Source organism: Erinaceus europaeus, chromosome 3 (assembly GCF_950295315.1).
Source record: "Erinaceus europaeus chromosome 3, mEriEur2.1, whole genome shotgun sequence".
Lineage (NCBI taxonomy): Eukaryota > Metazoa > Chordata > Mammalia > Eulipotyphla > Erinaceidae > Erinaceus > Erinaceus europaeus.
The window spans coordinates 83,983,529-84,127,707 of NC_080164.1; the positions used below are offsets into that span (position 1 = coordinate 83,983,529).

The 144,179-nt window shown below is 44.3% G+C and overlaps 3 protein-coding genes across 8 annotated transcripts in view; 2 read left to right on the forward strand and 1 right to left on the reverse strand.

Moving 5' to 3' along the window:
• Nucleotides 1–18,826: 18,826 nt before the first annotated feature.
• On the forward strand, nt 18,827–91,760 carry FHL2 (four and a half LIM domains 2). Of its 4 annotated transcripts, none has more exons than XM_060187621.1 (6): nt 18,827–18,899; nt 68,841–69,020; nt 74,607–74,781; nt 83,645–83,814; nt 86,699–86,885; nt 91,173–91,760. In XM_060187621.1, exons 2-6 carry the CDS (start codon nt 68,865–68,867, stop codon nt 91,322–91,324), a joined length of 840 nt encoding a protein of 279 aa, XP_060043604.1. In that variant the 5' UTR covers nt 18,827–18,899; nt 68,841–68,864; the 3' UTR covers nt 91,325–91,760. The 4 variants fall into 4 exon arrangements, with proteins under 4 accessions (XP_060043604.1, XP_060043603.1, XP_007532000.1 ...); XM_060187620.1 differs by lacking the exon at nt 18,827–18,899 and adding an exon at nt 51,259–51,398; XM_007531938.3 differs by lacking the exon at nt 18,827–18,899 and adding an exon at nt 52,967–53,189.
• A 14,510-nt stretch (nt 91,761–106,270) lies between these two features.
• Nucleotides 106,271–121,444, reverse strand: C3H2orf49 (chromosome 3 C2orf49 homolog). Of its 2 annotated transcripts, XM_016192056.2 has the most exons (5): nt 121,287–121,444; nt 117,238–117,401; nt 113,637–114,015; nt 109,191–109,265; nt 106,271–107,513 (listed from the first exon to the last, which is right to left on the reverse strand). In XM_016192056.2, the coding sequence occupies exons 1-4, from the start codon at nt 121,383–121,385 to the stop codon at nt 109,209–109,211; spliced, it is 699 nt and encodes a 232-aa protein (XP_016047542.2). In that variant the 5' UTR covers nt 121,386–121,444; the 3' UTR covers nt 106,271–107,513; nt 109,191–109,208. The 2 variants fall into 2 exon arrangements, with proteins under 2 accessions (XP_016047542.2, XP_007532002.2); XM_007531940.3 differs by lacking the exon at nt 106,271–107,513 and having other exon boundaries at nt 107,521–109,265.
• A 6,247-nt stretch (nt 121,445–127,691) lies between these two features.
• Nucleotides 127,692–144,179, forward strand: part of TGFBRAP1 (transforming growth factor beta receptor associated protein 1) — a 72,312-nt gene continuing 55,824 nt past the window's right edge. For both annotated transcript variants that reach the window (XM_060187610.1, XM_060187609.1), the window contains exons 1-2: nt 127,692–127,727; nt 141,627–142,326. In XM_060187610.1, the coding sequence (XP_060043593.1) occupies nt 141,639–142,326 (688 nt within the window). In that variant the 5' untranslated portion in view covers nt 127,692–127,727; nt 141,627–141,638. The remainder of the gene's footprint in view (nt 127,728–141,626; nt 142,327–144,179) is intronic.

Sequence of the window (144,179 nt, forward strand, 5' to 3'; positions counted from 1 at the left end):
TACAATTGATTTTCCCCCTCTCATATTAATTAACTACTGATTTATATGTCTACATTTTGCTAGGAGTGTACATAAACACCATTCCCACCACCAAAAGACTGTGACCCATCCCTCCCACCCACTGCCACCCTCCACTGGCCCAGGAAGCTGCATGTCTACCCCTCACCACTGGGTTTTTACTTTGGTGCCCTACTTACAATTTGGTCAGGTCCTGCTTTTAGTTTCCCTTTCAGATATTCTTAGTCAACTTCTGTTGATGAGTGGGATCATGCCATACTCATCTTTATCTTTCTGACTTAGCTCACTTAACATAATTCTTTCTAGCTCTGTCCAAGATGGGTCAGAGAAGGTGGGTTCATTGTTCTTGATAGCTGCATAGTATTCCATTGTGTATACATACCACAGCTTTCTCAGTCACTCATCTGTTGTTGGGCACCTGGGTTGCTTCCAGGTTTTAGCTATTATGAATTGTGCTGCTATGAACATAGGAGTACACACCTCTTTTTGGTTGGGTGTTATGGAGTCCTTGGGGTATAACCCCAGGAGAGGAATTACTGGATCATATGGAAGGTCCATGTCTAGCCTTCTGAGAGTTTTCCAGACTGCTCTCCACAGAGGCTGTACCAATTTACATTCCCACCAGCAAGGTAAAAGGGTTCCTCTGTCCCCACAACCTCTCCAGCATTTGTTGCTGCTGTCCTTTTTTGATGTATGCCATTCTTACAGGAGTGAGGTGGTATCTTAGTGTTGTCTTAATTTGCATTTCTCTGACAATCAGTGACCTAGAGCAGTTTTTCATATGTTTGTTAGCCTTTTGGATCTCCTCTGTAGTGAATGTTTTGTTCATATCCTCCGCCCATTTGTGGATGGGGTCATTTGCTTTTTTGGTGCTAAGTTTGCTGAGCTCTTTATATATTTTGGTGATTAGTTTCTTGTCTGATGTATGGCATGTGAAGATCTATGAAGCCAACATCACTCTGATACCAAAAGCAGACGGGGACACAACCAAAAAAGAAAACTACAGACCAATATCTCTGATGAACATAGATGCGAAAATATTGAACAAAATTCTAGCCAACCAGATACAGCAGTATATTAAAAAAAATTGTTCATCAAGAGCAAGTGGAGTTTATCCCAGGCATGCAAGGTTGGTTTAATATACGTAAATCAATCAATGTGATCCACCACATCAACAAAAGCAAGACCAAAAACCACATGGTCATATCAATTGATGCAAAGAAAGTCTTTGACAAAATACAACATCCCTTTATGATCAAAACACTACAAAAAATGGGAATAGATGGAAAATTCCTGAGGATAGTGGAGTCTATATATAGCAAACCTACAGCCAACATCATACTCAATGGTGAAAACTGGAAGCATTTCCCCTCAGATCAGGTACTAGACAGGGCTGCCCACTATCACCATTCTTATTCAACATAGTGTTGGAAGTTCTTGCTATAGCAATCAGACAGGAGCAAGGAATTAAAGGGATACAGATTGGAAGAGAAGAAGTCAAACTCTCCCTATTTGCAGATGACGTGATAGTATACACAGAAAAAACTAAGGAATCCAGCAAGAAGCTTTTGGAAATCATCAGGCGATACAGTAAGGTGTCAGGCTACAAGATTAACATTCAAAAGTCAGTGTCATTCTTCTATGCAAACACTGAGTTAGAAGAAATTGACATCCAGAAATCAATTCCTTTTACTATAGCAACAAAAACTAAAACTTTACTAAAGCAATAAAATATCTAGGAGTAAACCTAACCAAAGAAGTGAAAGACTTGTAGACTGAAAATTATGAGTCACTACTCAAGGAAATTGAAAAAGACACAAAGAAGTGGAAAGATATCCCATGTTCATGGGTTGGAAGAATTAACATCATCAAAATGAATATACTATCCAGAGCCATATACAAATTTAATGCTATCCCCATCAAGATCCCAAACACATTTTTTAGGAGAATAGAACAAATGCTACAAATGTTTATCTGGAACCAGAAAAGACCTAGAATTGCCAAAACAATCTTGAGAAAAAAGAACAGAACAGGAGGCATCACACTCCCAGATCTCAAATTGTATTATAGGGCCATTGTCATCAAAACTGCTTGGTACTAGAACATGAATAGACACACTGACCAGTGGAATAAAACTGAGAGCCCAGAAGTAAGTTGCCACACCTATGGACATCTAATCTTTGACAAAGGAGCCCATACTATTCAATGGGGAAAGCAGAGTCTCTTCAACTAATTGTGTTGGAAACAATGGGTTGAAACATGCAGAAGAATGAAATTGAACCACTGTATTTCACCAAATACAAAAGTAAATTCCAAGTGGATCAAGGACTTGGATGTTAGACCACAAACTATCAGATACTTAGAGGAAAATATTGGCACAACTCTTTTCTGCATCAATTTTAAAGACATCTTCAGTGAAACGAATCCAATACAAAGACGACTAAGGCAAGCATAAACCTATGGGACTACATCAAATTAAAAAGCTTCTTCACAGCAAAAGAAACCACTACCCAAACCAAGAAACCCCTCACAGAATGGGAGAAGATCTTTACATGCCATACATCAGACAAAAGTTTAATAACCAACATATAAATAAAAAGAGCTTGCCAAACTCAACAAGACAACAAATAACCCCATCCAAAAATGGGAGGAGGACATGGACAGAATATTCACCACAGAAGAGATCCAAACGGTTGAGAAACACATGAAAAAATGCTCCAAGTCTCTGATTGTCAGAGAAATGCAGATCAAGACAACAATGAGATACCACTTCACTCCTGTGGGAATGTCATACATAAGAAAAGGTAACAGCAACAAATGCTGGACAGGGTGTGGGGTCAAAGGAACCCTCCTACACTGCTGGTGGGAATGTCAAATGGTCCAACCTCTGTGGAGAACAGTCTGAAGAACTCTCAGGAAGAAGTTGAAAAAGATAAGAAGGAAAAAAAAAAAAAACACAAGTAGAACCTGAAATGGAATTGGCATATTGCACCAAAGTAAAAGACTCTGGGGTGGGGGTGGATGGGTGGGGAGAATACAGGTCCATGAAGGATGACAGAGGACCTAGTGGGGGTTGTATTGTTATATGGGAAACTAGGGAATGTTATGCATGTACAAACTATTGTATTTACTGTTGAATATAAAATATTAATTCCCCGGGAGTCGGGCTGTAGCGCAGCAGGTTAAGCACAGGTGGCACAAAGCACAAGGACTGGCATAAGGATCCCGGTTCAAACCCTGGCTCCCCACCTGCAGGGGACTCGCTTCACAGGCGGTGAAGCAGGTCTGCAGGTGTCTATCTTTCTCTCCCCTCTCTATCTTCCCCTCCTCTCTCCATTTCTCTCTGTCCTATCCAACAATGACAACAACAATAATAACTACAACATTAAAACAACAAGGACAACAAAAGGGAATAAATAAATATAAAAAAATTAATTCCCCAATAAAGAAATTTAAAAAAAAACAGAAGAGAGAGAAAGAACCAGAAATCACTCTGGTATGTGTGCTTCTGGGGATTGAACTTGGGACCTCATGCTTGAGAATCCAATGCTTTATCCACTCCACCATCTCCCAGACAGCCACCTGTTACTACTTCTAAATGTCTTTCTTTTTTGACTCTCTCTCTTCTCTGTCTAGGCCTTGATAGAGTTGGAGTTTAGAGCTAACATTCCCTAACACTTCTCCTGCTGTGGGACTATGGACCAAAATTCTTTTTTAAATATTTATTTATTTAACCCCTTTTGCTGCCCTTGTCTTCCTGTTCTTGCAGTTATTGTCATTGTTATTGATGTCGTTGTTGTTGGATAGAACAGAGAGAAATAGAGAGAGAAGAGGGGAAGACAAAGAGGAGGAGACAAAGATGATTATCTGCAGACCTGCTTCACTGCTTGTAAAGTAACTCCCCTGCTGGTGGGGAGCCAGGGGCTCAAACTGGGATCCTTATGCTGGTCCTTGCACTTTGTGCCACCTGCTCTTTGTTGGGTAGTATGCCACCTCCCTCTGGTTTCTGCTTAACCATATGCCTATATAGGGATTTACTGATCCCATTCAAAGCTTTGGTCTATTTACATAAATCACTTTTACATTTACATAAAGCACTCCCTCCAGGGCATTGGTGGTTCAGTGATAGGATTCTCGCCTGTTCTTCCCCCTCCTTGTCACACTCTGATTTTCACCAGTCACTTTTCTCTCCACCCTCTCTATATCACATCCTGTTTCCACCCTACTTGGAGAGTATAAAAACAGCTGTTCTTCTGATTAAAGACACTTGGAAATTGCTTTCTGGCTCCGAGAGTTCCAGAGTGTATCTCCTGTGGAAGTTAGTGTGGCACGAGTTCCTGATCCCTCTCCCACGCAGCAGCCTAGATCGGCTCCAGTTGAGTTCTCTCCAAGCCAGAGAGCACTAGCTCGGGAAGACGTACCCTCAGGCTATCCCGGCATCTGGCGCCCGGAACAGGGACACGTAAGCAGCAGATTTACAAGAAGACATCTTAGATAAGTACACACCTTTTGGGTATCTGCAATATTGTGTTAAGGCACTGTGATTTTTTTTTCTTTCTTATTGTTTTCCTGAGATCTCTCCACCATGGAAAATCTTTTCCAAATTCTGCATTCTTTTTCCAGTATACAATTTTTATATATCTGGGACATTTTTCTCGGGGCTTCACCTTATATCCTGTTGATCATCATAGCAGCTTTTAAGGGATATATAGGGCAACCTCTCAAAAGGCTTAAGGACCTAGAGGCTGAGGTCCAAGAGATAAAGGAAGTGATCATAGAACTTAACCAGCACCTTAAAAACAAGAAGAAGCAAAGGCCTGTCATGATCTTGACCCACCCTAATTCCTCTGCATCTTGCCCTGAGGCCCCTATTTTGGCATCTTGCCCTGAGGCCCCTGTTTTGACAGACATATGTCTGAATTCTCCTGTAGCCTCCAAAACCACTTCTTCGACCACTTGTCCAGAAGCTTCCACTTCGGTGACTCCTCCTACTGCTACACACTTATCAGAGCAAGTCCACACATTTCCGGTCAATGTTGCCCCCAATAGACAAAAACCTCAGGCCTGGTATCCATATTCCACCACAGACCTGAAGGAACTACGCCAGGCAATCAAGGATGATGGTATTCATGCCCCATGGACCAGGTCTATTTTACAAGGCCTGCTTCAGAACCTTGATACCCCCCAATATTGGAGGAATGTAACTCGTGCTACGCTCCCAGGCCCCCTCTTCCTGCAATGGGAGGCATTCTTTCACGATGAATGTTTACAACAATCACGGAAAAATATTCAAAATCAGAAAGAGGGGAATTTTGATGCATTGTTTGGAACAGGCCAATTAGAAACAGGGATTCAACAGGCGGAAGCCAAGTTTCCACCAGGGTATTTTGATCAGGTACGCCTGTGTGCATTAAAAGCATGGGAGCGATTAACACCACCCATGGGAGCGGCCTCAGCCCCCATTCTCTCCCTTCAACAAGAACCTGATGAATCCCTCGCTAAATTCATTGCCAGGGTCCAGTCGAGTTTGGAAAGGAAGATTTATAATCCTGACGCTTGTTTTCTCCTCCTGCGATCCATAGTCTGGGATGGAATGCTTCCACATTTTCGACAGGCCTGTATCACTCTTAAAAATGAACACCCAGATACTTGGATTATAGCTACACAGGATCTCAGATCAAGCTCTTTTCAAGGACCTATGTTACAGGCCTATGCAGCTACCTTATATAAGCAAAAAGGGGCTTGCTTTCAGTGCGGTCGCCAAGGGCATTGGCGTAACCAATGTCCAGAAAATAGACCGCGACCCCGCCTCCAGTCAGGGCAACCCCGCCTCCAGACAGGGAACCCGAGACCACAAATGCCTTGTCCCAGATGCCAGAAAGGATTTCACTGGAGGAGAGATTGTTGGTCAAGGTTCCATAGGAACGGCACGCCTCTGCCAAATGTAAACAGGGATTTAAACAGGTGTGGGGCTTCCCTTATCCCCGCCCCCAAGAGGGAATGAAGCAGGTCGCCCGCTTGGTGCTGTGCCCTTCTTCCACAAACAGAAGCCCAGCTTGGGACCCAACCCGTCACTACACCCACCACGCCAAGTAACAATAACAGAGGGTGAGCAGAAGGAGGAACCCGCAGTATGTGGGAACTTCCAGCATAGAAATAACCGGCTGGAGCAAAAGAACAGCTCGAATTCGGAGCCTGATATTTTATGGACCACCCCTGTTTTAGAAAGGGGTCACCCAACTATGACAGTAAATATTGGTAATATTCCTTTTAAGTGTTTGATTGACACGGGAGCAGATAAGACAATATTAAGACAAGCAGAGGTTCCCCAGAGTTGGGAACTCCTCCCAGGACCACACTTACATGGTGTTGGAGGATTGACTCAGGCATTCCGCACACGAGATTCCCTTGTGTGGGAAGATCCAGAAGGGACTACCGGACGCTTTGAGCCTTTAATAGCTGATATAAGCACCAATTTACTGGGAAGAGACTTGCTGGAATCTTTAGATGTAGTGATATCCTCAGACACCTCTGCAGGACACCACACTCACTCCTGTGAGAGTGCTAGACCCAACCAGTACCCCCAATACTAACTGCCACTGTTCATAACAGAACTCCCCGCTTAGATTGGCTTTCTAATGAGCCTGTCTGGGTGGAACAGTGGCCTTTGCCTAGGGAGAAGCTAGAAATTTTAAAAGAACTCGTCCAAGAGCAGTTATCTTTGGGACACATTCGTCATTCTCAGAGCCCATGGAATACTCCAGTCTTTGTGATTAAAAAGCACTCAGGAAAATGGCGCCTCCTCCAAGATCTTCGTGCAGTTAATAAAACCATGCAGGTTTGGGGCTCCCCCCAAAGGGGTTTGCCTCTTGTTTCCGCAATTCCTACAGGAATTCCAATCATAGCTATTGATATACAGGATTGTTTTTTCTCTATTCCCTTACACCCACAAGATTGTAAACGTTTTGCTTTCTCTGTTCCTTCTATTAATAATGCCAGCCCTGCCAATAGATTTGAATGGGTGGTACTGCCCCAAGGCATGGCTAATAGTCCTACTATTTGTCAAGAGGTTGTTAAATCTGCCCTTTTTCCATATATTCATAAGGGCCTTAACGTTTTTCATTATATGGATGACGTGTTAATACGGGGAGAATTAGATACAGATCTCTCCGCCCTACGTGATTTTCTAATCCCTGCCTTAAAGAGAAGTGGACTTAATGTAGTTCCTGAGAAGATACAGCTAATCCCTCCAATATCTTTCTTAGGCTCAGAGATTTCCCTAACGCAGATTCGTCCTTTAAAACCTTGTGTTACTTTTCCTTGTAATCTCACTCTTGCTTCTTTACAAAGTTTTCTTGGAAATTTGAATTGGCTTAGGCAGTATCTTTATCTGCCTACGAGCTGCCTGCAACCACTGTTCGATCTGTTAAAAGGAAACAAACAGCCCTCCTCAAAGGGTATGTTAACCCCCGAAGCCTCCCTGGCACTGGAAAAAGTTAACCAGGCTCTCCAGGACATGCACCTCGTTCGGTTCTCCCCCTCCTCTCCAGTAAATCTTCTAATCTTTAACTCCACCCCCACGGTAGTGGGGGCATTGTGGCAGAAACATGGCGGTCTCGAATGGCTTCATAAGCCAGTAGGCGGAGCTCCAAGACTCCTTACCGAGATTGATGCCTTAGCATTTATGGTTCGCCAAGGAAGAAACAGATTGGTTCAGATCTTAGGAAGGGAACCAGATTCAATCATACTTCCCTTTTCTTTCACAGATACAGAATGGCTCATACGCCACCATTCTCGTTTTGCCATAAGTTTAATGGGTTTTCCAGGACAATTAGATAATCATTTTCCCTCTAATAATTTGATAGCTTCTTTACCTCTGTTGCCTCTACTAGTACCTAAACTTTTCTCTCAAGATCCCATCCCCTCTGCTCCTACAGTGTTCACTGATGGTGGAAAAAAGGGAGCTGCTGCCCTTATATATTATCCAGACCAGCAATACCCCAAACCTATCTTTACTGAACTTCCTGATAATTCCCCTCAGTACAAGGAACTTTATGCTGTTTTCTTTGCATTAAAAGCTGTACCAGAATCCTTCAACCTTTTTTCTGACAGTGTGTATACTGTTAACTTACTTCCATGGCTTGCTCGATCTTATGTAAGAATTGATGACAACCCACTTTCTCCTCTTTTAATTCAAATTGCCTCTATGCTCTGTTCTCGAACCCATCCACTGTATGTTCAGCACCTACGTTCCCACAGCCCTCTTCCTGGTCCCCTGTCCAAAGGGAATGCTGCAGCCAACCACCTTGCCTCCACAGGAATTCTCCTAGCCTCTGTCTCTAATCCTGCTGACTTTCATTCCCTAACCCATGTTAATCTTAAAGGTCTTCGAGCTCGATTTCCTGATATTCCTCTGCCACAGTTAAAACGTATTCTTGCTACATGTTCCTCCTGTGCAGGTCTAATCAAAACACCTGATATTCAGACTCTGGGGGTTAATCCTCGAGGTTTAAAAGCCAATGCTCTTTGGCAAATTGATGTTACCCACATACCTAACTTTGGCAAACAAAAATATGTGTTCGTCTCAATTGATACCTTCTCTAAGTTTATGTGGGCTACAGCTCAGACTGGAGAAAACTCAAAAAAGCTTATAAGCCATATGCTCTCCTGTTTTGCTGTAATGGGCTTAACTCTTCAACTTAAAATGGATAATGGACCTGCTTTTACCAGCAAACAATTTAAAGATTTTTGTTCCCTCTGGAACATTACTCATACTACAGGCATTCCGTATAATCCACAGGGACAAGGCATTGTTGAGAGGGCCCATCAAACTATTAAGGCTCAATTAAATAAAGAAAAAGGGGAAATGTAGCCCCCTAATATCCAGCTGGCAAAAGCCTTAACTACATTAAATCTCTTTAATATTTACAAAAACTCGGACCAACCTCCTATAATTCTTCATTGGCAAACACCACCCACCCTCCCAGCTATTAAAGTCAAATGGAAAGACCCACTTGATAAAATTTGGAAAGGACCTGGCCCCCTGTTGACTATGGGGAGGGATTTCGCATGTATTTTTCCACAAAATTACTCCAAGCCTGTTTGGGTTCCTGCCCGCCATGTCCGGCAATACCCACATGATGGTGCTGATATCCCTGAAGAACAAGAAACACTGCAAGAAGACTGGCTGCAAGAGGACTGGCTACAGGATGCACCCCAGGATCCATAATACAGCATGGCAGAATCAAAAAAAAAAATCTGATTCACAGAACTCTTCCCCCCCCCCCCGAATGAATGTCTTATGCTATGACTGGCCAGTTGTGTTTTGTGAGTGAGTGAGTGAGTGAGTGAGTGAGTGAGTGAGTGAGTGAAAAAAAATTGAGTGAGTTGAGTGACCAAAATTTTTGTATGACCCATTGTGCTCAGAGTACTCTGAAAGTTAACTGACTTTATATAAAATGGCTGGACGCAGCCATGGTTTCTGGAGATGTCCAGAAACAGTCCAAAAATTGTTCATTCCCCCTTTTGATTTCTTTTTTAAGTCTTGATATCAATATGAAATGTTTAGTCTTAAACTGTGTGAGTAAAGGTGGTTAAACTATGACAGTAGATCTAAATTCACATTTGAAATGATATGTCTTATTTACAAGTTTTTCTTCTCCTGTGTGTTATAAACTATATGTTTAATATGCGTGTTTCAAGTTTGGTAAACATTAACTTAACAGTTAAATTGTAACTTCGAAGCTACATTTTTACGAGAAGAGGTAAAATCAATTCATTTAAGTAACTGAGTGTTTAAGGTAAAACTCTAAATATTCAATGTGACAATTCATCATCTCCTAAGTTAAAATACAAATCCTCTATACAGGACATTTTTGGAGGGCCCCCAAAAATGTCCTGTAAGCTATCTTGTGGAAATTAATCCACAACAAATTTGGCATCAATCCGATATTGTAAATGTACCAAAAAAAAATTGTCACTAAAATGTGTTAGCTCTAGTAACCTGAGTTTGCTTAAAAACCCAATGTAAAAATAGTTTAGAATCAATATATGTGACTTAAATTCGGTATGAAAATTTTGCTATATAGAGACTGCTACATGAGGTCACATAAGATGACCTTTACACGAAATTATAAAGATACCTAAACCAATTATAATCATTGAGTTATCAATTGTAGTAAACTTCTAATTTGTTACAAAGTTTTTTCATAAGTAATTGACTACAGCTATGACTAGCCTTCGCATAAAGAAGCATCTGCTCATATAGAATTCCCAGAAATCCATCTTGGACCCCTGACCTCTGACATCACCCACAATTACAGCCATCCCCCGAAACCCATGATGTGACCTGACATGATCTGGAGAACCTGATTCACAGACTCCAAAGGACAAGACTTTCCTACTGCCTTTCTCTCAACCATCGGTGTCTGCTCTTCCTGCTTCTGTTTCGCCCACCATGTTTTGGCGGTTCCAGGTCACTCTCTACAGAGAAGAAAAGTTCCAGTGGCCGTCCTCCTCCATCAAGATAGACGTGTGGCATTTATTTCCTGGCCATTGATATTGGACTGATGCTTCTATAGAACTTGCTGGACACTCCTTTTATACTGCTGGACTTCTTGAAGAATGACTGTAGCACTTCATAGAACTTTCCGCCAGCTGACTCGGGATTTTGCAATGCCAGATCACCCCTCTAGCCCCTCGGCTTATCAGGCCCCCACTCCTCCACCCATCAGGCTCACTCTGTCTCTTGCTACTCTTACTTATCTGCTTTCTTCCCAACAGGTTTCTGTTCACCCCTACACTGCTATTCCCCTGACAGAGATGAAGCCTTTTACAGACATTGACCCAGTTATATATGGCCATTAAGTAAGAAGAAGATGTTGGGGAATTGTGAGGATATGGTTGAGCTTGGAAGGGCTTGAGCCTGAGGGGTGTGTCAATCCTGTTAGTCTCTCTCTCCACGGAGAGGTTGAGCAAGGAGGGACAGTAGAACCCCAAAAAAGGTATGCCTCTTATCAGTCTCCCTGCCTCACAAAGTGCCCCGCACTCCTGATACTATGGCAAATAGTTAAAAAGAAAGGGGGAGATGTTGGGTAGTATGCCACCTCCCCCTGGCTTCTGCTTAACCATATGCCTATATAGGGATTTACTGATCCCATTCAAAGCTTTGGTCTATTTACATAAATCACTTTTACATTTACATAAAGCACTCCCTCCAGGGCATTGGTGGTTCAGTGATAGGATTCTCGCCTGTTCCGCCCTCTCCTTGTCACACTCTGATTTTCACCAGTCAGTTTTCTCTCCACCCTCTCTATATCACATCCTGTTTCCACCCTACTTGGAGAGTATAAAAACAGCTGCTCTTCTGATTAAAGACACTTGGAAATTGCTTTCTGGCTCCGAGAGTTCCAGAGTGTATCTCCTGCAGAAGTTAGTGTGGCACGAGTTCCTGATCCCTCTCTCACGCAGCAGCCTAGATCGGCTCCAGTTGAGTTCTCTCCAAGCCAGAGAGCACTAGCTCGGGAAGAAGTACCCTCAGGCTATCCCGGCAGCTCTTAACCTTCTGCACTATACCGCCCAACTCCCAGACCAAAAATTTTTATGGGGTGCTGAAGGCGGGAGTTCTGGCTTCTGTAATTTTTTCTCCACTGTACATGGGTGTTGGTAGGTCAATTCATACCCCCAGGAGAAGGCATTCTCTTAAGTTTGCCAAGTAGTAACTGGTAAACCAGAGACAGTGAAATGAGCCCAAGGCTGTGATGCTCTGTGAAGTTTTTCAGAAGCCAACTCTAATCCAGATGTCTGAGCCACTGGCTGAGCCACACTTTTGTCTAATGTCACATGCCCAATTTTCTCCTAAGTATTTACATTTCTGCTGTCACCTCAGTCTCATTTTTATGTGTGTAATGTGTGAAGTGTGTTCTTAAGTGATGTCAGGGGTGTCAGCAGCTAGCTCAATCAGTATAGCATACATTTTACTATGTGGGAGGACATAGGTTCAAGCCCTGGGTTATCATATGCGAGAGCACTTGTAGTGTAGAAACTTCAAAAATGATGGAATGGTACTGTAGGATCTCTCCTCTCTGTGACCCTCTTTAACTTTTTCTTTTTCCTATTGCTCTGTCTTTCGCTCTAGCTAAAAGAAAAAAACCTGCCAGGAGCAGTGGAGTTGTGCAGGCACTGAGCCCCTGAGTTAAACCCAGTGGCAAAATAGTGATTCAAAGTAAATTAGTCCCTCAAAATCCAGGTTAAAATGTCTTCTCATTTGCCATCTTTGGTGGTGCCTGCTGAAAGGTGGGGGTAAGCTACTTCAAATCCACTAGGCTGAATGTTATCAGAGAAGCAGAAAATAAAAAGTGTTTGGCAAGGATGTGGAGGAGGAATTGGAACTCTTGTCATTCCTGGCATGAATACAAAATGGTGTAGTCACAATGGAAAACAGTATGACTGTTCTCCAAAAGAAAAAAAGCACAGGATTATCACAAGTGTCAACAATTCCACTTAGATTGTATAGCCAAAAAAGGAAAAAGAAAAAAAAAGCAGGAATCTTAGCAGATATTCATAAACTCTTATTCATAGCAGCACTATTCTTAAGAGTCAAATGGGAAGAAAAAAATCACAAGATTCTAGTAACCAATGAATACAATGCCATGGATATATAGTGGAATGTTATTCAGCCATCAATAAGAAAGGAAATGATTACACATGCTTCAACATGATAAACTCTGAGGATATTATGTTAAATGAGGCAAGTCAGTATTACAAAAGGACAGGTACTGTATTATTCCACCTTACAAAGGTTCCTAGAGTAACTGACTTTATAGTGACAGAAAGAAGAATGATGGTTGCCAGATGCTAAGTAGTAGGGGTAAGGGATTGTTATTTAATGGGGATACAACTTCTGTTTGAAAAAATTAATAAATTCTGGAAAAGAATGATAGTGATGCTTGCACAACAATTACTTAATACAGCTGAACTGGATGTTTAAACACAGCTAATGACTGATCAGACTTTTTTTTTTTTGCCACCAGAGGTCTTATTGGGACTCAGTGCCTACATGATCAATCCATGGCTCCTGGTGTCCTATTTTCTTTTCTTTTAGATAGAAGGTGAGACAAAGACAGACTGAAAGAGACAGAGACACTTGCAGCACTGCTTTAATACTTATAAAGTTTCCCCTCTGCAGGCAGAGTCTGGGAACTTGGATCCTGATGCCAAGTATGTAATATGTAACATCTGCCACCCTGTCCCCTGAGTGATGAGAATCTAGGTGAGTCGATGAACACACGTTTCTGTCGTTCTCATATATGCTAGGCCACATGTCACAGATGAATCTAACAGAAAATGATATTGCTCTAAAAAATGGTTCTTCATATCAACCAAGTGAAGAAAACAAAAAAGAAATGTGTATTTTCTTCCAGTTACTTAAAAATAGAGAAGTGCTTCTAGGCTGATGTTCCTGATAGCTATTTACTTTCCATCTCAAACAATCCTTTCCTGTTCTGGGGGAAACCTTGGGGGGGGGGGGGAAACTAAGGAACATTTTACACACATTTTCATGTGGTCTGAACCAGAGGAATGTGATTGATGGTGACCAGAACTTAAACTACCAGTGAGTACTTTTTAAAAAAAGTTATTTTTTAAAAACTAAACACCATAACCCAGAGTCCTTTTCTTCAAACCCTCATACCCAAATATGACTAGGCCTACTATAGGTTTGGAAACTGTCAAAAGCAGTATGATACTTTCCTTTCCACCCCCACCAAGTCATGTCTTACTTTTAAAAAAATGTATTTTCTACTTATAACTTGATAAAAGACTTCGGGGGGTGCTGGGTGGTAACATATTTGGTTAACTGCATATAGTATTATGCACAAGGACTGGTGCAAGGATCTGCTTCAAGTCTCTGGCTCCTTATCTTCATGGGGGTTGCTTAACAAGCAGTATAGCAGGTCTGCAGGTGTCTATCTTTCTCTATCCCTCTCTATCTCCCATCCTATCTCAATTTCTCTCTTTCCTATCCAATAACATGGAACAAATGGCCACCAGGAGTAGTGGATTCATAGTCACAGCACCGAGCCCCAGAGCACAACTCTGATACATATGATTCTGGGGATCAAACCGGGACACTCAGGCATGCAAGACTGATGCTCTACCAGTTGAGCTATCTCCCTAGTCACACTCAGGTTCTGCCTTTTACTCTTACTCTTCATTGACAAAGTGCCAGGAATGTATTGACCTCAACATGTTCTTGAAAGAAAATTAGAATGTAAAACCCACTTCAGTGAACTTGAAGTCAGATTCCCCATGCCACTGTATCTGGAAAAAAAAGGTATCTGGTGACTGAATATTTTATATGGCTCCGTGGTCCAAGTCCTACCCACACCCCATGTCTAGGAGCTATTTCCAGCTCCCTCTGTTGATCCAAGTGTAAGCGTTGGAAGGCAGAAGCCATGCAGACATGGGGTATAGGCTGGTGGGAGCCAACGGTGAAGATGTACCATCCAACTGGGCCAAGCCACACAGCAAAAGGAAGAGTTTAGTCATCTATTCTCTGCTTGCTTGTCAACACTAGGACTAGGAATGAACTTCCAGTCACAGCCACAGCAGAGAGGCAGATCTGAGCAGCTGCGGCTGCCTGCTGTGGTGGGGAGCTATGGCAGGGCATTCAAAAGGGGTGTCCCCAGGGGCCCTCATGCTGCTTCAGAGCAAAACTAGGGAGGGAGGGAGCAAGCTCACTCAGGGCATGGAGCTCTGGTGTACACAGTTGGGAGTGATGGCTCACTGCCTGCGTATTTGAGGGCATGGAATTGAAGCAGGACCACAATGGGTCTGAGAGACTGAGTCTTCTCCAAGTATCTCCTGAGTTTTCTTCCTGTGGGTGTAATAGCTCACAGAACACGGGGCCTCCCGTCATGAGCGAGTAAGCTCTCAGACTCGAGAGGCATGAGCTGTTCATGTCAGCACCAAGTCTGGCTCAGCATGAGCCAAGCCCAGAAGAAAGGGACACCTGGATCCTGTCACCCCCTGGAGCACCGAGGCTAGTTTTTCAGGGTGACAATCTCCAGAACTGCTCAAATGCGTGTTTATACTCGCTGCCCTTTACACAGCCCCGCTTGCCTGCTTATTGTCCTGGGAGGTGCGGAAGGCCTGCTTATGTTCAGCTTCCAGCAATAGCCTGTGGAGGAGTTGGACAAAGAAAAATAGTCCTTTACAGTATTTTTAGTCCATCTGCATATTAGCTGTGAGGTCAGGCAAAAATTAATAAAGTCATGGGCCCCTTGGAACATACTTAAAATAGACTTCCTAGCTTCTTCCCACACTAAGACCCCTAATTTTATTTACTCTATTAGGTTCCTGTTTATTAAACAATTTGTCCTGCTTTATATCTTACCACCTTCAGCCACCAAGCTGCAAACACTACTATGATTCCATCCTGACTTTCCTGGACAGAGGACCTCACCAGTGTGTCCTGGAACCTCAACTCCCTAGAGTCCTGCTCCACTAAGGAAAGATAGAAACAGGCTGAGGGTATGGACTGACCTGCCAACACCCATGTCCAGTGGTCTTGCTATTTCAGAAATTCAACTTGGAATGGTGAAGCTCTAGTAAAAAATTAAAATGGAAACCATAAGCTTAGTTCCAGAAGATTACCAGCGCAGAAGGACCAGGTTCACAGAAAGTTCAAGGTTACCCAATCCAGAGCAAGAAGCCAATATTAGGGAACAGAGAAGTGGCTGGTGAGAGAGTGTATAGCTTGCATGAGTGAGGTACTAGGTTTCATCCCTGGTGCCACATCAAAACAAAGTAAGGAGGAGGAAAGGAAGAAGAGACAGAGATCCCACAAAGAGATGATAGCAGGGGACAACAGCAGCAAACAGCTACTCTGGGGACCAGGAGTGAAGTTCTAAGTTCAAGATCAGAGCCTCAAGTTGCGTCCACAATCATCCATAAGCTCCCTGCAGTTAAAGGTGAGCAGTGAGTGGTTTCTGTTTTGTTTAAAACTGAGGCTTGGCAAAGGAAAAAAAAAAAAAACTCCCTAAATATTTACTGCAGAAAAAGGAAGGAGGAGGAGGAAGAGGAAGAGAAGAAGAAGGAGGAGGAGGAGGAAGTAAAAAGAAGAGGAGGAAAAAGAGGAGGAGAAGAAGGAAAAAAGAAGAAGAGGAGGAGGAGAAGAAAAAGAAGAAGAGGAAGAAGGGGGAAAGGAGGAGAAGTAGGAGAAGGAGAAGAAGAAAAGGAAGAGGAGGAAGAAGAAGAAAAAGAAGAATAAGGAGAAGGAGAAGAAAGAAGAAGAAGAGGAGGAGGAGGAGGAAGAGGAGGAGGAAGTAAAAAGAGGAGGAAAAAGAGGAGGAGAAGAAGGAAAAAAGAAAAAGAGGAGGAAGGAGGAGGAAGAGGAGGAGAAGAAAAAGAAGAAGAGGAAGAAGGGGGAAAGGAGGAGAAGTAGGAGAAGGAGAAGAAGAAAAGGAAGAGGAAAAGGAAGAGGAAGAGGAGGAGGAAGAAGAAGAAGAAGAAATAGAAGAAGAAGGAGGAGGAGGAGGAGGAGGGGAAGGAGAAGGAGAAGGAGAAGGAGAAGGAGAAGAAGAAGAAGAAGAAGAAGAAGAAGAAGAAGAAGAAGAAGAAGAAGAAGAAGAAGAAGAAGAAGAAGAAAGAAGGAGAAGAAATGAATGAATACACCAGAAGTGGATCTACCCTAGTATTGAGCAGTTCCTTTCCTAGGGAATTTGTCCTAAGAACACAAAAAAACTGATCTAAAGAGATGTATGTACAGACATATGTCACAGCAGCACCACTTACAATAGGCCAAGCAGCTCAGATATCCCAGAGGATGAATTGTTAAGAAAGTTGTATCTATGCAATGGAGAGCCGCTTGGCTGTAAGAAATGATGAAATCTTCTCCTTTTCCATATCTTGGCCAGAATTTGTAGAAATCAGACTAAGCCAAAAGGAGAAGGACAAATACTGAAGGGTTTTACCTACAGGAAGTACTAGAGAAACAAAGCAAGAAAAAGGAAATGGGGGGGGAGAGACTCTCATGCCTAAGGCTTCAAAGCCCAGGTTCCATCTCCTATCCCCCACCTCACCTCCCATCCACTACCATAAACCAGAGTTCAGTAGTGCTTTCTGGTAAAACAAAAAGAAAAGGAAGAGAGAGAGAAAGAAAGGAAGGAAGGGAGGGAGGGAGGAAGGGAGGAAGGAAGAAAGAAAAGGCAACCTCTGGAACTAGAGGGAGGTCTGGCAATGGGGAGGCAGGAGCATCAAGCACCCAGGATGGTAAAGACAGGCTTGGGTTGGTGGTGGGAATGGTGTGCAGACACCTCTAAGGGAGAGTAGAGAACCATGACTGAGTAAACCATTATTTTCTCAATAAAATGATTTGGGATGGAGGAAGGAATGAACAGGAACAGCAGGTGAGCAGAGAGGTTGATGACCCTGAGACAGAACCTCTATAAGCACACATCAAGGTAACACACCCTCTCTACCTCTCCCTCTCCTCTCAATTTCTCTTTGTCTTTACCCAAAAAGGGGCAAAAAATGGCCACTGGGAGCAGTAGGTTCATCATGCACTCACTGAACCCTAGGATTACCTTGGTGGCAGTGAATGAATGAATGAATGAATGAATGAATGAATGAGAACAAGAAACTCCTTCTCTCCCAAATCAACCCGCATCTCCTCTTTGCACAGAGGGTTGATTAGGACTCTGGGAGCCCTAGTCCACTAGGAAAAGATAGAAACAGGCTGGGGATGTGGATTGACCTGTCAATACCCAGGTCCAATGGAGAAGCAATTACAGAAGCTAGAACTTTCACCTTCTGCATCCTCAAAAAGAATTTTGGTCCATACTCCCAGAGAGGGAAAAATGATAGAAGAAAGATGACCACAGTGCCCTGAGCCCCAATTTCATCAGGACCCGGAGAAAGAAGAGGGGAAAAAATAAGGACATTTAGAAGTAGTAGTATGTGTAGCTGTGATTTAGAAAGGGAGATAAAGGAGAATCATAGGGGAAATAAACGAGGAGCAAATATATATAAATATAGACAGATATTTAGAGAAATAATAGTCAACCCATATCTGAGATCTTGGGAGAACTACTGCAGTTTCCAATGGAGGGACTAGGGATACAGAATTCTGGTGGTGGGAATGATACAAAATTCTACTCCTGTTATCTCATAATTTTGTAATTTTGTAAATCAAATCACTAATAAAATTTAAGAAAGGAAGAAAAGAAAAGGAAAGAAAAGAAAAGAAGAGAAGAGAAAAGAAAAGACAAGACAAGACAAGACTCTGGGTACATTTTCCTGTTTGCATCCTACAAAGCAAACCATGACTCCTGAGCAGGACAAATCTGTGGTGAATATATGGTTTTGCTCCCAGCTTCCTGCTGCTGGGGGGTGGGGGTCTGGTCTTCCTGGAATGCTTCCTCCAGAGCACAATCCACAAAGCCAAGGAGGAAGGGCTGCAGCTCTTTCCAAGAGCCAGCACTGAAAGTCTACACTAGACAGGCCTTGAACCCTCCTGATCATCACCTCAGCCCAGGCCTTTAATCATTTAGGTGGGTGGGCGTAGCACTCCAGGCTATGCCTCTTGTTGGCAGAAATACTCCTCTCCTGGGCCCACAGTGTGCCTTCTCCCCTCACACACACACCCCTCCAGGGCATAAGATGTCCTTGAGGAGAGCAGGCCCAGAAGGGAGCTGGTGGCCTATTCTCATGCCCAGGCGCCTTCACTCAGGATACCTTAAAAGGCCTGCAAAAGCCAAGCTGTGCTTTTATCTCCCCAGCTCTAGGTACCTTATTTATAGGACTGCCCACTAGAGCTTGAGAGCTGCTCAAAGGTGCAAATAGGTGAGGGGAGTCCTGGCTGACAGCAGAAGACAGAGCAGGTAAGGCCCATCTCCACTCCCCCCTGCACACACATCCCTTTACATATGGTTTGGAGTCCCCAGATGGTTTGGAATCCAACCCTCAGGGGAGTTCACACCTGGAAATTGCAGACCCTCTGCACAGACCCTAATGGCACTGACACAGCTTCTGCCCTGTGAGGTAAACAGGACAGAATAAAACCTGCTCCCCATCCCACTCAGCAACAAAACAAAATAATAATAATAATAATAACCCACTGGTAGTGCCTGCTAGCCTGGCTTACCTTCTCTCCATGGGAATTAGGAGCTTAAACTATTGCAAATACCAGAGAGCTCTAAGGAGGGAGGTGGAGGAGAACGAAATAGCACCATTAAAAACAGAAGCACCTTGCCAAGCCTCTTAACTCATCCCCATCTTACATACAGACCAACCCATCATGGGCATTCAAAAAGAAGCACTAATTAAAACCCAAGTAAAACCATACTACTGTGTGCAAGGGGAAGAGACACAACAAATCTGCCCCCACTGCACCCTCTTCTATTATTATATCCTCTCCTTCCATGCAAATTCCCTCCATTTTTATATTTAAGAGTGCAGGAGAGGGTTCCAAGTGTCAATCTCCCAACCTGTAGCTGGGGAGTGACAGGAACCTTTCTGTTCCCTGTTGCCAGGTAATGGGAGAGGGGGAGGGAGGGAAGGATGTACCAAGTAGACTCTGGGGAGAAGTAAAACCACATCACATGTGAAGTCTGGCTCTAGGACAGTGTTCCCGAGAACGTCTGTTTTTGCAAGAGAACTTGCTCCAGATGGTGGTTTGAAAGTATAAGCAGCTGTATGTGCTTCCCAACAGAAAGGCCTGACTGTGCTACTAAAAGTAGAACATTCTGTAAAGATTAAAGGTTCCAGCTGAGTGACACCCATCTGAATGACTCAAGGATGACAATGGATATTACACAGAAAAAGACTTTAGAGCCAGATTCCAGGCAAGGCACTGTCACAAGTCTAATCTCAAAGGGGGCAAAGCCACATCTTTTCAGAAGAATTCTGGGATCAAAGCATTGGTTCCAGCCTTTGTGCTGTAGGCTCCTGATATTTTGCCATGTGTTCACCTCCATTGGTTTGTTGCTCTGGTTTCTGAAAAAACACTATTTGAATTTTGCTTTATTGCTGGGCCTAAACTCCAGGTTGTGCTGTAATTACGTCTTGGGAGCCACCCAATCATATAAGAGTTTTTGCTTTTAGTTGAGCAGCTGATTGACTCTAGCAATCCTATGTTGAAGACTTCTGTCTGATATTAAGAAAATGTTTCAGGAGCAGAGCGGGGATTACCCAAAAGAACATACACATTACCATGCACAAGGATACAGGTTCATGTTCTCAATCCAGGAAAGCTTCATGAGTGGTGGAGTAGTTCTGCAGAAGTTTCTGTCTTTCTCCCTGTCTCTAATCCTCTATAAAAAGAGAAAAAAGGTGGGGGTTCAGGCAGTAGCACAGAGAGTTAAGTGCACATGGCGCTAAGCGCAAAGACTGACACAAGGATCCCAGTTCCAGCCCCTGTCTCCCCACCTGCAGGGGGGTCACCTCACAAGCAATGAAGCAGGTTTGCAGGTGTTTTTCTCTCCCCCTCTCTGCCTTCCCCTCCTCTCTCGATTTCTCTCTGTCCTGTCCAACAACAACAACATCAATGACAACAATAGTAATGAACACAACAATGATAAAACAACAAGGGCAACAAAAGAGGGGGGAGTAGCCTCCAGGAGTGGTGGATTCATGGTGCAGTCATTGAGCCCCAGCAATAACCTTGGAGGCAAAAAAAAAATAGTTTCCAGGAAATAGTGGAGTTCTACAGGCACCAAGCCCCAGAGATAACTCTGTTGGTAAGAAAGAAAGAAAGAAAGAAAGAAAGAAAGAAAGAAAGAAAGAAAGAAAGAAAGAAAGAGAGAGAAAGAAAGAAAGGAAGAAAGAAAGAAAGAAGAAAGGAAGAAAAGGAAAGAAGGAAGGGAGAGAGAGAGAAACAAAAAAAGGAAGAAAGAAAGAGACAGAAAGAAAAAGAAAGGTTCATTATTGAATGAATAACCTTTATGAAAAGCTTCCTGTCTCCTCCCTGTCTCGCCTGTCTTTGAGCTTGTTTTACACTTCGTCTGTAATCTACTACCTCTTTGGTGCTTCCAACTTTTGCATTCATGTCAGATCTCAGAGGGATGCCTGGCCATATCACAGCTCCTACAGCAAACCTAGAGCTCCTGACATAAAGACCACTTTATTACTGGTCTCTAAAAACAGTCCACTATTATCACCCAGGAGGTAGTACAGTGGATAAAGTATTGGACTTTAAAGCAGAAGGTCTCAAGTTCAATCCCTGGCATCACATGTGCCAGAATGGTACTCTGGTCCCCTACCTCTTTCATAAATGAAAAAACAGGGGGCCAGCCGGTGGTTCACCTGGTTAGGAGCACACATTATAGTGCACAAGAACCTGGGTTCAAGCCCCTGGTCCCCACCTGCAGGGGAAAAGCTTTGCAAGTGGTGAAGCAGGGCTGCAGGTGTTTCTCTGTCTCTCTTAATCTATCTTCATCTCCCCTCTCAACTTCTCTCTGTCTCTATCCAATAATAAATAAAATATTTTTTAAAAGAATGAAGAAATAAATCTTCAGGAGGGAGAAGCTAAACAACTTGTCCAAATCAATTAAATTATTTTTGGGGGGAAAATACAGTCCATAGTTATGAGACCGAGATGCTGCCTACTGGTCACTCATAATAGCTCCTGCTTAAAATAGATGGCCAAGAATCTCAAACTTTCTCTCATCCTCCCCAACACCATATAAAAATAATAATAAAATGCGGCGGGCAGGGTTTCAACGAGCAGTTGGAGGCCTTCAAGGTGCAGGTTCAAGGCCACACCTAGCCAAACTGCACATAGAGAAAGCCACAAAGGAATGTAAGGAGGAGGAACACCGAGACCCTGTGGAGGTCTACAAATCGCTGCCTGAAGAATTGCAGAAATGCTCTGACATCAAGGACACTCAGATACAACAGGATGCCAGCAGCAAGATGGACCCCACTGAGGCAAAGTACCACGTGCAGTGCTGCATCCTCTTGGGCCTCTGTGTCCCCGACTCCCAAGTCCAGCTAGAACAAGGGGCCCAGGGAGGGGGAGGAGGCAGGCCCCGGGGTCCCAAATCCTCCATGGAGGAGGACAGTGTCTGACCACCCGGGTCCCCCATCCCCCACAGCCTCCCCCCTCTGTGCACATCAGTGTGCCCTCCCTCGTTTTCAGAAAAGAGAAAAGTAGAGGCCACCTCCCTCCTCCAACTCCTGGCTTTGTCCACCTGCTCTGTGCCACCCCCCAACACTGCCCCCACCCTGCCTCACCATCTCCCAGCCTGCTTTGGGGTCTGGGGGCCTCACTGCCTGCAGCCCCCCTCCTCTATCAGCATTATGCCAAATGTCCCAGGAGGAGTAGGGATGAGTGTGGAGCTTGAAGGGAGCCCCCCTTTCCCCAGTCACTGTGGAGTGCCATGACTTTTGAGCCTCCTCTCTTACAGCAAAGATCTTCCAAAAGGATTTTGGGAGTACCACCAGAAAAAAGAGAGAGAGAGAGAGAGACCCAGGGCCATTATCTTTAATATACATTATTGGAATTAGCAGTAAAACCTGTGACCAAAAACCAGCGGGGCCTGGGCCTAAGCCACCCATCAGTGGAATTAGAAGAAGGAAAACATGGGCAGAGGGTAGATAGCATAATGGTTATGCAAACAGACTCTCATGCCTGAGGTTTCAAAGTCCCAGGTTCAAGTCCCGACACCACCATAAACCAAGACTGAGCAGTGCTCTGGTAAAAAAAAAAAAAAAAAAAGAAAGAAAGAAAACCTGTGGCCAGAAGCCCCAGGACCAGGATTCAGGCCTGGAAGGAATTCAAAGAAGGAGAAAAACCTGTGGCCAGAAGCCACACCGAGTGATAGCCTAATGGTAGAGAGTTGGCTTAGCAAGCTAGAGCTCCACAAGTTCAAACAGCAAGGAAGTGGAAGAGTGGAAAGTGGAGAATGAAGGATGCCTGCATCCACCCAAGGGTCCTCTAGATTTTCAGGGTATCTTGGCTGGTTCCCTTGCTTAAGAGGGTCTTCTGAAAATGCAGCTCCTAGTGATGGAGAGGATGCCTGGGAGGGGGCCTGAGGCAGGCTGCTGCTGGTCACCATAGCCACACTCCAAAGGGGCTGCAGGGAACAGGTGCGACAGCTGTACCTATGCTCCAATGTCTTGTTCATCTCTAACTCAAAGTTTAAACACAGCTTCAGTATCAACCATTCTGTGCCCCTGAGCAGCATGTGGGTGTCTGCCTGCCTGGGGAGGCCCAGAAGAGCCATCAGCAGAGACAGGAGGTGGCTGATTCTAGGCTAGCCCAGCACCACCAGCCTCGTGATTACTTTCTCATCTGTTCAGAAAAAGCAAAACTGGCATTTCTGTCTGGAGAGCTGCATCTCTCTTGCTAAGGAAAAAGACCAGCCTGAAACTACTACCCAGGATACCCTACCTGAGGGAGGGTGGGACATGTGAGTCCTTCCACCTGGAACAGGTGCCTGAGGAGACCCCAGGAAGCTGAGAAATGACCAGCAGGGGAGAGGTGTCCTTACTGGTGGGAAAGCCCTCTGGATGGCACTCTAGGGCATCACCAGGAACTCCCAGCACCTGGGAACCCTGTTGGAAGAGCAGCCTCACAACCATGAGATCTTCTCCATCCTGTATCAGAGAGAAGCCACCTGGCAGAAATCACTGTGCATGCAGATCTACATGGCCCCAGTGGTGCCTGAGGCCCGACTATACTGGCCCTGGACACCTCTGAACACTCCCCTCATCCATGAGGCTCTCTAAGGGCAGGGGCATCCGCAGTGCACCACAGGACAGCAGCTCCACCCTGCACCATCCCGTCATAATATTCTGACAGGAGTGACCCGCTGATGACGTGACTCTGCACAACGTCAGCTGTCTGTAACTGCTATGAGAAATGAGACCCCAGAAACACTGATGGGCATCTTTTCTGGAGAAGCAGCCACCTGGCGCACTTTACTCTACATTACCAAGTGCATTACCAAGTTCCCTCTACCAGGGAACCAAGATGGTGGTGCATCAGTGCTACCAGGAGGACATCTTCTCCAGCCTGTGCATGGGGAAGATATCTGCTAGTGTTTCCCCCACATGTGTGTGGCCTCCAAGGTGCCCAGAGCATTGGCCCTGCTGGACCTCCATGCCTCAGAGGGGACCGAGTCTCCACTAATCTGTAGGGACAGGGCCACCCCCATCATGTCCCTGTACAGCTTTAACATGCACAGGACCATTTTACATGAGAAGGTTCAAGTGATGGACTTTACGGAGTATTATTTGCACAACATCCCTAAAAACAGTCATCTCCATGCCTTCTTATATATCCCCCAAATAGTTCCTCAACCCTTAAACAGTATATTATTTGTATTATATTACATTATACTGTATTAGCAAAATAAATATTCTATATCTCAAAAAAAGAATAGAAAAGGGGAACTGGGACTGGGTTTGGTGTACTGCACCACAGTAAAGGACTCTGGGGTAGAGGTTGGGGGTTGGAGGGGACTGTTCAGGTCCTGGAGCATGATGGTGGAGGAAGACCTAGGTGTAGGGTTAGAGTGTTATGAAGAAAACTGAGAAATGGGGGGCTGGGCAGTAGCACGGTGGGTTAAGCACACAAGGCGCAAAGCACAAGGACCTGCTTAAAGACCCCAGTTTGAGCCCCCAGCTCCCCACCTGCAGGGGGATCGCTTCACAAGCTGTGAAGTAGGTCTGCAGGTGTCTATCCTTCTCTGCCCCATCTGTCTTCCCTTCCTCCCTCGGCTTCTCTCTGTCCTTCCAACAACAACAGCAGCTAAAATGACAATAACAACTACAACAAGGACAACAAAGTGGGGAAAATCTCCTCCAGGAGCAGTGGATTCATAATGCAGGCACCGAGCCCCAGCAATAACCCTGGAGGCAAAAATGAAAATAAAGAAAACTGAGAAATGTTATATATGTACCTACTACTATACTTATTGTTATCTGTAATCCACTAACCCCCTCCCAATTAAAAAAAATGAAAGCTTCATTTCTCATGGAAAAAAATTAAAACAAAATGTAACTGAATGTATTTTCAAGCTATAACTAGCTTTGTTCGATGATTCATGTCTCAGGCAGGATTCAGTCCCACACATAGAAAGGAGCCCCAGGGAGCTGTACCAAATAAAAGACTGTAGACAGAAGAATCAGGCGCAAGGGACTTGTATTAGGCTTTAAAAAGAAGAAGAAGGAGAAGCAGGTTACCTCTTAAGAAGTTATTTCCATTTAGGGCAGGGGTGGGGAAACATCCAGCCCCTGAAACCATTTTATCTGGCCCTGCCAAGGCAAATGCTGGCAGGAGTCAAAATTCAATAAATCCAGGAACATTATCCTTAGCAACACTAAGTGCTAATTTGTAAGTTGCTAATTTTTTATGGCCTGTGAAGGATGTTGTACCTATCAAACAGTCCTTGGAAGGAAAACATGTTCCCCCGTCCCTGCTCTAGTGGATGGGAAGGATCTACTAGGTAGACTAGTAGATCCTGACTAGTGCTGATCAGACAGTCCCCAAATGACTAGTGTCAGAGTCCATTTCTGAAAAAACTGAAATTGTAATTAGGTCTCAATGTGATGTGGGACTTAGCACAAGGGATTACATTTAGGGCCAGTTGTCTTGTTTTTAATAGCACCTAAGAGAGGGGTTAACATTTTTTACTGTAAATATTTCATAACTTCAGGGGGCTGGTACATCCAGTTGAACACACACATTACCATGAGCAAGGACCCTGGTTCAAGCCCTTTGTTCCTTCCTGCAGGAGGGGAGGCAGTGAAGCAGGTCTGCAGATGTCTTTCTCCATCTCTATCTCCCCCTTCCCTCTCAATTTTTCTGTCTCTATTAAAATAGAAAAGAAAGGGGGTAGGGGCGGAGAATGGCTAACAGGCTTCACTGAAGGCACCAAACCCTCAGTAATAAGCCTGGCGACCAAAAATATATATATATACATATATATACATATATGTGCATATATGTGTGTGTGCCTTTTTAGAAAATACAAAGAATATGCAAACGTATGTGCTGTTTTACTTCTCTTAGCATTTTCTAATTTTTTTAATATTTTTATTTATTTATTTATTTATTTATTTATGAGAAAGATAGGCGAGAGAGAAAGAACCAGACATCACTCTGGTACATGTACTGCCGGGGATTGAACTCAGGACCTCATGCTTGAGAGTCTAGTACCTTAGCCATTGCGCCACCTCCCAGACCACAGCATTTTCTAAATTTTTATTTACTTATTATTGGATAGAGACAGAGAGAAATTGAGAGGGGAGGGGGAGATAGAGAGGGAGAGAGACACCTGAAGCCCTGCTTCACCACTTGCAGAGCTTTCCCCGTGCAGGTGGAGACTGGGGGCTCGAACCCGGGTTCTTGCACACTGTAAGGCATGTGCTTAACCAGGTGTGCCACCACCTAGTCCCCTTCTCTTAGAATTTTACTGTCTAGTTTAACTATGTTCGGAGTCTAAGAGAGACTTAGAGTGAATTGATTGTAAACCCAACCACTAACTTAATGCAAATTCTGAAAGAGAAAGAAGAAATTCTCAGTATGATGTGCAGGTTAATGTATTTTAATGTGAATGCAACCATGTCACGCTATAGGGAATATATCAACCATAATTAAGGAATATTAAATCCTACAATCAGGGTATTTGGTAATCTACCTTTTATCCTCAGTGTTTTTTTTAGTTTTTTTATATTTATTTATTCCCTTTTGTTGCTCTTGTTGTTTTATTATTGTAGTTATTGTTGTTGTTGTTGTTGTTGGATAGGACAGAGAGAAATGGAGAGAGGAGGGGAAGACAGAGAGGGGGAGAGAAAGATAGACACCTGCAGACCTGCTTCACCATCTGTGAAGTGAGCTCCCTGCAGGTGGGGGAGCTGGGGCTCGAACCGGGATCCTTATGCGGGCCCTTGCACCTTGTGCCACGTGCACTTAACCCGCTAAGCTACCGCCCGACTCGCCCTCAGTATTCTTTTACTGTGTATCTTTCCCTTTGCTAGTCCAGGCAGAGAGCTGTCACCAAAGGTGACTGCAAAGGAATGAGTCAACTATGGCATCCTGACTGGGGAGCAAAGCAAGGCCTGTGTGTTCCAATTCCTCTCCATGCCCCTTTGTCTCACTGCCTGCCTCATCTTTCCCAAACATCTGCTCCTCTTAGCTCCCTGCAAATTGTCTTCCTTCCCTTTGAAGGCTCTGACCCTTGACCCCTTCTCCCTAGCTCAAAAGGGCTGGTAGAGCCCACTGCCTGTCAGGAAGCCCTAGGGTAGTGGAGACTCCAGGATACATGGCATTAAGTTTGTTTTTCTCTGGTTAATCTGCTTGAAGGCACTTCAAGTATTAGATCAACCTGCTGAAGTCCATGTCCAGCAGAGAAGCAATTACAGAAGCTAGACCTTTTGTACCACGTAAAGATCTGTGGTCCATACTCTCAGAGTGATAAAGAATAGAGAAGCTTCCAGTAGAGGGACTCTGGTGGTGGGAACTGTATGGAATTGTACTCCTGTTATCTTATAATATTGTTAATCATTATTAAATTGCTAATAAAAATAAAAATAAATCTTAAAAAGTATTATATCACCAGAGAATCAAGAAGGATAGAAGGAATTTTTTTCCTTCTGAGAGTATGAATATAAATAGACATATATGTTGTGGTTTTGGTTTTCCCCTACCAGGATTATTGCTGGGACTAGTACATGCATGATTCCTCTACTTCTAGTGGCCTTTCTTTTCTCTCCATTTTCTTTCTTTCTTTTCTTTTCCTTTTTTTTTATATAGAGTCAGAGACATAGGGGGCCAAGTGGTGGTGGTGTACCTAGCTGACTGGTTGAGCAAGGGCCTGGTTCAAGTCCCCACTCTTCACCTGCAGAAGGAAAGTTTCACAAGTAGAAAGCAGTTCTGCAGGTATCTCTCTGTCTTTCTTCCTTTTTATCTCCCCCTTCCCTCTCGATATCTAGCTGTCTCTATCTAATAAATAAAGATAATCATTGCACCAAAGTAAAAGACTCTGGGGTGGGTGAGAGGAGAGGTTTCAGGTCCTGGAACATGATGTCAGAGGACCTAGTGGGGGTTGTATTGTTATGTGGAAAACTGGGAAATGTTATGCATGTACAAATTATTAGACTGACTGTCGGCTGTAAAACATTAATCCTCCAATAAAGAAATAAAAGATTAAAGATAATAATGAAAATTTTAAGAGACAGAGAAAGAGACCTAAAGAAGAAGGGAGAAACAGGAAGGAAAGATACCTGTAGCACTGCTCCATTACTTGAGAAACATCCCCCCCTGCAGGTGAGGACCCAGAGCTTGAACCCCAGCCTTCTTTCATGGTAGCATGTGCACTCTACCAAATGTGCCATCCAGCCTCTGTTGGTCTGTGAACGAATGTGCTTGTGTGAATCAAGGGAAAGAAGATGGAGACACTAAATAGATTGTAAACTCTGTAAGCTTTCTTTTGGAAAGGCTCTCCAATTTTTTTTAACAGAATCCTTTGACTCATTAGCAAGAAATATTTTGTTTTCTTTAAACATGACTTAGAAAACAAGTAGCCAGGAAAGATTAGCTACTCAAGTTAAAGAAAAAAAAAAACAAAAAAACAGCTTGAATTATACTAAAAGTGCCATACCTCTCCAATTCCTAAAGATAGGAGACAGAGGTCAGCAGGACTTTCAAGCCAGTTAGGTTCTATAAAGATCAGTTGGTTTCTATCAAAATAAGCTGGATTCTGAAGAAGGAAGAGAATGAAGGGGAGGAGAGGTGGGAGGAGGAGAAAGGGGAGTGGGCAGGAGAAGGAAGAGGAAAAGGAGGAGCAGGACCAGCAGAAGCAGCTGGAGGAGGAGGAAAGAAAAGAATAGCATGTATACAAAACGAAGAAAGCAGAGATTTTGAGAACGCATGACACAAACTTATTTTAAGCCCTTGTCTGTCTCCTCCTTTAAATTGAAAATGCAAACCTCCTCTGAGCAGGTGCAAATTTGCTGGCACTCAAATCAACCAGCCTGGGCAGTCATCCATGTGAGAGGAGAGAGATTCACAGGCACAATCTCATAGCTCTCTATTATCTGGGAAAACTCCAAGGGCAGCAAGTAGGGTGGAGTAAGGGCTTTCTAATTAAGACAGAGTTCTCAGCAAGTCAGCAGGCATGGAGACACAGTGGCAAGTTTAACGTTGTATAAATCACACCATTTGGATGGTAGCATTGCCGCAGCCCTCAGCTTGCAGGGCTCAGCAGCTCATGGGAGCAGCTCCTTCTGCTGGGCTGGGGGGTTTCTGTCAGGATCCTGGCACCCTGCCCCGAGTTCTTGATACTGTGACTACAACATCTCCCTGACTCCTGAGAGATATCAGCAATGCCCTGTGCAGAGGTTCACTCCATTTGACAGCAAGTTTCTTTTTTTAAATAAATCATCAGTGGTCTGTGTGGTGGTGCAGTCAGTAGAATGCACACATTACTATGCTTGAGGACCTGTTTTCAAGCCCCCAGTCCCCACCTACAAGGGACAAACTTTGTGAGCAGTGGAACAGTGCTGTGTCTCTTCTTCTCTCTGTCTCTCTCCCTATTTCTCTCTGTCTCTCACCCCATATAAAAATGATATATATAAAAATGACCCCCCCAGAAAAGAAGAGAAAAGAGAAGAAAAGAAAGAAAGAAAGAAAGAAAGAAAGAAAGAAAGAAAGAAAGAAAGAAAGAAAGAAAGAAAGAAAGAAAGAAAATGTAGAGAAAAGAAAGGCCACTAGAAGTAGAGGAGTCATGCATGTACTACTCCCAGCAATAACCCTGGGGGAAGGCAAGGAAACAAGACTGAATTATGTGGGTACAAGTGGGGAGGGGAGAAAAGCTGGAAGCAGACAGCAATGTGGAGGAGAGGGGTCACCCACAGCTGGGCCACACCCTGCCTATCAGGCCTGCCACAACTGAACTAATTCTAGATCTCACCCTTGCAGCACACAGCTGCCCCCAGATAGTCACTTAGTTCTTCCACGTAACTGCAGATAGTTCAGGGGTCTTCAGGGTAGAAAGCTCCCCAAGAGAGAGAGGACTAGTTAGCACCCTAGGTGGGGAAGATGGGGGTCACTGCTTAAGTGGCTTTCTGGACCATAAGAGCCACCACCCTCAAAGTGCACAGCACAAAAGTACCCAGTGCTAACCTTGCAGAGACCCACCTACCTTTCCCACCACCTCCTCGCTAATAACCATCAGAGATTTTCCTGAGTCTGAGAGTCAGTTTTATTATTATTACTATTGTTGTTATTTGAAAGCTGGCTTGCCTTAGTTATTTATAGTCATATATATATATATAATTTTTTTTTAACAGAGCACTGCTCAACTCTGGTTTGTGGTGGTGCAGGGTACTGAACCTGGAACTTTGGGGCCTCAGGTATGAGAGATTCTCTTTGCATAACCACTATGTTATCTACCCCTACCCACCTTAGTTATTTATATTCCACTTATGAATGAAACAATCCAATAGTTGTCATTCACTTCCTGACTTATTCCGCTTAGCAAAACAGCGTAATCTTTTGTAATGGCTGAATAGCCTTCTGTTGAATACCTATTCCATGACTTCTTTATCCAGTCACCTATTGATGGTCATTTAGGTTGAATCTCTATTTGGGCTATTCAGAATAGTGCTATTATGAGCATAGCATATATTCCTTCAGACATATTGCTGGGGGTGGCATTGCAAGATCATATGATATTTCCATTTTTTTTTTGTTTTCGAAGGACTTCTATGCCATTTTTCTTAAGTCCACATGGCACCACACGGGAGGTACCATGACACCTAGGAAACTCTGTTCTCTCTTCTACTCCCCCTTGCCCCTCCCCTTCTCCCTTTTCTCCTCTCTCTTTCTCTCTCTCTCTCTCTCTCTCTCTGCCTCTCTCTCTCTCTCTCAACAAAAAAAGTGACCTAGAAATGAAAAAACATCTCAAGCACTAGGCCCCAGATCTGGGGGGGGGGGGAGCTACTTAGCTGATCATCAGGGATTCTGCCCTTTTCTTGCAAGATCACCGGCATGGAAGTGTCCATTGTGTTTGTGTTCTAATTTTCTAATTCCCCTCCTGCCTAAGAGTCTGGCCCCTTCTGCATTGTTTCAGGGGTATTGCAGCAGTTCTGGCCCCCCAGCCTTTTCCTGTAATTTGTTCAGAGGGTTGGGGAGAGGGCAGCTAACAGGTGGCCTCTCTCCCCACATCCAAGGTTGCCTCCCTAGTCTGCAAGCAGAGGGAGGGAAGTGAGAGGGAGCAGAAGGAAAGGCCCCCAAACAGGATGTGTGGAAGGAGAGATAAAGTGCTCTGTACAGGCATTTTAATGTGATCCCACTTCTAGACTTTACCATGTGTTTTTCATTCTGCGTTTGGTTACTCTCAGTGTGAGTTATAGTGCTTTGTTGCTTGGTGAATGTGGCTTAGGAGAAGTATATTTCTTCTTCCTCTTCTTCTTGTTCCTGTTCTTGTTCTTCTTCTTTTTATTGGTGGCTTATGTGCTTTATAATGCTAAGGTTTCAAGGGTATAATTTCATACCCACACCTCCACCAAAGCTCCATGCCATCCCCTTTCCTCACAGCCACTATAGTTCTCAGAATGCTAGGAGGTAGGTGACTTGGTTAACAGTTTTTTACAAGTTCATTTGCTTTAGTCATTGATATTCTACACACCAATGAAGTCATCCTTAAGTTGTCTTTTACCTCTCAGTTCACTAAGTACCATCACCTCCAGTTCTGTCTACTCTATTTTAAGTGATACAATCTCATCTTTTCTAATGGCAGAGTAGTGGTACATTGAGTATATATCCCATAACATCTTTATCTAGCCATCTGTCAGTGAGGATCTAGGTTGCTACCATTCCTTGGCAATTATGAATAGCACAGCTATGACCACAGAGGTGTATGTATTTTTTTTTTGAGTTAGTGCCTTTATGTCCCTTGGGCATATATTTAGAAGAGATGTTGCAGGATAGTAAGGTGTTTGTTTCCATGTTTATTTGTTCAAAGATTCTCCATGCTGTTTTCCTTAGATTCTGTACCAGGTTACAATCCCATCAAGTCCTTTTCTCTCCACATCCTTGCCAACAGTGGTTGTTTTGTTAATGCAAGCCACTCTCAAGGGTATGAAGTAAAATTTTATTGTGATTTGAATTTGCACCTATTGATAGGTGATGTAGAGCATTTTTTCATATGCCATCTGGATGTCTTCTTTAAAGACTTGTCTATTCATATCCTTTCCCTACTTTTTTTTTACAGAGTTGTTTGTTGTTGAACTGTTTTATTTCTTTATACATTTTCAATATCAATCCAATGTCAGATGTGTGGTCCTCTCAGCTGCTTGATTGTCAGGTGAACTCATTTTTATATTTATTTATTTTCCCTTTTGTTGCCCTTGTTTTATTTTATTGTTGTAGTTATTGTTATTGTTATTGATGTCATCATTGTTGGATAAGACAAAGAGAAATGGAGAGAGGAGGGGAAGAAAGAGAGGGGGAGAGAAAGATAGACACCTGTAGACCTGCTTCACCGCTTGTGAAGTGACTCCCCTGCAGGTGAGGAGCTGGGGCTCGAACCGAGATCCTTATGCCAGTCCTTCAGCTTCACACCACTTGCGCTTAACCTGCTGCCCCTGGCTCCCCACCTGCAGGGGAGTCGCCTCACAGGTGGTGAAGCAGGTCTGCAGGTGTCTATCTTTCTCTCCTCCTCTCTGTCTTCCCCTCCTATCTCCATTTCTCTCTGTCCTATCCAACAACGACGACATCAATAACAGCAACAATAATAACTACAACAACAAGGGCAACAAAAGGGAAAAGAAATAAATAAATATAAAAAAATTTAATTAAAAAAAAACTGTAACCATAACAAACATGTTAATGTCACAGGAAACTTGGAAAACACCATGTGGTTTCTCTGTTGTCTCAAAATGTGCCAGAAGCCCAGTTTTGAGCTATGACACCAGATGAGAGCTGCAGTGTCTGTCTCTATCTCCTCCTCCTTCTTCCCTTTCTTCTCCTTCTCCTTATTTTTATTCTCCTTCTCCTTCTTCTTTTTCTTTACAGCCAGGGTTATTACTGGGGCTCAGTCCCTGGAAAATCGTACCATTCCTACATTCCCTTCCTTTTATTTGACAGAAGGTGGGAGAGGAGAAAGAGAGAGAGAGAGATAGAAGGAAAAGCCCCCCTACAGCACTGCTCCACCACTCATGAAGCTTCCTCCCTGCAGGCAGGAATCTGGAGCTCATACCCAGGTCCTCACACACAATAATTCAATCCACCAGCTATTACCTGCTCCTTCTTCCATCCCCTTCTCATAGCAAGCTTCTTTTCTTATTTATTTATTTATTTATTTATTTATTTATTTATTTATTGGATAGAGACAGAGAGAAATTAAGAGGGGAGGGGGAATCTGAGCGGGAAAGAGACAGACACCTGCGGCTCTGCTTCACCACTCATGAAGCTTCTTCCTATAGATGGGGCCAGGGGCTTGAACCTGAGTCCTTGCACATTGTAAAGTGTGCGCTTAAGCAGGGATGCCACCACCTGACCACTCCATAGCAAACTTCTTATCATACCATCTCCATAGTCTCAAGTGTCACTGGCTTTGGCTCTTATCAGAACACTGGACCATCTTTCAAAAGCCACCAACTACCTCCTTGGTGCCACCTAGAGTGGACCTCTGGTGACCCCCAGTGTACTTGATAGCTTTGGCCACCATACCCATAAGTACTTAAGTTACTGACATCCCCACCCAGTCTTTAGGTCTCCCACACCCACTAGAGAGTCCTCTGCCAGCCATCCTCCTCACTTATCTTCTCAGTCTTCCTTCTTCCTCTGCCTACCCCTTAAATTCTTGAAGCTCCTCCAGGAGCTTGACCTTTGGTCCCCTCCTCACAATCTATTCAGCTCTCTTGGGTGACTTACTCCCCGGAGTTGATCATTCACTGCCATCCGACTAAAGTCACTGTATCATATCTCCAATTCTACACTTCCCCCTGGAGCTCCTGTTTCCACAAGTCCGGAGGCGGTTCCCATTGCACTGATGGTTACCGTAGTGCTTCGTGTTCAGTTAGTGGAAAAAAAAAAATTCACCCTCCACCACAGACCCATTTCTGTTTTCCTGATGAGGAGACGTTCCAATTATCCAACACAAAGAAATTGTTTTAGACTCAAGCTTAGTGGGCAATCAGCTTTCTTTCTTTTTCTTTTCTTTTTTTTTGCCTCCAGGGTTATTGCTAGGGCTCAGTACCAGCACTATGAACCCACTGCTCCTGTAGGTCATTTTTTCAACTTTATTAAATAGGACAGAGAGAAATTGAGAGAGGAGGGGAAAATAGAAAGGGGAAGAGAAAGATAGATACCTGCAGACCTGCTTCACCATGTGTGAAGTGACCCCCTGCGGTGGGGAGATGGAGACTCAAACCAGGATCCTTGCACGGGTCCTTGCACTTTGTACTATGTGCGTTTAACCTAGTACATGTTATGCATGTATAAACTATTGTATTTACTGGCCCCCTCTCTCTAGCTCTCTATCTCCACTCCTCTCTCAATTTCTCTCTGTCTTATACCAAAAAAAAATGGGGAAAATGGCCTCACACTCTACTGGATGCATCACCACCCACTCCCTATTTTTTAATTATTAAACATTTTTTATCCAGAGGATGACAGAGGGACAAGTAGGGGTTGTACTGTTATGTGGAAAACTGAGAAATGTTATGCATTTATAAACTATTGTATTTACTGTCGAATGTAAAGCATTAACTCCCCCAACGAAGAAATTTTTAAAAAATTGAGGAGGAGTCAGGTGGTAGCACAGTGGGTTAAACGCATGTGGCACAAAGTGCAAGGACTGGCGTAAGGATCCCAGTTTGAGCCCCCACCTGCAGGAGAGTCACTTCACAGGCGGTGAAGCAGGTCTGCAGTTGTCTATCTTTTTCTTTTTTTTTGTATTTATTTTATTTATTCACTTTTGTTGCCCTTGTTGTTTTATTGTTGTAGTTATTATTGTTGTTGTCGTTGTTGGATAGGACAGAGAGAAATGGAGAGAGGAGGGGAAGACAGAGAGGAGGAGAGAAAGATAGACACCTGCAGACCTGCTTCACCGCCTGTGAAGCGACTCCCCTGCAGGTGGGGAGCCGGGGTTCGAACCGGGATCCTTATGCTGGTCCTTGTGCTTTGCGCCACCTGCGCTTAACCTGCTGTGCTACAGCCCGACTCCCGTCTATGTTTTTCTTGCCCTCTCTGTCTTCCCCTCCTCTCTCCATTTCTTTCTGTCCTATTTAACAATGACGACATCAATAACAACAACAATAAATAAATAAATAAATAAATAAATTTTATCCAGAGTATTGCTCAGCTCAGGTGGTGCTAGGTATTGAACCTGGGACCTCAGAGTTTCAGGTATGAAAGTCTTTACATAACCATTATGCTGTTTCCCAGTCTCACTTGCCTTCTTTTAAGTGACCAGGGTAGCACCTCCTGTTACAACCTGGGAATTCCAGAAACAGAGTCTGGATTTTACTATGAAGTGTGTTCCCCACCCAACAGGGCTGGAAGGTGGCTCATCCAGTAGAATACATACATTACCATACTCAAGGACCCAGGACTTAAACACTGATTAACCACATGGGAGCACCATCAGGGGCCAGGGAGAGCTTCAGGAGTGGCCAAGCAGTGCTATGATGACTCTCCTTCTCTCTCTCCTCTCTGCTCCTTTCCTCTCCTGTCTGCTCTTCTCCTCTCCTCGCCTCCCCTCTCCCTCCCTTCTCTGCCTCTCCTTTCTATCTAGAGGAAAGAAAAAATGTCCACCTTGAGTGGTGGAGTTATGGAAACATTGTGTCCCAATAATAACACCAGTGGCAAAGGAAAAAAATATGTCTGTTGTGGGGAAGTTGAGAAGCAGAGAGGAAAGGAAAGGAAGCTAAGAAGCCAGGAAGCCGTTCCAGGTGGGTGGAACCAGATTTGAGGAGGCGAGCTAGAACTCCACATTCCTGAGCCATGATGCCCAGCAGAAGGCAGGAAGCAGCTCCAAGTGCCCCAGGGCAATTCACACTGAAACAGTAAAAGTAAAACAGTAAAAAAAATAAAAATAAAAAAATAAAACACTAAAAGGGAGCCCAATATTTACACAGAACCTCTCCAGAGTCTTACATATTAGTCATATATATATATATATATATATTATATATTATATATTATATATATATATATATGAAGAATTGGGCATGTGAGTCCTAATTTCAACACTTCTTTTGTTTGTTTCTTTGTTTTTGACTCCAGGGTTATTGCTGAGGCTCAGTGCCTGCACTACAAATCCACTGCTCCTAGAGACCATTTTTTCCCATTTTTGTTGCCCTTGTTGTTATTATTGTAATTATCGTTATTGCTGTTGTTGTTGGACAGGACAAAGAGAAATCAAGAGAGGAGGGGAAGACAGAGGAGGAGAGAAAGATGGGCACCTGCAGACCTGCTTCACCACTTGTGAAGTGACTTCCCCCCCCAAAAGGTGGGGAAGTGGGGGGGGGGCTGGAACAAGGATTCTTAAATGCTAGTCCTTGCGCTTTGCACCATGTGTGCTTAACCCGCTGTGCTACCTCCTGGACCCCATTTCAACACTTTTGATGAAATGTTAGATTTTAGAAGCAATCAGTGGAGACTGGATGCGCTCACCATCTAAAGCAAAAACTAAAACCAAAGGATCACTCTGGCACATGCAATGCCAGGGATCAAACTTGGAACCTGATGCTTGAAAGTGCAATGCCTTAGCCACTGTGCCACCCCCTAGGCCACTTCTTTCCCCCATCTTAGAAGGCAGCAGAATGAGACAGGAAGAAATGGTCTGTTTAAAAATATAATATCTGTGGGGTCAAGTGGTGTCGCACCTGGTTGAGCACACATGTTACAATGACCCAGGTTTGAGCCCCCAACCCCCACCTGCAGGGGGAAGCTTTGCCAGTGGTGAAGCAGGGCTGCGGGTGTTTCTCTGTGTCTCTCCCTCTCTATCACCCCTTTCCCTCTTGATTTCTGGCTGTCTCTATCCAGTAAATAAAGATAATAAAATTTTTAAAAAATTAATATCTGGACTGGGGTAGATACCATAATGGTTATGCAAAGAGACTCTAATACCTGAAGCTCCAAAGTCCCAGGTTTACTACCCTGCACCACCCACCATAAGCCAGAGCAGAGCAGTGGTCTGGAAAAAAACGAAAACAGAAAAAATTAAAACATAACGTCTCCTGAAGATTCATGTGACTACTGACTCATTAAAGACCCTGAAAAGTCCTGCAGTAAGAACCCTGTTAATTTCCTGAACCTGGGCTTCACCAGCCACAGTTGACCTTCATCTGAGGGTAAGTACATGTCCATTGTGAGACACATCACTCACTACTGGCTGCAGACCTGAGTGGGTCATTCCAGTCTGTAGAATGAGCACCTCTATGTAGATAGATAGTTGTAGAAATAATAGTCAACACACATCTTCAACCTTGGAAGAACTACTTTAGCTTACAATGGAGGGGTTGGGGATTCAGAACTTTGGTGGTGGGAACGGTGTGGAATTGTACCCCTGTTATCTTGTAATTTTGTAAATCAATATTAAGTCACTAATAATAATTTTAAGAAAATAGAAGGAGCAGCAAGGGAGGTTCTCAGGGCCTAGCCCTGCCCCCCATCCTGGTTCTTGTACTGCTGCCCCAAAGGCCAAGACTCCACACAGGCCTTGACATGCCCCATGCTTGCTCACCAACTGGTGACCCATTTCCTGAGTGTAAAGGCTCAGGTCAGATGCTATCTCCTCCAGGAAGTCCTGCTGGAACCCTGTATGAGTCGGCATTTCCCAGAGAAACAGATCCAGTAGGAGGTTTGTGTAAAGAAACAGATTGATTACCAGGAAATAGCACACCTGGCTATGGAAAATGAGAAGTCAGTCCCCAAATCTGCGGGAAATTGACAAAGGAAACGCTCTGCAGAGCCAGTGTTAAAGCTGGAGTCAGAAAGAAGCGAGGGAAAGATAAGATGTTCCAGCTTGAAGTCAGTCAAGCAGGAGGAAGTCTCTCTCTGGAGAGGAACAGCCATTTTGTTCTGCTCTCTTCAGAGCCATTTTGTCCTGCTTTCTTCTGCTGACTACATGGGCTTAAGCCATCTGAAAAAATACACCCTAACTCAGTTTACCAGTTAACAAGCTGACTATACCACTAACACCTTCAAAAACACCTAGGGTCATGTCCAAACATACCTAATCACACTAGAACTCAGCCAATTTGGCATAGAAAATCATCCCCTATAGACCCACAAACTGAGCCAATTACTTATCTTGTTTTTTTAATATTTATTTATTTATTTATTTATTTATTTATTTATTCCCTCTTGTTGCCCTTGTTGTTTTATTGTTGTAGTTATTGTTGTTGTCGTTGTTGGATAGGACAGACAGAAATGGAGAGAGAAGGGGCATCGCTTCTCGGCCTTTTGGCTAAGATCAAGTGTGGAGAGAGAAGGGGAAGACAGAGAGGAGGAGAGAAAGACACCTCCAGACCTGCTTCACCACTTGTGAAGCAACCCCCCTACAGGTGGGGAACCAGGGGCTTGAACCAGTATCCTTACACCGGTCCTTGCGCTTTGTGTCACCTGCACTTAACCCATTGTGCTACTGCCCAACTCCCACTTATCTTGTTTTTTTGTCACTTCCTACAGACTTCCCATATTCTTTTTTTTTTTCATTATTGTTTATTTATAAAAGGGAAGCACTGACAAAACCATAGGATAAGAGTAGTACAACTCCACACAATTCCTACCATAAGAACTCCGTATCCTCTTTTTTCCCCATCTTCACTATTAAATCTATATTCATTAATTTCCAGAGATAGACCTTTGATATCTTTTCTTCCCCATCTTAACTCTATATTTTATTTATTTATTTATTTATTTTCTTATTTGCCTCCAGGGTTATCACTGGGGCTCGGTGCCAGAATCCACTGCTCCTGGAGGCCACTTTTTTTTTCCATTTTATTGGATATAACAGAAAGAAATTTAATGAGGGGGAGATAGAGAAGGAGAGAGAAAGATAGACACCTGCAGACCTGCTTCACCACTTGTGAAGCCACCACCTGTGATGGGGAGCCTGGGGCTTGAACTGGGATCATTGTGCTGGTCCTTGCTCTTTGTACTCTGTGCGCTTAACCCGGTGTGCCACCACCCGGTCCCCACTATAAGTTTTATTTCTGCCCTATTTTAAATTCTGTTTGACTAATTAATACCTCTGAACTTGGTAGTGTTAAGTACATTGACAGCATCAAGTGTAGAGTTCAGTACTGCTAAGTACATGCACACCATTGAGCAATAGATCTCCAGAGCATTTTTGTCTTGCAAAACAGAAACTCTATGCCTATTGAAGTAACAACTCTTGATTCCTCCACCACAGGCCAGGAAACCACCCATCTTCTTTCTAGCTCTGTCAGTGTCATTGCTTTAGGTTGTTTGAGTACGTGGAAACAAACAGCTAGACTAGTCTCTGTGACAAGCCATTTCACACAGCACAAAGTCCTCAAGGCTCAGCCTTGTTATGAGAGAGTTCCCTTCCTTTTTCAGAGTAAATAATAGTCTACTGTTTATGCAAATCCCATTTTGTTGGTCTACTCCTGGACTTGTAGATTCCATCTTTGGACTACCGTGAATTGTGCTATGATGAACCTGCAAATATCTCTTGGACACGCAGCTTTCAACTCCTATGGGTTAGATATCTAGAAGTGGAGTTCACTTTTTATATCTTGACACCAACCAGACTTATTGAGATTTTATCTTCCCCAGAGCTGGCTCCCTCCCTTCCTTATCAAACTGGACTTTATGCTCTGGAAGCAGATGGGGTGACCACTATCCATCTGTGAAGCTGAATCACTTAGCAAATACCAAGCTCCTACCTTATAGTAGCAGCCTCCTGCTCATCCTCTATCCAGTTTCTGTGATGAGGTTGTCCTGCTAGCTTTTTTATGTCAAGAATAAGTAAGCTATGCTCTAGGATCATTCATACTTTTTGACTTCCAAGATTATGGGTCTGGGTGGGTGGGAGCAAGGAATTCTAACCAGAAATAAGAGACAAAATTATTAAAATGTGCTTGAAAAGAATGAGTGAGAGGGTATTGGATAAAGGCTCACTGTATTAAGCTCACATATTACCAGGTGCAAGGACCAGGGTTTGAACCCCAGCTCCCCATGAGTGGGAAAGCAGGTCTGCAGGTGTCTTTCTTTCTCTCTCCTTTCCCTCTTAATTTCTCACTGTCCTGTCAAGTAAAATAAAAAGAAAAAAAACAGGGGATGTGGGAATGGCCACTGGAAGCAGTGGATTCCTAGTGCTGGCACCAACCCCCAGTGATAACCCTAGTGGCAATTTTAAAAAAATGAATGAGTGAGGAAAGATAGTTGTAGATTATGCTTCATTTTCTTTAAAAGTTTGCTCTGAATGTGATAGCATTCATTGTTAATAATAGCAATTTTTTACTACATTTCTTTTTTTCTGATTTCATTATCACTTTATGGAGGAAATGGTGATTTACAGGGTTGTTGTTGTCTTGAGGATACATTTCTACATTTCCTCACGACAGGTGTAAGTACACTTCACCCTCCACCAAAGCCTCAACCTGTTCCCCCACAGGGACTTAGCTCCCCATCCTGTCCTCAGTTCCTCCCTTTCCCCTTCTGAGCCCCTGAATCTGCTGGATGGACTAAAGTCCATTGAGGTGTCCTTGGCCTTACTTCTTAGAGCCCATCTGTAAGTGAGATCTTCCAGTATTTGTCCTTTCCCTTCCGGCTTACCTCAACCAGCATGATTCCCTTTAGTTTCTGCCACGTTGTAGAAAGGGAGAAGACGTCATCATGTCTTGCAGATGTACAGTATTCCATTGTATGTATATATATATATATATATATATATATATCACAACTTCTTTAACCAATCATTCTCTATTAGATACTTACATTAATTCTAAATACTCACTATTACAAATAGCAGCCCCCACAAACATGGGAATGCATAGATCTTTTTGAGTAGGAGGTTTTGTGGTCTTTGGATAAATGAATAGGAGAAGAATCACTGGGTCATGTGGTAATTTGATTTTGAATGTCTTCAGGAATCTCTCAACTGGTTTCCATAGACAGTGCACCAATTCCCATTAATAATGTACAAGGGTTCCTTCCCTCGACAACTTCATCAGCACTTGTTGTTTACACTTCTTTTTCTTCCTGTTGTTGATAGAAGCTGAGAGATATAAAGGGTAGAAGAGACACCTACAGCCCTGCTCCACTACTCATGAAGCTTACTCTTGCAGATGGGTACCAGAGTCTGGCACCCAAATCCTCACAACTGAAAATGAGTGTGTCCTAACAGGTGTGCACCCAAGGACCCTAATTCCCTCCCTGTCTCTGACAGGAGCTCAGGTCTGGGCCCTCCAGACACTCAGAGGAGAGAAGCACCTATGTTGCACCTAACTTTCCTTATCAGGGCACAATCCCATTTATTGTCAAGACTATGAGAGGAGGTAGACAAGACAAGTTGCTGGAAAGAGCTGTCATAAGACTTCTTGGGCTTAAGACTTCAAAGGTCTCCTTTCCAGGAGGTGGGATAGCACTAGACTTTCAAGGATAAGGCCATAAGTTCAACCACCAGCATTGCTTGTGCCAGACTGAGGCTCTGGTTCTCCTGCTTACTGACAAACAAATCTTACCAAAAAAAAAAAAAAATTACCCTAAGGACAGAGGAGATAGCATAATGGTTATGCAAACAGACTGTCATGCTGAAGTTCTGAAGTCCCAAGTTCAATTTACCAAGCCACCATAAACCAGAGTTGAGCAGTGTTCTGGTAAATAAAAATTTAAAAGTACTCTTCCTTTGGGGACACAAAGATAGTGCAGTGGTTATGTAGAAGACTGTTATGCCTGAGGCTTCAACGTCCCAGATTCAATTCCATAAGCCAGAGTTGAGCAATGCTCTTGTTAAAAAAAAAAAAGGGGGGGGAGCAGAAGGGAAAAATAAAAATAGAATAGGAAATGAAAGGAAAGACAAGGAGGCTAGGTGGGGGCTCACCTGGTTGAACAAACATGTTATAATGTGCAAAGACCTGGTTTGAGCCCCCTGGTCTCCACCTGCAGAGGGAAAGCTTTGTGAATGTTGAAGCAGTGTTGCAGGTGTCTCTCTGTCTCTCTTCCTCTCTTATCACCCCTTTCCCTCTCAATTTCTGGCTATCTCTATCCAATAAATGAATAAAGTTAATAAAAATTTTATTAAAAAAAAGAAAGAGAAAGGCATGGAAGGTCTTTCTGCTGGCAAGCTGCTTCCATTTCAGGGCCCACACTCTCTGGTGCCCTCACCTTGGTGCCAGCTCTCCAGAAATGTAGGTGGCAATCCAAGAGCTTTCCCCCACCACCAGTTGCCACCAATTGCTGAGGAATTGTTGGGGATCCTGGTATCCCCTTCCATCTGGAATGCCCCTTTGTTCTGATGATCGTGGCTTCAGACACTCATGAGAGAAACTGGTGAGCTAATATGCATGTGAATCCAAGTTAGTGTCTGGGGAGATGATGTCATGGCTGGAAAAGGAACAGAAAGCTGGATCAGGGAAAAGAGTAGCTCCCTAATATGGGAAAGAGGTGTGTATGTTTATTGATTTAACAATGATCAGCAAGACCATAGGATAAAAGAAGTACAATTCCACACAATTCCCACCACCAGAGTTCTGCATCCCATCCCCTCCATTGGAAGATATCCTACTCTTTATCCCTCTAGGAGTATGAACCCAGAATAATTATGAGGTGCAGAAGGTGGAAGGTCTAGCTTCTGTAACTGCTTCTCTGCTAGACATGGGTGTTGGCTGGTGTAACTCCCAGCCTGTTTCTATCTTTCCCTGCTGGGGCAGGGCTCTGGACAGGTGGAGTTCCAGGACACATTGGTGAGGTCTTCTGCCCAGGGAAGTCAGGTTGGCATCATGGTAGCATCTGCAACTTGGTGGCTGACAAGCATTAAGATATAAAGCAGAACAAATTGGTTAATAGTCAGTAACCTAAAGGCAAGAATATAGCAGGTGATATTTGGGGTATCCATTTTGGAAAAAGCTAGGAAATCTATTTTAGGTATAATTCCAAGGGGCCATGACTTTACTAAATTTTGTCTGAGCCCAACAGCTAACATTCAGGTGGGCTAAAGGTATTGTCTGGGAAGATGGTCTGAGTGTGTGTGCTTTATTAGTGATTTAATATTGATTTATAAGACTGTAAGATAATAGGGGTGGCTGAAAAGAGAGTTAACATACAAAGCCAAACAAATTGTTGAACAATCATGGACCTAAAGGCTGGAATAGGACAGCACAGACTTCAAGGAGCTTCCTCTGTGGACATAAGTGAGGCTCAATCTAACCCATGTGGATGGAAAACAGGCCTAGGGCTGCAGACCCTGCCTAACTAGAAAGGACATAGCCCAAGGAGATCCCATCCTAGAGGCCTTTGCTCCCACCTCCTGCCATATCCTCCTGCAATCTCCAGTTCAGCTTTTCCCAGTCCCTGTGGGCACTGAGCCTGGGGAGTTGTTCCAGACACTTCAGGCAGCAAGATCTGCTACCATCTGGAAGGACAAATGCTTTATTTTTTAAAGATGTTTTTAATATTTATTTATTTCCTTTTTGTTGCACTTGTTTTTATTGTTGTTGTAGTGATTATTATAGTTGTTATTGGTGTCTTTGTTGTTAGATAGGATAAAGAGAAATGGAGAGAGGAGGGAAAGACAGAGAGGGGGAGAGAAAGATAGTCACCTGCAGACCTGCTTCACTGCCTGTGAAGCGACTCCCCTGCAGGTGGGGAGCCAGGGGCTGGAACTGGGATCTTTCCGCTGGTCCTTGTGCTTTGCGCTACCTGCACTTAACCTGTTGCGCTACCACCCGACTCCCTAGGACAGATGCTTTTATGTTGACTCCTTCAAGTTGTTTGCAAGTTAGATCTCAGCATAAAGTCCAGATGATTAATCTATGCAACGGGGCAGTTGGTCTGGTTCTTTGGGTTAAAGTTGGTCCACAGAGGCTGGTTAGTGGCTCCCTCAGTATAGCATAAAAGTTATTGTGTGTGAGGGCCCGGGTTCAAACCCTTTGTCCCCGCCTGCAGGATTAATTCACATAGAATAATTGCAATTTTGGAGTCTCTTAAAAAATCAATATTCTGGGAGCCGGGCAGTGTCACAGCGGGTTAAGCGCACATGGCAGAAAGCACACAGACCAGCATCAGGATCCCAGTTTGAGCCCCCCCCCATTTCCCACCTGCAGGGGTTTCGCTTCACAGGCGAAGCAGGTCTGCAGGTATCTATCTTTCTCTCCCCCATCTGTCTTTCCCTTCTCTCTCAATTTTTCTCTGTCCTATCCAACAACAATAACAGCAACAATAATAACAGCAACAACAACGATGAACAACAAGAGCAACAAAAAGGGAAAAAATAAAGTTAAAAAAAGGATGTCTCTTTAAAAATCAATATTCTGAGACTAGGAAGATAGTGCAGTAATAATGCAAAAAAGACTTTCATGTGATCTGGGAGGTGACACAGTGGATAAATAAATTCTCTTTCTCTTCTCCTATCTTTCTCATAAATAAATAAATAAAATCTTAAAAAATTAAATTAAAGAAAAAATTTTTCAGGGCTCAGGCAGTAGTGCAGCGTGTTAAGCCACATGGCACTAAGCTCAAGGACTGGCACAGGGATACCAGTTCGAGCCCCTGGCCTACCACCTGCGGGGGGGGGGGGTCTCTGCACAAGCAGTGAAGCAGGTTTGCAGGTGTCTATCTTTCTTTCCCCCTCACTGTCTCCCCCCTTCTCTCGATTTCTCTCTGTCCTATCCAACAACAACAACATCAACGGCAACAATAACAACAACAAGGGCAACAAAATGGGGGGAAAAATGACCTCCAGGAGCAGTGGATTCATGGTGCAGGCACCGGGCCCCAACAATAACCTTGGAGGCGAAAGAAAGAAAGAAAGAAAGAAAGAAAGAAAGAAAGAAAGAAAGAAAGAAAGAAAGAGATTTCATGCTGGTGCTTCCAAGCTCCCAGGTTCAATCCCCAGAAACACCAAAGCCAGAGTTAAGCAGTGCTCTGGGAAGGCAGGCAGGCAGGCAGGCAGGCAGGCAGGAAGGAAGGCAGGAAGGAAGGAAGGGAGGGAGGGAGGGAGGGAAGGAGGGAGGAAGAAAAGGAGGGACAGAGGAAGGAAAGGAGAGAGAAAAGGAAGAAAGGGGTCACAATTCTGAGAGGGAAGTAAGGCATTTGATGCTGCCAGCTGAGGGTTTTCTGGACAACTTGTCAGAGGTCGCACAGGAAAGCCCTTCTCAGAGTTTTGGGCAACAAACATGTTTCTTGCAACATAAACTTTTTGCCAAGTTTACATAGAACTCAGACATTCTACATTCTTTTTAAAAGGCATTAGAAGAGATCCCAGCAGAGAAGGGGGAACTGAGCAGACTATAGAACTGTTTCATTTCATTGGTCATTAATCACCAAAAAGAGTCTTTCTTACTGAGTTTGCAAAACAACAGCAAAGTAGCCCAGAAAGTAGCACATTAGCTAAAGCACTAGAGTTTACAGGCTTGTAGTCCTGCATGTTCTCTCACTCTCTCTTCTTCTTCTAAACCTTTGGAAGAAAAACCCACAGCAGAAACGTATACTTTATCCAATAATGGCAAACTCAAAATCATAGAGTTGTTTGTGGATTTGTTTTGAGGTTTTAAAGACTACTTCCAGCCACTATATTAAACAGTGAAAAAGAGCCCTGAGACATCAGGATATGGACATTTTACATCAGAAGAGGCTGGCATTTTTCCCCCTCTTTAATATATTTATTTTATTTTGAAAGACAGAAAAACCAGCAGCGATAATCTGTTTCTGAAAGTCTAACAATTAAAGAAACAAAATTGGGAGGGGTGGTTGGCTGACCCAGTAGCGTGCTCACATTACCAAGGTGAAGAAACTGAGTTCAAGCCCCTGTCCTTGCCTACAGTAGGGAAGCTTCACAAACAATGGAGCAGTACTGCAGGTATGGCTCCCTCTCTCTCCCTCTCTCTATGAAAAAGAAAAAAAAAGATCTCTAGGAATGGTGGATCTTCACAGGCACTGAGCCCCAAGGATAACCCTGGTGGCCAAAAATGAAGAAGAGGGAGAATAAAAAGAAGAAGTTTATGTCTTACAAAAAGGAAGCTATAACTAGACCAAGTTGCCACTGTTTCCAGGAGGGGGTATTTATACCAAGCATTGGGACACAAGCCCACAAAATCATTTTCCATAAAGAGCTACCATTTAATCCAGGCAAACAGTGCTTCTAGAAGTCAGTCAAGGCACCTAAAGTACAGCACCTCACTATGGTCTGTCTCTGTGTCATGTGGAAGGGCACAGGGCCTGCCTGCTGAATCCTGTTCCCCTCCCTGAGACCCCACCCTGCCCTCCATCACTCAGTGTTATGACCTCAGGCTCTTACTCACCCTGCAACCAGCTTAGGCAATTAAGAATAAAGGCTCTGAGTCAAGGGCAAACCATCCACTAGTTTCCTGCAGGGGCTTTCAGAAATCCTCTCTCCCTCCCCTCCCCCTCCCCTCCCCTCCCCTCCCCCTCCCCTCCCCTCCCCTCCCCCTCCCCTCCCCTCCCCCTCCCCTCCCCTCCCCTCCCCCTCCCCTCCCCTCCCCCTCCCCTCCCCCCTCCCTCTCCCTCCCCCCCTCCCCCCCCTGTCTTTCTCAGAGGGAAGGGTATTTTACAAGACAGCTATCTCAAAACCATTTTGTCTGGTGAGGTTTCTCTACCTTGTACTTCCCTTTCAGGAAATAAACCTGGCCGTTGGATATGAAGCTTCTGAACCCTCTTGCTAGAGAAACCAGCTCCACTACTAACACTCCCCTCTCCGACCCAACCCCCAGGCTTCTGGTAAATTACTGAGTCTGGAGCTGGAACCCCTAGGGGATATTTTACCTGGAAGCACTATCTGTCATCAAAACTACCCACAGGGCTTGTTAAAACAAAAATGGGCCTGGGATTGTTTGCTTTCCCCAAGTTTCCTCTGCCAAGAACTATAATGTTTCTTTCTTTCCTTCCCTGAGCCAGTCTGAGATCTCTGACAGATGATTCTTCTCTCACAAAAACAATCTTGTTGTTGTTGTGGTTTACTTATTTATATATTTATTATATTTTTTTATTTATAAAAAGGAAGCACTGGCTAAACCATAGGATAAGAGGGGTACAACTTCACACAATTCCCACCACCAGAACTCTGTATCCCATCCATTCCTCTAATAGCTTTCCTATTCTTTAACCCTCTGGGAGTATGGACCCAAGGTCATTGTGGGATGCAGAAGGTGGAAGGTCTGGCTTCTGTAATTGCTTCCTCGCTGAACATGGGCATTGACAGGTAGATCCATGCTCCCAGCCTGTCTCTCTCTTTCCCTAGTGGGGAAGGGCTCTGGGGAAGCAGAGCCCCAGGACACATTGGTGGGGTTGTCTGTCCAGGGAAATCTGGTTGGCATCATGCTAGCATCTGGAACCTGGTGGCTGAAAAGGGAGTTACCATACAAAGCCAAACAAATCGTTGATCAATCATGAACCTAAAGGATGGAATAGTGCAGAGGAAGAGTTGGGGGGTTCTCCATTTTGTAGATAGCTAGTAGGCATATTTTAGTTATATTCCAAAGGGCCTGTGGTTATACTAGTGGTTTTTTTTTTTTCTTTTTCTTTTTTTCCCTGAGCCTGAAATCTGATCTGCTGGTGGATCCAAGTTATTGTCTGGGGAGATGATGTCATGGTTGGAGAAAGGACCAGAAAGCTGGATCAGGGAAGAGAGTAGCTCCCTAATATGGGAAAGGGGTATAAATATTGTTGCCTGTAAACCCCATCAATTTGATGTGATCTGGGGCCCATAATCAGCTTAGGAGCCTATGTGACCTCTGCATCTCTCTAGATCTGAGCTTACACTCTGTGGTCATGAGTAGAAACATTCCAAGCTGCCTCAATATCAACCCATCTTCCTCAAGTATAGCATAGAGTATGTTGCCCAGCCTCCCTTCTCTACCGTTGTTGATCCAAGTTGAGGACAAGGTCCTACGGGGGCCTACAAAGGGGTCTATTGTGTTGTTCCTGATAGAAATGACCGGTAACAATGGAGAGAGATATTTACTTGAAGTCTAGGCCCATCATGTCTATTTGGGAATCAGGACTCCCCGACTAGGGCACCAGCTGATGGGGTGGCCTGATAGTGACTAAAGAGTCATCGTTAAAGTATGACAGTCTCTTGCCCTTATTCAGCTTTTGCAGTCCTTGTTTTGCTAAGGTTAGCTTTGGGGTGAGTGAGGAAACTGTAAAAAGAAGTAGGTGAGGAGGGTTACTAAGTCTAAGTAGACACTATTTCATTATGAGCTTTATGGACCCACTACAGACTATTGTGTATTTTTGCTTTCAAGTATATATTTTGCTCTAATTTATGGATACATGTGAACATATGCTCTATCTCACGGGACCTGGTCTATATCTATTTTTTGGGACTTTGTTAGGAAGTGAACCTGCTGGGATGGAATTAGAGAATACTATGAAAGAAAAGGTCTTGCCCGAGTAATGAGGGTGAAGCGTTGACAGGCATGGAGCCTGACATCTCTGGACACAGTCTGAAGTGCAGTACGCTGAGGTGGTATTTGTTGCGTTGATTAGGTTGGGATCAGCGGATGCAATATCATTTGGTATGAATTGAGTGAAGTTTGTAGGAAAGAGGTTCCAGGGCTGGGTGAAATATAGGCTCTATAGAGGAAGCAAGAGGTTCCTGACAAAGACAATCTTTGATTTTTAGAATTGGATTTAAACCTTGGTCCTCCCTTTCCCTCCTCTCCCTCCACCTGCTCCTTCCCCCTTCCTGTTGTGCCATTGGGGCTTCATTCATATGTGATTTCATTTCTCCAAGCCAACTTTTTCAGGTAGAGAGAGATGGACAGGGAGCCGGGAAGTGGCACACCTAGTTAAGCACACATATCACCCAACACAAGGACCCAGGTTCAAGCCCCTGCTTCCCACCTGCAGGTGTCTAGCTTTCTCTTTCCCTATCTCCCCATCCTTCTCAACTTCTCTCTGTCCTATCTAATAAAATAATTTAGAAAAGGAAAAAAATGGCTGCCAGGATCTGTGGCATCGTAGTGACAACACCCATCCCCAGCAATAATCCTGGTGGCAAAAATGAGAGAGAGAAGGAGGGAGAGAGAGAGAGAGAGAGAGAGAGAGAACAATGCCCAAGTTTCTCCAAGTTCCATGGGGAGTATAGAGATTCAACCCTAGGCTGCTCAAATGGCAAGGCAGGCACACTATCAGGTGAGTTATTTTACTGGCCCTCGATCTTTCCTTCTGATGAAAAATAAGCCTCTTTCCTTCTTATTCTCGATCCATCTCCTTCTTAATGTCAAAGGCAATATTGTGAAGTAAGAGTTGTTACTTCCCAATGACCTAACATGTACCAAGAACTGTACTGACAGTGCTCACTGGCTTGTGTGCGCCATCTCAGGGATATTCCCAGCAATTTAGTGAAGTCTATGTTAGTAGATTGTATCAATATGAGCAAGCTGAGCTTGACGGAGGTTCCATGATTCCTGGAGACCACTGAGGTCTGTGGGCAGGGATTCAAAGTCAGGCCTGATCCCAGAGATGAGTCTCCACCAGATGAGTGGTATTAGACTTTACACAGTCCATCTGCTATGAGACAGAATGATCACTTACAAATGGTTTTGTTGCCACATCTAAAGCAGTTCTTCTGTGATGCATTATTCACACAATATCTATAGTCACTAAGCACATACACACCATAAAGTATATAGTTTGATTCTGTGGATATAATGGTATACAAAATAGAACTTGATAAAAGACACTTTCTTGGGAGTCGGGCGGTAGCACAGTGGGTTAAGTGCACATGGCACAAAGCGCAAGGACCAGTGTTAAGGATCCTGGTTCGAGCCCCAGTTCCCCACCTGCGGGGGGGGGGGTCACTTCACAGGCGGTGAAGCAGGTCTGCAGGTGTCTATCTTTCTCTCCCCCTCTCTGTCTTCTCCTCCTCTCTTCATTTCTCTCTGTCCTATCTAACAATGACGACATCAATAACAATAATAATTACAATGATAAAAAAAACAAGGGCAACAAAAGAGAAAATAAAATTAATTAATTAAAAATTTTATATATACATATATAAAAAGACATTTTCTCCCAGGTCGTCTTGTGAAAATATCTTCTCCTCCTTCTTCCTCTCCTCCCTTTCTCTTTCCCCCCTTTGACATTTTTGCAGAAACCAGTTGAATCTGTGTCCCAAGTCAAGATTAATATTTCCACTGTATCATTTAATAAGTATTTCTTTTCCATCAGCAGGGAAACACAATATATCAGAGCCCATGTGATGCAGCTAAAACAGTTATTACAAGACAACTTAAAGAGCTACCTAACTAACCAACACAAAGAAAATTAAAGTGAATGAATTAGACATGCAACTCCAAGTCATTACATGAGGACTCAAGTGCTTGGTCCCCCACTGCAGAGGTCAAGCTTCATGAGTGATAAAGTAGTGTTGTAGGCATCTCTCCTCCTCCTCCCACCCCCTTCTCTTAATCAGAAAGAGAGAGAGCAGAAAGAGAAAAAGAAAGAAACAGCTTGGGAGGAGAGGAATCATTGTATAGACACAGCCCCAGCAATAACCCTGGTGGCAAAAAATAAATGAGGAAGGTACATGGAGAAGCAGATGAAAATAAAGTATAGCTAAAGAAAGCCTAAAGTAGACAAACACAGAAACGTCTCTAATTTTTTCACCTTGAAACTTGAACCCAAACAGAAACTTGAAAATCACTACTTGAGAGCGAGGGCATGGCTTTGTAATTTGAAACTATAATCCCCACAAATGTAGGCACCTGCCAGAGAGAGGTGCACACAGTGAGCTATCATGTCAAGGGACCACTGAGTGGGATTTCAAGCCTAAGCCCAAGTGTCCCTTCTTGAGGAGAGACTGGAGGTCCAGAGAGAGAAGACAGAACTCCGTCTAGCCATGCTGACTGTGGTCCGCAGGTCTTAGCCCCCTCGATGGGGATGGGGTGACTGATGGGATGAAGGCATTTCCTGTCCTATCACCACATAATCACAGGATTTATACCACATGACAGATTCTAGTTCCAAACTAAGCTATAAGGTCGTCCCAGCAACAGTGAACCATAAAGCTCTCTGTGCTGCAATTCCTCACCATAAAACAGACGTGTTAATTTTCTTTCAAGGGAAAGGATCAAATGAGCCACTGCGTGGGAAGCCAGGTGAAGGCACACCCCACAGAACACACATGCTGTCATACATGAGACCCTGAGTTCAACCCCCCTCCCCACCTCCAGGGGAAGGAAGCTTCATGAGTGGTGGAGTGCTACAGGTACTTTCCTCTCTCTCTCTCTGTCTCTATCCCTCTCCCCTTCCTCTACCCCCACCATATGTTTGTCAGAATAAAGGAGCAAAAAAGGGTGCACCATGTGGAATGAGTGCTTTGTAGTGGTAGTAGCCATTCTCAGGTTCCAGTTCTAGATAGAAACTCACTGGGTACCTAGGAAATAACACTAGTCATTGTCAGCCACAAGAAAGCAATAACTAGCCTCCAGAGGCAGTGCAGTGGCTAGGGCTTTGATTTTTTTAATTGATTTAATAATGATTGACAAGATTGTAGGATAAGAGGAGTACAATTCCATACAATTCCCACCACCAGAGTTACATATCTCATCCCCTCCATTGGAAGCCTTCCTATTCTTTATCTCTCTGGGAATATGGACCAAACATCTTTATGGGGTGCAGAAGGTGGGAGGTCTGACTTCTGTAATGGCTTCTCCGCTGAAAAATGGGTGTTGACAGGTGTATCCATGCTCCCAACCTGTTTCTATTTTTTCCCTAGTGGGGTTGGACTCTGGGAAGATGAGGTTCCAGAACACATTCACTGGTGAGGCTGTCTGCCCGGGGACATCAGGTTGGTGTCATGATAACAGCTGCAACTTGGTGGCTGAAAAGGCTTTGAATTTAAAAGTATGAAGCCCTGAGTTCAATTCCCAGGACTGCATATGCCAGAGTGATGCTCTGGTTCTCTCACTCTTTGCTCCCACTCTTTCTCCTGCCAATAAATTAACAGTTCTTGAAGGGAAGGAGCAGGGAGGGGCAGGTTTGAGCAATGTAAAAGAAGTTCTCCCTTCTGTAAGGTCCTCTGAAGTTAGGACTAAGGCATCTGCCCACCTCTTTCTCTAAGTGGAGATTGAGGAAATATTTCTGGCAGGGCCCAGCTAGTGCTCCCCACTGAAGTGTCAACTGTCCCACCCAGGTGGGTTCCTGGCAAAGGGACTGAGCTGAGAGCCTGGCTGCCCATTCCTCTTATTTATTTGTTGCTTATTATTTTATTAATTATCTTGTTATTATTATTATTAAACCAGAGCACTGCTCACTCTGGCTTATGGTGGGGCAGGGGATTGAACCTTGGACTTTTGGAGCCTCAGGCATGAAAGCCTCTTTACATTACCACTATGCTATCTACCCCCACCCCCTATTTCTCCACCCCACATTCGCCCCTCCTCCAACCCCACTGGGATAAGGGATGTCTAAGCAGATCTCCTATTCCCAAGTGCAGTGTTGGGGTTATTCAACCTTTCTCTGCTCCCTCCCCAGTGGAACCAAAAAACGCGGGCATCTTGCCCTCTGGGCTGTGGGCGATTAGTCCCCAGACAAAGAGGGGTCTACTGGGGCTCTGTGGCCCAGCTCAACCCTTCCCGCACCTTTGAGAGAGGGGTGGAGGGTGCCCTTGGACAGGTCCTGGGGAGCGGGGCGGGGCTTCCCCAAATTCGTCCGGGGAGCAGACTTGTGGCAAAACAAAAAGAGTCGGGGTCCGGGAGCCCCGCAGGGCGCGGCAGGGGTGGGGGAGTAGGCTATGGGGCACCGGAAGGTCTAGGGGCTCCCGCCTCTCTAGCCTGGAGCCGACGTCCCCCACCAGCCTCCCTCGGGCACCCCCTCTGGCGCCCCGGCGCCCCTTCCCGAGCCCTCTGTGCATCCCCGCCCGCGCCCGCGCCCCGGAGGCGAGCGTGTCCTTATATGGGCAGTGGCTGGCGGGGGCTGCGGGCGAGCGGGAGGCAGCTCCACTCGGCGTCGGCGCAGCCTCAGCCCCGCCGCCCGCTCCCCGCCGAGAGCCGCCGCGGTGAGTGAGTGCCTCCCTCCCGGAGCACCGGGCCTCCCGCCTCGGAGGACCCGCCAGGACCAGGGTTCAGGGGCAGGAGACGGGAATGGGGAGCTCTGCTGTGGGGAGATCTTGGGGAAATTGGAGCAGAGACTTGGGGGGGCCCGGGAGAGGGGAGCCTTGCCGTGGGAAGATTGGAGCAGAGGCTTGGGGGTCCCCGGGAGAGGGGAACCCCGCGATGGGGAGAATGGAGCAGAGTCTTGGGGGACTCCGGGAAAGGGGAGCCTTGCCGTGGGGAGATTGGAGTAGAGGCTTGGGGGAACCCAGGGAAAGGAGAGCTTTAGGGGAATTAGACCCAGGGAATTAGAGAACGAGCCAAAGGGGAGACCTGGGCAAAAGGTAGCTGGGCGGGGAGTGGGCTTCGGAAGGGGCACCCGAGTCGTGGGAGACACCCAGAGAAAAGGACTCGGGACGGCGCTGGGGAGGTGGCAGGGACTTGGTGGTGTGGGCGTTGTGGGCAAGGGGATCCCGCACCCCATCCCCCGAAGAGCTGCCCAGCAGACCTGGGGACCCATCCCCCGCTGGAAACTGGCTGCCTGGGTGTCCTCAGTGCGAGTGGAGCCCACCAGCTGGCCCCAATGTATTTCCATGGCTTTCCCCCTCCCTTTTAAATTTTATATAAATGATTTAAGTGGTTTTGCTAGATTATAAGATTACAGGGGACTAGTTCTCCACTTCACCCACCACCAAAATTCTGTGTCCTGTTCCCCACCTACCACCATCCCATGATAACCACCCTAGTTCTCACAAAGCCTAAAAAGGCAGGTTGACTGTTTCATTTTCTTTCTTCCTTCTCCTTGCTCATAGTTCATGTGCTTCAGTTCTCTAGATTCCACATATGAATGAAACCATCCAGTAGGTATCTTTCACTTCTTTACTACTTCATTAAGTACAATAACCTCCAGTTCCATCCATTTTGTCCAGAAGGACACAATCCCATCTTTTTAAACTGCAGAGACTCCATTGATTAAATATCCCATAACTCCTTTCTCTGTGGATGGGCATTTGGATTGCTTCTATACCTTGGCTGTTGTGAATAAAGTTGCTTTGAATATAGGAGTACTTATATCCATTTGGATTAATTCACCAGGCTTCTTTTAAACAAATATATATATTCGTTGTCAAATAGTCTAGCCCAGGTTAAATGCAATGTGTCCAGTTGTATTCTGCAGAGTCCACTGTCAGCATGCCCTTTCCAAACTCAAAACATGGTGTCAAATACTTTGCCTACCTCTGGCACTAACTCTGCCTAATTGTTTAGGGAGGCTTTGGTATCATGAAGATGGTTTAGACAAAACAACATTTAGAAGTACAGGAATTCTGCTCTGCCATGTATGTAACCCAGGTTCTAACCCTGTCCCCACCACATTGAAGGAAGCTTTAGTGCTGTGGTCTCTTTCCTCTCTCAGCCTTTCTGTCGCTATGGGGAAAAAAAAAAAAGTGCAAGAATTCCAGGTCTCTCTGAACTTTAATTAATTTTTTGAAAGTTTCAAAATTTAAAAAAAAAAATCAAGTCTTTCTGAAGAACTTCTCATTGTGCCTTCAGATAAAATCTTTTTTTTTATGTTTCTATTTATTTATTTATTGGATAGAGGCAGCCAGAAATGGAGACGGTAAGGAGAGAGAGAGAGGGGGGGAAAGAGAGAGAGGGAGAGAGAGAGAAGGAGAGAGGAAGATAGACAGAGAGGCACCTGCAGCCTTACTTCACCACTCACAAAACTTACCCCCTGCAGGTGGGAGCTGGGAGCTTGAACCTGGGTCCTTGCACATTATTACATGTGCACTCAACCAGGTGCGCCACCACCTGGTTCCTTTTTATGTTTTTATTTATTTATTTTTTTTACACAGAGGCAGAGAGAGTGTGTGTGAGAGAGAGTGAAAGAGACCACAGCACTGACGTTTCCATCTATGCTGTGGGAGCCGGGCTTGAACCTGGGGAGCATACACAGCAAAACAGTGCACAGTCTGAGTGAGCTGTTTCGACACTCCTAGACATTTTTTTTTTTTGGCATGTTTCAGAGTTAGCTCACCCTGCATCCTTGAGTGTTATCAGTTAATGTATAGAGTTGGCTTTCCACAGTGTTTATTTTTCCTCCTCTCAAGGCTTTTACACCTCTGTACGTGAATCAAGGCAAAACTGGACTTGGCCCAGCCTCTAGGCTAGATGCTTACGTGCAGGTCTCAATGAACCCTTGCAGTCATGCCACAAAGCAGATGGTACAGATAGGCGCCTAGCTCAAGCTCACCATTCCTTTAACCAGGATCCTGCAACCAGGGCTGAGGCAATTAATTTCTTAGTGCCTCTGTTTCCTCAACTGGAAAGCTGGGAGATGGTAGTAGCAGTTTGATTGCAGGATTGCTGTAAACTATGATCATCTGAGACAGTGGTGGGAGGGTGAGGGAATGTTTCCACCAGAGTTATTGCTGAGGCTTGATGCCTCTATGGCTCCATTGTGTTCCCATAGCAGTTTTTGCTCTGTCTTTTTTTTTTTTTTAATGTTTATTTATTCCCTTTTGTTGCCCTAGTTGTTTTATTGTTGTAGTTATTATTGTTGTTATTGATGTCGTTGTTGGATAGGACAGAGAGAAATGGAGAGAGGAGGGGAAGACAGAGAGGGGGAGAGAAAGATAGACACCTGCAGACCTGCTTCACCACTTGCGACTCCCCTGCAGGTGGGGAGCCAGGGCTTGAACCGGGATCTTTATTCTGGTCCTTGTGCTTTGCGCCATGTGCACTTAACCTGCTGCGCTACCGCCCGACTCCCTCTCTTTCTTTTTAATAGAGGGTTAGAGATAAAGAGGGATACCTGCAGCACTGTTTCACCACATATGATGCTTCCCCTCTGCATGTGGGGACCAGAGGCTTAAACCCAGGTCCTTAGTCATGGCAATGCAAGTGTTCTATCAGATGAGTCACTGCCCAGCCCCTATCCTTGCTGTTTGTTTGGCTTTACAGATAAACCAAAGCACTAAGAGATCAAAGTACCTTTTGCTTCATGTTTCCTGGTCTGTGAATGGGGGCAGCCCTGAGCCCTCACCCTTAGTTCTAACCAGGGCATGCCAGGGTAGTTCAGTGGGTCTTGCTCAGTTCTTGGACCCCAGCTTGCTTGTTAAGCCATCCCCAGTTCTGGGAGAACTCTGAGGACAGACACAAATGCCCAACAGGACAGTGGAAACCCAAAGGCTGGGGATCCTGGGTTCTCTGCCTGCTCTGTGCTGAGGTTCAGTGCCCCCTGGCTGTGGGGAGGTGGCCTCACTGGTCATTCAGGAAGCAGACCATGTCAGCCTCTCTCTGACTCAGATGCCCTGGCATGAAGTCCCTTGATCTGGAATGAACAGAAATTCAGCAATTGATTCTTTCCTGTGTAGCTTTGCTTTCAAGAGTCTGACCATGTGGAATTCTACTTCTTCCAGATGGTCACCTCAAACAAAACTCAGTGGCTGAGAGCCTAGGCTTCCAAGCTGGCATGGCACCACTTGCTTGGGATGAGTCAAGCAACTTGCTTCCACTTACCTGAACTGTGGATCTCAACTTTAACTCCTGGGAGGACTGACTTGTGGTCAGTTTTCCAAGACTACTGGGCATCCAGATATTTGGTCAAAAATGATTTCTGAGATGTGTCTGTGAGGGTGTTTCCAGATGTGATTGACATTTGGACCAGTAGCCTGAAGGAAATAGAAGCTTGCCCCAGTGCAGGTGGGCAGTATCTAATCAGCTGAAGACCAGGGCTGGGGTGGGGAGTTGGGCGGGGGAAGGTGGGGTGGGGGAGGGACGGGTCGACACAAAACAAAGCCCCACAAGGCCAAGCAAGTGGGAGTTCCTTTTGTCTTGACTCTCAAATGGAAACATCAGTCCTTTACTACCTGTATATTTGGACTAGGGTGTGTGTATGGGGCTGGGCATTGGGATACTAAGATCTCCATGGGGGCAGAGTTTGTACCAAAAGTCATACCGAGGGCCTTATATATGCCAAGTATGCTCTCTGCTTTGGAGCTACTTCCATGGCCCAAGTCTGCACTATTTTCAAGCTGGGATGAGGTTTCCAAACCTCGGATTCGTAACTCAGACTGAAACAGCAACTCCTCACAGGTAGGGAGCTTGCCTTGGGGCTTTCTTGGGTCTCCACCTTGACAGTTAGATATTGGGGCTTCTCAGCCTCCATAACGTTGTGGGTCAGTTTACATGTCTCTGTAGCTATCAGGTCAGCTATTGCCTGTCTAGTTAAGGAAGAAGACTCTCCATTATAAAACTAAATGGCGGGGCCAGGAAGTGATGCACCTGGTTAAGCGCACACATTATGCACACGGATGCAAGTTCAAGCCCCTGGTTCCCACCTGCAGGGGGAAAGCTTCACAAGTAGTGAAGCAGGACTGCAGGTGTCTCTCTGTCTCTCTTCCTCTCTATCTCCCCCACCCCTCTCAATTTCTCTCTGTCTCTATCCAACAAGAAATATATAATATTTTTTAAATGTCAAAGATCCCTGAAGATAATGGGCATTCCAGTTTTCAGTCAAAAAGGAAATACATCTATGTTGGCATCACTTTTATGTATGTATGTATGTATGCATGTATGTATTTTTTTTAGATAGAGATGGAGAGGCAGAGGGAGAGTGAAAGATACCACAGAAACAAAGCTTTCTTCAATGTGGTGGGGGCCAGGCTTGAACCTGGGTTGCACACACAAGAAAGCACCTCACTATTGAAGGGAGCTATTTCACCAGCCCCCCAATAACTTTTAGAACAAAGAAGAATTAGCCAGGCAACAAAGGAAGAAGCAGGAAAAGAGCAAATCTATTGTGTCCACATCCTGCAGAGTATTAGCATTGCCATGACCTTAACAGAGCAAGGGTTGGAAAGAGAACTGAAGAAGCTGACCTTTTGTGGAAATTGGGGGTCACCCTTGGGTGACCCTTGGGCACTGGCAGCAAAAGGAATCCAAACACTAGGCTGCCTTTTGGGGCCTGGAGTGAGAGTTTCTGTTGTTCACATAGAAAGCTAGCATGAATAAGTAACCTGCCAGCACCTCCCCAGGATAGCCGTGGGGCAGCTGCAGAGTGGGGTCTCTCCCTGAGCCTCTCCCCCCACACACTAGATAGGATGCCCTCCTTCTTAGACTGCTTTTCTTCCTTCTCGTTGACATGCTCTGAGATGAAATTGTAAGATAGGTTCTCCAAGATTTCAGTTCTCTGGCGCTAGAGAACCAAGACTATGACTTACCATTTCCCAGCACCAAAGATGGTATGTGAGAAATAGCCGTCATCTACTGCAGTGTGTGTATGTTTAGAGACATAGAAGGGGGGAGGGAGGAAGAGAGACAGAGAGGCAGAGACTACACCTTCCTTCAATGTGGTAGGGGCTGAGCTTGAACCCTGAACATGGCAAGGCACCAAACACACTACCAGTCTACTGTACTATTTCACCAGCCCTCCTCACTACATTTTTTTTATTATTATTTCTTTATTGGGTAATTAATATTTTACATTCAACAGTAAATACAATAGTTTGTACATGCATTACATTTCCCAGTTTTCCATATAACAATACAACCCCCACTAGGTCCTCTGTCATCCTTCATGGACCTGTATTCTCCCCACCCACCCACCCCCACCCCAGAGTCTTTTACTTTGGTGTGATACGCCAATTCCAGTTCAGGTTCTACTTGTGTTTTCTTTTTTCCTTCTTATCTTGTTTTTCAACTTCTTCCTGAGAGTGAGATCATCCCATATTCATCCTTCTGTTTCTGACTTATTTCATTTAACATGAATTTTTCAAGGTCCATCCAAGATCAGCTGAAAACGGTGAAGTCACCATTTTTTTACAGTAGTATTCCATTGTATATATATACCACAACTTGCTCAGCCACTTATCTGTTGTTGGACACCTGGGTTGCTTCCAGGTTTTGGCTGTTACAAATTGTGCTGCTAAGAACATATGTGTACACAGATCTTTTTGGATGGGTGTGTTGGGTTCCTTAGGATATATCCCCAGGAGAGGAATTGCAGGATCATAGGGTAGATCCATATCTAGCCTTCTGAGAGTTCTCCAGACTGTTCTCCACAGAGGTTGGACCAATTGACATTCCCACCAGCAGTTCAGGAGGGATCCTTTGACACCACACCCTCTCCAGCATTTGCTGCTGTAACCTTTTCTTATGTATGACATTCTCACAGGAGTGAAGTGGTATCTCATTGTTGTCATCATTTGCATTTCTCTGACAATCAGAGACTTGGAGCATTTTTTCATGTGTTTCTCAACCTTTTGGATCTCTTCTGTGGTGACTATTCTGTCATGTCCTCCCCCCATTTTTGAATGGGGTTATTTGTTGTCTTGTTGAGTTTGGCAAGCTCTTTATATATATTGGTTATTAAACTCTTGTCTGATGTATGGCATGTAAAGATCTTCTCCCATTCTGTGAGGGGTCTCTTGGTTTGGGTAGTGGTTTCTTTTGCTGTGAAGAAGCTTTTTAATTTGATGTAGTCCCATAGGTTTATACTTGCCTTAGTCTTCTTTGTAATTGGATTCGTTTCATTGAAGATGTCTTTAAAATTGATGCAGAAAAGAGTTGTGCCAATATTTTCCTCTAAGTATCTGATAGTTTGTGGTCTAACATCCAAGTCCTTGATCCACTTGGAATTTACTTTTGTATTTGGTGAAATACAGTGGTTCAATTTCATTCTTCTGCATGTTTCAACCTATTGTTTACAACACCATTTGTTGAAGAGACTCTGCTTTCCCCATTTAATGGTCTGGGCCCCTTTGTCAAAGATCAGATGTCCATAGGTGTGGGGGCTCCTCACTACATTCTTACTGGCTGGGTTGAAAATTCTGCATGGCATTGAAGCCAGTGTCTTTCCTTTGTACTTAATGGCTTAATATCAGAAATTTGACTGACCTCTTATTTTCCAGTTTCTTTCCATCAGTCAGCCAATAAGAGATCATTTAGAAGGCAGCATTATTCCTCGCATATGGAGTCTCTTAAAATTTCCGGAGACCCTAGGAGATAGCATAGTGGTTATGCAAAAAGGTTTTCATGCCTAAGATTTCATGGTCCCAGGATCAGTCCACAGCACCACTATAAGCCAGAGTTGAGCAGTGCCCTAACTGTCCAAAGCAATCAGAGAGACAAGTGACTGGGGAGGTGGCTTAGTGGGTGTGGGTATAGCACGTTCGTGGCTCGGCCTTAGCTTCAATCCTGGGCATTGAGTATGACAGAGTAGTACTCTGGTCTCTTCCTAACAAGTAAATATAAGACTATTAATGACAAATCAAGATTTTAATTTTGTTTTTATTTGTTTGTCTTTTGCATGTGATCAGTGTACTTAACAAAATGAAGTCCATTATGGCCCTGGCCGTCTGCCCATGAATATACTCACTAAGACTCATTAGATTAATCTGTAAACATAGTGATAAACACAGTCAATTTTACATCTTGCCAGCTCTCTGCAAATCCATTTCAAATGGATCCTAAATTCATTGTTTTTGTTTGTTGTTTTTTTTTTACTTTTTTCCTTTTTTAAAATATCTTTATTGGGGGACTAATGTTTTACAGTCGACAGTAAACACAATAGTTTGTACATGCATAAAATTTCTCAGTTTTCCACATAACAATACAGCCCCCACTAGGTCCTCTGCCATCATGTTCCAGGACCTGTACGTTCATTGTTATACATAAAGTTTATAAAAGCAAACATAGCCTTTGAACTACTGTCATTCTCCCTTGCACCAGAATTTTCACCTATGGAAATAAACAGTTCTTTATTGTTTGTTTTGACTTTATTTATTTATTCATTTTTATTGCCACCAGAGTATCATTGCTGGGCCTTGGTGCCTGCACTATTAATCCACTATTAAAATGGTGGCTATTTTCCTTTTTTTTTCTTTGTACTTTATTTTCATTTGATAGGACAGAGAGAAATTGAGCACGAAGGGGAGACAGAGAAAAATAGAAATAGATAAGACACCTGCAGACCTACTTCATTACTCATGAAGCATTCTCCCTGCAGGTGCCACTGCCTGGCCCTTGTTTTTACCTTTTCAGATGAGAGAGACAGAGACAGAGACAGAGACAGAGAGAGAAAGAAACAGACAGAAAGACACCAACCACAGCCCTGAAGCTTTCTTCAATGTGCTGGGGGCCAGATTGAAACCATTCAATGAAACTAGTAAAAAATCTAGGGAAATTGTGTTTTATTTTCATCGTTCTCATGCTGAACATAAATGGACTCTAAAGCCAAAACCATATTATTGACATGAACTCTAGATCCATCAGGCCTCTTCCTAGCAGATGTTACTTTTATCTTTGTAACAGTGTCTGCAAAACTTATTGGTAGCAAGCTTTCAGAAAGTACTAGCCAGCCAATAAACTACACTAAAATAACTTTCATTATCAAAGCACAGAGGTGGGGCAGGGAATGCACTCAGTGGAGCATGCATGTTACAGTGCACAAAGAGACGGGTTCAAGCCCCTGGTTCCTTACCTGCTGCAGACAGGAAACTTCCATAAGCGGTGAAGCAGTGCTGCACGTGTCTCTCTTTCTGTTTCTATCTCCCCCTTCCCTCACACACTCATGCAGAAGCGCCACTGGTTCCAGTGTGGGGGGAGGGAGCATCCATCCCTTTGTATATAGGATTTCTGGTTTGTAGGTAGGCAGTTTCTGGTATAACATTCTGGGCTTTCCACTTGTACCCCTGTGTTGGATCCCACACATTCTTTGCAAAGAAGTTTGGAAGCATTTCCTGGCTGGCTTGTTGCCTCCTGGTCCGGTGAACTTTCCTCCTGGACTGCGCAGCTATGCATTCATAGGGGCTTGGCGACCAGACAGAAAGAGAAGAATCCCACCTGCCACAGATGCAGCCATTTATCTGGAAAGCAGAAAAAGGCTAGACATGGAGGAGCAAAAATGGAACCCAGGCCTGGAGACGTTGGACATATTGATGGTCTCAGTGACATTCTGGGTTTGCTATGCGAAGTTCACATAGAACATCCAGTCCTCATTTTCGTTCTTGATTTTGCCCATGTAGCTGGACTGTGTGCATTCACTCACCTCCCTCACACCCCTATCCAATTGTTCATTTCGGTAGACTTGAGTTTGAGGCTTTGGCTAACATGGGAGTGTCAGTGTGGAGGGAAGTTTCATGATTGTTGCCTTGATGTCTCTCCTGTCTGTCTCACTTGCCTCTATCCCTGTCTATCTCTTACCCTTTAGAGGAGAGGGGACAAATGGCCACTGGGAGCAGTGGGCTGATATAGAATTGAGCATCAGAAATAACAGGTAGGAAAAGAAAGAGAAAGTAAGTGAGGAAGGAATGGAGGGAGGGAACGGAAGAGGAAAAGAAGGAGGGTGGGAAAAGGAAGAAAGAAAGACATTAGTGATAGTAAAACAAACAAACAAAAAACTAGATTCTTTTCAGTCCTGAATCACCTTCTTATAACTTTTTCAGATGAAACTTTTATAAAATAACTTTTCCTTCAATCATTAGTTTTTTCTCAGACCAGAGCAGTGGAATCTTGCAGGCACTGAGCCCCAGCAATAACCGTTGTAGCAAGAGGGGATCAGGAAGGAGGGGCACTCAGCAGTGATACTTGACTTATTTGGCAACATTCAGTTAAGGGAGACTTGGATTATCATGTTGTGGTAGAAGGAAAGCTCTTAGATTTCTTACCAGCTAAGGAAATACTTATTATGCCTTCCGGATTTGTGCCTCACATAGTTTTCTGGAAGTCTCTCAAAGGACCTTTTCAGATAAAGTGCATCCAGTTTATTCCTGATAGTGATACTCATTTTACATCTTTGCCTGTTGGTTTAAGCAAAAGTGCTTTACTAACGACTGAAACTGCCATGCCATCTTGCCTTTTTTTTATATATGTTATTTATTAACACAAGATAGGATCAGAGAACACTGATCCATGGGGTGCCGGGGATCAAACTCATGCTTCCCAGTTCATTGCCTTACTCACTACACCATCTCCAGGCCCATGTAGTGATGTCTTCGAGAAGCTAAGGAATACAGGTGATCTATGGTCTGTGTCCTTTTTCAGCAGGACCTGAAACTAAAAATATATTTTTAAAAAAAAGAAGAAAAAAAGAAAAACCACTTTCTTAGGGGCAAGGCAGTGGCACACACTATATACAGGAACCCAGATTCAAGCACCTACTTCCGACCCACTTCAAGAGTAGCAGAGTAATTCTGCAGGTGTCTCTCTTTCTCTGTCCCTATCTCCCCCTCACCTCTCAATTTCTCTCCATCCTATCCAACAAAAGGGAAAAAAATGGCAACAGGGTGCAGTGTATTCATTGTGCAGGCACCAAGCCTCAGAGATAACCCTGGCAACAATGAAATAAAAGAAACAAGGAAGAAAAGGACCATTTTCTGGCTGGCTGAGACTGGGAGTTGGTTTTAGAACTATGGGAAAGCTCACATGAGGTTCATCTCCTATTAGTGTTCCCAGGCCTTAGCTGCTCCACTCATAAGATGAATTTATTGTCCTAGATAATCTCAGGCATTGCTTCTGGCTTTCAGAGTTTCTACAGTGGGTGCTTCTCTCTCTCTCTCTCTTCTCATAGCCAATTATCCACTCCTTGTTCTTTGTGTTAGCAGGATAGGCAGCAGTAAGCTTCCAGTTTCACAGGTAAATCACAACCTTTGTTGGGGGTAGGGGGGTTGGGGAGTTGGAAAGATGGCTGTCGACTGCAATGGTTAATCACTTCCAAGGCTAGTAACTACAGCACTACTGGAAAGCGCTGAGCCTTCTGCCAGCTTCGCTGCTGTAACCTGAGGTGGCACTGAGACCAGGAATATTTATACACTAGGAATCAGAGTCAAAAAAAATTACAATCCTCAGGAGCCTCGTTTTGTGATGTTATCACAAGAATGTCCAGACAGTGTTTGCTTCAAGTCCAAGAAAAAAGAGGTAAAAGGATGTGGCCAGCTGCATATTTAATACATTTAGGGGAAAAAAATGGTTCTGTAAACAGAAACATGGCCAAGTGTGGACACTTGAAAGATGTTCATTCCTTCACTTACAGTTGTCAGGACCTTGTGTACACAAGGGTAAGAAACTAATAAGCATTATCAGACTTGTCATTTTCCTGAGCCAGGAAGCAATATTTAATTTGTTGCACAGAGTATTATTCTGGAATGTTACACTGTGGGGGTTGGAAATAAAAGGAAACTGAGCCCAGAGCTTCATTGTAGCTTATGAAAGATCAGCCTTCAGGTTTTGAGGACTTCTACACATGTTGCCTCTTGAGAAAATAGTCCTGAAGATTGACTCTATTTTTTGTTTTAAGGTTCATTTTATTTACTATAAAATAAAACCGGGTGCACCTGGTTGAGTGTGCATGTTACAATGCACAAGGATCTGGGTTCAAGCCCCTGGTCCCCAACTGCAGGGGGGGAAAGCTTCACAAGTGGTGAAGCAGTGCTGCAGGTGTCTCTCTGTCTCTCTCCATCTCTGTCTCCCCCTTCCTCTCAATTTCTGGCTTTCTTTGTCCAATCAATAAATCAAGATAACTTGTTGTTTTTTTTTTTTTGCTTTTTTTTTTTAATTTCTTTATTGGGGAATTAATGTTTTACATTCAACAGTAAATACAATAGTTTGTACATGCATTACATTTCCCAGTTTTCCATATAACAATACAACCCCACTAGGTCCTCTGTCATCCTTCTTGGATCTGTGTTCTCCCCACCCACCAACCCCCACCCCAGAGTCTTTTACTTTGGTGCAATATGCCAATTACAGTTCAGGTTCTACTTGTGTTTTCTTTTCTGATCTTGTTTTTCAACTTCTGCCTGAGAGTGAGATCATCCCATATTCATCCTTCCATTTCTGACTTATTTCACTTAACATGAATTTTTCAAGATCGGCTGAAAAAGGTAAAGTCATCATTTTTTATAGCTGAGTAGTATTCCACTGTGTATATAGACCACAACTTGCTCAGCCACTCATCTGTTGTTGGACACCTGGGTTGCTTCCAGGTTTTGGCTATTACAAATTGTGCTGCCAAGAACATATGTGTACACAGATCTTTTTGGATGGGTGTGTTGGGTTCCTTAGGATATATCCCCAGGAGAGGAATTGCAGGATCATAGGGTAGGTCCAATCTAGCCTTCTGAGAGTTCTCCAGACTGTTCTCCACAGAGGTTGGACCAATTGACATTCCCACCAACAGTGCAGGAGGGTTCCTTTGACCCCAAAACCTCTCCAGCATTTGCTGCCGTTACCTTTTCTGAAGTATGACATTCTCACAGGAGTGAAGTGATATCTCATTGTTGTCTTAGTTTTAAGTTACTTATTTTAAATGAGAGAGGGGAGATAGAGAGAAACCAGAGTACTACTCTGGTATGCACAGTGTCAGGGATGGAGCCAAGGACCTCAGGCACTCAAGTCCTCATACTCCCCCCAGCTGAGCTATTTCCACAGTCACAACTCTGTATTTGTAATGCCCTGGAGGTGCCCCTTCATGCCCAGTATTCTCATAGGAAACTTGTTTTTTCTGGGTGCTTCTAACAAGTTGGTGTAAGAATGACAGATAGGGACACAGAGAGGAAACAGCCCACCCTGTCCTTTACTGCTGGTGCATGCTCCTGGTCTCCTTGGGATGCATTGTCACAGACAGAGGGGCACATTCTTCCTCCTCTGGAAGGCTCAGGGTGCTGCCTGAAGAGGCTATTGTGGCCACAGACACTATGTCTGCCCGTAGTGAGAACCTTAGTTCTTGGAAGCCAGCACCTCTGGATTCCTGGGCAGGTGAGGGATTGTTGCTACATCAATGAGAAATGACTCACCCCAGGAACCAGGAACAGATGGCAGTGCTGTGTGTGCAAAGGCCGTTTGTACCTCCCCAGGCAAGGTCAGGGTCCAGAGTCACATTCTCACAAAAAATCTAATCTCAAGTTCACCAGCACAAGTTCTGCTCCCTTTCACCACTGTGGTTTCCTACTATTCAAATGTGTGAATCACAAAAGGGAGCTCATAGGAAATCTTGTCATGGAAATGAACATAAGGGGGCTGGGTGGTGATGCACCTGGTTGAGCGCACATGTTACAATGTGCAAGGGCAAGGGTTCAAGCCCCGATCCCCACCTGCAGGGGGGAAGCTTTTCAAGTGGTGAAGGAGTACAGCAGGTATCTCTCTCACTCCTTCTCTGCCTCCCCCTTCCTTTTGGATTTCTCTCTGCCTCTATTAAATACAAAATTAAGTTTAAAAATTTAAAAAAGAATAAATTTTAAAAAGAAAGAAATGAACATAGGGGGTCAAGTGGTGGCTCACTTGGTTGAGCTTAAATGGGTTCCAAGTCCTCAGCCCCTACCTGCAGGGGGAAAGCCTTGCAGTGGTGAAGCAGGTCTGCAGATGTCTCTTTCCCTATTTCCCCTTTCCCTCTCGATTTCTGGCTGTCTCTATCCAATAAATAAAGAAAGAAGTTTTTTTTATTTTATTCATTTATTATCCCTTTTGCTGCCCTTGTTGTCTTTGTTGTTGTTATTGTTGTAGTTGTTGTTATTGATGTCGTCGCTGTTAGATAGGACAGAAAGAAATGGAGAGAGGAGCAGAAGACGGGGAGAGAAAGATAGACACCTGCAGACCTGCTTCACCGCCTGTGAGGGGACTCCCCTGCAGGTGGGGAGCCGGGGGTTAGAACCGGGATCCTTCTGCTGGTCCTTGCACTTTGCACCATGTGCGCTTAACCCACTGCGCTACCGCCTGACTCCCAAGAAAGAAGATTTAAAAAATTGAAAGAAAGAAGAAATGAACATAGTGGACTGGGGAGATAGCATAATGGTTCTGCAAAAAGGCTTTTGTGTCTGAGGCACCAAAGGTCCTAGGTTCAACTCCCAGCACCACCAGAAGCCAGAGTAGAGTAGTGCTCAGTTAAAACAAAACAAAATACAATAAATAAATAATATTTTAAAAAGAAAATCTTAAAAGACAAACATAGTATTTCTTCCGCTGGCCTTTATCTTTCAGGGGAGCAGGGAGAAAGTGGAAGTGCAAGGCACTGTGGCATATTTGAAGGCATGGATGTAGACTGTGATGCAAAGTCTTGTATCCAAAGTTAAGACACCTTTTTCTTTCTCTTGCTTTTTTTTTTTTTTTTTTTTTTGGCTCCAAGGTTAAGCTGGGACTTAATGCTGACACTATGAATTCACTGCTTCTGGAGGCCATTTTTCCCATTTTATTGGATAGGACAGAGAGAAATTGAGAGAGATGGGGAAGATAGAAAGGGAGAGAGAAATATAGACACCCGCAGACCTGCTTCACCACTTGTGAAAAGACAGCCTTTGCAGGTGGAGAGCTGGGGGCTTGAACCAGGATCCTTGTGTGGGTCCTTGTCCTTCGTACTATGTGCACTTAAACCGGGTGCCACCTCTTGGCCCCACTCTTGCTCTTTTTAAAGATTCATTTATTTATTACTTACAGGGAGAGAACCATAGCACTACTCTGGCACATGTGATGTCAGAGTTCAAACTCAGGATCTCAAGCTGGAAAGTCCAATGCTTCTTCCATTACACTGTCTCCCAGGCATCACTTTTGTCAACAGTCAACAATAGTTGGGAGTTTTTCCAAATTGGAATGCATTGTTTTAACCAGAACCCTTCACAGCTTTGGCTTTATGGTGGTGCCAGGGATTGAACCCGGGACTTCAGAGCCTCAAGCATGAAAGCTTGTTGTCCTACAGATGGTGTTATCTCCTTGTTGTGGAGCATTCAAACACTTCCCCATATAACTAAGAAAATATTATGGAAAATTATAATCAATGGGGGCTGGGTGGTAGTGCTCCTGGTTAAACACACATATTATCATGTGCAAGGACCTGGGTTTGAGCCCCCGCTCCTGGTGAATTAGGTCTGCAGGTGTCTATCTTTCTTTTCCTCCCTATCCCTCTTCCTCTCTCAATTTATCTTTGTCCTGTCAAGTAAAATAGAAAGGAAAAGAAAAAAAATGGAAAAGATGGCCACCTGGAGCAGTGGATTCATAGTTCCGGCACTGCGCTCCAGCAATAACCCTGGAGGCAATAAAGAATGTAATGAATGAGTGAATGAATGAATGAATAATCATTTAAAGGGTGAGTCTTAGGTGGTGAAATAACTCACTGGGATAGTGTGTGTTGGCTTGCCATGTATGTGATCCAAGTTCAAGCCCTGGCTTCAGTACTATGGCTCCTCTCCTACTCTCTTTCCCTATCTCTCTCCCTCTCTTTGCCTCTATCTAAACTGATAAATAAATTATTTTTAAGAAGGAGAATCTCAGGGCTAGAAGATGGGTAAACAGGAGAACACTCACATCATTAAAGTGAGGTATCAGAGAGGAATCACAGCATCACTTGAGAACAACATGGCACAGAGGAGCTCCAGAGCTGATGGTGTGGTGCTCTGCATGTCTCCTCTCTGTTCCTGTGTCTTCTCTCTCTGGTAAAAGAGAATGAGAGAGAGAGAGAGAGAATGAGAAAATCATCTGGGAATGGTGAGATCACATATGCTTAAGGCCAGGATACTCTAAGGAGAGAAATGAAAGATAAAGCATGAGTGTCCTCATTCAGGGGATCCTGCCACCCCAGAGCCAAAGATGGCGCCTGCTCATGGGAACTTCTGCTCTGTCCTTTTGAACAGGCTTCTGGGAAGCTGTGAGTCAAGATGGCCGAACGATTTGACTGCCACCACTGCGAGGAGTCGCTCTTTGGCAAGAAGTACATCCTGAGAGAGGAGAGTCCCTACTGTGTGTCATGTTTTGAGGCTCTCTATGCCAGCACATGTGAGGAGTGTGGCCACCTCATTGGCTGCGATTGCAAGGTACCCCACTTCCCTCCTGGGCAGCACCCCTGACTACTGGTTTGTGCTAGAACCCTCACCCTGATCTCCTGGGGAAGTTCTGTCTCTCGAGCCTGCTCCAGTGAGCTGGGGCCTGCCACAAGCTTTTCTGAACCTTTTCCCGCCAGTTGATCTGGCCTCTGCCCACTTGATTTCAAAGCACCTGATTAGTCCTTCTCCAGAGTAGTTGTACTTAACGTCTTAAGTCCATATCTTTAAAAATATATATATTGCAGTCCCATTGCATTAGAACATGAAGTATGAGGATTATATCCTTATAATTCAACATTTGTACTTTCTACATTAGGTACTCTACACACATACAAACTCACACAAAAGTCCAATTCCATCCTTCACCTTACAAGCCACCCCCTAGTAAGTCACCCTTCCTTCTGGTAGACACTAATTTGCTCCATTGGTGTTTATTTGTCTGTTGACAATAGGGTTATCGCATCTGCATGATTCCCACATTCTCAGTGCAATCATCTTTTTTCATTTTAAGATAGAAAGTGGGGGGGGGGGGGTTGGACAGTAGCTCAGCAGGTTAAGCACATGTGGTGCAAAGCGCAAGGACCGGCGTAAGGATCCTGGTTCGAGCCCCCGGCTCTCCACCTGCAGGGGAGTTGCTTCACAGGTGGTGAAGCAGGTCTGCAGGTGTCTGTCTTTCTCTCCCCCGCCCCGTCTTCCCCTCCTCTCTCCATTTCTCTCTGTCCTATCCAACAATGATGACACCACCACCAACAACAATAATTACAACAACAATAAAAGAACAAGGGCAACAAAAGGGAAAATAAATTAAAATAAATAAATAAATAAAATACTTTTAAAAAGAAAGTGACAGGAGTGTTAGTCAGTGGCTCACCTGGTTAAGAGCACACACATTACAGTGCACAAGGACCCAGGTTTAAGCTCCTGGTCTCCATCTGCAGGGGGAAAGTTTCACAAGTGGTGGAGCAGGACTGCAGGTGTCTCTTTGTCTCTTTCCTTCTCTTTCTCCACCTCCCCTCAATATCACTCTGTCTCTATCCAATAATTTTTTTAAAATTGTGTGTGTGTGTGTGTGTGTGAGAGAGAGAGAGAGAGAGAGAGAGAGAGAGGAAGAGAGAGAGACTGTTGGAAAAAAATCTGTGAATAAAATGAACTATTTACCCCCATCCACTCAACCCAGGGCATGCATATATGTTTAACACCAGAGCCTGTGTAACCTCTGAGTGTCTATTGGTCTGAGTTTACAGTCCATGGTCACAGCTGGGAACATTATAGGACGCACTCATTTCGGGACCAGTGGCATAGCAGGCTGATCCAGCCTCCCTTCAGAGACAGCTGACTGCCCCATTTTCCATCCTCACAGCAACCTAAGCATTGCCTCTTGGGATTCTAGTTGCCAGTGCCATCCGCCCCACCTTCTAGCATAGCAGCCGCTGTGTGAGCACCACCTTCGTCCTCCTTCCTGTCTGCTGAGCCCCTGTTAACTCACAAGGAGCAAGTGCTGCTCAGTAAACAGCTGAGGTGTGACTGAGCTTGTGAGAGAAAGGGAGGTGACTCCTAGAACAATGGTTGTAGGCAAGTACTCACTGACTGGGCCAGTTTTGTCTGTAGTGCTTCCTGCCCGTAACAGGCATTCCTAATCCCCCTTCACTTACTTACTAGACTGAAGGTACGAACTCGGGTACCAAACTGTCTGGTTCCACCCAACCCTTCCTTCTCCACCCCGACATTTATAAAATGGAGCTACACCTAGGGCAGCTTTGTAACACCTTGTAGGGTTACTACCTAGTATAAGGAGAAAGATCTTGGAACCAGGTGGTGACTCACCTGGTTTGCACACATATCACCGGGGCTCCACTGACCTGAGCTGATTTTTTTTTTTCAGATAAAGACAGAAAGAGAGGAAAAGATACAACAGCACCAAAGTTTCCTCCAAATTCAATGAGGGCTGGGCTCTTATTTGGATTACACACATGGCAAAGAAGGTACACTATCTAAGTGAGCTTTTTGTCAACCCCAATTCATTTTTCTAATTCATTTTTCTTCTTTCTCCTTTTTTTTTTAAATGTTGACTTTTTTAATTGAGGGAAGTAATGGTTTACAGTAGATACAGTTGTTGGTACACGTATAAAATTTCTCCATTTTTTGAAAAATACTTTCACCTCCAGCCCAGATCCCTGTCTACCATCATCCACCAGGACCTGAAAGCCCTTCTTCTTTTTAATATTTATTTTTCTTTCCTTTTCTTTTTTTAGCAGAGCACAGCTCAGCTTTGGCTTATGGTCATGCGGAGGATTGATCCTGGGATGTCAGAGCTTCAGGCATGAAAGTCTCTTTGCATAACCATTATGCTATCTGCCCACTTTAATATTTATTAATGAGAGAGAGAGAGGACATGAAAACATAACTCTGGCACATGTGAAACCACAGACTGAATTCAGGACTTCATGCTTAAGAATCCAACAGACACTTTATCCACTGTGCCACCTCCACAAGTCTTTTTTTTTTTTTCTCCAGTTGTGTTTATGAAAGAGAAAGAGAACAACTGAGACCAGAGCACTGCTCCTCCATTCCATATGGTGCTCAGAATCAGACCAAGGACCTCATGTGTAAAAACCATGCATTCTTCCACTGAGTCACCTCCCCAGTCCTAGGACAAGTCTAGCTTAAAGGAAACACCTTTTGGATATTGGAACTAGTCATCTGTAACTGGTGGCTAAAGTCAATGAGAGTGTGATTATGGTTCCAGCATGATTGAACAGAAAGACCTTTAAAGCACATATTTCCCAAGTAAATAAACAAGAATCCCTTGTTTGGGAGCCCGGATTAACAAGATAGCCTTGAAGGCAAAATTCATCAGGCTGATCTCTCCAACCACATGAACAAACTCACTCCATGTGAGCTCTGGGTTCTGAGAGGAAAGAGACACTGATCTGAGGCGAGGCCTAGCCATTTCCACTTTGGAATATTTGGATTGGTTTCCCTGAATTTCTCAGAAAGAATCATGACAAAGTTGACTTGGAGGAAGTCGATGTGAAAGAAAGTGTGGCTGTTATTTCAGAAAGTACAGCCTAGCAGGAATGCTCTCGACAAAGCGTCTGGCTTGTCAGAGCTGGTGCCACTGTCATTCCCTAAAATAACCCAGACCCTGGAAGCCTCCTTTCACTCCTCACAGAAGGCCGTGTGTGTGTGTGTGTGTGTGTGTGTGTGTGTGTGTGTGTGTGTGTGTGTGTGTGTGATCTGAAAATACCCTCAGGCCTATGGGAATTAAGTTCACTGTGGGCATTAACCAATTTAAAAAAAAAATAAAAGATGTCTTTCTTCACTAATCACACTGAGATAGAGGGTGAGAACCAGAGCGTCACTCTGGCAGACACAGTGCTGAGTATCAAGTTCAAGAGCTCATGTTTGAGAGTCCAGAGCTGCTTAGCCAACTGTTAAAAGATGTATTTTATTTATTTATATGAGAGAGACAGAGAATCACCTGCAACACTGTTTAACCACTTGCAAAGCTTTCCTCCAACAAGTGGGGATTGGGGGCGCTTAAACCCTGGTCCTTGAGCATTGTAACATGTGCATTCAATCTGGTACGCCACCACCCAACCTCATACCCAGTGATTTTTAAATATTTAACAAACAAATCACTATTTCAGAGTTCCCCTGTTATTTGTCCACAGTCTGTTAGAAACTATGGAAATGTGTTGATTTATTTACAACACCCTCCTATGAGAGGGAAAACTCCTTCCTGAAGATGATTTAGTAAAGGGGCATCCTCAGAATTGTTGAGTAAAGGTTAATAGTGGATGAATTACATGAGAAAGATTTTCCAGTCCAGGAAAAACCAGAAGGTCTGCTGCCAGGGAATCCCACAGAGAGGAAGAAGTGTGCCGAGCAAGTACCTCACACCCACCGAGGTGAGAGACAGGTCCAGCCCCTTCCTGACTATGAGCCGTAGACTGTATAGACCTCTTGTGAGCCTAGTTTCCGTGTCAGCTGTGGGTTTGCCTGTGTGGCTGTCACACACACACAGAACATCAGTAAGGGTGCCACATGGTAAGTGCTGTCCTCTCAGCCCTTTCGACAACCACCACCACCCCCAGTTGAGGGAACCAACAGATGAGATAGGGTAGCATGACCACCACAAGCACAGGTTTACAGACACTGCAACCCCTCCCACACACAAGATAAAGCGCTGAGGGTATGAGAGGGAGAAGGTGCCAGGGAGCCCAGCCCAGGTGGAGCTATGTGAACAGGAAGACTGAGTCTGAGGGCACCCAACTGCCCACTGCCCCATTTAGAGAACTGGGAGGCTGGGCACCCAAATACCTCCCATCAACCCACCCCTCGCCCCTGCCTCAGCTTAAATCCCAGCCAGGATTTGTTTGGAGCCAGGCACCAGAGGTTTCCCATATTGGGAATATTTGTCAAATGGAAAAAAATATATAAAATCCAGAAGGAAGTGTTTGGCCCTTATCTTACATTGTTTACCAACACTTGACTGCAATTTATGACATTTCTAAAAACACAAGATTAGCTTTGGAATTTTTACTGTGGGATATGGGCAGATTTTTTCCCCCTCTTCCTGTTCCCCCAGACCTCCTTCAGCTTCTCTAGAGGACTTTAAAACTGGGGATTTCGAGGTCATGTTAAAGTTCTAGAGAGTTAGTCAGTCTACCCTGGTAGCAGAAGAAAAAGTTAAAGATTCATTTTGTTAATTCCATATGAGAGAGAGGATTTCCCATGAGAAAGGGAGAAAGAGAAAAGTCAGAGTAGGTGGGTGGGTGGTGGCGCACCAGTTAAGTACACATAGTACTAAGTGCAAGGACCCGCAAAAGGATCCTGGTTCAAGCCCCTGAACAACGTCGCTTCACAAGTGGTAATGCAGGTCTGCAGGTATCTATCTATCTATCTATCTCTCTTCCTCTCTATCTCCCCCTCCTCTCTCAATTTCTCTTTGTCCTACCCAATAAAATGGAAAAATTGGTCACCCAGAGGCAGAGAGAGAGAGAGAAGTTACAGTATTAGGGCCAGGCAGTGGCACACCTGGTTAAGCCATTATAGTGCACAAGGACCCAGGTTCAAGCCCCTGGTCCCCACCTGCAGGGCAGCAGGTGTCTCTCTGCCTCTCTCCATCTCTCCATCCCTCTCAATTTCTCTGTCTCTATTCAATAATAAATAAATAAAAATTAAATAATTAAAAGAACGTCTTTCATCTTGTAAAGATTATTTTAAAAAAGAAAAGGAAAGAAATGTCAGGTACATGTGGCACTGATGTTTGAACTGGGAACCTCAAGCGTGCCTGTCAGACACCCCACCAGCAGAGCTCTCTCTCCCTGTCACTGTGAGATGTTTTCTACAAGTATCTCTCTCTGTCTTATGGACACAGCCCTGGCTAGTCTAGTGCATAGAGCACCCTGACTCATTGCACATGGGCTGGGTACAGGCCAGCTGTGCCCACTGTTCCCTCCCCATCTGCTTGCCCCATGGATCTGCCCCCGCACCGCTTCTGAGGGGCCAAACAGGGCATGTCTGGGTCCCCACTGCCCTCCCCTCACTGTCTCATGTGCTCTGGACCCACAGGACTTGTCCTACAAAGACAGGCACTGGCATGAAGGCTGCTTCCACTGCTCGAGGTGCAAGCACTCACTGGTAGACAAGCCCTTCGCAGCCAAGGAGGACCAGTTGCTCTGCACTGACTGCTACTCACACGAGTACTCCTCCAAATGCGAGGAGTGCAAGAAGACCATCATGCCAGGTGAGGCAGGTGTGCGCCGAACACGTACACACAGGCGCGTGAGAGCACTGAGGTGTAGACCTGTCCTCGGTCTCGCAAAGCTCAGGATCTAGACACAGACCCACCCGCCTGTTACTGCAGCTGTGTCAAGTGCTAAGCAGTAAGGTGACAGGTGACACGTCTGTCTGAGGGTGGGGGTGGAGAACAGTGCCCATTGTTTCATGGGGGAGGTTGGCTTTGTTTCACTAGGGGGAGTGTTTGATTTCTTTTTTGGTTTGCAGGGCTTTACCACTTTGAGTTGACTTTTTCAGAGAGGGAGAAAGAGAGAGAAAGTGAGAGTGAGAAAGACTGAGATACTAAGGCTTCCTCCAGCTTGGTGCCCTATCCAGATGAGCTTTTTTTATAGACTCAGGACTCTTTAATTTTTCTTTCATTTTTTTTTAAATGTTTTGGGTGGAGGGAGATAGAATAATGGTTATACAAACAGATGATCATGCCTGAGGCTCTGAAGTCCCAGGTTCAAGCCCCTGTACCACCATAAGCCAGAGCTTAACAGTGCTCCGGTTAAAAACAATTAAAAATTTTTTAAAAAAATTAAAAAATAATAAAATAAATATTTTATTTTAATTATTTTTTTAATGAAAGGGAGATACAGTAAGAAAGATGAAGAGCCACATAAGTTCTGGCTTATGGGCATTGAACCTTTGAAGCTCAGAACCTTAGACATGAACTTTTTTTTATATTTTTTAATTTATTTTCCCTTTTGTTGCCATTGTTTTTTAACAGTGTTGTGGTTATTATTATTGTTGTCATCATTGTTGGATAGGACAGAGAGAAATGGAGAGAGGAGGGGAAGACAGAGAGGGGGAGAGAAAGATAGACACCTGCAGACCTGCTTCACCGCCTGTGAATCAACCCCCCTGAAGGTGAGGATCCGGGGGCTCGAACCGGGAACCTTCCGCCGGTCCTTGCGCTTTGCGCCGTGTGCGCTTAACCTACTGTGCTACCGTCCGACTCCCCAGATATTAAATTTTTGCATAGCATTAGATCCTTTAGTTTTTTTTGTTGTTTGTTTGGTTGATTGTTTCGTTGCTGTTGTTTTTACCAGAGCACTGCTCACTGGTTTATGGTGGTGCAGGGGATTAAACCTGAGACTTTGGAGCCTCAAGCATGAGAGTCTCTTTTCATAACCATTATGCTATCTACCTCTGCCCCCCCATTTTTGTTTGTTTGTTTTAATTTTTAAAAGTATTTTTACTGTCACCAGGGTGATTACTGGGGCTTGATGCAGACACAATGAATCCACTGCTCCTGCTGGCTGTTCTTTTTCTTTTTTTCTTTTGATAGAGATAGAGAGACATCAGGTGAGTGGGGAGGGGGAGTCGTAAGGGAGCAAAAAAGAGACAACTGCAGCACTACTTAGTAATCATTGCGCTTGAGCTTGTTGGTTCACATGGAAGTGGATTAAATATATTGTCTGGGAAGATGGTGTCAGAGTTGAGAAGAGCTTTCATTATCTGTGTGGTGATGTTTAAACATTCAGCTTGTGTTCACTTCTGATCTGTACATCTCTCCATCTAGACAGACATAACTTGGACTGAAAATGTTATCTCCAGTGTTTTTTTTTTTTTTGGTCACCAAAATTACAGGGTTATTACTGGGTCTCAGTAACTGCAGTAAGAACCCATTGCTTTCTGAGGCATAATCCGTAATCCGTAATCCATATAGCTGGATTATGGCAAAGAGTAGCTGCCAAACTTGAAGGAAATCTACAAATGAAATTAACTGTTTACCCCATCGATCTGGTGCAGGACCCATATATATTCACATTTAGCACAGGAGCCTGTGTAACCTCTGAGTTGCTGTTAGTCTGAGGTCACAGTCCATGGTCACAGCTGGCAACATTCTAAGAGGCTGCAGTCACTCATTTCAGGATCTGAGTGGCAGGGCAGGATGATCCAGCCTCCCTTCAGAGAGTGGGGCAGTTTCTACCATTGCTGCTTTATAGTGAAGGGCAAGTTCCTGGACTAGCCCACCAGGGGGGGGGCTTATGATGATATTCCTGATGGACGTGACCAGTAATGGTCCCCACTGCACTTTCTGGGACCCTCCTGCCCTCTTTATCCTGGCCACCTTCCTCCTTGTGGCTTATTCTGTTCATCCTACAGGCTAGTCCACTTTTCCCTCTCCCATGCCTTCATTACCCCATTCTGAGGCCCAGTGGAGGTACCCACCTACACGAGATCTCTTGGCAGTACACACGTGGACATAGCCCCTGCCCAGGCAGACCTGGGACCCTGGGGCCAGCCCAGTCCTTCCAGAGGGAGGTGGAGTGTTCAGTTTGCAGCAACACACTGTACAAGTGGGGTTTTTTTGTTTGTTTTTGCCCCCAGGGTTATTGCCAGGGCTCAATGCCTGCACCACGAATCCACTGCTCCTGGAGACCATTTTTTCCCCTTTTGTTGCCCTTGTTGTTCCATCATTGTTGTGGTTACTATTATTATTGTTGTTGCTGTCGTTGGATAGGACAGAGAAATTGAGAGAGGAGGGGGAGAGAAAGATAGACAACTGCAGACCTGCTTCACTGCCTGTGAAGTGTCTCCCCTGCAGGTGGGGAGCCAGGGCTCGAACCGGGATCCTTACTCCGGTCCTTGCACTTCACGCCACGTGACCTTAACCTGTTGCGCTACTGCCCTACTCCCCACACTGTACAAGTGGCAAGTGGCAACCCCACTTGGGCATTATGAGCTAGTAAAAAAAATGAAGTCACCTGCAGAATTGGACAAGTATTGACAATGTGTTTTAAGATTCCATTCTATTTATTAAATATATGTGATGGAGAGAGAGGAGAAAGATCAAGAGCATCACTCCAACACATGCAATGCTGGAGATTTAACTAGAGACCTCATGCTTGAAAGTCCAAGCACTTATCCACAGCATCACCTCCTGGGCCTCTAAAAGTCCATTTCTTGACCAAAAAAAGCCAGAGCTGTCATCAACCAGTGCCTAGACTTAACCAATTTTCACCTACCAGATGTCAAGCCTGTTTACAGACGCTTTTCACAAATATACTACAATTTTAGAGCTTAGCCAAGTTGTCACTAGTTCTTCCCTAAGTTTCTGACTGCTTCCTTGCTTAAAATCAGAATAAGACACCTTTCCTTTTAAACACTGCATCCTGCTGCGGACTTGCTGCAAGCTGCAGATTCCATTCGTAGGCCTTTTGCTGCCACCTGCTGGTCATATTGTGCAACACTAATACTTGGTTATGGGCCCGACTGCCTGCCCACTTGGGCTGAAAGTGAGTGTCCTGTGGGTCTCCACTACTACCAACACCACCACCCCAGGGACAGTCCCCTGGAACTGTGGGTGGTTGTTATTTGAGAACACACCAAGAATACACCTTCCTGATTTTACCTGGATCTTTCAGAAGAAACATAACTGCCCTTTTCTCGTTTTAACTCCTAGGTTCAATCGCTGGCAACAGCTTATGCCAGAGCTTTGCTGTGTTCTGGTCTGTCTTTCCCTCTTTCCCTTCTCTTCCAAGGTCAATGAATATCTCTGTCAGTCTGTCTGTCTTTTTATTTTTTCTTTTTCTTTTGTCTTTGCTGAGACTTTGCCATTCTGGGCAAACTTTCAGAGAGAGAGAGAGAAGCAAGGACACAATGAGAGAAAGAGATAGAGAAAGAGAGAAGAGAGAGAAGAAGAGAGAAAGATACCATCACACTGAAACTTCCTCCAGTGTGGTAGTACCTAGGCTCAAACTTTGGTCAGTCTCTTGACAAAATTAATAAATCTTTTTTATTAGTTTTTTTTTTTTATTGAATAGTGATCAACAAGATCTTAGGACAAGAGCAGTATAATTGCACACAGTTCCCACCACCAGAGTTCCACATCCCATCCCCTCCATTGGAAGATTTGCTATTCTTTATTCCTCTAGGAGTATGAACCCAGGGTCTTTATGGGATGAAGAAGATGGAAGGTCTGGCTTCTGTAATTGCTTCTCCACTGAACATGGGTATTGGCAAGTTGATCCACACTCCAAGCCTGTCTCTCTCTTTCCCTAGTGGGGCAGGGTTCTGGAGAGGTGAGGTTCTGGGACACATTAGTGAGGTCATCTGCCTAGGGACATCAGGTTGGTGTCATGGAATCATGACAGAAAAAGCAGAACAATTTGTTTAATAATTAGGAACCTAAAGGCAAGAATATAGCAGATGAGATTTAGGGTCTCCATTTTGGGAAAAGCTAGTAGATTTTAGGTATATTCTAAGGGGCCTATGACTTTACTAAATTTTGTCTGAGTCAAACAACTAACATGCAGGTAGGCTAAAGGTATTGTCTGGAGAGATGGTGTCAGAGTTGGAAACAGGACTAGAAAGCTGAATGAAGGAAGAGAATAGTTCCCAAATATGGGGAAAGTATATAAGTTTTGTTAATGGTAAATCCCATTAATTTGATCTGGGGCCTATATTCAGCATAGGAGCCTGTGTAACCCCTGCATCCCTGTAGGTTTAAGCGCATAATCTGTGGTCATAGCTAGGAACATTCCTTGCAGGACCCGTCTTCCTTGAGTAGCAGAGTATGTTGCCCAACCTCCCCTTGGAGAATGGAACATTCCCTACCATTATTGATCCACATTAAGGGCAAGGTCCTATAAGGGCCCACAAAGAGGTCTATTATGTTGTTCCTGATGGAGATGACCAGTGACAGTGACAACAGGGATCTCTTAGAGGTCTAGGTCCATCATGTCTGTGTGGGAATCCTAGGATTCCCTGACTAGGGCCCCAGATTATGGAGTATCCTGGTAGTGACCAAAAGAGCGATAATTAAAGTATGCTGGCCTCTTGCCCTTATCCAGCTTTTGTAGTCCCTGCTTTGTCTGACAAGGTTAGCTTTGGAGTAAATAATTTTTTTCCCCTTTTGTTGCCTCTTTGTTGTTGTAGTCTTATTGTGGTTAATATTGTTGTTGTCGTTGTCGTTGTTGGATAGGACAGAGAGAAATGGAGAGGGGAGGGCAAGACAGAGAGGGGGAGAGAAAGATAGACAACTGCAGACCTGCTTCACCGCTTGTGAAGCGGCTCCTCCTCAGGTGGGGAGCTGGGGGCTCGAACCGGGATCCTTATGCTGGTCCTTGTGCTCTACACCACGTGCACTTAACCTGCTGCGCTACCGCCCGACCCCCCCCCCCCCCCTTTGTCAGGCTGCGCTGCGAGGAGAGAGAGAGGAGATCCGGAGCGAAGAGGGAACAAATCTTTATTCTCACGGGCACCTCAGAGTTGGGTGAAAGCATAGTGGTTCGGGCCACAAGGAGGTAGCAAAAAATGGCTGCCTCCCGGACCACCCTCCCTTGCGTCTAATCATCAATCTGAAAAGCCAGCAAGAGAACGAGGGGCAGAAGGAGAAGGGCTTTATAGGGCAAAAACCGGGAGTGACTAGCTGGGACAGGATTGGTTGGGAAAGGCACTCCGAGAATGTCCCAACTCTGGCGCTAGCCTGAGGGGACAGCTTGGCAGATGTGACTGCATCTGCATAATTCCCCAGCACCCCCTTTTTTTTAAAGAGCAAGTGACAGGACAGTGAAACGCCTCACTTGAATCCCTGCTTTATCATGTGCGTGACCCAGGTTCGAGCCCTGACTCCACTGCACTGCAGGAAGCTTTGATGCTGTGATCTATTTCTCACTCTCTGCCTCTCCCTCTTCTCTGTCCCTTTATAAAAAAAAGTAACAAAAACTGTGCAGGGAAAAATAGCCCCTTAAAAATCACTAGAGGGAGCAAGGCAGTGGCACACCTGGTTAAGAGAACATATCACAATGAGCAAGGACCTGCATTCGAGGCCCCACTCCCCATCTACAGGGGGAACACTTCATGAATGGTGAGGCAGGTCTGTAGGTGTCTGTCTTTCTCCCTTTATTTTCCCTCCCCTATCAATTTCTTTCTCTCCTGTCAAATAAAAATAGAAAGGGGGGGAAGGAAGGGGCTGACTGCCAAGAGCAGTGAATTTATAGTGCAGCCAGCAATAACGCTGGTGGTAATTTATTTATTTTTTAAATTTATTTCTTTATTGGGGAATTAATGTTTTACATTCAATAGTAAATACAATAGTTTGTACATGCATAACATTCCCCAGTTTCCCATTTAACAATACAACCCCCACTATGTCATTTATCATCCTTCATGGACCTGTATTCTCCCCACCCACCCACCCTAGAGTCTTTTACTTTGGTGCGATATGCCAATTACATTTCAGGTTCTACTTGTGTTTTCATTTCTGATCTTGTTTTTCAACTTCTGCCTGAGAGTGAGATCATCCCATATTCATCCTTCTGTTTCTGACTTATTTCACATAACATGAATTTTTCAAGATCCGTCCAAGATCAGCTGAAAACGGTGAAGTCACCATTTTTTACAGCTGAGTAGTATTCCATTGTGTATATATACCACAACTTGCTCAGCCACTCATCTGTTGTTGGACACCTGGGTTGCTTCCAGGTTTTGGCTATTACAAATTGTGCTGCCAAGAACATATGTGTACACAGATCTTTTTGGATGGATGTGTTGGGTTCCTTAGGATATATCCCCAGGAGAGGAATTGCAGGGTCATAGGGTAGCTAAGATTTTATTTATTTATTAATGAGAAAGATAGGAGAGAGAAAGAGCCAGGCATCACTCTAGTACATGTGATGCCAGGGATTGAACTTGGGACCTCATGCTTGAGAGTCCAGCACTTTACCTACTGCGCCACCTCCTGGACCACACCCTGGTGGTAATTTTTAAAAAATCACTAGAGAGAGCTGGGTGGTAGACAGACACCTGAGTAGTTACCATACCTAAGGACCCTAGTTCAAACCCCCAGTTCCTACCTGCAGTGGGGAGAGCTTCTCAAGTGGTCAAACAGGGCTGCAGGTGTCTATCTTCCCCTTCACAATTTCTCTGTTTCTAGCCAATAAATTAAATATATATATTTTTTAAATCACTAGAGAATTTACATCATGGGCCAGGTGGTGGCGCACCTGGTTTAGCACACACATTACCATGTGCAAGGACTTAGGTTTGAGCCCCTGCTCCCCACTTGCAGGACAGATGAAAGTCTGCAAGTGTCTCTCCTTCTCTCTCCCTCTCTATCTCCCTCACCCCTCTCAATTTCTCTCTGTCTTATCCAATGGGAGAAAAAAGAAAGGCCGCCAGGAACCGTGGATTCATAGTGCTGGCACCAAACCCCAGTGATATCTCTTGTGGCAATTAAAAATAAATGAATGAATGAATGAATAAACAAATGTGCATCAGGGAGTTGGGCGGTAGCGTAGCAGGTTAAGCGCAGGTGGCGCAAAGTGCAAAGACATACATAAGGATCCCGGTTCGAGCCCCCAGCTCCCCACCTGCAGAGGAGTCACTTCACAAGCGGTGAAGCAGGCCTGCAGATGTCTATCTTTCTCTCCCCCTCTGTCTTCCCCTCCTGTCTCCATTTCTCTCTGTCCTACCCAACGACAAAGACATCAATAACAACTATAACAATAAAAAATAATTATGATAAAAACAAATGTGAATCAAAATCCTCCCACCTCTCTACCTGAAATTCAGTTGTGTGACGTAATTTCACTGGCTTCATTGCCCTGCTCCTCAAAAGTTCCCTCCCCTCCAACCCCCTTCCCCACAGACCCCCATGCACAACCTAAGTGTTGGGCACTGTTGCTCCTTAAGTGATGTGGTGGTTAGGGGCACCACACAATTCTGAAATCAAGCAGTAGAGCATCATCTGATGCCCCCAGACTTCACCAGTAATCTGCTGTTGACTGGAAGCCTTGCCAGTAGCACAGCTAATGAGCATGTGTCTCGTGTATTGTCCTCTCTCTCTCTCTCTGTTGAAGGAGTGTACACACACGTATGTACAACAAACATGGGAGGGGGGCCGGTGGTGTTGCACCTGGTTAAGCACACACATCACCAAACAAGGTTCAGGTCTCTAGAATGTTTCCAACCACCTTAGAACATGATGTAAACCTATCAAATGAGAATGGTTAGGATGGCATAAGCGATCACAGATTGGGAAATCAAGTGATACATGTGGGTGTTTTTTTTTTAAGATCCTTATTTATTTAAGTTTTTTTAAATATTTATTTCCTTTTTGTTGCTCTTGGTTTTTTATTGTTACTGTAGTTATTATTGCTGTTGATGTCGTTGTTGTTGAGAGGAGGGGAAGACAGATAGGGGGAAAGATAGATACCTGTGAAGGGACTCCCCTGCGGGTGGGGAGCCGGGGGCTCGAACTGGGATCCTTAGATCGGTCCTTGTGCTTTGCGCCACGTGCGCTTAACCCACTGTGCTACCACCCAGCTCCCAAGATCCTTATTTATTAATGAGAGAGGAAAGAGTGCTGGAGCATCACTCTGGCATGTGCAATACCAGGGAACAAACTTGGAACCTCATGCTTGAGAGTCCAGTGCTTTCTTCACTGCGCCACCTCCCAGACAGCATTTAGGGCAGAGTTATAGATCCACTAAGACTTGGCTTCCACTTGCTTTTGGAGAACTGGAGGGAGGTTATCCACAGACCCCTGTGCTCCAAAACTCACAAAGGACTCTAACAAGTAATCTGAGCTGAGTCAGGTTTCTCAAGACAGTTTACAAGAAGTTTCCGAACTTTCTCTGTTTTGCATTCAGAGCTCATAATCACGCTCTTCTGCAAATACATATTGGATGTGTGTTTTGCAGACTGAGTGCATGACCATACAATCCCCATTTACAGGTGAACCTTCCAGAACGAAAGCAACCTAAATGGTTGCAGACACAAATGGTGGTGCTTACTCCATGCAGACCATCAGGATTATTCTAAGCCTCCTCTGTTTTGTTCATTTGCTGCTCTTTCCTTTTCAACGCTCACGAAAGGCACCCGCAAGATGGAATACAGGGGCAGCAGCTGGCATGAGACCTGCTTCATCTGCCACCACTGCCAGCAGCCAATTGGAACCAAGAGCTTCATCCCCAAGGATAGCCAGAATTTCTGCGTGCCCTGCTATGAGAAGCAGTATGCCCTGCAATGTGTCCAATGCAACAAGGTACCTCTCTCTCCTTTTTGGGTTGTTCCCCGTGACCAAAGTCCATTCTCCCAGTCTAACTGTCAGACATGAGTGGCCTGGGGGTGAGGGAGTGGGCTCCACCTGCAGGTGCCACCACACTGATGCGTGGCTGCCTTTGCTGTTGTGTCCAAGCACTGCTAGGATGAGTGCAAGCCTGCGACTTCCCTGGGTGGTGACTGCTGGGGACTCTTTGTGCCGCTACCCTTCTTTCTGTGAGCTGTACCTCCCAGCCTGCAGGCAATGCCTGGTTCCCATAAGACAACAGTCCAGCTGTTCTTTTTGGCCTTGTTGCCTCAGCTGGGAAGCCCACATTTCTGTGCCTTTTCAAAGGATAGTGAATTTTTAAAAAATATTTATTTATCCCCTTTTGTCGCCCTTGTTGTTTTATTGTTGTAGTTATTGATGTCGTCATTGTTGGATAGGACAGAGAGAAATGGAAAGAAGAGGGGAAGACAGAGAGGGAGAGAGAGAGAGAGAGAGATCTGCAGACCTGCTTCACTGCCTGTGAAGCAACTCCCCTTCAGGTGGGGATCGGTGGGGGGGGGGGCTCGAACCGGGATCCTTATGCTGGTCCTTGTGCTTTGCGCCACTTGTGCTTAACTGCTGCGCTACCGCCCGACTCCCAGTGGATTTTTTTTTTATGTTTTATTTTTCATTAGTGATTTAACATTGATTTACAAGATTGTAAGGGATATAATTGTAATAGGGGTGTGATTCCATATCATTCCCACCACCAGAGTTCTGTGTCCCATCTCCTCCATTGGAAGCTTCCTTATTCTTGATCCCTCTGGGAGTATGGACCAAAGATCTTTATGGGATGCAGAAGGTGAAGGTCTGGCTTCTGGAATTGCTTCTCCACTGGACATGGGTGTTGGCAGGTTGATCCATACCCCCAGCCTGTTCCTATCTTTCCCTAGTGGGATAGGGCTCTGGGGAAGTGGGGTTCTGAGACATTAGTGAGGTCGTCTGCCCAGAGAAGTCAGAATGAAGTCATAGTAGCGTCTGCGACTTGATGGCTGACACTGCTCAATGGGAGGAGCACAGGGTGGCAGAAATCCCAAACCCTAGCTCCATTGAACTGGCTGTGAATTCACAGGCAAGCTGTCCACCTCTCTGGAACTCAGCTAACTCATCTGCAAAGTGGAAACATCATGTGTCGTTTATGTTGGGCCCTTCAAGCTCTGTGTCGAGATGAGGGCAGGGACTGGGTTTAGAGCCATGTGAAAATTAATTAAAGTACCTACAAGTGCAAAAGTGAGGTATTTTCACACCGTCTTCCACTACTATTAATAGGCCATCATCTTTATCCTATTCAGTTGTATCATTTGTCCAGTTGTTAAATGAGTATGAAAAGCAACATGGTGGGGGAAAAAAATGAAATAAAACTGAGTTATTCCAGGGCCTCTTTCTCTTTCTTTCTTTCTTTCTTTCTTTCTTTCTTTCTTTCTTTCTTTCTTTCTTTCCAGTTTTATTCTCACCCTGGAGGTGGTGCAGTGGTTAGAGTGCTTTAAGTGCTGAGTTCGAGCCCCAGAATCGCATGTTCCAGAGTGACACTCTGGTCCTCTCTCTCTCTTCCTCTCTCTCTCTCTCTTCCTGTCGTTGATGAGGAATTTTTTTTTTTTTTAAATAACGTGTGTTGTTGATGGCCAGTTCTCTGCTGCTGCAGCTTCTTTTTAACCCTGGTTAAGCCCATGACCTGGGTAAGAAGGTAGACTTTGGGGAGTCAGGTGGTAGCACAGCATGTTAAGCACAAGTAGCGCAAAGTGCAAGGACCAGCGTAAGGATCCCAGTTCGAGCCCCCAGCTCCCCACCTGTAGGGGGGACACTTCACAGGTGGTGAAGCAGGTCTGCAGGTGTCTGTCTTTCCCCCTCTGTCTTCCCCTCCTCCCTCCATTTCTCTCTGTCCCATCCAACAACAACATAAATAACTACAACAATAAAAATAACAAAGGCAACAAAAGGGAATAAATAAATAATTTTTTTTTAAAAAAAAGGTAGACTTTGGTGGTCCCGGAGGTGGTGCAGTGAGCGGATAAAGCATTGAACTCTCAAGCAGGAGGTCTTGAGTTCTATCCCTGGCAGCACATGAACCAGAGTGATGTTCAGTTCTTTCTCTCTCTCCTCTGTCATTCTCATTAATGAATAAAAAAAAAGGTAGACTTTGGGCTTGTTCCTGAATGCCACCCCCCAAGATGCTTGTCCCCCTCACTATAGCATCAGCAGGTGACAATCCCATGGTGCCTTTGAAGTCTCCCTCTTCTCTCAAGATAAATAACTGGACACCACAGGAGTTGGAATGGTGTCTGAGAAGCTGTCACCTTTTAGCCTTCTTCTTTTTTTTTTTTTTTTTACCAAAGCACTGATCAGCTCTGATTTATGGTGGTGCAGGAGACTGGACCTGGGACTTCGAAGCCTCAGGCATGACAGTCTGTTTGCATAACCATAATGCTGTCTACCCCTGCCCCTGCCAGCCTTCTTTGTGTAGTGAGTGTGCTATGGTGACTCTCTCACTTAACCTCTCCACTCCCAGAGTCCAGATAAGGAAACTGAGGCCCAGACATCTTTACAGAGGATTTGCAGATTAGGCACAGAGATGGCAATGGGGTATATTTGGGGTGTGAATTCAGTCCTTGAAGCAGACTTTGGTCTTGACACACCCTGGCACTGCTTCCAAGGCTTGAGCCTTACATGCCCCCAAGGCCCTGTCACAGTAGGAAGGAGCACAACCAAAGGAGTGGCTCTGAAGTCAGCCTCTTGCTGACTTAAGACGAAATAGACACTTTCCAAATGAGGGTTCCACAGCATCGGGGCAGCACCTGAGACCGAGGGGAACTCACCACCTTCTCCCTGCTGCCTCCTCCAGCCCATCACCAGCGGAGGGGTGACTTACCGCGAGCAGCCTTGGCACAAGGAGTGCTTCGTGTGCACAGCCTGCAAGAAGCCACTTTCTGGGCAGCGCTTCACATCCCGGGACGAGTTTGCCTACTGCCTCAGCTGCTTCTGTGACTTGTACGCAAAGAAATGTGCCGGGTGTACCCACCCCATCAGCGGTAAGTGTGCACAGAGCCCCATTTCCTGTGTGCTGACATCTCTCTTCCCACACCCACTTGATGGTCAAACAGCTACAGGGTTGGAGTGTGGGAGTCTGTTCCGACTCTAGGCCTCACTTGGGCCCTCAACAGAGCTGACGTGCTTACTTCCTTCTTGCTACGAGGGGAGACTCTTCAGTGGGTACTGCCTTCCCCTTTAGCTCACTAGTCACTGAATCCATATGGTTTCTTCTCAATAAGTTTAGGTTGGGGTCTGGAAGATGGTGGTGCAGTGAGTTGGGTGCTGAACTCAGAAGCATTAATTCTTGATCTCAATTCCCAGCATGCTATGTGCCAGAGTGACACACTTGTTCTATCTTGTGTTAACAAACAAAATACTTTCAAAACTCAAAAAGTAAGCTTGAGTTGGCCAGGGAGGTAGTGAGGTAGCTGTGCATCAGACTTTAATGCCTGAGGCTCTGAGGTCCCAGGTTCAATCCCTGGCACCACTGTAAACCTGAGATCTCTCTCTCTCTCTGTCTCTCAAAAGTCAATAGGGGCCTGGTGGTAGTGCACCTAGTTGAATGCACACATTACAGTGTGCAAGGATCCAGGTTCAAGCACCCGTTCCCCACCTGCAGGGTGAAAGCTTCACAAGTGATGAAACAGGTCTGCAGGTGTCTCTGTCCCTCTCTATTCCCCCTCCCCTCTCGATTTCTGTCACTATCCAGTAAATAAATAAAAGAAAAAAAATCAATACTGGGGGCCAGGTGGTAGTGCAGTGGGTTAAACACACATAGCATGAAGTGCAAGGATCCTGATTTGAGGCCCCAGCTCCCCACCTGCAGGGAGGTTGCTTCATAGGTGGTGAAGCAGGTCTGCAGGTATTTATCTTTCTCCCCCCCTCTCTGTCTTGCCCTCCTCTCTCAGTTTCTTTCTGTCCTATCCAACAACAACAAGAGCAATAAGGGCAATAAAGTGGGGAAAATGGCCTCTAGGAGCAGTGGATTTGTAGTGCAGGCACTGAGCCCCAGCGATAACTTCCACTCCTGGAAGCATTTTTTCCCCCTTTTTTCTTTTCTTGAGGCAAAAAAAAAAATTCAATCTTGGGGGGCCAGGTGGCAGCTTACCTGGTTGAGTGCACGTGTTACCACATGCAAGGACCTGAGTTCGAGCCCCTAGTCTCCATCTGCAGGGGGAAAACTTTGTGAGTGATGAAGCAGTGTTGCAGGTATCTCTCTCTCTATCATTACCTTCCCTATTGATTTATGGTTATCTCTATCCAATAAATAAATAAAGACAAAAAATTTATTTTTAAAAAAAGCAATCTTAAAAAAATAATTCACTTAATGGGGAACAGGAGATAGATCACCTGGTAGGTGAATTCTTGGTCCAAATTTCACCAGAATCAATTATAATTCTAAGATAACCCCATGTGTTTCATTCTTATTCCAAAGTGGGGGAGCAACGGAAGGACAGACTGTCCATGTTCTTTCTCACAGATGACCAACAGACCTTGAACATTTCATGGTAGCAATTAGTCATCAGAAGAGAACCATGCAGTGAAACTGAACTGAGTTACCACTGCTTTTCTCCTTTAGAATCTGAGCTGGCTTTCTCCATTGCTCACACATCATGTCTTTACCATCGGTTCCTAAGGAAGGAACGCCACCTTCCACAGGCTTCACTACACCACTCCTCGCCAGCTCTGTCAGCCAAGTTCAGGCTTCTGTAGCTGGTCTCATGGTACTCTAAACAGTGCCTTTCTCCACCCACCCCAAACATCCACCACTGCTCTGAGACCTTTCCTGATCACACACACCCCCCAAAATATACACACATTTCCCTCTTCTGTACTTCCTTTGGGATTTATCCATCATGACAGTTCTGATGGGCAGACATCAGGCAGTGTAGGTAGGAGTAAGAGATGCCAATTCTCTCTTTTGTTCTCTTCTCCTAAAAAATGTGGTTGGGATCTTGATGGAGATTGCATTAAATTTGTATATGGCTCTGGGCAGTATATTTATTTTGATGATGTTAATTCTTCCAACCCATGAACATGGATTATCTTTCCACTTCTTTGTGTCTTTTTCAATTTCTTTGAGTAGTGACTCATAATTTTCTGTATACAAGTCTTTCACTTCTTTTGTTAGGCTTATTCCTAGATATTTTGTTATTTTTGTTGCTATAGTAAAAGGGATTGATTTCCAGATTTCTTCTGCTACCTTAAGTGTTTGCATAGAGGAATGCCACTGATTTTTGTATGTTAATCTTATAGCCTGAAACCTTATTATTTTGCCTGATAACTTCCAAAAGCTGGATTCTTTAGGGTTTTTTTTATGCATAATATCATGTCATCTGCAAACAGGGAGAGTTTGACTTCTTCTCTTCCAATCTGTATGCCTTTAATTCCTTGCTCCTGCCTGATTGCTATGGCAAGAACTTCCAACACTATGTTGAATAGTAATGGTGATAATGGGCAGCCCTGTCTAGTACCTGATTTGTCCAACTCTCTCTCTTATGAAATCTCATTCTGGGAAGAAAACACATAATGTGTAAGTAAACAGACACATACAGTAGGGTCTGCATAATGAGAGTAGTAGACATTTGCTTCTGGAGCTAGTTTCTGTTTTTTGGTAACATCAAGGCTGCTGACACTGACGTGCATGTGCATTCCCAGTACATGGCTTCCAGACTGGCACTGTCTCAGTATCATACTGTCCTGACTTGGAAATCCTTTTTTCAGAACCAGGAATTGGGTCCTAATGTAACAACCTAAGCTTCTCCCTTTTTTTTTTCCTTTTTTTTCCTTCTTTTTCAAAGAAATATTTTAGCTTTAATTAATTTATTTTACTTGATAGGACAAAGAGAAACTGAGAGAGAAAGAGAGAGAGATACCCGCAGCATTGCTTCACTGTTCATGAAACTTTCTCCTTGAAGGTGGGGACTGGGGGCTTGAACCTGGGTCCTTGCACTTGGTAACACATGCACTGCCTGGTGTACAACCTAAACTTCTCTGCATCCATCCATCCATCCATCCATCCATCCATCCCCCTTTTCTTTTCTTTTTTTTTTTTTGCCTCCAGGGTTTTCTTTGGGGCTCAGTGCCTGTTCTATGAATCCACTGCTCCTGGTGGCTATTTTTTCCATTTTATTGGATAGGACAGAGAGAAACTGAGAGAAGAGAGGGAGAAAGATAGACACCTGCAGACCTGCTTTGCTGCTCCTCAAACTGGGATCCTTGTATGGGTCATTGCTCTGTACTATACACTTAACCAGATGCGCCACTGCCTGGCTCCATCCCCCTTCCTCCCTCCCACCCTTCCTTTCTTCCTTCCTTCCTTCTTTCCTTTCCTCTCCTTTTTTTTTAATATTTATTTATTTCACCTTTTGTTGCCCTTGTTGTTTAACATTGTTGTGGTTATTGATGTTGTTGTTGGATAGGACAGAGAGAAATGGAGAGAGGAGGGGAAGACAGAGAGGGGGGGAGAAAGATAAGACACCTGCAGACCTGCTTCACCGCCTGTGAAGGAGACTCCCCTGCAGGTGAGGAGCCGGAGGGCTCGAACAGGGATCCTTATGCCGGTCCTTGCGCTTTGTGCCACGTGCACTTAACCCGCTGCACCACCACCCGACTCCCCCTTTTCTTTCTTTTACCACCAGGTTTATTGCTGGGGCTTAGTGTTTATACAAGTCCTCCACTCCTGGAAGCATTTTTTTCCTTTTTTTTTTTTAATATTTTTTAACTTTATTTTTTATTATTATTTTTTAATATTTATTTTCCCTTTTTGTTTCCCTTGTTTTTCTATTGTTGTAGTTATTATTATTGTTGTTATTGATGCCATCATTGTTGGATAGGACAGAGAAAAATGGAGAGAGGAGGGGAAGACAGAGAGGAGGAGAGAAAGATAGACACCTGCAGTCCTGCTTCACCGCCTGTGAAGCGACTCCCCTGCAGGTGAGGAGCCGGGGGCTCCAACCAGGATCCTTATGCCGGTCCTTGCGCTTTGCGCCACGTGCGATTTGCTCCACGTGCGCTTAACCCACTGGGCTACAGCCCGACTCCCTTTCCTTTCTTTTCTTGAGAGACAGACAGAAATAGAGGGGGAGTGGGGAGAAAAAAACAGAGGAGACACCTGCAATACTGCTCCTCCACTGGGAAAGCTTCCTCCCTGCAGGTGGCTACGGGGGGGGGGGGGCTTGAACTCAGGTCTTCACACATGGTGGCCTGTGCATTCTACCAGGTGCGCCACTATCTGCCCCTCGGCCTTCTGTTCTTCACCCAGTGTCATTCTTCTTTGTTAACAGGACTTGGGGGTACAAAGTACATCTCCTTCGAAGAGCGGCAGTGGCATAACGACTGCTTTAACTGCAAGAAGTGTTCCCTGTCCCTGGTGGGCCGAGGCTTCCTCACTGAGAGGGATGACATCCTGTGTCCTGACTGTGGAAAGGACATCTGAGCACTGTGTGTGGATTGCTGTGTTTTATCCCTCCTCCGGGCCTCAGCGAGTTCTGGTCCCACTGGCCTCCTGGAGACTTTCCTCTTGTGCTTCTTCCATAGCGATGTGCACGTGTCTCAGGGCTTCTGCCCTTTGCACAAGGTTTCATCCCAAGAAAGGAAACCCCTCCCCCATTATGTAGACCCTCGGCGGGGGGTGGGGTGGGGGAGTTGAATTTCATAAGCCAATGTAAAGAAAAAAATGCCTTTTGAATGTCTTTATAAATGTCTTTCTCTCACTGCATATTTCATTTCTAAAGCAATGAATAGGTCACGAACTTGAATGTTTTCCAAATCACATAGTAATCAAGAGCTGGTATTCACAACTATGTCACTTCCTGTCAAGTAAAGCAAGATGATCTGACTTACAATAAAGTTATCCAGAGTAAACCCTTTAATTTCACAAGTGTGTGAAGACAGAAATAATTTTTCCCACCTGCAGGGGGCAGGGGGGAGTTTCATGAGTAGTGGAGCAGTGCTACAGGTGTCTCTCCCGTTTCTTTCTCTATCTCTGTCTCTCACCTATCAAAGATAAAATAAAACTTAAAAACAAAAGAAGTTAGGGGTCAGGCTGTGACGCAGCCAGTTAGGCACACATAGTACCAAGCACAAAGATCCAGGTTCAGACCTGGCTCCCACCTGCACCAGGGATGCTTCACAAGTGAAGCAGGTCTGAAGGCCTCTCTCTCTTTCTCCCCTTCTCTCTCAATTTCTCTCTGTCCTATCAAATAAAAAAAAAAGTGGCCACCAGGAGTGGTGGATTCATGGTGCTAGCATTGAGCCCCAGTGATAACGTTGGAGGGAAAAAAAAATAGAATTAATTAAACACTAAAGTTCTGATATAAACAACACTCTACTGAATATTTCGCTGGTCACTGTATGAGGTGCAAGTCCTGATGGGCTGGGACAGTGATCACTGAAAAAGTGTTCCCCCTTCAGCTGAAAACAAAGTCTTCCTTCCATGAGTGAGGCCCCAGGCTTCCTCCTTGCACTGCATGGCAGCACCATGGACAGCATCAAGAGAACTCCATGCATCTGAAGTGGTATTTTGGTGTTTCTCTCCCTCCACCCCACTCCCACCGCCCACTTTGTGTATTTTCTGCCTGTCAAGAAAGTACAGAGTGAAAAAACTGAGATTAGGCTGGGGAGGTGACTCGGCAGTGTTGGGTGCATAAGGCCCTGGGTTCATTCTGGCACATAAAATAAATGATTCTGGGGACAGCCTGGGAGGTAGTGCAGAGGCTACACATTGGGACTTTTAAAGTATCAGACCCCAGGTGTGATCACTAGCATTGCATGCGCTGGAGTGATGTTCTAGTTCACTTTCCTTCTCTCTAGTGTTAGTAAATAGTTAAGACTCTGAGGTCCAAGGTTCAATCCCTAGCACCACCATATACCAGATCTGAGCAAAGCTCTGGTTACAAAACAATTATGGGGGAGTCAGGAGGTAGCACAGTAGGTTAAGCGCACGTGGCACAAAGCGCAAGGACGTGTTAAGGATCCCGGTTGGAGCCTCCGGCTCCCCACCTGTAGGGGAGTCTCTTCATAAGCAGTGAAGCATGTTTGCAGGTATCTATCCCCCTCTCTGTCTTCCCCTCCTCTCTTCATTTCTCTCTGTCCTAACAATGATGACATCAATAGCAACAACAACTGCAACAATAAAAAAATAACAAGGGCAACAAAAGGGAAAGTAAATAAATATTAAATATGTGTGTGTGTGTGTGTGTGTGTGTGTGTGTGTGTGTAAAAAAAAAAAAACAATAATAGGGTGTCAGGCAGTGGTGCAGCGAATTAAGTGCATTTGAAGCACAAGGACCAGCATAAGGATCTCGATTCAAGGCCCCAGCTCCCCACCTGCAGGGGGGTCGCTTCACAGGCGATGAAGCAGGTCTGCGGGTGTCTTTCTCTCCCCTTCTCTGTCTTCCCATCCTCTCTCGATTTCTCTGTCCTAGCCAACAACAATAACAACAATACTACTAATACCAATAATGATAACAGCAACGATAAACAAGGGCAACAAAAGGGGAAAAAATAGCCTCCAGGAGCAGTGAGTGGATTCATGGTGCAGGCACTGAGCCCCAGCAATAACCCTGGAGGAAAAAAAAAAAATAGTCATAGATATGTATATTTGGGGGGGGTCAGTCAGTAGCACAGCAAGTTAAGCGCACATGACACAAGCGCAGGGACCGGCATAAGGATCCCAGTTTGAGCCTCTGGCTCCCTACCTGTAGGGAAGTCACTTCACAGGCGGTGAAGCAGGTCTGCAGCTGTCTCTTTCTCTCCCCCTCTCTGTCTTCCCCTCCTCTCTCCATTTCTCTGTCCTATCCAACAACAGCATCAATGGCAACAAAAACAAGGGGGAAAAAATGGCTTCCAGGAGCATTGGATTCATATTGCAGGCACTGAGCCCCAGTAATAACCCTAGAGGCAAAAATGGGAAAAGAAAAAAGTAATTTGTTTACTCTTTCACTTTATTTAAAAATCTTTTATTTATTATTGGATAGAGACAGAGAAAATGAGAGGGGAGAAGGAGAGAAAGAGAGACACCTGCAGCTCTGACTCACTATGAAGCGTTCCCCTTGTAGGTGGGGACCACAGGCTTGAACCTGGGTCCTTGCACACTAATGTGTGAGCTTAACCAGGTGCACCACTGCCTGGCCCTCATAATAGAAATTTAAAGAAAAGTCTTCAGTCAGTACTACAGCCTCTTTCCCACCACCTTTTTGTTGCTTCTCCCAAACACCCTCTTAGAAGTTCCTACTCATGTGAAGCAGTGACAAGGCTCCGAATGTAAACAGCAGAACATGAGCTGATGACAGTGAAAGGGGTGCTGACACTATGTGACAGAGCTTGGTGCTTCCCCATGGCCACTGGATTCCTGTCTCACTGACACATCCGTTCCAGAAAGGGAAGGATGGCATCAGGACAAAGTGCCAGGCCTGCAGAGACAGATTTCTGCCTGCCTGTATATTCTGAACAGTTTAGCACACATAGGATTCCTTCAGTGCTTCTGAAAAGACACGATGGTAAAAGTAGAGAAAAGGAGGACTTCCAGAGGCAGAGCTACGAGCAGCAGATCGCTTTCTCGCCTCTCCTCTTCTCTTCTCTCCCGGATCAACTAGGAATACCAAAGGAGACCACCCGGGACCGAAATAAGACAGGACTAGAATGACCACAGGAACCCAGTAAATCACCGGTGAGTACAAACACGTGTGGCTGGTGACAGAGAGGAGAGAGGAGCCTAAAGAGAGATTAAGTGACTGCTAACAGTCCAGCAGTTTGTCAGTTGAGACACCACCTCCAGTCTGCTCCACCAACAAGGGGACAGCTGAAGGGAGGAAAGGACTCCCCAGAGACTCACCAAGTGCAACTCTGAGTCTCCATTGCTACTACCCTCAGAATCTGGAGCAGTGACAGGGAGGGACACCAGGGGACAGAGATCTAACCAGGAAACTCAGGAGAAGACCTATACCTCTGGTGGCTTAGCTAAGGAGCTGTGAAAGTCTCTTTGCATAACCACTGGATTATCTCTGCCACACCCTGCTTTATCTCTTGGTCAGGAGTCAATGATTGAGCTAAGAAGCCTATTGATAGTTGAAAAGCCCTCAGGCTCCCATAGCCTACAGGGAAGGAAAAAAAAGAGGCTTTTAAACCACTGAGCTACAACTCAGGGATTGGATCAACTGTTAACTTCCACCACTGTGAACCCTTTAACTTACTTAGACACAAGTCAATCCAGGCAATAGTAATCAATAATTTGAAAAGTACTGATAAAGGGAACTCATAACATAATATATAAAATGGTTAAAACAACAAGAAAAAATATTGGAGACTCGAACCAGGACAAGAGTCCAGCTAAAAGTCCTCCAGAGGGTGAAGCACAAAACAACGAGTTCAACATCCAAACATTAGCTAAGGAAATAATAACAGGAGTGAGTAGAGAATTTGAAAAAATTGTAATCAGAAATGCAGGAACAACAAATGAGACTATGGAAGAAAATACTAATTATCTAATGGTTATTAGAGAGCTGAAAGCTGAAATCATTGAGCTAAGAACGTAACTAAGTGAACAAGCTAAAACATTATCAGAACAGGGCAACAAAATAGATGAACTCCAGAAAACAATAGAGGGAAGAGAGAATAGAATCAATGAGGCTGAAGACAGAATTGGCAAGATTGAGGATGAATTAACTAAAAAAGAAGTAAGAGATCTCAAAAAGAGATTAATAGATGCTGAAAACAACAACAGAGTCCTATGGGATGACTTCAAAAGAAACAATATACGCATTATTGGCATACCAGAGAAAGAAAGAGAAGGAGAGGAAGAAAGCATTTTCCAGGCCATAATAGCTGAAAACTTCCCTAGTCTAGACAACATCAAAGACATAAAGATTCAAGAAGCCCAGAGGGTCCCAAACAGAATTAACCCAGACCTAAAGACACCAAGACATATCATACTTAGAATGGAAAGGAATAAGGATAAAGAAAGGATCCTGAAGGCTGCAAGAGAAAAACAAAGAGTCACCTACAAAGGAAAACGCATAAGATTAGCAGCAGACTTCTCTATACAATCACTACAGGACAGAAGAGAATGGCAAGATATCAATCGAGTGCTCAATGAGAAAGGCTTTCAGCCAAGAATACTATATCCTGCTAGACTGTCATTCAGACTAGATAGAGGCATCAAAACCTTCTCAGACAAGCAACAGTTGAAGGAAGCAACCATCACCAAGCCTGCCCTGAAAGAAGTCATGAAAGATCTCCTATAAACAATCAGACCACCACAAATAGGCCATATATCAAAACACTCTAAAACTCTACAAGAATGGCGTTAAAATATCTTCAATCTTTGATATCAATAAATGTCAATGGCCTGAATTCACCTATTAAAAGACACAGAGTAGGAAGATGCATCAGAAAACACAACCCAACAATATGCTGTTTACAGGAAACCCACCTAACTCAACAAGACAAACACAGACTTAAAGTGAAAGTATGGAAAACTATCATACAAGCCAATGGCCCACAAAAAAGGGCAGGAACAGCTCTTCTCATATCTGATATGATAGACTTTAAAATAGATAAGATTAAAAAAGATAGGAATGGACACTACTTAATGCTCAGAGGATCATTCAATCAAGAGGACTTAACAATTATTAACATCTATGCACCCAATGAGAAGCCATCTAAATACATCAAACTTCTACTGAAAGAGCTACAGCAATATATTAACAGTAACACAATCATAGTAGGGGACTTCAACACCCCACTCTCTCAACTTGACAGATCATCCAGGAAGAAAATCAATAAAGACATAAGGGAGCTAAATGAAGAGATAGATAAACTAGAACTATTGGACATTTTCAGAGTCATTCATCCCAAGAAACTGGAATACACATTTTACTCAAATCCACATGGGTCATTCTCAAGGATAGACCATATATTAAGCCACAAAGACAGCATCAGCCAATTCAAGAGCATTGAAATCATCCCAAGCATCTTCTCAGACCACAGTGGAATTAAACTAACACTTAACAATCAACAAAAGATTAGTAACAGTCCCAAAATGTGGAAGCTCAACAGTACACTTCTTAACAACTTCTGGGTCAAAGAGGAAATCGAGGAAGAAATCAAAATGTTTCGAGAGTTCAATGAAAATGAAGACACAAGCTATCAAAATATTTGGGACACAGCTAAAGCAGTCCTAAGAGGGAAGTTCATAGCTATACAAGCACACATTAGGAAACAAAAAAAAGCACAAATAAACAGCCTGATTGCACATCTTAAAGACCTAGAAGAAGAACAACAAAGGAACCCTAAAGCAACCAGAAGGACAGAAATCACTAAAGTTAGGGCAGAAATCAATAACATTGAGAATAAGAAAACCATACGAAAGATCAACGAAAGTAAATGTTGGTTCTTCGAAAGAGTGAACAAAATCGACAAACTTTTAGCCAGACTCACAAAACTAAAAAGGAAGAAGACCCAAATAAATCGGATACTAAATGAAAGAGGAGATATCACAACAGACACCGCAGAAATTCAACATATCATGCAAAGCTTCTATGAACAACTATATGCCACCAAGCTAGAGAACCTGGAAGAAATGGCTGATTTCCTAGATACCTACCAACTTCCAAAACTAAGTAAAGAGGAAGTGGATAACATGAACAGGCCCATCACAGCTAATGAAATTGAAACAGTTATCAAAAAATCTCCCCAAAAATAAAAGTCCTGGACCAGATGGCTTTACAAATGAATTCTACAAAACCTTCAAAGAAGAAGTAATACCTCTACTTTTAAAAGTCTTCCAGAAGATTGAAGACACTGGAATACTCCCTGCCAGCTTCTATGAAGCCAACATCACCCTGATACCAAAAGCAGACAGGGACACAACCAAAAAAGAAAACTACAGACCAATATCTCTGATGAACATAGATGCGAAAATATTGAACAAAATTCTAGCCAACCGGATACAGCAGTATATCTAAAAGATTGTTCATCATGACCAAGTGGGGTTTATCCCAGGCATGCAAGGTTGGTTAAATATATGTAAATCAATCAATGTGATCCACCACATCAACAAAAGCAAGACCAAAAACCACATGGTCATATCAATAGATGCAGAGAAAGCCTTTGACAAAATACAACATCCCTTTATGATCAAAACACTACAAAAATGGGAATAGATGGAAAATTTCTGAAGATAGTGGAGTCTATATATAGCAAACCTACAGCCAACATCATATTCAATGGTGAAAAACTGGAAGCATTTCCACTCAGATCAGGTACTTGACAGGGATGCCCATTATCGCCATTACTATTCAACATAGTGTTGGAAGTTCTTGCCATAGCAATCAGGCAGGACCAAGGAATTAATGGGACACAGACTGGAAGAGAAGAAACCAAACTCTCCCTGTTTGCAGGTGACATGATAGTATACACAGAAAAACCTAAAGAGTCCAGCAAGATGCTTTTGGAAATCATCAGCCAATACAGCAAGGTGTCAGGCTACAAAATTAACATTCAAAAGTCAGTGGCATTCCTCTATGCAAACACTAAGCTAGAAGAAATTGAAATCCAGAAATCAATTCCTTTTACTATAGCAACTAAAACAATAAAATATCTAGGAGTAAACCTAACCAAGGAAATGAAAGACTTGTATACTGAAAATTATGAGTTACTACTCAAGGAAATTGAAAAAGACACAAAGAAGTGGAAAGATATTCCATGTTCATGGGTTGGTAGAATTAACATCATCAAAAATGAATATACTACCCAGAGCCATCTACAAATTTAATGCTATCCCCATCAAGATCCCAACCACATTTTTTAGGAGAATAGAACAAATGCTACAAATGTTTATCTGGAACCAGAAAAGACCTAAAAAAAGACCTAAAATTGCCAAAACAATTTTTCCGCATACATTTTAAAGACATTTTCAATGAAACGAATCCAATTACAAGGAAGACTAAGGCAAGTATAAACCTATGGGACTACATCAAATTAAAAGGCTTCTTCACAGCAAAAGAAACCACTACCCAAATCAAGAGACCCCTCACAGAATGGGAGAAGATCTTTACATGCCATACATCAGATAAGAGTTTAATAACCAACATATATAAAGAGCTTACCAGACTCAACAACAAGACAACAAATAACCCCATCCAAAAATGGGGGGAGGAATTGGACAGAATATTCACCACAGAAGAGATCCAAAAGGCCGAGAAACACATGAAAAAATGCTCCAAGTCTCTGATTGTCAGAGAAATGCAAATCAAGACAACAATGAGATATCACTTCACTCCTGTGAGAATGTCACACATCAGAAAAGGTAACAGCAGCAAATGCTGGAGAGGGTGTGGGGTCAAAGGAACCCTCCTGCACTGCTGGTGGGAATGTCAATTGGTCCAACCTCTGTGGAGAACAGTCTGGAGAACTCTCAGAAGGCTAGAAATGGACCTACCCTATGACCCTGCAATTCCCCTCCTGGGGATATATCCTAAGGAACCCAACACATCCATCCAAAAAGATCTGTGTACACATATGTTCTTGGCAGCACAATTTGTAATAGCCAAAACCTGGAAGCAACCCAGGTGTCCAACAACAGATGAGTGGCTGAGCAAGTTGTGGTATATATACACAATGGAATACTACTCAGCTGTAAAAAATGGTGACTTCACCGTTTTCAGCCGATCTTGGATGGACCTTGAAAAAATCATGTTGAGTGAAATAAGTCAGAAACAGAAGGATGAATACGGGATGATATCACTCTCAGGCCGAAGTTGAAAAACAAGATTAGAAAAGAAAACACAAGTCGAACCTGAAATGGAATTGGAGTATTACACCAAAGTAAAAGACTCTGGGGTGGGTGGGTGGGTGGGGAGAATACAGGTCCATGAAAAATGATGAATGAAATAGTGGGGGTTGTATTGCTAAATGGGAATCTGGGGAATGTTATGCATGTAAAAAAAAAAAAAAAAAAAAGAAGTAGAAACGCAAAGCAGAAATTGACTGAGTTTGGAGTATGGCACCAAAGTAAGAAAGCAGAAGTATACTAGAGTTTGCAGTGAGTACCTCCCTAATACTTCCTCTCCACTTTTCCAAGCTTTGGGTCCATGATTGCTCAACAATTTGTTTGGCTTTGTATGTTAACTCTCTTTTCAGTCACCAGGTTCCAGGTGTCATCAGGATGCCGGCCAGACTTCCCTGGATTGAAGACACCACCAATGTGTCCTGGAGCTCAGCTTCCCCAGAGACCCATCCTACTAGGGAAAGAGAGAGGCAGACTGGGAGTATGGACTGACCAGTCAACGCCCATGTTCAGCGAGGAAGCAATTACAGAAGCCAGACCTTCTACCTTCTGCAACCCTCAATGACCCTGGGTCCATGCTCCCAGAGAGATAGAGAATGGGAAAGCTATCAGGGGAGGGGGTGGGTTATGGAGATTGGGTGGCGGGAATTGTGTGGAGTTGTACCCCTCCTACCCTATGGTTTTGTTAATTAATCCTTTCTTTAATAAAAAAAAAAAAAAAACTGTACTAGCAATATTGGTGAAAGCATAAAAAAAAAAAAAAAAGAGAACTGGAAATATTTCTTGCCCTACTGTTTGAAGTTTAGTAGGCGGTATGGAAGTCTTGCCCATGACATTGTGATAGGGATGGAGGTTGCCACCCACAGGGGAATGGGGGTGCAGTGTAGGGGGGAGGGACACTCACAATGCAGAAGGGAATCATAAAGGGGTCCCTGAGGCTGCCCATCACAACGGTCGGAACAAGTGATCATCACACACTGTTTTCAGATAACACTCTCATTAAAAAAAAAAAAAAAGAAAATGAAAAAGACACAAAGAAGTGGAAAGATATTCCATGTTCATGTGTTGGAAGAATTAACATCATCATAATGAATATATTACCCAGAGCCATCTACAAATTTAATGCCATCCCCATCAAAATCCCAAGCACATTTTTTAGGAGAATAGAAAAAATGCTACAAATGTTTATCTGGAACCAGAAAAGACCTAGAATTGCCAAAACAATCTTGAGAAAAAAGAACAGAACCGGAGGCATCACACTCCCAGATCTCAAACTGTATTATAGGGCCATTGTCATCAAAACTGCTTGGTACTGGAACATGAACAGACACAATGACCAGTGGAATAGAACTGAGAGCCCAGAAATGAGGCCCCACACCTATGGACATCTAATCTTTGACAAAGGGGCCCAGACTATTACATGGAGAAAGCAGAGTCTCTTCAACAAATGGTGTTGGAAACAATGGGTTGAAACATGCAGAAGAATGAAACTGAATCACTGTATTTCACCAAATACAAAAGTAAATTCCAAGTGGATCAAGGACTTGGATGTTAGACCACAAACTATCAAATACTTAGAGGAAAATATTGGCAGAACTTTTTTCCGCATACATTTTAAAGACATCTTCAATGAAACGAATCCAATAACAAAGAAGACTAAAGCAAGTATAAACCTATGGGACTACATCAAATTAAAAAGCTTCTTCACAGCAAAAGAAACCACTACCCAAACCAAAAGACCCCTCACAGAATGGGAGAAGATCTTTACATGCCATACATCAGACAAGAGTTTAATAACCAACATATATAAAGAGCTTGCTACACTCAACAACAAGACAACAAATAACCCCATCCAAAAATGGGGGGAGGACTTGGACAGAATATTCACCACAGAAGAGATCCAAAAGGCCGAGAAACACATGAAAAAATGCTCCAAGTCTCTGATTGTCAGAGAAATGCAAATCAAGACAACAATGAGATACCACTTCACTCCTGTGAGAATGTCATACATCAGAAAAGGTAACAGCAGCAAATGCTGGAGAGGGTGTGGGGTCAAAGGAACCCTTCTGCACTGCTAGTGGGAATGTCAATTGGTCCAACCTCTGTGGAGAACAGTCTGGAGAACTCTCAGAAGGCTAGAAATGGACCTACCCTATGACCCTGCAATTCCTCTCCTGGGGATATATCCTAAGGAACCCAACACATCCATCCAAAAAGATCTGTGTACACATATGTTCTTGGCAGCACAATTTGTAATAGCCAAAACCTGGAAGCAACCCAGGTGTCCAACAACAGATGAGTGGCTGAGCAAGTTGTGGTATATATACACAATGGAATACTACTCAGCTGTAAAAAATGGTGACTTCACCGTTTTCAGCTGATCTTGGATGGAGCTTGAAAAAATCATGTTGAGTGAAATAGGTCAGAAACAGAAGGATGAATATGGGATGATCTCACTCTAGGAAGAAGTTGAAAAACAAGACCAGAAAAGAAAACACAAGTAGAACCTGAAATGGAATTGGTGTATTGCACCAAAGTAAAAGACTCTGGGGTGGGGGTGGGGAGGTGGGGAGAATACAGGTCCATGAAGGATGATAAATGACATAGTGGGGCTTGTATTGTTAAATGGGAAACTGGGGAATGTTATGCATGTACAAACTATTGTATTTACTGTTGAATGTAAAACATTAATTCCCCAATAAAGAAATAAATAAATAAAATTTTTTAAAAAATAGAGAAAAGATGACTGCAGTGAGACTCTTAGACTGAGGTACAAGTTCGGCAGTCGTCTGTAAAATCATCTTGGAAGCTGTTTGTGGAAGGCATTGGGTTGATTTATGGTCATTACACTCTTTGGGCAGAGAGAGAACATCTAGTGGTTATTCAAACAGACTCTCATGCCTAAGGCTCCAAAGTCCCAGCACCACCATAAGCTAGAACTAAGCAGTGTTCTGGTGGGAAACAAAACGAAAACCATTCTGCACTCCTTTTCAGAACGGTGGTAACAGTGACCTTCTGTCCTTAGCTATATCCTAAGATATGTTAAAATGACATGTTCTGTGGGAGTCGAGTGGTAATGCAGCAGGTTAAGCACACGTGGCGCAAAGTACAAAGACTGGTGTAAGGATCCCGGTTCGAGCCCCCGGCTCCCCACCTGCAGGGGGGTCGCTTCACAGGCAGTGAAGCAGGTCTCATGTGTCTATCTTTCTCTCCCCCTGTCTTCCCCTCCTCTATTTCTCTCTGTCCTATCCAACAACGACGACATCAATAACAATAACTGCAACAATAAAACAATAAGGGTAATAAAAGGGTGCCGGGGGCCAGCCCCAGCAGGTTATTAGGGTAACCTGGAGGAGGAGTGCCAGCAAAGAATGAAGAATGAGAGGCGAGTGAGTTGATGTTGAATCAAGCTCAAGCAGACATCCTGTCTTACTTAAGCAGAACTTTATTTTTATAGTCTCATAAGGCTTAGATCATTAAAACAAAAATCACCAAGGTATTGATTATTAAAACAAAAATCACCAAGTAAGAACAGCACAGGTAGGGAACACCTCCTGCTTGTGGAACATTCAAATTCCAGGGGCACTTTCCTCCCTAGAGATCACATCACAGTTTCTATGTTTTTTGTTATTCCTGTACCTGTGTGCTAGGCAAATGTCCTATTAAGATTAATATTCTACCTGTATGTTTATGCCATTCTCTTGCCCCTATGCATCAGAAGCCAATGGTTCATAGAAAGTTCAAGCTTGTTATATTTCTAGGGGCCTTAAACAAATTGAGCAGCCCATTTTTCATAAAATCTATTCCATTGTTTGATCAAGGAGCTTTGTTTTGTTCCTTACTGAGAAGGCACCAAGGTGGTGCTGACCTGGCCAGCCTCTCCATAAAGTTAAACTGTCTAGCTAGAATCCATCTTCTGTGTATGCTCACTATGTGACCTAGGTTCTTGTGTACTATTCCTGCATAAGGAAGTGGGAGCATAGTGGTGGATGGTAGATTAAAAGGCCCATTGTATCTAGGCAGGTACCATAACTTTCCATTAATTAATTATGCTATGTAAGATGGCCCCTCCACTGCGGGAACCACCAATCTTTCTCTATATTTTAGGGGGAATACTAAAGGAAGTGGCGTAGATGAAGGGGAAAACATTTTTTCCTATTGGGGCCTCCTGAAAAATTCTGCATTACTGATATTGCTTATTCCATTATGATCAAGTGCAGTGCAGGTTTTGTCATTATTTTTGTCATTTGGTCAGGCTCTGAGCTTGGCCATAGGTAAATATTATTAAGACCACACAGAGCTTAATCATGGCAAAAGGTGAGATGGTTTCAGTTTGGCCTGGAGAGTCCAGCCGTGCTGAACTTCCTGCGAAGCTGGTACCGTGTCAAGCAGCTCGCATGGCGGCACCTGCGCCAAAAAGGAATTAAAAAAATATTTTAAAAATGACATGTTCTGCAACTGAACAATCTGGTGGAACTGCAGAGACATTCCCATCCTCAACGCAAATCAAGTCAAGGATGTACTGAAGTATTATTTCTATAAATGGACACAGTCGATCTTTACAGATGGCTGCCTAAAAGTCATAAATGAGTCTAATAAACCCAGATCACAAAGATAAACCATACTAAAGTAGAATACCAGTACTACATTGTGTTTTCAATCATCTGTAGTGGCACTCATTCAGAGATTTTGAAAGCACCCTTCGTTTGTTACCAGGGCATTAAATGAAACTGAAGTGGTTCACAGCCTTAAAAAAAAAAAAAAAAAGCAAGAAAAAAATGTCCCATGAGCTCCAGAAATAGTATGTGTGAGGCCCTGGTGACACATACGCACACACAAAGTAGTACCAATCCTTCATGCAATATGATAAAAATGACACTTCTGTGACCATCCCCAATAGTCCACAACTACAGTCTAATCATGAGAAAAACCTAAGACAATCTCTATTTGAGGGACATTTCTCCAAAATCCAAATGTTTTGCCTCAAAGTTGTCATGGTCGTGAAAAATATAAGGATTCTGAGAAACTGTCAAAAACTACATTGGGGTGGTCCAGGAAGTGGCATAGTGATAAAGCTTTGGACTCTCAAGCATGAGGTCCTGAGTTCAATCCCTGGCAGCACATGTACCAGAGTGATGTCTGGTTCTTTCTCTCTCCTCCTATCTTTCTCATAAATAAATAAAATCTTTAAAAAAAAATTGTTCTTAAAAAAAAACTGGGTAAAAATGAAGGAAATCTGAATAGTTAGGGGCTATAGCTAAGTATTGATATTGTATTGGATATAGCTAAGTATTGATATTGTATTGATATATATTGATATTGGTCCAACAAAAAAAGACCATACGTGTATTTACTGTCGACGGTAAAACATTAATACCCCAATAAAGAAATGAAAAAATAAATAAATAACCATATGTATGCACATTAGTAACAGGGAAGTGGGTGTGTAAAATATAGAAACGGTATTATATTGGCCAATCTTCTGCAAATCTGAAACTTCTCTTGGCAGCAAGAGGTCGCTCTCCTGGTAGGGCAGGGGCCTGGCCATGTTTGGGGCTTGGGCCTGACCCCCAACACAAAATGGGAACACCAGGGAACCAAGGGAAGCCATGGTGTCTCTCCGTCTCCTATCCCAAACAGAAAAAAAGTCCAGGAGCAGTGAGATCACATTTGTGTGAGGCCTGGACTTCCCCCATGCCACTCCCCCAAATACACACACACACAACACATACAAATAAGAATATATAAAATCTCCTGGATTTTATAAATCTAGTGGCCTTTCCTAGCCACTAGATTTAAAGCAGCTCCCTCCACAGCCTACCTTCTCTACTCTTCACAATCTTACAACTTGACTTGATTTTCTGTTAATATATTATTAACCATTTATTTGATTGATCACTTTGTCTTCTCTGTAGTAGATCCTTAATTAATTCATACTTTCGTTTCTTCTTTCACACAGGAGAGGCAACCAAGTTTAATTAACTAACAGAGTCAAGCACTTCAGCTAGTACAAAGTAACTCAGTGAAAATAACCTAAAGGGACATAAGATTTTTTTTTTAATTTCCCATTCATAGAAAAAAAAAATCTTTTTTTTTTTTTAATAAGTCCATAGTATCAAGTTATCTAAAGCATTTACAAAATAATTAAGAGTTCCCGTCTGCAGTACTAGCCATTTGGAATAAACTTTTGTTTGTTTGTTTGTTTTTAATTTCTTTATTGGGGAAATTTACATTTGACAGTAAATACAATAATTTTACATGCATAACATTTCCCAGTTTGTTTGTTTTTAAGATCATCCCCAAACAAATATAATCCCTCAACCAAATCTCTGGCTTGTCCCAATATGTTTTTTAAAAAAAGCTCATGTGGGGAACAGGTTCAAGAATTTCTGTCCCCACCCTTCAGAGTGCAGTGGCAGCCAGCATCTTAGCCTCTGCCACCTGTGGCCACTCGCCCCTGCACAATAGGGTTCTGCGGTGTGGCCTGACTGTTGCCATCATGCCTAACACAGAGCAAGCCAGGTGGGGAAGACTGTGACACCTTTGACAGTCTACGGAAATAAAAAAAAAATTAAAAAAAAAAAGAGGCAGAGCAAGTCATCAGAGAAGATTTTTTTCATTTCATTTTATTTATTTTTTTATGAATGACAGGTCTATTCAATAATTTTATTTATTTTAAATAAGGATAAGACTACTGAAAAGACGTTTTACATACAAAAAAAATGTACATTACAAGATTAAACTTTCCTGTAGTGAATTACAAAACCTGCACAAGCACTTAATAAAAGAGCACACTTAAAAACATCTTGACTGGTTTGTAGCCTCTGAAAAGTACTGAAGTTGCACAGTAGCAAACAGAGGCAGCTCTTACATACATATGCTTGAGTCTACTGGCAGTTTTACTTAATGTAAGTTTTTCAAAGGTCATTGCTATTGAATGAGTATCTCAATCAGCTTTGGGATCATCTCTTAAAACTTAAGTAAACCAAAATATTATTTCAAACGGTAACTGCAATTCTGAAGAACCTTAATACTAGCAAAATTATCATGGTCTCATAGTAGTAGTTGATTGACCCAGCTTCCCACAGTGCCTGGTAGCTGTCTAGATTGACAGAGCCATTTTGGTAAGATATATTGCCTTTACTTAATACTCAGTATGAAGCAATGTAGTACCCTAGTATTGCAGGGCTTTGAGATTCTCCAAAATGAACACAGCAGTCTATGATCCCTCCCCACTGCAAAAAAGGTTGGGGGCCAGTCTCTTTTCTCCCCTAGGGATTCTAAGCTTGAAGCATAGGATCGACAAAGGAGGAAAAGAAATGGAAGCAAAGAGAATCAGAGTATGTGCAAAGGAAAACAGGAAACCGGAAGAGGAAGAAAAGTCCAAGGACCACCTGCCAACTGCAGGATGTGGTAAAGTGCTGGATAACATGCCTCTCGTTCATCTGTCTGCCCCAACAGTAAGCAAAGCCAGCTCCACTGCAACACGGGCTCCAGAGCCACCCCATTCACCCAAGTTAGAGGGGAAAGAAGATTCCAAAGTTGTTTGTGATTCCAATCGAGTCCTTCTAGCCTTTAAAATGCATCACAGCAAACTTCAACACACAACCTCCCCAACCAGCACTTCTGCTTCAGATCCCCATGATACGGCAGGCTTGGTTCTGCACAGAAAGCCCCTTCCAGATGAGCTGCTACCTACGCATCCTAAGAAGGCACCGCACTTGAAGAGACAGCTTGATAACATGCTTCCGTAAAGCAGCGATTCTGAATGTTCATAATAGCAACTTCAATTTGAAGTAACAAAGTTACACAGTTCAGCTGTTTATATCAACCTACTCTGTAAGTGAAATCCAGAAATTAAAAATTAAGTTTATTGAAAAATTTCAAAGTCAAAGTTTCCACTGACTTAAATGTCAAATGGCGAACTCTTACCTAAGAAAGCAATGCAGATGGAAGCAGAGGGGACCACTGAATATAAAATATAATTTGTCATTCTGACCAAAAATCTGCACTTAAAAAAAAAAAAAGAAAAAAAAGACCTCCCTCAATATAGTTACATATATGTTCACAGTTGTCAGCCCTGCAGGTAACTATACATTTGCCAAGTTGCAGAAACATTAACTATTTATGGGACACTTAGTGTGTATCAGTTTGATATGTACAGATTTACAGTGGAGGTGAAGGCAGAGTGGCAATAAATTGTAAGGTTAAAGTTTTTATTTATTTTTTACCCGCAAGGCTGAATGTCTTGTAAGGCTATCCAGTAGCTGAACTAAAATGCTATTTTAACAAATCAAGAGAGGGATGCTACTCCTCTAAAGTATATTAAAAAGGCAAACAGCCTCAATTTGAACTTTAATCACACAATGACAAAAGTATAAAGTTCTCTCAGTACTTGGTTAGAAAGGGGAACACCAGAACCAATGCATGTAAGGGACACCCGAGTTCCTATCAACTTTTACTTTATGACTGAAATGGTAACAGCATTTTCACAAAAATAAACATAAATCTGACCAGGTGCCTGTGTGTGTGACAGTTTTGTGGGAGAGCGTGTTCCATTAGTGGGGAGCCTCACCGGTATTCTGCTTACACTGTCCCCCGCCGAGACCTCAAATGTGGCATCTCTTCCTCACTCTATGCTAGCTCTGCGTCACTGCTTTAAGATCTAGAATCCACCCTGTGCTTCCTTCCCACTTCCTGTTGTCTGGTGACAACACCTCTGCCATGATTACGTTACCTGAAGATTTTTAAGCCAGCTTCACTGCGGCAAGACTAAGCTCTTAGAAGGGAATGACAGCCCAACTCAGACTGAGATCAGATGGCTCACAGGCGCAATAGGCAGGACTGTATGTGACAAAAATATCCTAGAAGTGAACAGGTGTAAAGCTGATCACTCAGCGCCTAAGGAATCAGCTCTGTTCTAACTTCAAGGGCAGAAGCAAGAGGAAGCACAGATTTCCCAATGGATTTCTTATGAGAAGCGGCAGTGTGAACACTTAGAAAATAGTCAATTTTAGCTCTATTTCCTCAACTGTTTTCTGCCAATACCACAAATATGCTTCTCTTGGTGTACCTTGAGGATCAGTTTGGCAGTATTTACTATGATACTGTGATGGCCTTTTCTTTTACTTTCCTTGGGAAAAGAAACAAGATTTCTGTACTAAAATACTTTAGGTTTTTTGTTTATTTTTAATCTCAAATCCCCCAAAACACTGAAACTAAGGATTTCTAAAATTCATCAGATGCTTTATGCCAGACTTGCAACTAATGATATGACTAAGGCAAATATAAATGACTTATATCATATCACTTACTTAAAAAAATTCTTTCTTAATCATAGCATGAAAGGCAATAGTTTAAAAAAGGGGGGAAAGGGGATGAACAAAAAGGAGAAGAGTAGTTTTTAACCTAATTTTAAACTTCTTAAGAAAATGTCATAATAATCAGGATCTCTGTAAATACGGTCAGTATTATGTGAACCTGTTTGAAAACCTACAATTACAATTATATTTACATTTTTGGAAACGTTTCCTCACGGCCATGTGACATGCTGTATCTTCCTCTTTGCTTCTGGTGGCTTCAGGTTATTCTAGAAAGACATGAACAGAAACCAGTTTATTCTTGGAGAACAACTGAAATAAGTATTTCTCTTTGCTTTACTAGGGAGATCATGATTTACAGGACAGCTTTTGTCACGTGGGTGCAATTTCTTGACTTTCAATGATGGATGTCTGCATACCAATCCCACTACCAAGTTCTTCCATCATCATGCACTGGACCCAGGAGGAATTTTTTTTTTAATTTATTTATTTATTTTGCCTACAGGGTTATTGCTGGGGCTTGGTGCCTACACTATGAACCCACTGCTCTTGGAGGCCATTTTCTCCATTTTGTTGTTGGATAGGACAGAGAGAAATTGAGAAAGGAGGGAAGACAGGGAGTGGGGGGAGAGAAAGACACCTGCAGACCTGCTTCACTGTTCATGAAGCAACCCACCTCAGGTTGGAAGCTGGGGGCTCGAACTGGGATCCTTGTGCTTTGCATCATGTGCGCTTACCCCAGTGTGCCACTGCCTGGCCCCTGATCCAAAAGTATTTCAAACCACTAAGAGGCACCTACAGTACTGCCCCACTGTTCGTGAAGCCTCCCTTGGTGGGTGAGGACTGGGAACTTGAGCCAAGGTCCCTGTGCATGGTTTTGCAGCGGGCTCTATCAATAGAACCACCACCTGGTTCCTGAACCACTCAGCGTTGCTAATTACACATGAATGGTAGATCAGCGTTGCCACATCATGGGAAAAGGTCTTAATCGGGGGACAAGCCTCATCATGTCATCAGGTTCCCACTTTTTTTTGTAGCTATAATTGTTCAATGTCTACATACTTCAAGTACACAGAACACTTTTTTAAATATTTATTTATTCTCTTTTGTTGTCCTTGTTGTTTTATGTTGGTCTGCTTCTAAATTCTGCTTCTAAGACCCCTTCTGTTGCATTGCTTGCTGCTGTGATCTATTTACATTATCATTGTTTTGCCTGCATTGGTTTAATCTCCATTGGTTCGAGCGCTTTTCCCTTCTCACCACCCCCTATCCTACATACTTCCTCTTCCTGACACTTCCACCTCAGGAGATATATAAGGACAGGATTGTGATTAGAGATAGCTAGCTTGCACTGCATTCCTCATCTATAAAGATCGAACTGCATCCCCGCTCATCAATAAAGACTGAACTGTGTCTCAGCTCAGCCATGAGTTCCTGGTCATCTCTCTCTAGCCCGCAAAGCTAGCCCAACAAATCTGGTGCCTAAAACAGAGACTGGCATATGGGGCCCTGAACAGGAACCTAACCCACCCATCCCCCAGATAAGTAAAGCCGTTTGGCTACCTATCCACTATGGGCTGCCTTTCTACTTATGAAGAGGTTTCCCAAAGCCTCTACTCTTTCTTCATGAGACAGTTTCTCTGTCTCTGGAACATTTTACTCCGGGCCACACTTTGGTTCCTTATGACCGTGATCATAGAGCTTGAGAGATGCAAGGAGATTTCCCCTGGGGTTTTCTGGACTTCCTCTCCCATGTTTCCCGTGGAGAAGGACTACTCGAACTTGAAGAGCATTCTCCAGTACTCTGGCAGTCCCCAAGAATGGAGACACATGGTTAGTTCTACCCTCCTGATTCAATTCTTTCTTCGATGGGAAGATGCTTTTAAAAATGATGCCTGCAATCACGTAGGAACTGTCAGAAGCACCCTAAATGGAATTTTGAGGAGCTTTTTGGACTAGGACGCCCTCCGGGAATCATGATGCTACATGGTGAGATCTGGATAATCTGGTTCAAGGTGAAAGAAGCAAAAGCTGCCTACTGCTTTTCTCTCGATTCCCCCCATTGTTCTCTCTGAATATCTTAAGTTTGCTGTCTGTTTTCAGTTGCGTTTCATAAGAGAGTGATTTGAATGACTGAATTTTTATGACATTAACTTAAAAAAAAATGCTGGATGCAGCCATGATTTCTAGAGACATCCAGAAACAGTCCCCAAAATTGTTTTTTTCTCTTGATTTTTTACTTCTTGGAAACGTTTAATCCTGAAAACTGTATGAATATGGGCAGGGTAGATAAAGCAACGGTTATGTTAATGATTCTCATGCCTGAGGCTTCTAACCATGGTCCTTTTATTGAGTTTAAACTGTTTAAACCTTAAAATCATACTAGAAAGGACTTCCAATTATAATGGAGTTATCAATTACAGTAAACTTCTAATCTGCTACAAGTTTTGTTTGACAAGTAAGTGAATTACAGCTGTCAAGTCTTCACATGAAAAAGCATCTGTTCAAATGAAATCCCCAGAAATCCATTTGGACCCCTGTTCTCTGACATCACCCACAAGATGGTACGACTACAGCAACCCCCTCCCCCCGAAACCAATGATGTGACCTGACACGACCTGAAGAAACAGATTCAGATTCCAAAGCTCACTCTCTACAGAAAAGCGGAATTCTGGTGGCTGACCTTCCCCATTGAGACAGACGTGCAGCATTTCATCCCCTGGCATTTCTTCCGTGGTCATCTGCTTTGGACTGCTATTTCTATCAGACTTACTGGCATACCTCTTGGACACTTTGCACAACTTTGCAGCAGCTTCTCTTTATGCTGCTGGGTTTCTCAAAGACTGACCACAGCAGTCCATGGACTTTGCAGCCAGCTGCCTTGGGACTCTATAGGACACGCCCCCTCACCTGCAGGCCCTGTCCCCAGAGGCAGGAAAAAAAAAAAAACCCTTCTTACTGGGTCCTGCCCACAGAGGCAGGAAATGCCCTTTGAAGCATGAAATGCCCCCAGAGGCAAGAGATGCCCACAGAGGCAGGAAACACCCTTTCGCCTGATAGGCACTGCCCTTTGAGGCAGGAAACACCCCTTCAAGCCTCCCCGTCATCACACTGGTTCTTGCTGCTCTCCTACTTGTTCCTCCCTGTCTTGTACCAGTTCTTTTGAAAATGCCTGTACGATATAGGTTTCTGTTCACCCCACACTCCTGATACTATAGCCATTAGTTAAAAAGAAAGGGGGAAATGTTGTTCTGCTTCTAAATTCTGCTTCTAAGACCCCTTTTGTTGCATTGCTTACCGCTGTGATCTATTTACATTATCACTGTTTTGCCTGCACTGGTTTAATCTCCACTGGTTCGAGCACTTTTCCCTTCTCACCACCCCCTATCCTACATACTTCCTCTTCCTGACACTTCCACCTCAGGAGATATATAAGGACAGGATTGTGATTAGAGATAGCTAGCTTGCACTGCATTCCTCATCTATAAAGATCGAACTGCATCCCCGCTCATCAATAAAGACTGAACTGTGTCTCAGCTCAGCCATGAGTCCCTGGTCGTCTCTCCTGCCCGCAAAGCTAGCCCAACAAATCCAGCGCCTAAAACAGGGACTGGCAGTTTTATTGTTGTTGTGATTGTTGGATTGGACAGAAAGAAATGAAGAGAGGAGGGGAAGACAGAGAGGGAGAGAGAAAGATAGACACCTACAGACCTGCTTCACCACTTATGAAGAAACTCCCCGGCAGGTGGGGAGCCAGGGGCTCAAACCGGGATCCTTACCCAGGTCCTTGTGCTTTTGCGCCATGTGCACTTAACCCACTGTGCTACCACCCAACTCCCCACAGAGCACTTTCTAACATGCCCAGGAGAGGTGGTCACTGGGAATGGTGGAGTCATCATGAAGGCACCAAGCCCCAGCAAACAATCCAGGTGGCAAAGAAAGAAAAGTGACTTCAAGAGCTCCTTTGCACCTTCTGCCACAGGAAGATGCACTAAGAAGCCAACCGAGGGGCGGGGGAGACAGCGCAGCGGGTGTGTAACAGCCTTTCAGGACTATGGCTCCAGAAACCCAAATAGAGTAACTTAAGGTCAAGCATCAAAATGCTACTTAATAAAAGTGTAGGAGGCTAGGTGGTGGTATGTTCAGCTGAGTGCACATGCTGCTGTGTGCAAGGACTCAAGTTTGAGCCCTCCGATCCTTATCAATGGGAGAGAAATTTCAAGCATGGTGAAGCAGTGCTACAGGTACCTCTCTCCCTCTCTATATCTCTCCCTTCCATCTCAGTTTCTGTCTCTAGTCAATAAATGAATAAATCAACATTTTTAATATTAAAAAAAGTTAATGTGGGACTCTGAAAAAACTTAAGAGTCTGAAGGTGGTTAACGAGACTATTTCTCTTTTAGATCCAAGGTAATCTAGGCAACGTGCCCCACAAAGAGCCTCCTACATATTTTAAGCCTTTTTAAAAAGCATTCAATTAGCCTCCTGGGTTTTGTTATCTAGGGTTCAAACACAGGAATAATGAAAATGAGGTGGACCATGAAAGGTTTGGAGAGCAGCAAGCAGAAAGCTGTCCCACCTCGGCTGAGGTCTGCTCAGCAACCATGGCACCCCTTCTGCATTTGGGACCACACACTTACCACGGCCTCCGCTTCCTCCTTCGGAGCAGCTCTCTTTAACTTCACTGGAGTAGTTGCAGCAGGGGACAAGGGTGGTGACTTCATGGAGCCTGAAGGACTTTTCCTAAGTGTGGAGTCATGGTTCTGTTTAGTGTCACTATGACTGTGGTCCATTTTATTGTTCGTAGGCAAAGTAGAAGACAAAGTTAGGGGTAGAACAACAGAAGGGGGGGAATTTGGTAATTTTTGAAAGGCGTTACTGGTGAAACTGGCCTGAGGAGGAGACTTGAGGCGATCGTTATCTCCATTCTCTGTCTTTTTCACTTTTATGCTGGTACTTGTTGAATTTCCATCAAACACAATGAGGGGTCTTTTCCGCAACCCATCTATAGTGCTACTCCTGAAATTAGAGAGAGAACAATCACGAAAAACATCACCCAGAATGGCGAGCCAGTTCACTGGAATGCAAAACAACAGCCAAAAGGGATTTACTGGTAAATTCACTCTACTATAATCAAGACTAAAAGAACTAAGAGCCAGTGAAATAGCTCACTTGAATAGTACACTGTTTTGCTATGTGCAAAACCCAGGTTCGATTATCTGTCTCTCTGCCTCTCTCCTCTGTCTCTAGCAAAACAAAACAAAATAAAACAAAAACTAAAGGAAACAAGGTCTATAGAGACAAAACATAGGTCTCAGGTTCAATCCCTGGCACCACAGAAGGCAGAGCTGAGTAGTGTGGTATGTGGTGTGTGATGTGTGCACATGTGCATGTGCGTGTGTCATAAAATGACCATGAAAATAAATTAGTGCAATGGTTATACAAAAGACTTTCATGCCTGAGCCTCCAAGATCCCAGGTTCACCAGAGCTGAGCAGTGCTGATAAATAAATGTTGTTACATTCACCCAAAGCCAATCGATAATTTGTAGTGCTTTAAAGTATTTGACAAGAGGAAGCTGGGCTGTAGCACAGCGGGTTAAGCACAGGTGGCGCAAAGCGCAAGGACCGGCGTAAAGATCCCGGTTCGAGCCCTGGCTCCCCACCTGCAGGAGAGTTGCTTCACAAGCAGTGAAGCAGGTCTGCAGGTGTCTATCTTTCTCTCCTCCTCTGTCTTCCCCTCCTCTCTCCATTTCTCCCTGTCCTATCCAACAACAACGACATCAATAACAATAATAAAACAAGGGCAACAAAAGGGAATAAATAAAAAGAAAATATATATTTAAAAAAGTATTTGACAAGAAATTTAAAGCCCACTTTAAAGTAGGTTTTTGTTTTATTTAATGCAGTGACTGAGAATGAACACAGGGCCTCATGCATGCTTGAATCACCTGAGCTGTCTCCAAGGCCCTTTTTTTTCATTAAGAGACAGAGATGGGAAGAGAGATACCATGGCACTGCTCCACTATCTACAAAAGTGCCCTGGGGCTGGCCATGTGCTCCATGTGGTGGCAGGATTCAAACCTAAAGCTTTGTGCGGGATAATAAAGTGTGCATTCTACCAGTCGAGCTACAGTCCAGCCCCAAATGAACTTTCTATTAAAAAAAAAAGGGGAGGAGTTGGGCAGTAGTGCAGAGGGTTCACCAGAGCTGAGCAGTGCTGATAAATAAATAAATGTTGTTACATTCACCCAAAGCCAATCGATAATTTGTAGTGCTTTAAAGTATTGACAAGAGAGAGTTGGGCTGTAGCACAGAGGGTTAAGCGCAGGTGGTGCAAAGTGCAAGGACTGGCGTGAGGATCCCGGTTCGAGCCCCCAGTTCCCCACCTACAGGGGAGTCACTTCACAGGCTGTGAAGCAGGTCTGCAGGTGTCTATCTTCCTCTCCCCCTCTCTGTCTTAGCCTCCTCTCTCCATTTCTCCCTGTCCTATCCAACAACGACGATATCAACAACAATAACTACAACAAAAATAAAAACAAGGGGAACAAAAAGGAAAATAAATAAATATTCAAAAAAAAAGAAAGAAAGAAAATTCTGGGGTCAGAGAGAGATAGCAGTAGAGAGCCTGCACCGCCATACACGTGGCCCCTGGTCAAGTCCCAGCACCACACAGCAGATGCAAGGGCAACAGAGGGAGCTCAGGTGCTGGTATCTCCCCTGGCACCTCCAATCTTGCTGTCTAAATTTTAAAAAAAGTGACAAAGAGCAATGAATTCGATCATCCCTGGACAAAGTTCCAATTGCACACACACCAAAAAAAAGGGGGGGGCAGGTGGTGGCATACCTGTTGAGCACACGTTATAATGCACAAGGACCCAGGTTCAAGTCCCCCGGTCCCCACCTGCAGGGGGGGTCACTTGACAAGTGATGAAGCAGGTCTGCAGGTGTCTATCTTTCTCTCCCCCCCCTCAATTTCTCTGTCCTATCCAACAACAACAGCAATAACAACAATAAGAGCAACAAAAGGGAAAAAAATATTTCCAGGAGCAGTGGATTTGTAGTGCAGGCACCAAGCCCTAGCGATAACCCTATTAATATAGAACATCGTCAATTTTTATTTACTTATTTATTTTGCCTCCAGAGGTATCACTGGGGCTCAGTGCGGGCACTACAAATCCATACTCCTGGCAGCCATTTTTCCAATTTTATAGGATAAGACAGAGAGAAATTGAGAGGGGAGGGCCAGATACAGAAGGGGAGACCTGCTTCACCCCTTGTGAAGCTGCTCCCCTGCAGATGGGGAGTGAGGGCTCGAACCCCAATCCTTGCATTTAGTACTCTATGCACTTAATCAGCTGTGCCACAGTCCATGACCCCTAGACCCCAGCCCCCAACCCCAATTTTATTCACTGCTGTTAGCACAGTGCTTAGTGTTCTAATGCACAGCTGCTTAATAATTTTTTTCCTTCATAGCCAGGGCTTCAGTGCTCCACACTATTTTTTTGTTTGTTTGTTTGTTTGTTTTGGCTCCAGGGTTATTGCTGGGACTCAACTTGCTCTACAAATCCACTGCTCCTGGAGGCTATTTTTTTTCCCTTTTGTTGCCCTTGTTGTTTATCATTGTTATTATTATTGTTGTTATTGCTGTCACTGTTATTGGACAAGACAGAGAGAAATGGAGATGGGGAAGACAGGGAGGGGGAAAGAAAGATAAAACACCTGCAGACCTGCTTCACCACTTGTGAATCGACCCCCTCCCCTGCAGGTGGGGAGCCGGGGACTCATATCTGGATCTTTATGCTGTTTCTTGTGCTTCACGCCTTAACCTGCTGCACTACTGCCCGCCCCCCTCACACACACACACACACACACACACACACACACACACACACACACACACACACTTTTTTAGATGAAAAGACACCCTCCTGAAAGTTTCCTTCAGGCTCGAATCTGAGTGGTGCTCATGATAAAGCAAGCACACTGTCCAATTAAGCTATGTTGCCAGTCCCAAGTTAACTTTTTCAGGTAGACAGAGGAGAGGAAAGATATTACAGCACAAAGCTTCCTCCAGTGCAGTGGGGACTAGGCTTGAACCTGGGCCTCATTTTGGCAAAGCAGGCAAACTATCCACATGAGCTAGCTTGTGAGCCTGAAAAAAAAAATTTTTTTTAAACCTGTTTACCTGGGGGAAAAAAGAAAAGTGAAATTGTTGAGTCATATAAGAGGATAACCAGTACCTTTTAGTCTCACTTTTTATCTCGTGTTCTCTTCTTTGTTCCATCATTTTCCCCCACCTGTTCTTTGGCAAATCTCTTTGAGGCAAGGGGATTGCATGCTGGACATACAGATCAGTGAGGTTGTCTTTGTTTATTCTTACGTCACTTTCAACAGTTATGTTCTTCTGTGGGAAAGAAAGCAGAAGTCATTTTGAAACAGCATTCTTCATTTTAAATAAATGAACTAGCAAGACAAAATAGTACCACTTAGCAACAAATTATAAAATCATTTTCACAAGGGGTTGATCAGTGGCTTACCCAGTTGAGCACGTTACCATATACAAAGACCAGGGTTCAAGCCCCCTAGTTCCCTGCCTACAGGGGGAGAGATTCATGCAGTGCTGGAGTGCGCCCGCTCTCTCTCTCTCTCCCTCTCTCTCTCTCTCTCTCTTTCTCTCTGCAGGGGAGAGCTTCATGCAGTGCTAGAGAGGTCTCTCTCTCTCTTTCCCCCCCACTACCTCCCCACACTACTCAATCTCTGTCCTATCAAATAAAAAGAGAGAAAACCTAAAATAATTTTCACACATTCTTCAGAGTCCCATAAAGTACTGAAAAAAGCAGTACTGGGGCCTTGAGGATAGTATAGTGGTTACACAAAAAGACTTTCATGCCTGAGGGCTTTGAGGTCCCAGGTTTAATCCCTGGCACCATCATAAATTAAATCTGAGCAGAGCTCTAGTAACAACAAAAAACAAATAAAAACAACTAATAATGAATAAACCGGGGCAGCATAATAGTTATGCAAACATAATAGACAGCATAATAGTTATGCAAACAGACTCTCATGCCTGAGGCTCCTCAGTCCCAGGTTCAATCCCCCGTACCACCATAAGCCTGAGCTGAGCAGTGCTCTGGTGTTCCTCTCTCTCTGCATCTCTCTCAAAAATAAAATTAATAATAATAATAATAATAATGAATAAACCTTTAAAAAAAAAAGCAATCATCAACAACAACAATAACAACAACAAAACAAGGGCAACAAAAGGGAAAAAAAAAAAATCAACTGACTGTGGTCCAGGAGGTGGCACAATGGGTGAAGCACTGGATCCTCAAGCATGAGGTCCCGAGCACATGTAGCAGAGTGATGTCTGGTTCTTTCTTTCCCTCCCCCTCTTTCTCATTAATAAATAAAGTATTTTTTACAAAGAAAAAAAAAAAAGCAGTCCTAATCTCTGCAAACAGTAAGTTCAGCCTCACCTTAAAGACAATGCTTTATAGACTCAGTATAATAAAAACTATTGTTTAACTGCTCAGCCAACATAGAAAACATGAAAAATACTCTTAGCAGGAGGCATCACTTTCCGTCTGTGAAGGGGACTGAAAATAGATAACTGCTAAGTGCAGGTGGCGCAAAGCACAAGGTCGGCATAAGGATCCCGGTTCGAGCCCCCCGGCTCCCCACCTGCAGGGGAGTCGCTTCACAAGCGGTGAAGCAGGTCTGCAAGTGTCTATCTTTCTCTCCCCCTCTCTGTCTTCCCCTCCTCTCTCCATTTCTCTCTGTACTATCTAACAACAACAACATCAATAGCAATAATAACTACAACAACAATGAAAAACAACAAGGACAACAAAAAATAAATAAATAAAATATAAAAAAAAAAATAGGGAACTATGCCCAAGTCAGATGAAAGAAAAGGAATGATGATTATAGTCTACAAAAAGTTACAGGTGATGCCACTGACATAATCAGATTTGTGGTTTGGAGGTTTCATTCTATATATTATTTGCCATGTTTCTCTAATACAGTTCCTGAAACTGAAACTAGTAGTTGAACAACTAACTGCTTAAAAGTTAAGTTGGGGGTCGGGGGGTGGCGCAGTGGGTTAAGCGCATGTGGCGCAAAGCGCAGGTACCGGCGTAAGGATCCAGGTTCAAGTCCCCGGCTCCCCACCTGAAGGGAGGGGAGTCGCTTCACGGGTGGTGAAGCAGGTCTGCAGGTGTCAATCTTTCTCTCCCCCTCTCTGTCTTACCCTCCTCTCTCCATTTCTCTGTCCTATCCAACAACAAACAACATCAACAATGGCAATAATAATGACCACAACGAGGCTACAACAAGGGCAACATAGGGGAGAGAAAAATGACCTCCAGGAGCAGTGGATTCAGGGTGCAGGCACTGAGGCCAGCAATAACCCTGGAGGAAAAAAAAAATAAATAACAAGTTGTGGTCTGGGAGGTGGCGCAGTGGTAAAGCTTTGGACTCTCAAGCATGAGGTCCCAAGTTCAATCCCCAGCAGCACATGTACCAGAGTGATGTCTGGTTCTTTCTCTCTCCTCCAGTTTTTTTCATAAATAAAATCTTAAAAAAAAAAAAAAAAGTTAACAAGTTGGGGAGTCGGGCGGTAGCGCAGCGGGTTAAGCACACATGGCACGAAGCGCAAGGCGTAAGGATCCCAGTTGGAGTCCCCAGCTCCCCACACAAGCGGTGAAGCAGGTCTGCAGGTGTCTTTTTCTCCCACTCTCTGTCTTCCCTTTCTCTCTCCATTTCTGTCCTATCTAACAACGACAACATCAATAACAACAACAATAATAACTACAACAACAATAAAACAAGGGCAACAAAAAGAAAAATAAATATAAAAAAAGAATTAAGCCAAAAAACCGATTTTATGCTGCTTATCCCAACCAGCCTTTTCCAAAATATTTTTATTTACTTCTGTTTTCTCTTATGCTGAACCTTCCTTTATTGATTTCTGGCCTGTATCAACTTCAAAGTACAGAGAAAGCTTGAGGAGTCTCTTAGACAACATTCTTGGAAATTTCATACACTTTATGCTAGGAAACACTACTCCAGAGCAGTGGCTTTTAACGTGTGATACAGTCCCTGGAATAGCAGAAGAACTGACTAAAGTGAAACTTTTACTTAAGCAGAGACTCTGGCAATAGAATTCAGTAACCCAATATTCTTTAAAGTTACCTTTATTTATTTATTGGCTAGAGACAGAGACAAACTGAGAGGAAGGGGATGACAGAGAGGGAGAGAGACAGAGACACACCTGCAGCCCTGCTTAACCACTTGCAAAGCTTTCCCCCTGCAGGTGGGAACCAGGGAATCAAACCTGGGTCTTTGCACATTGTGACACGTGTGCTCAACCAGATGCACACACCACCACCCCACCACCCAGGCCCCAGTAATCCAATATATTATGTGTAGCCCTAGAAGTTAGAAACCACAGGCATCTGACTTCACTAAGATAATCTATTTATCGGGAAAGCAAAGAGAAAAAGTAGACGAAGAGTGCCGAGGAAACTTCACAAAGATAATGCCACCAGCAGCTATGTGAAATTCACAGAAAACTGTCAATAATTGTCTACCACTTTCCACGCATCACTTTTTTGTGCCTTCTTATTTTTCAACTTGGCCATAGGAGGGGAAGAAGCGCAAACACTGCACAAGAGCCATTAACGGGGCTAGGAAAATAGTTCACTTAGATAGTGAACTGCTTCACCAGGTTGCACAACCCGGGTTTCAGCCCGGTCCCCACTGTACCGAAGGAAAGGGTCAGCGCTGTGGTCTTTTATTCTCGTCCCCCGCGGCCCCGCCCCAACCCCCGAGAGACAGACGAGAGGGGGAAGCCCTGAATTTTTCTGATGGCAACATTTGCCCTTAAGTGAATCACTTCATCCCCACGGTTCACAGTTTCCTCATCTATGAATTATTACAGACAGGCGAGACAAAGGCAGACAGACAGACAGACAGACGGGCAGTCCTTTCTCGGCCCCTCAGTTCTGTCTCAGCCTCTCGAGCTCAGGTCCTTGCTTTCCGATCAAGTCCCGGGGGTCGCCTAGGACTTCTCTTACCAAGCCATCAAGGACACCCCACCTAGCTAAATTCTCACTCCCAGACATTCCCGCTATTCCCAGGACGTCTCCCTTTGAGCCTGGGGGCGAGGACCGGGGGTGACGGGTGACCCCAACGCGGGGAGGACTGACAGACAGCACAGGGGTTGCTTGGGGCGAGCTCAGGTCCCAGCACCTCTCCCCAAGCAGGCCTCACGTCCCGGACACTCGACCTGCTCCAGGGTGAGAAGGAGGAACTCCTGGGACAGCAGCTCCGGGTGCAGCAGCAGCTCCGACTCGGTGCAGCTGCGACCACCCACGTCCCCGGCCATCGTCGTCGCCAGGAGACTCCTGGCCGGCTACCCACAAGGCTCCGCGAACTAAGCGGCCTGGAAATGACGTAAGTCGGGCGGAGACGCAGGTGTGTCGTCAGTTTGAGTGCGCCCGGTCTCCGGCGCCTCTCCTGGCGGGCATGGATGGTCGCTAAGCTGTTGCGGGAGGAAACTTCCGAGGGAGAAAGTAGTGTCGGAGTATCTATTAAAGAAACGAAGGTTTTTTTTTTTAATTATTGGGAATTTCAAGTCTGGCAGGATTTGAGGGGAAAAAAAAAAAAAAACTTTCGCGGGGCGGACCGCGATTGGTCGGCCTCTTGTGACGTCTAATAGCGGCGCCCAAAGGGGTCCTCAGGGCTCCCCAGCGATGGAGGGACTGGGAAGGCGAGAGGTGTTAAGAGAGTGTGGTATTTTATACGTCTGAATGATTTGAGTTTTTGTACGTTCTTTTAATTTTAACGTATTTAACAACCACTTCTCAGCTTCTGGCTGAATGCAGGGGATTGAACCTGAGACCTTGGAGCCTCTGGCATGAGTGTTTTGCATAACCGTTATGCTATCTGCCCCGCCACTCTTTTTAACCTGTTCGCCGTTTCCTGATCCCCTTTCTGTATAACAGAAGCTTAAGACTTTTATCTCCTATAGCCTCGGCGCCTCGCAGGTAGTGGTCACTCAAGTGTTGGCTCCTTGAAATTCACCTCACAAGTAGAAATAATCACCTGTTGAGAAACCTCAGTCATAGCAGCAGTCGGTTAAACAGTCACTATGTGCCAGGTACTGCGTTTTACGTGGATTTCCTCGCTCCTCTGCACTGCCCTATGAAATACGTAATCAGGTTGTTTGCTTTTCAGGTGAGGAAAATAGCCTAGATAGGTTGACCAAGATCAGAGAATGCAGCAACAAGACTCGCATATAAGTGCTTTTTCACTGCATTTCAAGCAACAAAGAAGTGGCAGCTTCAGACTAGATAAATTTTATAGATGTCAGTTACGATCAAATCACTCGTCATGAATATCCTGAGACAAGCTTTCTGCTTTTCATCTCTTGTGGAAGAGAGACACTTCCGGAAGTATCGTTTTATATTTGAAACTTAAACTTGCAAGCACGTTCTAAGTGCTTAAGTTTGGTCCCTCTCTGGCTGTTTTATCAGCAATTATTCCAGTGTCTACAAAAATACGACCAACTCTGAGGATACAGAAGAGAAGCCTTGACGAGAATGCTGGAAAGTCAATAAGATGCTAAATCAAAAAGAGAAAATAAAACTGAAGGGTGTTTTTGCAACCTTTCCTAATCAATTATGTATATGGTGCACTTATCTTGAAAATTGAACTCCACAACTGTGTGACAACTTGGAAATTATTCAGCTCAGTTTTCATTTGCGTCCTGAAGAACCTAAGCTGAAAGAGATGAAACACCTTCTGTGAAGAACCGATCAAAGGAACAGAGATAACACTTGACACAGTCAATACTTAAAATTGGTATCTGGTTTTTAGAACGTCTCAGAGAATGGTCTGGAGAACTAGCGAGAGGGAAGTCTTTGAAGCCGCTCAGTCAGTGGAGTTTAACCCTGGCTTCAGTACGTATCTAAGACAACTGCCTTGCATCTCTCTACTTTAATTTCTTCACCTGTGGAATGGAAATTATAGCCCCTTATATTATTAGAACTAAAATACGTAAAGTATGTTTCTGGTTATATCTCACAAGGATCCGTTGTAGTCTATTGACATCAGAAGAAAGTAGACTGTAGTGGCATAATGGCACGGGTGGGGTGGGGTTGGGGCGGATCTTAGAAACTTGAACATGTAGTTATGGTTCCTTGTGTTCTTTCTCCCTGCTATTTACTGCGCTAGTCATGTTCCCTGAAGCTTTAGACACTCTGCTTAGGAAAAATAATAATAATTATAATAAAATAATAATAATAATTGAAGCAGTTGAGATTCAAGCTTTTTTTTTTTTTTTTTTAAGAAAACTAAAGGTACTTGTGCTTAAAACAAAATCCATTAAGACAATTCTCAGTGGTTCCCAAGCAAACATTACAGGATATAGAGAATATTCTGGGGTGGGGTGGGGGTGGAGATAGGATAATCAAGATTCAGAGAAAAGAGGGTAGATTCTATCTAATCACCTTGCCCACTCCAGAAGGAGAAGATATTTGTTAATGCCAGCCTCTTTTCTATCTCCCAAGGCACAGCCTTGGAGAGTGGAACCTCGGAGGATGTTCTAGCTGCTGATTGTTGTTTCTTTTTTTTTTTTTTTTAAAGAGATTTTATTTATTTATTAATGAGAAAGATAGGAGAGAAAGAACCAGACGTTACTCTGGTACATGTGATGCCAGGGATTAAATTCGGGGCCTCATGTTTAAGGGTCCAGTGCTTTATCCTTTGCACCACCTCCCGGACCACTGTTTTATTTTTTTATATAGATTTTTTTCTTTTTTGCTTCCAAGGTTAGCGCTGGGGTTCATTACCTGCTCTATGAATCCACTGCTCCTGGAGGCCATTTTTTCCCCTTTTTGTTGCCCTTGTTTTATCATTGTTTTGCTTATTATTGTTGTTGTTGTTGATGTTGTTGGTGGCTAGGACAGAAAGAAATCGAGAGGGGAGGGGAAGACAGAGAGAGAGAAAGATGGACACCTGCAGACCTGCTTCACTGCTTGTGAAGTAACTCCCCCTGCAGCATCTTCACTCTTTGCGCCGTGTGCATTTATCCTGCTCCGCTACTGCCCGACCCCCTTGCTGGTTGTTTTAGAGTGTCTAATGTAGGAGGCAGGGGGGAAGGGGTGGGGCAAGGGATAATTTGCATTTTTGAGGTCATGTTTCAAGTATGTGCAAGCAGAAAGGACACATCACCAGAAAAGGAAGCCACAGATATCCCTGACCCTCAAGCTAGGCAACCTCCAGTACTAGTAGGGCCAGGTCTCTCAGCACGGAAGCCAAAAGACTAAACACCTCAGAGTTCTCACAGGTAGTGCTGTCTCCCACTTCTCAACTTACAGGTCAAGAAGTCCTTAACCTAAGAAGGGGGAGCACCTCCCTCTGAAAAGATTAGTGTCGCTGCAGCAGAATAGGGACTTAGGAGCGAAACAAAATCCTGTGACAAAAGTCACCGAAAAAAATTCCATTTTTACACATTTGAAGTTGACTGAAGTTTTCTTCCAGCTGGTATATTATTTGTGATGAGAAGTTGCCATCAACGTTTAAGTTATTAGCAGAGTTTTCTCCTCAAAGGTCAGGATTTTGGATTGGGGACTTATTGATGACAAGAACAGTGCCGAGGGAGACCAGTAAACATTGCCTCCCTGTATGACATCCACACTAGTTTGAGCCTTTTACTTGGTCGCTGCCACACAATATGCTTGAACCTAGTAGATGTTCAATACATGCTGATTGAACAGATTAATGTACTTTCAATGGGGGAGTTTTCTTGGAGGCAGTGTAGTATTGGTATTTATGAGAGACAAGAGAGCTCATTGGGTAGCTGCAGAGGAGGCACTGTGGCAGTGGAGGAAGGGTCACTTCTGTCATGTCTGTCCTGTCTGTGTCCCTGTCTCTGTATGAATGAAAAAGTAGACCCATGAAGTCATACATACATGAGACCCCAGCTCCACACACACATATATTTTAATATGCTTATTTATTTTCCCTTTAGTTGCCCTTGTTTTTATTGTTGTAGTTATTATTGTTGTTGTTGTTGTTGGATAGGACAAAGAGAAATGGAGAGAGGAAGGGAAGACAGAGGGGGAGAGTAAGATAGACACCTGCAGACCTGCTTCACTACCTGTGAAGCAAAGCAACTTCCCTGCAGGTGGGGAGTCTGGGAGCTCCAACCAGGATCCTTACGTGGGTCCTTCCACGTGCGCTTATCCCGCTGTGCTACCGCCCAACTCCCTGTTTATTTTTAATGAGAGAGAGACCAAGACCAGAGCACTGCTCAGTTCTGGCTTAGGGTGGTACTAGGGATTGAACCTGGGACCTCAGAGCCTCAGCCATGAGGGTCTTTTGCAGAACCATTATGCTGTCTTATCAGCCCCACGTAACAATGTTTCATACCACAAGCATCTTAGTGTGAATTATCAGAATTTGTCTGAGTATAATGAAAGAGCTTCAGGTGAGGGGTTTGAAGGTAGTTTGGCTGGTAGGGTACATGTTTTGTCATGTTCAGTACCTAGTAGCGTATGGTAGTGTCATAGGCAAAGCTCTGCTTATATGATCTCTATCTCTCTCCCTCCATCTCTCTGTCTCTTTTTCTATCTCTCTCTGTGTGTGTATGTGTATATGTGTGTGTGCACGTGTATAATCAAAAGAATGAAGGAGGGAGTTGGGCAGTAGTGCAGCAGATGGCGCAAAGCGCAAGGACCGATCCTGGTTTGAGCCCCCAGCTCCCCACCTGCAGGGGAGTCGCTTCACAAGTGGTGAAGCAGGTCTGCAGATGTCTGTCTTTCTCTCCCCCTCTGTCTTCTCCTCCTCTCTCCCTTTCTCTGTCCTATCCAACAATGACGCCATCAATAACAACAACTATAATAACTACAACAATAAAACAAGGCAACAAAAGGGAATAAATAAATAAATATTAAAAAATATTTAATAAAAAAAAAAGAAGGAAGGAAAAAAGTGTAGGGGCAATGAAATCACATATTAGGAAAGGCCTCGCACCACCAAGAAAAAACAGATTTTCAATTTAATTTAATGAAAAATTTTTTTTTCTATTCTATTTAGAACCTCAGTCCTGCTTTTGCATTTCAGATAATTACCTTCAGTTCCATAATGCTAAATTAATTACTATATTTTTATCACTGTCACTTCTCATTCCTGTGACAATCAGGTCATAATAAAGATGCATTCATATAATCCAGCATGGTTCCTGATAAACAGTGTAAGAACAGTAAGTGTCCTCAGCAGCCTTTCTTGTGGTACCTGGCACATGGGAACTGCTCAAGAAACAAAGGACCCAAAAGTCAAGTTTACTGTAGGTATATGGCAAATAGAGGACTGTGTGTGTTATTAAATAATCAAATATGTGTCAAAACTCTTAAAAGTGTTGGCCTGTAGTAAGCTGATACCCAAAGGTGCTAGATACCCAAAGGTGCATGATACCCAAAGGTGCTAGATGTGTAGTGTTAGCAAGAGAAATCACAAATCCGACAAAACAGTATCTTAGCCTTACAAGACTTAGCAGCCTGGGAGGTGGTGCAGTGAATAAGGCATTGGGCCCTGAGTTTGATCCCTGACACCGCATGTGTCAGAGTGAGGCTCTGGTGCAACATGTTCTCTATCCGTTTATCTATCTATCACCTCTCTCTCATAGATAAATCTGTTTATAAACTTCTTTTACCGGACTGGCAAGTTAGCTCACCTGGATACCGCTTTGCCACGGGCACCATCCAGGTTGGAGCTTGACTCCCACCACACTAGAGGAAGCCTCTGTGCTGTGGTCTTTCCATGTGAAAAAGTCAGCCCTAAGTGGTGAACCCCGCCCCCCTAAACAAAAATAAATAATAATAATAAAGACAGGGATAGCCATTGAGAAGACCTGGCTTTTGACATGCTCAGGAATGAGTTCTGACAACTCTGGAGGAAACATACCAGGCCTTCCAGCTTGAAATTGGACTTGACCTATGTATATAGGAGAGGATCAAAGACTCCTAGTGACCTGGAATTCTTCCCTATGGCTTTCCCCGAAGTGACTGATGGATTTTCTTAAAAGGAGTGGAGTCAAAGGGAAAGAAAACATGTCTTTGCTGGTGGGGGAGTTAGCATAATGGTTATTCAAAGAGAGTCTCATGCCTGAGGCTCCAAAATTCCAGGTTCAACCCCCCCACACCACCGTACACCAGAATTGATCGGTGCTTAGGTGGAAAAAAAAAAGTCTTTGCAAAAACAAACCATAAAACTATACCCTGTAAACTCCTGGGGCCCTGGATTACTGTTGACCAGGCTGGTGGTCCCCTCCAGCTGCCCGGGGAGGGAGGGACCCCCAGCCTCGAGCCAACGCCCCAAGCCCGCTTTGGCAGGTGCCAAGGCCAGACATCCCCAGGCTTGACAGTCCCACAGGGTCCCCGAGAGCTGCGAGTACCCAGCGCACCCGGGGGTTCAGGGCAGGGTGGGCACCTCCACCGCTGGCCTCGCGGCACCTGCGGAGCGCCGCGTCCGCGGGCTGGGGCCGCCCCAGCTGGAGGAGGGTCCGCAGCTGCCTCCGCCCCCCCCCCCCGCCCTCTGCCGCGTCCGGCGGCGCCCACGTGACGGGAAGCGGCGGCGGCGGGGGCCGGGAGCCGGGAGCTGGGAGCCGGGGCCCAGAGCGGCGCGGGGCCCAGAGCGGCGCGGGGCCCAGGCCGCGGGGCCGGCGGTGAGCGCGGGCGGCGGCGGCGGCGGGGAGGGCGCAGGGCGCAGGCAGCTGTGCGCCGCTGCAGCGGGGCCGGGGGACTGAGGCAGGTGCGCGGGGGCGGCGTGCTGGGGACTCAGCCCTCGGCTGCGGGGAGGACCGCGCCCCCGCGCCCTTGCACTGCATGGTTTCTGATCACTATAATGGGGGGTGTCGGGGGCGGCGCTCTGGAGTGCTGGGATTTGCAAGCGCAAATGCTGGGTGGCGATCCGGGCCCAGAACCCTCCGGAACCCAGGCTGAGGCTGGGCAGAGGGGTACTGTGCAGACGGGAACAGGCCTCGCTCCTGCTTTCAGCCCAGGGCAGGGACCCAGAGCTGTCACCGCCGTGGGGTGTGTCCTTTCCATGGCCTTCGGAAGGTGCACTTGGAAGTGGGGTTCCCCTCTGCGCCATCCCCATGAGTTACTTTAAAGATAAGCTTTCTGCCCAAGGAGTGGTGGGTGACCATCATGACAACCCCCTCCCCCATTCCCTTCTATCTCTCTGGGGACCCTGCCTGGCAGGGAAGGGAATGGGGTGGTGGTGCGGGGGCACATGCAAAGGTTAGTGCACCAGGGTACTGGGCTTCAAACCCTTGCGAGCACCATTTAATAGCTGATAAAAGTCCTGTGACCACAGTCACCTGTCCTGGAGAGAAGGGCCGGTGAGCTAACTCACTTGGGTAATAGGCTGCTTTACCATGTGCGCTACTTTCACTGTTTCTCTCTCTAAACAAACAAAAAAAAAAGAAGTAACTATGGTGACAGATTAAGACACTGAGAGAGGTGCAAGGAGGGTGCTGAAGAGGCTACTTCTCCCTCTGCCTAGAAATGCTTCTTTCTCTCTGCGGGTCTGGTGGAAGCTGGAGCTCCCGGGAGCCTGATCATCTAGGAGGGAACATCTGACCAGCTGCTTCCTTTTCTTCTCTTCCATTTCTGCCAGTCAGGCAACCTCAGTAGTTGTGGAAGTGGCCACTGGCATGTTGTGAAAAAGCACCATAAGCTCTGATGGGAAGACTCAGGACCTGTCTTCAACTCAAGCTTCTTAGGCCCAGGTTCTTTTAGGAAATGAGGGGGTCGTCGTGGTGGCGAGCTGGGAGTTGTAAGTACAAATCCTGCCCATTTCTGGCTGTGAGCCTCGGCCCACTTCCTGGGCGTCCAGAGTCGCTGTTCTACAATCTGAGTTGACAGGGAGAAAATTTAATGCGACCTAATAAGAAAATATCCAACTGTACAGAGCTTGCACTTAGGAGGCCCCAGCTAAATCCTTGGTAATATGGGTGACGATGGTATCTAGCTCAGTGGGGCAAAGCATGGTGGTTGTGGTTTTGTTTTTGTTTTTAATTTCATTTATTTGCTAGGTCAGTGAACTGAGTGGGAAGGAGGAGAGAGGGGGAGAGAGATACTTGCAACATTGCTTCACCATTCATAAAGCTGCATATCTGCAGGTGAGGACTGGGTGCTTGAACCCTAATCCTTGCCCATGATAACGTGTTTACTCAATTGGGTGTGCCATCCCCTGGCCCAGACAAGTCCATAGTTTTATGTTCCAAGTTTCTTTTAATTCAGTGAATGTTTTACTCTGGAGTTAGATGCCTTTGTCAGCTCACACACCACATTGTACATCTTACAGAGAAATTGTGAAGTGTGGCACCAGCTGTCTGTCACCTTCATGTCCTCAGCCTTTTCCCTCCACTCGCACTCATGAGCACAGTCCTCTCCCCCCCCCCCATCCACCTCCGCTTCTGTTCCTTCCCAGTCCTTCAGCCATAGGACTTTATGGGGAGTCCATTCTTGTGTTGGCTATCACCTGTTGAATTTTAAGAACTTGCTGTTTCAAGTGTGCGGAGTTTTCTAGGCCTGCTTTTCAGCTGGCATTTCTGTTAAGGGAGAGAAAGTTATTTGGGGCCAGCAGGTAGCTCACCTGATAGAAGCTATATATATTCCCATGCACAAGGACCTGGGTCCAAAGCCCCCAGCTACTACATGGGAGTGCCTGCAGTGTCTCTCCTCTTCTCTCCCTCCATCTCTATCTCTTTGTCTCTCAGGGCATTAGTGTCATCAGGAACAGTGGTGTCATGCCAGCACTGAGCATCAGCTATAGCCCTGATGGGGGAAAAAGTTACTAAGGCATATTCCTTTAAGTTGATATTTAAAATCGTGATCCTTAAAAAGGGGGGGGGCAGGAATAGATAGCATAATGGTTATGCAAAGAGACTCATGCCTGAGGCTCTGAAGTCCCAGGTTCAATCCCCTGTACCACCATAAGCCAGAGTTGAGTAGTGCTCTAGTAATAAAATAAATAATTAAAAAAGAAAGAAAAAGAAAAAGACCTCAAGGAAATTTGCCTTCCTGAAGTTAAGCATCTTCATTTTGGTCTAAGTCCAGACCTCGTTAGAAATACATTAAAACAATCATTTGTGATAGCCAGGTGTTTGCATACTACTGAATCATTTGGTTTGCACTTTACAACTCATTTCCTCTGTGCCAACCCAGTTCGGTTTTTCTTTATTTAAAAAAAAAAAGTAGCTGTAGATGAATATGGAAGTAAAGTTCATGGGCTGCCCTGAGGGCATCATGCTGGACGTGAACATGGTGTGAGATCTTGCAGATGCTTTCAAATCCAGATCTTGATAGATAGTCCAGTTGCTATTGAGTAAATATAACAATTCAAAGAAAATGTACTTAAAAGGGAAAATCACATAATCACTAGTAGGTGCTCATGGAGTTTTTTTTTTTTTAAAGATTTATGTACTAATATGAGAAAGAGAAGAGAAAACAAGAACACCATTCTGTCATACGGAGTGCCAGGGATTAAACTCATGGCATCATGCTTGAGAGTCCAGTGTTCTAGCCATTGCACCACTAACCCATGCTACACTTGTGAGTTTTTTTTTCCTTGTGTTTTAGATCCTTTTTTTTTTTTTTTTTAGGTTTTATTTATTTATGAGAAACATAGGAGGAGAGAGAAAGAACCAGACATCTCTCTGGCACATGTGCTGCTGGGGATTGAACTTGGGACCTCATGCTTGAAAGTCCAAAGCTTTACCACTGCACCACCTCCTGAACTTTTCTTTCTTTCTTCCTTCCTTTCTTTCGTCCTTCCTTTCTTTCTTTCTTTCTTCCTCTTCCACTCAACCCGGTGCACCACCGCCCACTTTTTAATAGAATATGAAGGACAAAAAGATTGAGAGAGAGAGAATGGGAGGGGAGGACACCTGTAGCACTGCTTCACTGTTGATGAAGTATTCTCCATACACCTTCTCCCTGTAGGTGGGGACTGTAGTCCTCGAACACGGTACCTGTGTTCTCTACCAGATAAGCCACTACCTGAACCTGAGGCTTACTTTTCAAAAGTCATCTTTGTCCTAAGCCAGTGAGTTTTTTGTTTCTGGCAAATGTCTACACTCAGCTATTCAGCAGATGGCCACGCAGACTTAGACACACAGGGCCAGCAGGGGCGCAGTTCCATCTGAGCAAACTTTGTCGTGGAACCCATCCTGTTTTGATAAGATTACTGGATTTTGGAGAAATGCTTAAACGTATGCTTTATCAAATTTAACAAGGGAGTGATGATCAGAACCCCACCCCTACCCCCTACTTGGTGAGGAGCAACTACTTGTGGTACAAGTTATTTCAGGGCCATTGGACGAGAGAGAAACCCAAAGAAGGAGGATGAATAAGTGAAGCTGCTAGATTTCCCTCAAAATCTCAAGATGGGATGACAAGAGCCCTACTGATCACAGTGGGCCCCAGTAGCCCTTCAACCAGAGTACCCTCATGCTTACAGTCAGAGCTTTTTGAATTATTTTATTTTATTTACTATTATTATTCATTTTTTTTTAAAAACCATAGTATTGCTCAATTCTGGCTTATGGTGGTGTGAGGGATGGAACCTGGGACTTTGAAGCCTCAGGCATTAGAGTCTATTTACATAATCATTATGCTATCTACCCCTCCTGAATTACTTTATTTTATGCTTCCCCCCCAACCCCAATCCAGAGCACTGCTCAGCTCTAGCTTTTAGTGATGCTGGGGATCGAACCTGAAACCCTAGAGCCTCAGGCATAAAAATCTTTCGCAGAACCATTATGCTAATTTAATTCCTCTTTATACATCCAGATAATCTGTCTGCCACAGACACTGCCCTTATTACACTCTTGTTCTCTTTGTTGTGGGTAGGCTGGATAGTGCTCTACTTAGCCATACAGGTTCAAACCTGGCTTCTACCACATTGAAGGAAGCTTCAGTGCTTTGGGTCCCTCTCTCTCTCTCTGTTCTTCTATCTAAAATAATAAGTAAAAATTCATCTTTTCTGCTATGGGTACTTTAATGGAAGTCTGGCTTCTGTGAGGTATAGTATAGGAAAGATGAAATGGGGGAGTCAGGTAATTACGCACATACCTGTCTCGGGCAAGAGAGAATGGAGTTCATGGGAACTGCAGGATAAGCACAGAAACTGGGTTGAGGTGTGTGTGTGTGTGTGGGGAGAAGCTCGCCTCTTGGCAGATGTCACCCAGAAGTTGCAACCACCACCCCTGCTTTCCCTCTGGACACTCCACCTCATGTCATTTCCCCCTCCCTAATCAACAGGGATGCCTGGGGATCATTGACTGGATGTCCTAGACTGGGCCTTGTAGATATGGATGCAGTAGAAGCTAAGCATAGCACTTAGATGAAGGAAGAAGTAACAAGCAAATCACGAATTTATATGAACACTGTTTCTATTACATGAGAGTTTAAAGCGGGAAACATATTTTGTGACTCCCACCAAGTTTATTAGGCTCAGTTTCTGTTTCCACACAGCTCTGTTGTTAGTGTTTTAAATATTCATTTACTTTATTTGGTAGGAGAGAATTTCAGAGGGGACAGGGAAATAGAGAGAGAGAGAGAGAGAGAGAGAAAGAAGACACCTGCAGTCCTGCTTCACCATTTGTGAAGCTTCCCTCCTGCAGGTGGGGACTGGGGGATTGAACCTGGGTCCTTGCACATGCTAATATGCTCACTCAACTGGATTATCACCACCTGGCTTCGTTGTTGTCTTTAACCAGAACACTATATCATAATGCCAGAGATGATGATCGTAGTGTGGAAGCGCTCGCGCCCCATGAGGAGCTGGCCAGTCTTGCAATGATGTTATTCCTCGCGCCCACCTTTGCTGCAGTTTTTATGAGATGTTTGTGAAATGACAGGATGCGATCGAGAGTAACACCAAGATAGACTGGCTGGGCTTCATGCCGGATTCTCGTATCGCCAAGCTGCACATTAAGCTCACGCGAGGCCGAGGCATGGTGTAGATGGAAAACAGATGATACCGTTTTTGCAGTGCTAGGGATTAGTCGCCATTTTTTACAGTAATCAGATATCAGAGACATGTCTTTCGTGAGCGTTTCCTCGAGGATGCAAACTTGGATGCCTGAGTTGCACAGCAGATGTCATCGGCGTAGATGAACTTCCTTGAAAAAGTTTCTGGGAGGTCATTGATGTAAATATGAAATAGCGTAGGAGCCAGAACAGAGCCTTGGGGGAGGCCACTTGAGACAAGTCTCCATCTGCTAGACTTGTCACCCAGATGCACCCGGAATCTTCTGTTTTGGAGAAGAAACGACATAGTGTTGGCCACCCATGGAGGCAGGCATCTTGAGATCTTGACTAGGAGACCACGGTGCCAGACCGTGTCATAGGCTGCTGTGAGATCAACAAAGACAGCACCCATCTTTAAATTCTTCTGGAATCCATTTTCAATGTAAGTTGAGAGGGCCAGGGCTTGTTCGCAGGTAGATCTTCCTGGGCGGAAACCAGCTTGGGCGGGTGATAGGAATTTCTCTGTAAGATGAGAAATACGTGACAGAAGCAGCCTCTCAAGGAGTTTGTAACACACGGAAAGGAGAGAAATTGGTCTATAGCTGGCGGCCAGTGTTGGGTCTTTCTTTGGTTTCAAAACCGCTATTACCTTCGCACGATGCCAAACTTTGGGCATAGACTCAGATTCCAAGATGTGGGACAGGAATGAAGCGAGCCACTTCTTTGCCGCAGGACCCAGGTTAAGAATGAGTTCTGGGGTGATGTTATCATAGCCAGCAGCTGTTCCCGGTTTAACCCTCTTCAAAGCGTCTTCCAGTTCAGACAGTGTAAAGGGAGAGAGTTTTGGAGATGGACAAGATAACCGGAAGTGGGATGACCACTCGTGGGAAATTTCTCTTTTCCAGACTGGGTCGATCTTAGCACAGCCAACTTGAGTTAGGTCACTGGCCACTGAGTTTGGAGATACGGGAGGATGGGAGCCTGGACATAGAGTCACTGGTTTAATAACATCAGGGACCTCTAAGCTAAGACCAGAAAGGCCTAGTCAGTCTAGAAGCTTCTGTCAGCAGTCCAGTTTTCATCAGTCCCTAATCTTATTAAACATCAAATCTATTGTCCACTGCATGGATGTAAAAGTAAGTCTCATTATAGTTATTACTGGCAATTCCAGGTGATTAGTCAGGTTGAGAGGTCTTTCGATGGTTAGTTCTTTCAACATTCTCTGCTCTATAATATGCCCATGTTTGTTCTTTTGCCCATTCTTATTTGCAACCTGTTTTCTTTCAGTAGGCATTCCCCCTGTATCTACTAGGTATCTTTTCCTTTCTCCCTCTTTGTGTCCCCCCTCCCCTTCTTTCAATATCTGACTGTCTCTATAAAAAAATTTTTTTTTCTTTTTGTCTCCAGGGTTATCGCTGGGGCTCGGTACCTGCACAACGAATCCACTGCTCCTGGAAGCCATTTTTCTAATTTTGTTGCCCTTGTTGTAATTGTTGTTGCCATTGCTGTTGTTGTTGCTGGATAGGACAAAGAGAAATTGAGAGAAGAGGGAAAGAAGAGAGGGACAGAGAAAGATAGACAGACACCTGCAAACCTCCTTCACCGCCTGTGAAGTGACCTGAACCCCACCCCACCCCCGCAGGTGGGAAGCTGGGGTCTGGAACCAGGATCCTTATACCAGTCCCTGTGCTTTGTACCATGTGCATTTAACCCAGTGTGCTACTGACCTGCCCCCTAAGTTTTTTTGGGGGGGGGAAATTAATGTTTTACATTCAACAGTAAATACAATAGTTTGTACATGCATAACATTCCCCAGTTTCCCACTTAACAATACAACCCCCACTATGTCATTTATCATCCTTCATGGACTTGTATTCTCCCCACCCACCCCAGAGTCTTTTACTTGGGTGCAATATGCCAATTCCATTTCAGGTTCTACTTGTGTTTTCTCTTCTGATCTTGTTTTTCAACTTCTGCCTGAGAGTGAGATCATCCCATATTCATCCTTCTGTTTCTGACTTATTTCACTCAACATGATTTTTTCAAGGTCCATCCAAGATCGGCTGAAAACGGTGAAGTCACCATTTTTTACAGCTGACTAATATTCCATTGTAGTTTTTTTTTTCATTAAATAGATTCAGCAAGGTAGGACCAAGGGCAACAAGGAGGTGGGAAGGGAAGACACAGAGACACCTCAGGCTGGGTGTGAAGACACAGCTGATGGGACTCTGGTAGGGTGGCGTGTCCCTCCTTCCCCTTTCTTTTTCCCTATTTTACATTTTAACATGATTAAATTTTATTATTTTCTATATAGTCTATACTTTTGATATATTTTTATTTTTTAAGTTTCTGGCATTTATTAAAGAAAGAAGAGAGAAAACTGGAGCATCACTCTGGTACCTGTTATGTTGGGAATAGAACTCAGGAAATCATGCTTGAGAGCCCAATGCTTTCTCTACTGTGCCAACACTCAGACCATCATACTTTTTTCATACCTTATTTTAGAAATTCTTTCCTACCTTGGTAGATACTAGGGATTATCACTTTAACATGTCTGGGAGGACATTATTTATTGGGCTGTTGGAAGAGTCTTGACATGTTTTTCTATGCAAAAAAAACCATGTCACAAGCTTTCCCCGCAAGCAAATAGTTATGGGTCATAATGATCTTGTTCATTATTTTATGTCTTTCTTTTTCAATAATGTCAATGAAGTGGGTTAGTGCACTTATGGCCTTAAACTAACATTACCTCCCAATTTAGTCATATAAATATTTTTCTGTACTTTTGGTTGATTCGCCATTGTAAGACTTAATACTTTTGCACATTTATTCACAGGTAAGCCCAGACCATGAGGTTCCTGCTCCCCTTATCGGGCTTGGATATCAATGTTGCACCTGATATTGATTTTACAAAGTCAAATAGAATTTCTTGCCTCTCAGGAAAATGATTACATCTTGATTCTGAGGAAAATATGTTCTGCAACTCTGAAGTCTTGTGACTTTTTTTTTAAAGTTTTATTTATAAAATGGAAACACTGACAAGACCACAGAATAAGAGGGGTACAATTCCACATAATTCCCGCCACTGGAACTCCATATCCCATTCTCTCCCCTGTTAGCTTTCCTTTTTTTTTTTTTTTTTTCCTCCAGGGTTATTGTTGGGACTCAGTGCTTGCACCACAAATCCACTGCTATTTTTTTTCCCTTTTGTTGCCCTTGTTGTTTTATCATTCTTATGGTTGTTATAGTTGCTATTGATATCATTGTTGGATAGGACATAGAGAAATGGAGAGAGAAGGGGAAGACAGAGAGAGGGAGAGAAAGATAGACACCTGCAGACCTACTTCACCGCTTGTGAAGCCATGCCCCTGCAGGTGGAGAGCCAGAGTCTTGAATCTGGATCCTTACACCAGTCCTTGTGCTTGGTGCCATGTGCACTTAACCTGCTTTGCTACCGCCTAACTCCCAGCTTTCCTATTCTTTATCCCTCTGGTACCATGGACCCAGGGACATTATGGGGTGAAGAAGGTGGAAGGTCTGGCTTCTGTAATTGCTTCCCCACTGAACATGGGCATTGACAGGTCAATCCATACTCCCAGCCTCTCTCTCTCTTTCCCTGGTGGGGCAGGGATCTGGGGAGGTGGGGCTCCAGGACACATTGGTGGGGTCGTCTGCCATGGAAAGTCCCATTGGCATCATGGTAGCATCTGGAACCTGGTGGCTGAAAAAGAGTTAAGATAGAAAGCAGAGCAAATTGTTGACTAATCATGAACCTAAAGGCAAAAATATTGTGGATGGAGATTTGGGGTCTCCATTTTGGAAAAAGCTTGTAGGTCTATTTTAGGTATATTACAAGAGGCCCATGACCCAACCAGTTTTTGCCTGCACCTGACATCTAACATGCAGGTGACCTAACCTATTGTCTGGGGGGATGGTGTTACACTTGGAAGAAGGACCATAAATCTGGATCAGGGACAATAGTAGCTCCCAAATATGGGAAAAGTATATAAATATTGTTAACTGTAAATTCCATTCATCTGATCTGGGGCCCATAGTCAGCACAGGAGCCTATGTAACCTCTGCATCCCTGTAGGTCTGAGCTCACATTCTGTGGTGACAGCCAGGAACATTCCAGACTGCACCAATTTTAGGACCCATCATCCTAGGGTGATAGGCAGAGTATGCTATCCAACCTCCCTTTGAAGAATGGTACAGTCCCTACCATTGTTGATTCAAATTGAGGTCCAGGTCTGATAAGGTCCCACAGAGGGGTCCATTATGTTGTCCCTGATGGAGATGACCAGTGACAGTGGCGAGAGGGATCTGTTAGAAGTCTAGGCCCATCGTGTCTGTTTGGGAACCCCAGGACTCCCTGACTAGGGCTCCAAATTATAAAATATATATATTTATGTATTTATTTATTTATTTAAAAAAGGAGACATTAACAAAACCGTAGGGTAGGAGGGGTACAACTCCACACAATTCCCACCACCAGATCTCCGTATCCCATCCCCTCCCCTGATAGCTTTTCCATTCTTTATCCCTCTGGGAGTATGGACCCGAGGTGATTGTGGGTTGCAGAAGGCGGAAGGTCAGGCTTCTGTAATTGCTTCTCCGCTGAACATGTTCTGCGTTGACTGGTCAATCCATACTCCCAACCTGCCTCTCTCTTTCCCTAGTAGGGTGGGGCTCTGGGGAAGTGGAGCTCCAGGACACACTGGTGGGGTCGTCTGTTCAGGGAAGTCTGGTCGGCATCCTGCTGGCATCTGGAACCTGGTGACTGAAAAGAGAGTTAACATACAAAGCCAAACAAATTGTTGAACAATTATGGACCTAAAGGCTGGAATAGTGCAGATGAAGTATTGGGGGGTACTCAGTGCAGACTATTGTGTGCAGACTTTTGCTTTCAGATATATATTTTGCCCTAATTTATGGATACATGTGAACATATGCTCTGTCTTATGGGACCTGGTCTATGTCTAAGTTTTGGGACTTTGTTAGGAAATGAACAGTCTGGAATGGAATTAGAGAATACTATGAAAGGAAAGGTCTCACCCAAGTAATGAAGCTGAAGGGTTGTCATTCCACACCTGAAGTCTCTGGATACAGTCTGAAGTGAAGCATGCTGATGAGGTGGCACTCATTGTGTTGATTAGGTTGGGATCGGCGGATGCAATATTATTTGGTATGAATTGAGAGAAGCATGCAGGAAAGTGCGCCCCACCCTAAGGTTCCAGAACTGGGGGAAATATAGGCTCTATAGTGGAAATGTGAGGTTCCTGCTGTCATAGGGTTCAAGAAGACAATGGATAGTTATTGTTATCATCACATTATTTGGTAATTGGGTTAACTTTGAAAAGTCCCTTTGTTAGGATTTGCTGTATAATACCCAACATCTTTGTATATAGCTGTGCCACTGATTGCTTCTGTTCTCCCTGGTCTAGGCTTTTGAGAGAGTCAACATATCAAAGACTCAGCCTATGTATTAAAAACATTCAGTCCATGCTTTAAAAAGTTTGAGACATGCAATCAATTTTTCCCCTCTCATATTAATTAATTAGTGATTTATATAACTACAAATTAATAGGAGTATAAAAAGTCATAGGTAAGATGCTAAAAGTAACAGTGTGTTCGCTTGTTTGTTTGTTACCAGAGCATTACTCCGCTCTGGATTTTGGTGATGTTCGGGATTAAACCTAGGACTTTTGGAACCTCAGGCATAAAAGTTTCTTTGCATAACCATTATTTAACCACAGTGTTTTTTTCTTTGTTTTTTTTTTTGTTTTTTGTTTTTGTTTTGTTTTTTAAGCAATGACTATGTTAACTAAAAGATACTATTTCAGCATACATATGGTATATATGCATTAAAAATAGTATTTTTTCATTGGGATTTACAGAGAAACTCTGACTTTAACTATCTCCATTGACAGTATGTATACTCTGAATTTGATAGAAAATAATGATTAGGGGGTCGGGCGGTAGCGCAGCAGGTTAAGTGCATGTGGTGCAAAGCACAAGGACCCGTGTAAGGATCCCGGTTTGAGTCCCCAACTCCCCACCTGCAGGGGAGTTGCTTCACAAGCGGTGAAGCAGTTCTGCAGGTGTCTATCTTTCTCTCCCCCCTCTGTCTTCCCCTCCTCTCTCCATTTCTCTCTGTCTTATCCAACAACAAATGACAACAACAATAATAACCACATCAAGGCTAAAACAAGGACAACAAAAGGGGAAAAAATGGCCTCCAGGAGCAGTGGATTCATGGTGTAGGCACTGAGCCCCAGCAATAACCCTGAAGGCAAAAAAAAAAAAATTAGAGAGAGAGAAAATAATGGCTATTAACTTTATTTTGGCCCTTAGTGTGTGTTTCCTTGTGCTTTTACTTGTTTATATTTCTAGACTTACTCCATTAGTGAGATTGAAAGACCTAGGGAACTGAAACATTGTCTTGTAGCTTTTTTTTTTCCCACACTGAGACGTGCTTATTATGTTTGTAATGTTATCATTACACTATTATCTTTCATTACTATATTTCATTCTTTCTTTAACTGGGTATTTTGCACATTTGAGAAAAATACTGTAATGTTGGTCTCTGAAGTATAGCCAAGATAGTACTTGGAGATAACTCAGAGGGCAAAGCCCAAACTTTACCAGGCCTCAGACCTTCGGTTCATTCTCCAGCACCATTTGGGAGCACCATGGACAGCACCAAGAAAGACTCCATGAATGGCACAGTGGTGCTTTTTATCGTCTCTCCCTCCATCTCTTCCTCGCTCTCTTAGAGCCTCAGGCTGCAAAGTCATGTGCATAACCATTATGTTGTCTCCCCAGCTTTCCCTCTTTCTCTGTAAATCATATAGAATAAAAAAGTTATTGGGGCCAGATAGTGGCACACCTGGTTGAGAGCACACATTACAGCACACAAGGACCCAGGTTCAAGCCCCTGCTCCCCACCTAAAGCTTTGCAAGTGGTGAAGCAGTGCTGCAAGTGTCTCTCTGTCTCTTTCCTCGTGATCTCTCCCCTTTCCTCTAGATGTCTGGCTATCTCTAGCCAATAAATAAATAAAGATTAAAAAAAATGTTATCTTGGTCAGCCTTTCAAATACTGAGTGAAATAAGCCAGAAAGGAAAGGATGAATACCAGGTGATCTCACTTGTGGGTGGAAATTAAAAAGCAAGGACAGTGTGGGAAAACAAAGTGAAACTTGGACTGGGTGTGGTGTATTGCACCAAAGCAAAGGACTCTGTGGGAAAGGAGGGAGAAGGATGGGATGCAAGTGTGCTGGGGTCCTGGGGCAGGATGGTGGAAAAGGACCTAGGTTGGGAGAGTGAGTATCTAGTAAACACCTGTCACGAGGAGATGAGAGGTTGCATTTATGTTTCAACAGCTGTATTGTAAACCAATACGGGGGGGGGGGGCGGGGAGAATGGACTAGAGAAACCACTAAGGCCCTTGGTTCCTTCTCTAGCACCATATGAAAAATGAAAACCACAGCAGCCCAGGAAGTGGTGTAGTGAATAAAGCATTGGACTATCAGGTGTGAAATACCACTTGGCAGTCTGGTTCTCTCTCTCTCTCCCTCCTCCTCTCCCTTTAATAATAATAATTAATTTTTAATTATCTTTATTAAATAGAGACAACCAAAAATCGAGAGGGAAGGGGGGTGATAGGGAGAGAGAAAGAGAGACACCTGCAGCCCTTCTTCACTGGTGAAGCTTTCCCCCTGCAGGTGGGGATCGGGGGCTTGAACCTGCATTATAATGTGCCCTTAACCAGGTGCACCACCGCCTGGCCCCATTAATTAATTATTTAATTAATTAATCTATCTTTAAAATATCATAGGTATGGGGCCGGGTGGTGGAGCACCTGGTTGAGCAAACAGATTACAATGTGCAAGGACCAAGGTTTAAGCCCCTGGTCCCCACCTGCAAGGGGAAAGCTTTGCAAGTGGTGAAGCAGTGTTGCAGGTGTCTCTCTCTCTCTCTCTCTCTCTCTCTCTCTTTCTCTATCTCTCCCACCCCTCTCAATTTCTGGCTGTCTCTATCAAATAAAGATAGTAAAAAAATGTTTTTTTCCTGCCTGAGGCTCCAAAGTCTCAGGTTCAGTCCCCTAAACTACCATAAGCCAGAGCTGAGCAGTGCTCTGGTAAAAAATAATTATATATATATCCATAAGGTCAAGTTCTAATGAAAGATTAGGGGGACAGGGCAAGGCACACGCAGCTAAATGCAGATAGGACTAAGCATAAGGATCAGCACAAGGATCCTGATTTAAGCCCCCGCCTCCCCATCTGCAGGGGAACACTTCACAAGTGGTGAAGCAGGTCTGCAGGTGTCTTATCTTTCTCTCTCCCTCCCTATCTTCCCCATCTCTTTCAATTTCTCTCTGTCCTATCCAATAAAATGGGGGTGTGGAGGATGGCCACTGAGCAAGCCCCAGCAATAACCCTGGAGGCAAAATAAGAACGATAAGAACAGCAATAATAATAATAATAACTGGGGGATCTGGCGGCTCTGTGGCAACTGCAGTGGTTCAGCACAACCTGGGTTGCTCTAACACGGCCTCTTGTTCCTTCCTCCCCACCCAGCGGTCAGCAGACATGATGAGCACCAAGGCCTTCACCCTGGTGCCAGCCGTGGAGTGGAACCTGCTGCTGGGGGAGCAGGAGCGTGTGCACATTGAGTGTGTGGAGTGCTGCGGCCAGAACCTCTACGTGGGCACCCATGATGGCTGCATCTACCACTTCCTGCTGGAGGAGAGGACTTTGCCCGTGGGCACGGCAACTTTCACCGCCACCAAGCAGTTGCACCGCTACCTGGGTGCCAGGAAGCCGGTGAGCGAGCTGAGGGCAGCCTCGGCCCTGCACAGGCTGCTGATGCTGAGTGACAGTTGCATCACGCTGGCCGACATGCTGAGCCTGGAGCCTGTGCCCTCGGGGGCCCGCATCAAGGGCGCCCTGGCCTTCACCCTCAACGAGAACCCGGTGAGCGACGACCCATTCTGCGTGGAGGTGTGCATCATCTCGGCCAAGCGACGCACCCTGCAGGTGTTCCTGGTGTACGAGGACCGGGTGCAGATCCTGCGGGAGGTGTCGACGTCTGAGCAGGCCCTGGCCGTGGCCGTGGACGGCCCCTTCCTGTGCCTGGCTCTGACCACCCAGTACATCATCCTCAACTACCTAACCGGCATCGCCCAGGACCTGTTCCCCTACTGCAGTGAGGAGAAGCACCCCATTGTCAAGAGGATCGGCAGGCAGGAGTTCCTTCTGGCAGGCCCTGGAGGGCTGGGTGAGCAGGGTGATCTCGCCCCACCACCACCCCCCAGCCTCAGGCTCCCACGCACCCCTCCTCCTCGAGTGGGTGTGGAGATCCCTGGGAAAACCTTAGTAGTGCAGGACAGATAACCATTGTGCCCACACTAAGGACTTATGGCCAGACAGAAACACAGCCAGCTAGTGGGTGGGAAAGATAGCTTAATGGTTCTGCAAAAGCTTTACATGCCTCAGGCTCCAAAGCCTCAGGTTCAGTCCCAAGCACCACCATAAGCCAAAGCTGACCAGTGTTCTGGTAAAAATAAATTTAAAAAATAAAAAGCTTGGCAGGGGTAGAAAGGGTAGAAAGCATAATGGTCATGCAAAGAGACACTCATGCCTGAGGCTCCAAAGACCCAGGTTCAGTCCCAAGCACCAGCATAAGCCAGAGCTGAGCAGTTCTCTGGTAAAGAAAGCAAGCAAGTGGGGCCAGGCAGTGACACACCTGGTTAAGCACACACATTACAGTGCACAAGGACCCAGGTTCAAGCCCCTGGTCCCTACCTGCAGGGGGAAAAGCTTCACGAGTGGTGAAACAGGTCTGCAGGTATCTCTCTTATCCCTTTCCCTCTCTACCTCCTCTTTCCCTCTCAGTCTCTCTGTCTCTATTCAATAATAAATAAAAATATAATTAAAAAAGAAAAAAAAACATTAAAAAGCAAGGAAAATGGAAACACACTTGGCTCACCAGTGTCAGCTAAGATTTCCTTAGATGGTTTCTGTGCATGTGGGGTGAGAGGAACAAAAAAGAGGCCAGTCTCCATACCAGTCACATGTTCTGTTAAAGCGGACCCTGAAGATGCTTCTGGGGAGCTGTTGTTTTCTTGTTTTGGTGGTGCCTGGGTCTCCCCACCTGCACTATTTCTCTGTTCCCTAATTGCTTTTTCATTCAGAGGCAGTGAGATAGAGAGGGAGGGAGAGACAACAGCACCAGAGTTTCTCCTGGTGCCATAGTGGTGGCAGGACTTAACTATAGCCACCTTCATGATGAGCTTGTGCCTGCCCTCATGTCTCTGCCCAAAGGAGAAATTTTCTTAAAAGACAGATAGGGAGTCGGGCCGTAGCACAGTGGGTTAAGTGCACGTGACGCAAAGTGCAAGGATGGCGTAAGGATTCCAGTTTGAGCCCCTGGCTCCCCACCTGTAGGAGAGTTGCTTCACAAGTGGTGAAGCAGGCAGATCTGCAGGTGTCTATCTTTCTCTCCTCCTCTCTGCCTTCCCCTCCTTTCTCCATTCCTCTCTGTCTTATCCAACAACAACGACATCAATAACAACAACAGTAATAACTGCAACAATAAAACAACAAGGGCATAAATAAATAATTTTTTTTTTTAATTTATTTTTTTAAATTTATTTCTTTATTGGGGAATTAATGTTTTACATTCAACAGTAAATACAACAGTTTGTACATGCATAACATTCCCCAGTTTCCCATTTAACAATACAACCCCCACTATGTCATTTATCATCCTTCGTGGACCTGTATTCTCCCACCCACCCACCCCAGAGTCTTTTACTTTGGTGCGATATGCCAATTCCATTTCAGGTTCTACTTGTGTAATAAATATTTTTTAAAAGGTAGGTAGATAGATAGATAGATAGATAGATAGGTATAGAGGCCTGGTGGTGGCTCCCCCAGTAGACTTGTTAACCATGCATGAAGACCTAGGTTCAAACCCCCAGTCCCCACCTACAGAGGGCAAGCATTACTGCAGGTGTCTTCCCTTTATACTGGTTCTCTCTGTCTCTCACTCTCTGTTAAAAAAAAAAAAAAAAAAAGAAAAGAAGAGGAGCTATATTATGGCCCACACGTTGTCATGCATGATGACCT

Bases quoted from the DNA above. Each gene is read 5' to 3' on its own strand.
- C3H2orf49 (XM_016192056.2), bottom strand. From the start codon at position 121,385: ATGGCCGGGGACGTGGGTGGTCGCAGCTGCACCGAGTCGGAGCTGCTG. The intron at 117,402-121,286 runs GTCGAGTGTCCG...TCTTTCCCACAG, and splicing joins TCCTTCTCACCCTGGAGCAG to AAGAACATAACTGTTGAAAG. The intron at 109,266-113,636 runs GTAAGTGTGTGG...ATGTCTTTCTAG, and splicing joins AGGAGGAAGCGGAGGCCGTG to AATAACCTGAAGCCACCAGA.
- FHL2 (XM_060187621.1), top strand. From the start codon at position 68,865: ATGGCCGAACGATTTGACTGCCACCACTGCGAGGAGTCGCTCTTTGGC. The intron at 69,021-74,606 runs GTACCCCACTTC...CTGGACCCACAG, and splicing joins TCATTGGCTGCGATTGCAAG to GACTTGTCCTACAAAGACAG. The intron at 83,815-86,698 runs GTACCTCTCTCT...TGCCTCCTCCAG, and splicing joins AATGTGTCCAATGCAACAAG to CCCATCACCAGCGGAGGGGT.